This window comes from Cyprinodon tularosa, unplaced genomic scaffold, assembly GCF_016077235.1.
Source record: "Cyprinodon tularosa strain WSP-4 unplaced genomic scaffold, ASM1607723v1 ctg321, whole genome shotgun sequence".
Taxonomy (NCBI): Eukaryota; Metazoa; Chordata; class Actinopteri; order Cyprinodontiformes; family Cyprinodontidae; genus Cyprinodon; species Cyprinodon tularosa.
Genome location: NW_024039032.1, coordinates 171229 through 293124, shown reverse-complemented (window position 1 = coordinate 293124; position 121896 = coordinate 171229). Strand labels below are relative to the sequence as shown.

The window sequence follows — 121896 nt, the reverse complement described above, 5'->3', positions numbered from 1 at the left end:
ACAAATAGGACACCGATACCATTTTGAGAGCCAAAAGTCTATTCCTTTATTGTCACCCATTCCAGGTAGCCAATAAAAAGTTCTACTGGATTCACTTTGTATTAGTCATTTTCCTGCTTCACTAAGGTAGGCAGCAGCTTGACAAAGCCATGATGCAATTATTGTACATCCAAGTAGTATGCAGTTCTTCATACATATACACACACATCAATTTCAAACAGATGGTATTGGTATTGGTATCATTATCGGGGCCAAAAAATGGCATCTACAATTTAGTCAACACACATGTATAAATATGAGTAGATTTATTAACGAGGGCTTGTATGAAAATCTAGTCTCTCTTCAATGATTTATGTGGTAACTATGGACGTTCATTTTTTCTTCATTTTTCTGTTGGTACAGTGTGTACAAACTGACCCTAAACTGGTTTTGGCACCTGTCAATTTTTAGGCCCCCCCTCGGTTCAAACTGGTCCCTGCCTGGCTTCACCCATGAACATTGCTGTGACCTGTTTTATTTAGTTTAACGAGCTTTAGTTTATCATTATTATGCTGAATGTTATTTTTTATTGCATACTCATTCTATTCAACACTTTGTTTTCAGCTGTTTTAACCCACTTCACTCATAAAGTTGATGACAATGATCACTACTACCACTATTACCAATAAGAACATTAATATGACTTTATCAGTTTACTGTCACTAGTAGTACAACTATTAGTGTTGTAGTAATGCTACCTCTAATAATAATTGTGTTTTTTAAAACATGAATGAAAAAGTAAAACAAAGTGTTGTAAAAAAAGGTAACTAATTATGTTTCTATGGCAACAGTAATATTAATGATAATGACAATGATAATTATCTTCTTGTATAAGAAAGTGGTGCTCTCTCTTCCACCAATGCTCCAGTTTACAGCTTCATTTAAAGGAGAAGAACACCCACAGCTGTGCTAGTGAGTTTTTCCTTACACTATTCCCTGAACCAGTGCCTTGAGACACCCTGTGGCGGTGCAGCTGAGCACTGCCCAAAGTATTCCCAAAATGCTGCTTTTCCCACAGTGTGGCCCTCTGGAATAACACACTGCACAGGGGAGGAGGCGCTCTCATCAGGGCCAAACTACCAAGCTGCATTCTTCCTGTTTCTGACAGCTGAGAGCGTGCTGCGCTATCTCTGTCCAACACACACACACACACACACACACACTTAGTGGCAAGCACAGGAAGGGCTGACAGCAATCTGCAATCAGCACAGAGAGAAACAAAATGAGAAACACTGCAGCTTCTTCTGAGTTTTCACTAATTATTCAGAAAAGTTCAATATTAGGGAGGAAAAACAGACACAGTTACATATGGTGAGTGAAAGCAAATGAGCTTGAAAGGGGAGAAAATAAATAAATAGAGAAAAATAAGCAAAGGAGGAGTAATGTTAACCTAGGCGACAAAGGGGTGGGAAAGAAAAAAACAAAGAGAAGAGGAAGCAGAGCCATAACAGCAAATGGGAGGAGCTGAAGCCTGGAGTCATATGGAGAGGAGGAGGAAGAGGAGGGGAGGAAAAATGACATCAAGTGCAGGAGGGAAGAGAGAAAGTGCAGTTATTCAGAAAGGAGAAGGAGGAGTAGCAGAGTTTCTCTCCTCTGCACATGATTTCTACACCTGAGCCTCCAACACACCCCCATATACACACACACACACACACAGGCTAATGATACTGCTGAATGAACCGGCTGTATTCACCTCCACTCCAGCTGTGGACATATGAGATTCGCTCCTGCAGACAGACATGCAGTTCTACTATGTGGTGAGTAAACTCTCCTGAATCCTTCCTTGTGTTTGACAGCAGGGATGGCACCTCTGGGAATCTCTAAAAGGGACAATTTCAAGGGTTTACGGAAAAATATTAAAACAAAGTTAAAAGGTGAGAGATGACCTCATTTGATTCTCTGTACTGACTACAGCTCTAGTTGATGATCCTGAGATGTCTAAAGAGGAAATCCTTCATAAACTAGCAGCATATTCTACGCTTTAGACATTTTTGTGTTTGGGACACAAAGAACAAATGGTGTCGGTGACAGAGTCAACTGCAGACAAGAACATGCATGACTTCTTCTTACACATTTAAGCCAAAATGGAGAAGTGGTTCCTCCTCATTTGTTCTGGTGCAATGATTGAGTGGATTGCCTTTAAACTTGGGATTCTGCTCTACTTTACTTCTGAGGCCTTGAAGCAAAACAGATCTACAGCAAAGGAGTCTTCTTGAGCTGCAGCGCTCCATGCATATGACTCCCCTGATGCATTAAATTGAGATTAGCTGTTTAGTCTGCTGATATGCTGCCTGCTTGAGGAGATTTGGTTCATCTTAACATAATTAGAAGCACTGCCGCTTGTTTTATCAGAAGGAAATAGGAGAGCGTCAGTGAGCAATCAGCTTCATGATCATTTAAAGGCTGCTTCTATCTTAATTCCTCATAATTTTATTCTTTTATGAGCGTTCAAGTTTTGTCCTTACATAACATTTTAGTGTCTTGACTGGCCCAGTGTCAGAGGTTCGTCAGCGATAAACACCTGCCTGCCCTGCACCACCTGATTTACAGCATTGGCAGCTGGCTAATGAATAAACTGAAGCTTCTTCTTTAAATAAGGAGCCAAATATTCCCCCAAGGAACAGATGGAGACCAAACCCAGTTACTTAAAGGGTAGCTGGTAAAAAAATGCTAATTGTCTCCTTATCTAAATATGATAATGTAGGGTTAGCTTTGGTGTTGGCCTCACTTTGCTGTCTGGTTACATTAAAGCCAATGGTAGACTTTTGGAAGTGACTTGATTCTGCTAAAAATGAATATAAGCCATTTATCTGGTTAAAAAAAGGACATAATTTTCACACATAATAAAAGCTGAGTTCATAAACCTTATTCTGACACAAAATTTACGATACTGAGCTACTTTCTATTAAAGCAGCTAAAAAACAAACAAAGTATTTATTAGTAAATATAGAAATATTTATCTTTATTTTTAACTGACATGAATTATTTTGTCAATGACCATGTTAATTCACACATACAGCTAAGCTGAAGTAAATCAATCATTCATCATTGATTGAATTCCCTAATAAAACGTTTAGGTTAAACATTTGATTGGCACAGAAGTAGCTTTGATCTTTATAATAGAAACTTATCCCAAGTTAAATGTTGTAGTCAGTTGCAAAATGGAGTCCATCAACGACCCCAAATCAGCTAAGATTTGATCCATTAGATAAGGAATCGGATGATATGTTACCTACTGTAAATTCAATTGCAAACAAGTTAATAAGTTAAGTTAAAAAGATAGAAAGCAAAGTGAAAAGTTTGAAAAGTTAAGTCAAAAAGTTGATAAGCGAAGTTAAAAAGTAAAAGAAATGAAGTGTCTGTATCAGCATTAATGTTTTAATGTTATATTGTAACAAAGGATGTGTTTTTTTGTCAACTGACATCTATTTTTTAAATGTTACAAAAGTATTAACCCTTTATAGGGCATGTTAGCATTTTTGATCACTTCCATACCCCTAACAATCGGAGTCCCCCCCCGTCCCATGGGGAGTTCTAGAAGCACTAGATCTATATCCAGCCATTCAGTGAAGATGCTGCTACATGGCTCTAAATCTTAGTTTGGCATTTGACCAATTAGATTAGCCCTTGAATGATATATTACCTACTGTAAATTAAGTTGAAAAAAAGTAAAGAAAAAAAGGTACAAATCTAATGGAAAAGTTAAAAAATAATAAGCCTAGTTAACAATAATATTTAGGTTTATAAAATAAAAAAATGTTAGTGTCAGTATCAGCATTAATGCCTCTAGTTAATGTCGTATCAAAAAAAAAAGTGTTTTTTTCACTCTCAGAGTGTTTTTCTTATAGAAGCACTTTTGTTATTTTTCTTATCATATTCGGGCAAGTTGGCGTTTCTTGTTATTACTTTTTGTCATTGAAATATCCATATTTTTTGAATGACACAAAGGTAATAAGGTCTAGTCCTGGATTCCAATTACACTCTTGGCATTAAAATGTTGATTTTCAGAGTATTTCACTGAGTTCAATTCAATTCAATTCAATTCAGTTTATTTATATAGCGCCAAATTCACAACACATGTCATCTCAAGGCACTTTACAGTTCAACCAGATCATACAGTCAAATTGATACAAAGTTTTCTATCTAAGGAAAACCAGTTGATTGCATTGACTCATTGACTCAAATACAATCCCCCACACTAAGCATGCTTGTAGCGACAGTGGAGAGGAAAAACTCCCTTTTAACAGGAAGAAACCTCCAGCAGAACCAGGCTCAGTGTGAGCGGCCATCTGCCGAGGCCGACTGGGGTTCAAGGAGACAGAAGCAGAGATACAAAAAGCAGCTGTAAAAGGCGGCCCCGTCCAGTCCAAGTTCCTTATGAAGAATTAAGTTTCTTGTTGACAATCCCTTTAGGACAACTTCTCTATAGAAAATCTAGTCACATGTGTTGTTAAGGTTTGACTTGATCCACTGTTTCACATGAACTGTCTTGAAGGTTCTGTTGCTTCATCTCTAAGAACTCTGACCCAGTCGACTGATTTTAAAGTCTTTCCACAGACGTTTCAGTCAGTGTATGGGGCCATTTCTTTGGGTTTCTCTAAAAACCAGGAAAACCCCCCAAAACATTCAACGTTTAATGATGAGACTTACAATGCATCATGGAATAGTTTACCTGTAATAGGTCATGTGCTTCCAATATTTTTGGGAGATTTTGGACAAAAAAGAGTGATTTTCTACAAAGGAAATGTTATGGGATGTGAAGAAAAGTATTTTTGTATTTTGAAGCTCAAATCAGTGTCAGAGTTAAGGCATCAACACTTTATTTTCTCCAGTTTTCAAGTTTTCCTCTTATTTCTTTTTATCTCATGACAATAACTCTGTTAATTGTAACACAGACATTTTGCAAATTGAGATTTTCTGCTGAATATGCATCCGCTGTCAAAAAAAAGAAGTTTGTAGTGAGAAAACAATTTGTTCACTTCCTAAAAAAGTAGATTATGCGAAAAAATATTTCAGCTGACTTGAAAAAAGTGAAATATAAATAAAATTAAAATGGGTATTTTGAGGTGAAGACAGTCAACCTGAGACAGTAAATTCAGATATGTCATACAGCAGACTGATAAGGTTGTTTTCATTAAAAAAAGCCCTTTCCAGCAGATTTTCAGCAGCCGCTCTAGCAGGTTACAGCATCAAAGTGTAACCACTTTGTTCAGAGGAGAGATGGCGGTGATAAGGACAGCACTTGCAGGTGAAAAGAGTTAGTATGTTTAAGGCTTGCATGTTTGCTCCATTCTTGTGTGGGTTTCCCCATGTCCTCTGATTACCTCTCTCTTTCTGAAAAACATGTTTTGTCCACTGGAGATTTTAGATTACCTTTAAGGGTTGATTATGACATATATGTGTCATGTGTTGTGTTGTGGCGAGCCGGTCCCCTGTTTTTAGGCTACCTTCCACCGTGCCTGAGTGTGCATTCACACCAAACATGAATGCAGTGCAATGAGCAACTGATTTATCTGTTCTCACTAATGTAAAGGCTCGTTCATGAGTGAATTAACTGCATTAGAAGAAGCGGATGAGGGCATGGAGCGCGTCGGATGGACCGAAACAAGGTTTATCTTGTGTTAAAAAATGTTGTACGTTAACCAATCAGGGACTGGATGTAGTTGTGATGGGAGACAAAAACCCACTGGAGGTTGGTTCGTCCAACTGCCTCTTCACAGCAGCTCCTTCTTATAAGTCCTGAACAGATGGATATAACACTGGAAGCAGCAGCTCAGAAGGAACAGGGTATACTGGTCGAACTGGGAGCTGATCTGTTGGACTCCTCAACAACGTTGGTCAGCTTTCCCGACCATATACAGAACTGTCACCTCGTAAAATCCAGGTCCGACAAAGTTAAACAGGCAGGAATCTGCAAGTGGATTGCAGAGAGAGAGGAAAGATATCCAGCGACCAACAGCAGGCTCAACATTTATTGTGAACCACTTTCACAATCACCTGTCAGATGCAGATGTTAGAGCAGGAAGCCAATAGATCACAGGTGTCAAACTGGTTCCAGACAGGGCCGTGTGGCTGCAGGTTTTCTTTCCAACCAAACAAAAGCACAACATACTCCATTCATATCATGAAGTCATCATGTTCAGATTGGACTCCCTTGATGAGATGACTGGAGTCCGGTGTGCTGCTGCTTGGTTGGAAAGAAACCTGCAGCCAGACAACCCTTTCTGCAACCAGTTTGACAGCCCTGCAATAGATGGATGGATATTGACATGACAATTCTGCCAAAGCATTGAGCTGGACAGGAAATGTGATTAAAAAAGGAACAGATGGAAGGCAAAGAAAGACGTCTTCGTATAGTGTATCTGTAAAACACAAGTATGGCTTTTGGCAACAAGCATATTTAAAGCTGCAATGATTAGTGCTACATGCTGGCACAGTTTCTAGCACTGTTGCCTTGCAGGATGAAGGTCTTGGTTTCAATTCCTTTCTGCATTGAGTTTGCATGTTCTCCCTGTGCAGGTCGGGGTTCCCTCCAGGTACTCTGGTTTCCTCCCAAACATAGCAGTCTACCTGGCATCTCTAAGCTGCCCATGTGTATGTTTGTACGTGTTAAACTGTAATCGATTGGTGACCGGTCTAGTTTGCACCCATCCTTTTCCCCACAGTCCGCTGGAGAACAGCAATGGCTCTCTGATGGATAAAACAAAAGACAAGGGACGAAGTAACCATGACCACAACAGATGCACAGACACAGTTTATTGCTTTAGGCTGTGGCTATGACAGATACATAGATCTTACAAAGGTTAATTGGTTCTGCTTTGTTTGGCTTAACTTAAACATTTAAACAACATTTAATGGTCCAATCCCACCAGCGTGGGAACGTGCAATCAAACCTGTGTGGTTCAAAGAAGCTAACTCTGCAAACACATAGGACTTGGTCGCCCTTAAGAAAACCCAATACAGAAGGCAATGTGGGGCATTTTGGGGAATCTTAACCAAGCATATTGTAGAATAGAATCAGAGCATGCATATCTCAGCTGCTGGGAAACCAATCAAAAGAGCAATTAGGCAGAAGGATGGACATAAAAATGACTTGTCTAAACTTTAAATGTTTGAAACACAAAAATGTTTAAAACCAAATTAAGCTTGATTATAATCTAAACTTTCAGTGTTTTTTTTTTCTTTTTTTAAATACATACACATCTTTAAGGTTGAATAATTAGTGGTTGGTCGCATCATTTTAGGAATACTTAATACCATACAGGTGCTGGTCATAAAATTAGAATATCATGAAAAAGTAGATTGATTTCAGTAATTCCATTTAAAAAGTGAAACTTGTATATTATATTCATACATTACATACAAACTCATATATTTCAGATGTTTATTTTGTTTAATTTTGATGATTACAAATGACAACAAATGAAAATCTCAAATTCATCATATCAGAAAATTAGAATATTACTGAAGACCAATAAAAACAAAGGATTTATAGAAATGTTGGCCAACTGAAAAGTATGAACATGAAAAGTATGAGCATGTACAGCACTCAGTATTTAGTTGGGCCTCCTTTGGCCTGTATTACTGCAGCAATGCGGCGTGGCATGGAGTCGATCAGTCTGTGGCACTGCTCAGGTGTTATGATAGCCCAGGTTGCTCTAATAGTGGCTTTTAGCTCTTCTGAATTGTTGGGTTTGGTGTATTGCATCTTCTTCTTCACAATACCCCATAGATTTTCTATGTGGTTAAGGTCAGGAGAGTTTGCTGGCCAATTAAGAACAGGGATACCATGGTCCTTCAACCAGGTACTGGTAGCTTTGGCACTGTGTGCAGGTGCCAAGTCCTGTTGGAAAATGAAATCTGCATCTCCAAAAAGTTGGTCAGCTGCAGGAAGCATGAAGTGCTCTAAAACTTCCTGGTATGTGGCTGCGTTGACCCTGGACCTCAGAAAACACAATGGACCAACACCAGCAGATGACATGGCACCCCAAACCATCACTGACTGTGGAAACTTTACACTGGACTTCAAGCAACGTGGATGAAGTGCCTCTCTTCTTTTCCTCCAGACTCTGGGACCTTGATTTCCAAAGGAAATGCAAAATTTACTTTCATCAGAGAACATGACTTTGGACCACTCACCAGCAGTCCAGTCCTGTTTCTCTTTAGCCCAGGCAAGACGCTTCTGACGCTGTCTGTGGTTCAAGAGTGGCTTGACACAAGGAATGCGACAGCAGAAACCCATGTCTTTCATACGTCTGTGTGTGGTGGTTCTTGAAGCACTCACTCCAGCTGCAGTCCACTCTTTGTGAATCTCCCCCACATTTTTGAAGGGGTTTTGTTTCACAATCCTCTCCAGGGTGCGGTTATCTCTCTTGCTTGTACACTTTTTTCGACCACATCTTTTCCTTCCCTTCGCCTCTCTATTAATGTGCTTGGACACTGAGCTCTGTGAACAGCCAGCCTCTTTAGCGATGACCTTTTGTGTCTTGCCCTCCTTGTGCAAGGTGTCGATGGTCGTCTTTTGGACAACTGTCAAGTCAGCAGTCTTCCCCATGATTGTGTAGCCTATAGAACTAGACTGAAAGACCATTTAAAGGCTTTTGCAGGTGGTTTGAGTTAATTAGCTGATTAGAGTGTGGCACCAGGGGCCATCAATTTTGAACCTTTTCACAATATTCTAATTTTCTGATATGATGAATTTGAGATTTTCATTTGTTGTCATTTGTAATCATCAAAATTAAACAAAATAAACATCTGAAATATATGAGTTTGTATGTAATGTATGAATATAATATACAAGTTTCACTTTTTAAATGGAATTACTGAAATCAATCTACTTTTTCATGATATTCTAATTTTATGACCAGCACCTGTATGTCAGTAATCATAATAACATATTTAATGATTGGTTGACTGGCCGATACATTTTTATTCTTGAATATAATATTATTTGTCTTTTTCATTGAGTAAGATGCACTACATAGATTGGTAGAATAAACAGATATGTAGTCTGTTTAGTTTTTGTTTTCTGTTTTTTTTTAACCAGGAATCATAGGACTGTAGGACTAAAGCGTACAAACAGAATAAAAAGCAGATTAAACCAACTAAACAGGATTTTTTTCCTAATTATCAAAAATGTGTCTGCTTTAATAAAACGGTCATGTTTACCGTGCATTTCAGAAAAACTTGAAGTGTGGTGTTAATTTTTATTACTTTGACAGATAAAGCTGTAAAAGAGCAAAAGTAACTATATTTTTAATGCTTTCTAGCCTTCCAGCTCAAAATATACTTGTACTGCCTTCATTTTCTTAAGTTATGGTTCTCCTTGCCTTTTTAGGGAAATTCAGTTTGCTTATTTTTTACTACTTATTTTTACACATACCTGCCTTATTCTTTTCCATTTTGAAGAATTAATAAGTAGTTGGTTTTTTTTTTGTTGTTGTTGTTTTTAAACTGACCTTTTCAGTGTAATCGTCCAGGGAATGAACTTGTAGATCACTAAAGTAAAGCCCTTAATAAACATTTATCAGCTGGGAAAAAGTAAAATATCTGAAGATCTGATAAAATTTGATAAATTCATCTCTCTGGACACAAATAAGCCAGATTTTTGTAATGTTTTCAAAAGAATTCTTTAAACAGGATTTTTTTCTCTTCCCTTTAAATGAAAGGTTGAATTTTTTCCAAACTTTTTTGCACGAGACTATGCAACTGCAAAAAAGATTGATTTGTTTTTTTCACTTTAATACACTGTCTTACAAGGGATGCTAATATATATATAAAAAAACCTCAGCTAAATAAAAGAAACGTGCATTAAAAAAAAAATCAACTGACACACTGTCAACAAAGTTTACACAGACACATCTTTATTTCTGCATTGTTTCAGTTCCTCCCCATCTGCAGAAAATCAGCTCTTTGAAAGTGATCAAACCAGCACAGTTATTTGAAAGAAAAATGTTTCTTTTTTGTTTTGTTTTTGCATCATATTAAAAGGTCCAGATGGTCATTCTCATGTCTAACCCAGGAGACGTGCTCCTCTTTATCCCATCTAACACATTAAGAATGTGCAGGGAGCTTCTGCACTTTATCTGCAGTTGCTGTTCACACATACAGTTCATAGTTGAGGATTATGTGGGTGGATTCAGATATTTGGAAGCGATGTGTTGGATGGAAGCATCTGTTTAGAGTGGACATAGTGTTAAAATAACGCAGCGCTGAACAGAGAACGAGCCTTTTTGGGGACTGATTCTGGTGCTGATGATGCAATGTGTTTAAATATGGCCATATGACGAATGACGGAATGAAGGGCAGCATGTGCAGCAGAGCGGACTCCTAGCACAAAATCACACTGGAAAAGTTGTTTTTTTTCTTTCTGGTGTTTATGATTTTTTTTAATTAGATGGAAATAAACAAACAAAAAAATAATAATACTTATTAATATGAAATGAAATGAAAGGCTTATATCGGAGCCAGGCTGTCTGACCAAAATAGGTCCTGTCCGTGCTTCAGATGGCAAGCTGAAGCCTCTTTTGATCAGACGTGTTCCTCCAGCAGATTCCATGGATGATTCCATGGATCTCCAATCCATTATTGTGCCCCTCATTGTTAGGCCTGCTAAAAGAGGCCAAAAATACCACCCGCCGTGTTTTCTGGACCTGCAGTAGCTCAGTAGTTGGATCAGACCAGGCTGGTAAACCATCAATCATCAGTGAGCCTCGGCCGTCTCTAAACCCTGCTGCCAGTTTCCCACTGGTCCTTTCTTGGACTAGTTTGGGTAAACACTGCTCACTGGGAAAGCTGCAGTTTCTAAGTTCCTAATCAAGCCATAAAAACACAACAACTTGGCTCTAAATTCCCGACATCCTTATGCTCACTTATTCCCTTTGCAAACTGTTTTACTTTATCCCAGCAGCTGACATTATGAAGAATCTGCTTATTGCTTTAACCTTCACCAGCTAGTCTTCATTACATTGATGTACATCAACAGTTACTAAATACAGAGTTCCAACAAGTTAGTCATCATCAAATTCAAGAATTTTTAAAGGACTTTTTTGGATGTAATCTTTAAAATTCAAGGACCCTGCTCAGTACCTGCTGCTACCACTGAACATTTGACCAATAAATGACTTTAATTCAAAGCAGGTTCAGTTTAAAAAACATAACTTCCTGCATCAGATTTAATAACAAATGGAATGACTATACAGCGCACATTCATAGCAAAAATATGCATATCTGACATTCATACCCACTATTTATGGAAATGTGTCGTGACGGCGAGATGAGGCTTGGTTTTAGCTTTAGATCTTTTCTGCATATCTTTTGTGAAAAGGACTCATAAACGTTGAATGCTCACTGGGCCAATCAAGTGGTGAATAAATAAATATTCAGCAGCACAAAATCTGTCCGGTCCACACGTCCTTAAAGTAGGAATTTATGCACTAGAAAAGAATGATCTAAAGGAATCGGCACAACGTTAATAGCACCCTGCCTTTGGGAGGGGCTCTCAGGTCTGTAAACGGCTCTTTGTTTGAATAGCGCCTTATTAGGAGAAATCTGGCTTGTGAAGTCACAGTTGTATTTCTCACAGAAAACATTATCAAAATTAACCCTATTTTACAGCAATAATAATGCAAACAAATCTTAAAAATCCTTGTCTTTTCATGTTAAAACAAGCCTCATTACATGATATTTAGTTGTGCTTAATAGTTTACATACCCTGCCAGTAAAATAAATTGAAGTTGACAAAATTAATGATAAATAAAAATTATATAAAAAAAATGGAAATCGTGACATTGGTTTTTAATATATATATATATATATATATATATATATATATATATATATATATATATATATATATATATATAATAAATAAAAAAAGTAATGGGAATCTCTGTTCCCAATACTATGCATTTCTGCATAGAGATGTCTGTGGCATGCAATCACTTAACATAGGCCTACGTAATCCTAAAATAACATCATATTTACAGTTGATTTATAAAAAATGCTTTTCAGTAAAAGTTAACAGCAATAGCTCCAATAACAAACGATAATTTAATTCTAAATGTATTTATTAAAAATGCTTAACAATTCCTGTAATGGATGAATAGCACAATGAAAGAAATTATGTCTTATCTTAACATCCCTCACTTATCAATTAAAGTTAACAATAACTCTCAACTCCCAATAACAGAAGATACTCAGCCTCAGTAATGAACGAAATAATGTTTGTTCTGTAGGCTATTGGAAAAAATTAATTCACAAATGAGCTAATTAACAAAAAATACCTCTTGTGTAGCAAAAACATACCAAAATGTACCAAAAACGAACAAACATATCAATAGACTATCTTTACTTTCTGAGTCCAGGTGGCTTTTCAGATTCCTTGCACCTCCATTGGACACCGAGACAAATGTGCCTGCTTTGCACACTGTGCACAAGGCCTCCCGTTTGTCTCGACCCGCTCTGAAAGCGGGGAAACTCTTTTGTAAATCATCGGTAAACATACATTTGTGCTTTGGCATGTTGTTGGCGTACTGACAGCCATATTATCTATATTGTGATTAAGAACAGGGCTGCCTGCACTGACGCGGCTCAGGGATTACGTCACACGCAGCACCGTGCGCAGTGCCCTAGTGCCTATAAATTTAATGGTCCAATTAAGGTAATTTAAAAAACAGGACATTTACTCACTTTCTAAAAAAAAACCCGGGACGCCCGGGACAGGACGTGAAATACGGATATGTTCCGGGAAATACAGACGTTTGGTCACCCTATGTTAGGATTATTTTTATGAATGTTAAATGAAATATTGCATGTTGTTGCTTCACTATGCCTAGTACTTGACTTTAACTATTGTGTTTAACCGTTTGCATTTGCAACTTCTTAAAATAATGTGTTGTTCAGGGGCTGCAGGGTGTTGCCGTTTGTAGCACTGCTGCCTTGCAGTAAAAAGGTCCTGGGTTTGATTCCTGGCTAAGGTTCTTTCTGCTTTAAGTTTACTCTCTGACCTCTTTCCACAGTCCAAAAACATGACTGTTAGGTGAGCTGGTGCCTCCTTAGGTGTGACTGGTTATTCATGGCTGAATGTCTATCTGATAAACTGCTGACCTGTCCAGGATGTTCCCTGTTTTTTCCAATAGACTGCTGGAGAAAGATTGGGTCCAGGACCCCCCCTTGTGTCATGATTTTGCCCTTTCTGGGCTTTTTGGTTCTGTTTAACGTTAATTTTTGAGTTTTCAGTTACAATTTAGTTCATGTCATTCTGCATTGGTTTCATTTTCATTTTGTGCCATTCTAGTTGTTTTCTGGTTGTATTTGAGTTCTTATGTATTTCTTGTTTACTCTCTTGTGCCACTCTACTTTCCCCTTTCTTCCTTCTAGATCCCTTTGTCCACACCTGCTCCCAATCAGTAGATTACTCTATTCTTTGTTCTGTTTTGCATTTATACTCCACCTTTGCAGTTACTAGTTGCTGGATTCTCTTCATTGCTTCATTCCCTCTCTAACCTACACGATGCACTTTGTTCTAATTCCTGTGTTCCCTAATTACTTATTTCTGTATTTATGCTTCTGTTGCCACTGCTCCTAATTAAATCTGCAAGAAATCACCTCAGCTTCCATCTCTGCATTTGGGTCCTCTACGAACCTCCACTCACCTGACACCTTGGTCCTGACAGATATGACAGAGAAACACTATCAATTCTCACAATTTTAAATTTGAGCCTAAATAATAAGCTAAATGTCGATTAAAAAGTGATTTAATTCTAAACCAAATATTGCAGTGAGCCAGTAGGATGTGTTAATATAATCTATCATTATGAGCAATTGATCTACAGACAGATTTATTATAGAATTTGAGACCCTGATAGAAAACAAAAAGCAGAAAACTGACATTTTCTTTCACATACTGCAATATCTATATGTGCACATTATTGCATTGTGCTGTTTTCTTTTTTTATAGGAGAGGATTCACCCAAACCTAGAAAGTTAAGATGCTAGTATGAAAGTTGTCAACGACATCCCAATGCGTTTAACGAGCTACATCACAAATTGGAAAAATTATGTTATTGACTTGTTTGCAAATGTTGGATGGTTAAAACGGTTGAATTAAAAGACTAATCTTCTTTCATTTTAAATATTCCTGTGATCAGCTGGTGCAGGATGGCTGGGTTTTAATGCTTTTCACTTTGATTGATCTGCAGCACCTGGAAAATGTTTATTTTTTAGGCCTCTTGCCAACTATTCAGCTCTAGCTTTCTTAGGAACGCCATGCATAATGAAATTTGCATCTTCCATGTATTTCATGCCCACTAGATGACTGAGTATGACTGGTAATCTACCCATGAGGAGATGGTACACACAGATGCTGCTGCTACGATAACATTAACTCTGCTGACTGCATCACAAGAATGCAGCCATGAAAAAACAAGAACTTATCACACGTTGATGACGGTCACCATCGGTGGAGAATTTCAATCCCACCCTAAAAAAATCAAGCATTTTAGAAAACTTTTAAGGACCTTATGTTTATTTGCAAGCATTTGAGTGAACAATGGTTATAACTTGTGTGTCTTATTTGGTAAATTATGCTTTTCTTGAGGCCCAAGACAAATAAGTGCGGAAAATAATGACATTTATTGCTTTATAGTCCATGTTTTTTCTAGATAAATTTATTGCTCACAGTCAGATGACAGTTTCCAATGCAAACCAACTTTAGAAGAAACATCCTGACATGACTTTGCCTGCATGTCAAGATTCACTTAATCATCTGAGATGCAGAAGTTCGAATCTTTGTGCCAAAGTGCTTTGGAGGGCACAGAAAAGTTGATGATGCTCTAAACTGTCCATTTCTGTAGATTAATGAGGTCTGTGTAATGCAGAGTATAGAGATGCATAAGGCTGAGAGCCACTGCCATCTGCTCTGGTGCATCACTTGGCTTGGACTTATAAAACAAACGGAGGCTAAATCTTAAATTTATTGGCACTCCATTCGCTCTCCATCTCCCTTTCTCCTTCCTCTCCAACATTATCAGACAGCTGCATCATTTTAGTCCCAAATAATATTTCTGCATCAGTCCATCTGTCAACTTGTCCCCCCTTCTCTGTCTGCCTGAGGTGTTATAGGATCTGCCTCCTCCTCGCCGCCTCCGTCCTGGTTTGGCTCAGCCTGCAGGACTCATATTTCACGCTCGTCGTTTTGATTTGCGGATCTGGCTCTGGCACGTTGATGGCTACAAGTAGATCCCGTTTAAGTAGGCTGGGATTTAGCCAATGTGAGCATTGGCTTTAGCCTCCTCAGGGGCCTCTTACTTGTCACTTTTTGTGAAGTAAAGCCAGTGGAAGCAAAATGAGCTTTTATTTGAGTCTTATAATTGATCTGCTTGAAAATGGAACATTTTTTTCTTGAGATGAATTTCACTGAACAGGAATAACTCTAAAGCTCACATCAGATATTCAGTGTCTATCATTAGGACCACCCTTTACTATAAAAGTGGTCCTTTTGCAGAAAAAAAACATCAAAATAATGAATTTGTCAGGTGCACAGCAGTAAAACATTAAAAGGCATCCAAAAGACCAGAAGTAAATTAATCATTTGGTCGAAGCTGAAGGGAACATTTTTGTTTTTAGTTCTTGAAATGAACCTGTCAAAGACCAGGGCTTAGTCTAATGAAAAAAGCTTTGCAGAGACTTAAAGGATTGCTATTCACTAGCAGAACTAATCCAGCACTAAGCACTTGAAACAGTTATGCATTTAGGCAAGATGTGCCAAAAGAGACACGCCTAGAAAGTATCTTCCAGGAATGACAGCAGAAAACAAATCATTTCTTTTTGGGTTTTTTTCAAATTCACACATGAATCTTTTTGAATACCAGAAAAACAGAGGGTTTGCAGAGTAGACTCTTGATTAGCACTGCTGTGCTCACATTTTCACCTCCATTCTGCCCTTTGCTTGAATATAACAACCAAAATGATAGCTGATAAAAAAAAGGAAGAAATTTGTCATCTTGACAATTTCTGCTTTTAGTTCTGTAGTTAAATGATGCATGATGAAAAATTAATGCAATATTTACTCTGCTTTTTTATGTAAGGAGGAGGCATTATTATGGACAGCTTTGCAACACCATGAGCACGGCTGCTGCTACAGGTCATGGGTTCTGCAAAGTGTGACCGTTTTAGTTAGAGTTCAAACCACCCTGCTGTGATGGGACTGCTTTTAACCAAAAAGTCCTGATTGACTATCTGACCGTCTTTAATGACCTTAAACTCAACCACGCTGGTTATGCAGAAAAGCAATCTCCCAAAACCCACCAACAACGTAAATTCACCTATACTTAAAAAAATTATTCAAGCCCCACTTTTAGGTGACACAATTTCGTACAATTCAACATACAAAATAACATTTAAAATTACACCATTGAGAAAAAATGTATTGAAAGGAAAAACTGCCATCAATTAAACTGAGTTAATCAAAGGAGTCATTTTTATTAGTGCATGACTCCAAAAAAAAAAAAAAGTTTTGGAATAGTCTAGTCCAATCCCAGACACTAATCCAATCAGAATGCATTTCAAGCTCTAAGGCCAGCTTCACATTGACTACTTCCTGTTTCTGTTGTAAAACGTGCACTGAAAAAAAATAATGCAACCATTTATGCCATTTTCTTAATAACATTTAGTCACTTTAACACAATTGTTTCATGTTAGCAGGGTAGGACATAAAACAATTGCATTATTTTTGCCCTGCTTGTGTGTGGGTGATCCGTTATGCATCTTATTAAAAGCATCCTCAATCTGATTTATTCTCCCCGCATCTCACTTTATGTCTGGCTCATCTGGTTTTTAGACTTGATCAGTATATATTAAGGACAAGGTAGCAGGGCTGTCCGTTATGCTGCAGCACCGTGGAAACAGTGAGGGTTGCTGCACTTTCTAGAAAATCTATTTCCAACGAAAGGGAAATACCTTGTGTGAATGGGGTATGAACCACTCCAGTGGAGCTTAACTAAACAGAACTCTGCAAAGAAGCAAATCCAAAGAATAATTCCAGTTATCGCATAGGGTTGATGGCAGCTGCTGTCACTAAGGACTGCATAATCTACTAGAACAGGTTTCTCCTAAATAAAGTAAATAATCATTAGAAAACTGCATTTTGCATTTACTGATGTATTCGTATAAAAGTAAAAACAAAAAGAAGAAAATGTCAAGACTTGGCCATTAAAATTGTTACTCAGCAGAACTTCATATTATAAAGCCAGATAGAAATGAACTATCGCTGAATTGCTGAGGTGTGAGAGACATAAAACATGACTTGTATTTCCATCCAGAACAACCCGCTACTGCTTTTCTCTTTCAGTGACTCACATGTTGACTATCTGATCCTGGTTCCAGCATGTTTTAAATGAAATTGTCAATACTTCCTTAGAAATATCTTCTTTTTTTTTTTTTCTTTTACAGTGCAATACTTCAGCTCTTAAAGGTGCTGGAAACCTGAAATAGTCCAAAGGCAAACAGAGGCTATCCGCACACGATTTCATCTTTTCATGTGAGCTTGCAATCTTCTAGGGATACAAGTGTGCAGAAATCCCCTGTTTGCCTTTGGACAGTGCAATACTTAAAGAAGCGATAGGCTTCTTTCGTTAGGGAATCACTTTAGAGAACAAACATTGGTTGAACTTTGGTGTCATTTTGAATTAGTTTTGTCTGCAGCTCAGCTCTACATCACTGACAGTCAGGTTCTTCAGCTAACTGGAAGGAACCAAACTGACTGCTCATTTTTAACCATTCTATTGTTTGCATGTGTGAGGCTGCAGAAGTACAGTCTGGGCCTTCAGGGTGTCTTCATAAACAATCTAATCGCTCATCAGCCTGCTTGCAGTTATATAACCAAAGCAAGACTCTTCCAGCCTCGGGCTCAGTCTTCACTAATCATCCTGTTGATCATTTATTACTGTTGACTCTTATGGAGGAGTTTTTGATCAGTGTTATTTCATGCAGCGCTGCGTAAACACGCTGAACTTTCCATTGCCACATGTTTTAATAGGTGATGATTAATGGAGCAAGTTGTTCTTCAGAGAAAATTTGGACTGGAATGTTTTGATGCAGAGTTAATTTATGTCAAACCAAACAACATCTGGTTGTGTTTGAGACGGAAACCTGATATGGGTCTCGAATGAGGAAAAACTTTGCTATGAAAAGCCTGCCTGTAAATCAGATCGGTGCTGCGTTCAAGTCAGTTTGCTGTTTACATTAAATTTAAACCCACTGCAGGGTTTTATTGTGATGTAAAAAACAACAACATTATTTTTTGTTGTTTCTGTTTTACAACTGTCTTTTTTTTATTTAGCCTTTTAACTTCTGCTTAGATTTACGGATAAATGATTGTTTGTTGGACAAAGAAATAAAGTTTGTTATGAAAGGAGGGAGAAGAGTGCTTAAAGATAGATCCTAATCCAGAGGGCAGGGGTCACTTACAATCCAAAGATTTATTTTTGACTTCTTTCCAGCTAATAAAACTCTTTTTGAGCCACAAACATTATATGACCTCTATTTAAAAAAAGATATCACATAATTAATACATCTCTACCACAGGAGATTTATCCTTTTATAACCATAGTGCCATTTCAAAATTCAGGTTTTAAAATGAAGGAAAAAAATGTCCCAGTAGAGAATAAATATATTTTTAATGTGTTGCTGATATTTTTGGGAAATTTATGTTTAAAAAAAGGAAAATAATTGTATGATGCTTGGTCACTAAGGTTAAAAATATGTATCTCAGGCTTTGGCATGAAAGAAACAAGCAATACTTTAACAAATGTAAATTATTTAAAATTGGGTTCTGTAATAGATATGAATAAATTAGGGGATAAATACTCATTTTAAACACAATGTTTGCTTGTTAGTAATGCCTTTTCAAATATTAATTTTTTCATCATTATAAAATGTTTTACTGTTTCTTTATCCAAATGTTTTCTGACTTTATCTAGAGTCAGCATTACAACCGCGTATTGAGTGTGCTCCTGTCCAGTTAGATGTTTTGTTTGAGTTACGACAGGAAAACCACAGAATTCCCAAGACTAAAATATGTTTCATCCCCAAGAAAATCTAGTAGAGGAAAAAAAATAAGACTGGAAACAATTCTCTCATGTTTTTCTCGTTTCGTCTGTTATTCTAACTGTGAAAATAGTCAATAAAAAAAAAGAACTTCTCCTTGAGCCAATGATCTGCTATGTCAAACATCACTGACATCCACGTGTTCCTTTTTCTTCATGCAAGTGTATATCTGTCAAATTTGGCAGCTCTCTCTGTGCTGACAAGCATCATTTGATGGATCTTCAGCTGGACACAACCTCAAGCATCTGGCAGATTTACAGGCGCCTGCTGCTGGAGGATCACTTTGTGCCACTTTGCTGCTCATGAAGCAGAGGGTCTCTGTTATTGTTTCACTGCTATAAACCCTCTTTGGCTTGGAGCCCAAGCTTCAGCGGGAGATGAAAAGTTCTTGAGGAAAAAGAGAGAAAAAAACTAAAGATTTTGGCCTTTATGGATATGAGCTCATGTCTGTTTGTAATGTGTGATCAGCACCACTTGGCAGCTGCTGTTGCCAATGAAAATCAAATATATAGATATATATAATGGATTCAAGAAAATTATCAAATAAGAAATAAATGTGTTTAATTTGTTTGAAAGGTGCAAAACTGGCAAGAATTTGATCATGTCTGTTGCTTACTTATTGCAGTTATGTCTGTGCTCTTCATTTAGCTTTGGCCAATTTTAATTGCAAGTTTGCACCTGACTTTTAAACCGGCTAAGTAAAGACATGGAAACTGGACTGCAAAAAAAGCGTAGGTGGTAAGAAATTAAATTTCTCAATCCAGTAGTCTAGTTGTAAAAAAAAAAACAAAAAACAAAGGGGATGGTGGAATTTTTTTTTGGAAGAATGCATAGCTTAATTATTATAGTCTATTAACCTAAAGCAATGTGCATGGTATGGTTGTCACATGTCAGGTAGGCCGGTCATTGACCTTGACTGGGGAACCTTTGCAGTAGAGCTGCAGTCAGTCCCTGGACACATTTCCCACTGGGATCAGCTTCACAGTCATGATAGGCCACTTTGATGTTATCTATTATGCTCAGGTTTCTCATAAGCCCACAGCCCGCCAAATGTTGAAAGGGCAATATAATTGTCTTTACTGTTAATATAAAGTAGAAATTGTACACATTCACTATATTTTAAGAAGGGGGGTGCCATTTCCCTTCAACTCAAGTACCGTCTCTATCCTCCTCATATAATTTTCTTAAGATCAACATGTATTTTTTTGTCCTTGCATGTGGGACAGTGTGGGGTCCTATCACCATGCCGCTCACTGATCATGCGCCACGGCTACTTGGACAACGGGACATCCCTTTGGCTGACTAGTCAGCACGCATGACAGATCGAATCCCACCGGGACCCGGTGTTTTGCACTTTGCCACACATGCTTGGTGTGAGGGGTTGCTCAAGAGTCAATGAGTCGATGCAATCAGACGGCTTTCCCTAGATAGAAAACTATGAACCAATCTGATGACATATGTTGTGGATCTGCGCTACAGTATATATAAATAAACTGAAATGAAATGGATGCTGCCTTATTCAGGAGTCACCACAGCATGTTATTACCAATTGATCACAGACCTGGCTAAGCTCAACACCCAGATTCCACTCAAAGACGTTAACCTCTTCACCATGGTGAATAAATATGTTCATTAGGAATGGCCTGCTCTTATTATAGAGACGCAAACCAGGTTTTAACCTGGGTAGTATATCATTTTTCCATGTGATAACAGGTTTTTATGTTTATTATGATTACAAATCTTAAGTAAAATGGGACTATGATGGTCTTACTTTCTTGATTTAGAAAATGGGATTATCAACACTCATTCTAGAAAAGAAAATCTGCAATTAGACAAATGTTAGTTTTTAAAAATGCATAATGTGCATCTTGAGAATATCAAAACACTATTTTTTCTTCCTTTTATGTTACACTCTAAAGCTTAGTCCCACGAAAAATGTTGCTTTTGGCTTCAACGCTCCTCTAACTGGCTTAGGTGCGGACAGAATTTCCGCAAATTTGTAACTAAGTGGACAGATCCATGTGGAAAAACGTGGCGAGCGAGCAACAGCTCCTATAGACGAGGGTTCAAACATCTAAACATCTAGAGACATCCTGTGATTAAATCCATAAATACAACCAATATCAACAGATTGTTGGAAAAAAAACCTGCAAAACATGACTGTCGCTCTGGGACGGAATGAAAAAGGCTTTGAAGAAGTTGTAAACAGCTGTGTTTTTTATCTCCTCATGTTATGTGGTGTTGTCAGCTTGCTGTTTTTGCTGAATACGACCCCCCCTGAAGCCAGCCAGAGTATGAATGTTGTACCTGCTTGTGATGGGCAGCTAATTTTCTGCACCGATTTCTGTGCGATAAGCATAATGAGCCCTTTAATCCAAATGAATTAGATTAATTTAATCGATATTTTTCATATAATACTCCATCAAATTCAAGTTACAAGAAAAGGGAAAATTGTCCTATAATGTGTTAAAAACAAGCATTGAAAACAGTATCATGTGTACATTTTTTTCAGTCCTTCCAGACAGGATTAAGCTCAGGTTTGCTCTGTTTCCATCTTTCAAATGTTACCTTTTAAACGTTTCTTGAATTGATGTGAGTCCATCTTTGGTAAATTCAGTAGATTAGACATAATTTGCAATGTTTACACTGTGGTAAGAAGAATAACAAGCCATAAAGCCACTGATACACTGGTGAATCAATATTCTCAGATATGAAGCGTAGAGTTGGGTCATGAAAGGAACAAGTACCTGCATATATGCAGCTAAAATAAGCTTCCTAGGAAGCCTTGTAGAGCTGTTGCTACTCCATATAAAAATATCCTTGAATTAGTTCAAAAGATTTGCCATAGATATCTACTCTGTGTAGCAAAATACCTTGATTGGATTTTTACTTTACACCTTATCTTTTCCAAGGAATCTAAACACCATTCTATCTTCTATCCTAAAAAATAAAAGATGATAGTTGAACCTGTAAACCCCAGTATCCTCGCTTTTTAAAAAGACAATGAATGCCTTTTGAAATTGCAATATGTATTATGGAAAAGTCTTTTGGTTTAAGAGGCTTTCCTTCTGTTTTGAGCATTTCTAGTTATTGTTTTGCTGTTCATAAATCCACTTCTTAAAGTGTGTTAGTGTTGTTATAAAAGCTGTGGGTAAGCTTTCCAACATTCAGAGCAGTTCTGAGTAAGATATTGAAGAGTGAGATTAAACATTGATTTTAGATGGATTAGTGATTTTGTTCACTTCTGAAAAAAAAAACAGAAAAATCCTTGAGGAGTAGCAAGATGACAGTTATGTTATTTTTATATCTACAGGATGCCTCAGGACAGCGATATAAAAGCCTCTACTGGCCTTTTGCACATTTCCCCTCTATTCCCTGTAGACAGCCCCCTCCCATCCTCTTTGCGCCCACCAACAAACACGACTTTCACTTTAAGACGAGTAGTTTTTACTCCAGCTGCTACATGTTTTTTTTTAATATAAAGCAACAACTATGCTTCCTATTTACTTTATTTTTCCACTGTCTGCAAGTGTTTTGCAGGGTTTCTAAACATTGCCCAAGATGGTTTATGTCTTGACTCTGTTTCCATGTGTAAAAGTGATGCCTCAAGTCAATGCTCCAAGAGGTTTCTGCTTTGGTGATTTTGGAATATGTTTTTACCATTATACAGGGTAACCAGTCATGTTTTTGTTGAGGCTAAGGAATCTTAAAATCTGAATGCAACCCTGTTATCAAATAACATTCATTTAGCTCACTTATATATGATGGGGCCAAAGAGGGTAAAACTGTTGAAAGGAAGCCAGGGAAGAGTGCACAAAAGATGGGCGATAGATTGACACCTTTTTTTTTATTAGTAGTTGGTGGAGGGAACTCTGGATGCTATAAATACTTGGATAGCTTCTTCATTGCACTTTAAATATTTTCAAGGGTGACTGTAGAGTACTGATGTGTAAAATCTAAATAAGATCGACCATCACAAGCAGATTTTTCACAATGGGACGGCAATAGGAGGACCAATCATATTGTCATGACCAAGTGGGGGATTATTTTATCCAAACCAAAAAATCTCAGTTTTATTTTATTTATGCCTTTAGAAAATCCTCCCAATCAGTCCTGTACCTTTCTATGGCAAACCTGAAATATTTTAAAAGTAGGTTAGCTGCCATGGTTGGGTATTGATACATAAATGTGAATGCTGTCTATTAAATAGGGTCCAAGAACTTGTACCGGTACGTATTTTTAAAAAAAATCCAGAGGAAACATTTACAAGGCAAAAAAAGGTGGCAGTATTGGCCTCTGTGGCACAACTCAACCCAGGAGAGACATAGTAAAGGAGTACTGTCCTAGATTTAACAACAGGGGTCCGTGGAGGTATTGTATGGGGGTCGCAAAAGTTTTGGTTAATTAGACTTTTTTTTTTACATCCGCCCTGCAATTTTTTTTCCCCACCAATTGAAATGTCTTTAAATACATATAAACATGAATTCAACACACTGTAGTAAACAGAAAAATGGAGGCAGAAAATGTCTTTCAGGCATCATTGCACACATTCAGTGACACACAGGACAGGAGCTCTTTCAATCTGGGCACCGTTTCATTCACAACACCTGTCCCATCAACCAGGAATCAGAATAAAACATTAATCCATCTGTAATAGAGTGACTATAGGACCAGTTGATATAACACAATTTCATACATATTATATAATTACGGGGTCCCCGCTCCATTTCACCATCAGTTTGGGGGTCCTTGGCCTGGAAACATTGAATACCTCTGCCCTAATACATAGTAGTGAAATGCTACCAACTACCAATGTGGAAAAGTGTATAGATAAAGTAAATAAGTTCCATCTGAATGAGGAAGTCTGGGACCATTTTATTGGACCAGTTTTGCGACTTGTAATTCCAACGTTTGGGGCCATTCCAGTTGAAATATACGACTTTATGAAATTTTAACTAGAAATTGTTCATACTATCATACTTTGCAGTCTTTTTTTTATCTTTACTAATTCTCTACTGAGTTTTAGTCATCAAGTGAAATGACCTTTTGCATGATCTCAGCATGACCTAGCATCTTTCCCACAAATTAAAAGAACAGCTTTTTTTTTTTTTTTTTTTTTTCCATATTTTTGCCATTCTATGAAAGCACATAAATCTATTTTTGGCTTTTGCCATCTTCCTTCCCATGCAAATCTTAGCAAACATTCATAGAATTGATGTATTTTCATTTCAAGTCACACACTTCAAGAAGCCAAGCAAAGTAAAGCTATGAACAAACCGTCTCAGCTTGGCTGCTCTAGGTTTTGCACTACTGGCCTCTCTTTGGCTATGTGCTGAAGAAACTTTTCAATCATCAACAGCCATCCAGATATTATCACAGTAGCAGCAATAACTGTAATTCAAAGTAAATGGGCTCCTTCATAGTAAAGGGATATAAATATTGTGGAATGAGCTCAGCAGGGTTTGTGTGTCTAAGCCACCAGAGTGAGTTTATTCAGACATCTATCCTGTAGCTGGGATTTTATTTGGACCTAGGAAAGAATCAGGAGGATCTAGAAGCTTTTCTCTTGGTCGATTTTTTCCTGACGTCTAAAAAGGCTTAAAACAAGACGTCACATGGCTACTTCCCATGTTAAGGTGCGAGGGAATATGCTGATAAACTAAACTATATATATATATATATATATATATATATATATATATATATATATATATATATATATATATATATATATATATATACATATATCAAAGTAATCAAAGCACAAGGTGGCTAATTTAAAGAACTTAGAATATAAGACATATTTTCAGTTCTTTCACATTTCTTTGTTAAGTAAATAATTCCACGTCTTAATTCATAGTTTTGATTCCTTCAGTGTGAATGTACAATTTTCACAGTGATGAAAGTAAAGAAAACTCTTTGAATTAGTCCAAACTTTTAATCTGTACTGTATATATAAAACACAACGTCTGCTTTGACATTGAAAACAGTTTATTTCAGCTCTCTGGGTATTTTTTTCCCCCTTTCTATGATGTTGGGTGAATAGCAGCCAACTCCAGCCCTGGTTATTATCACTCTCCTCATAAATTAAACAAAGTTTTAAAAAACAGACCCAAATCAAAGCAGAAAACGCTGAAATCCTTACATGAACCTCTAATGAGCAAATGCAGCCTGACAGAAACTAAAAGTATGGTCACGCTTGTTCACGTTGTGCTGCAGCAAACAGACGCTGATTAATTTCCTCCGTCTTGTGGGGGCGGCTTAAGGGCAGCCAGTGAAAGAAGAAGAAATGAATCCATGTTTAATTGGAAGAAAACAAGCAAGTTACATCATGTTAGTTGCTCGGTTTTATCTTTGTATGAGTCAGTGTTGCGTTTTTAAGTTTGAAAGATAATGATTAAACAGTGACATGAGATATTTGGAAGCAACCTGATAATAAAGAAGCTCCCCGCCTTTAGTTATAAACAACATTCAAATGAAAAGGAGACACCTGATGAGTGTTGAGGTCTGCTTGAGTGAAATATTGGCAAACAGTATGGATCAGTGTCTCATGCCCCTCTCAGAGAAATATTAATTAGTGGATTTATAAATTCTTTCTAACTCCAACATGTTAGTTCAAGTTCTCAGTCTGTTGCTTATATCCAGTCTGACTTTAGTGCTTTATTAACTTTTCTTGGTTATTTTTGGTAAAAGACAGCCAATCAGATGTGTAACCATTGATGCAAAAAGATGATTTTATGCAGCCAAACATATATCTGCAAACATTTGTATAAATATCTTCTCAATGTACGTTCAAGGAGCGATTAGAGAGCAGCTTAAAGGCTGACTTTATCAGTGATCTTTGCAAAAACCCTTGACGATGCAGGTTTAAGAAGGAAGACTGGTGGCCTGCGTGATACCATGTGGTTTTCTGCCACAGCACGTGACAAACTGTAGATTTATCAGCATTTCCTAAACGTTAAAAAACACGATTCAATGCTTGCTGTTGAAACACACCATGCAAAGATTCTCTGAAATACCACAACCAAGTTATCATTTTCCTGATACTTTTCTTGAGAATCTTTTCATAATGCTGATATGAAACCGCAGTAAAATATGTATTTTATTAGCTGTGTTTACCCAGTTTATATAAGCTTGTTTAATCGTAGTTTTGTTTCCTCTTCTGTGGTTTCTGTTGAGGGTGGCGTTACCAAACAAAAACTTACAAGGAATTGTGAGATGATTAGGAAAACAAGGGTGTTACGGACACTACCTGCTCCTTGAAAGTTTATCGGTTTTTATTTGTTAAAAATCATGTTTAAAAAAAAAATCATTTAATATGCTATATTACAACCAGTACAGAAAAACAAAATAATGGAATGGAAATTATGGAAAAGATATTCAGAGAACATAGGAGCCTGTTTGTAGATGCAGGAAAATTCCCATGACAGAACAATGCTCCATTTTTTTTTTCTTCTTTTTTTTTTTTTTTTTAATATTCTGGTGCATAAAAAAAACAAAACAAAAAAACATTCATGTAGCTACAAGAACATCACTGCTCACATATCTTTGGCACAACTAAAGGCTCTCCAAGGAGGACTAACGTGTTGTCTTTAAGTGTTGTTTTTTTTTTGGAATGCAAAGCTGTAAGTGAGATAGAAAGAACAGGATGTACATCCTGAATAGGATCTTGGATGTATGTATTGAACTCTTTTAAAAACATACTTTAAGGTATTTAGTTGGAAATTTTAGAGAATCTGTTGACAGGTTAGCTGTTAGTCGTCCACCCTTTAAAGTAAGCCGCTATCAGGAGAAAGCAATGAAAAGTGCAATTATCTGTGCAACCACAAAACACCTGAAAGCTTCTCTGGGTTGGATTTTCAGGCCTACAAATAGCAGGTTAGGAAGAAAACCTAAACAAATCCCATATGTAGCTGCATCTGTACTGTGGAGCATGTTAAATGGAGCATCATCCTTTGGGGAGGATTTTCTTCGGTGGGGAAAGTAAAAGTAAATACAGGAAAGTCCTGGAGTTCATCCCTCAGCAAGACCATAATCTCTACATTCAGCCCGAGTTATGATAGAATCTTCTTTTTTAATGACATATTTGTTTATATTTATGCACCAGAAAGGTTGAAACCTCCATGTTAGAATGAGCTTGGGCTCTTTTCTGAAGAGGGACGGGTGAAAACTATATCTGCATTTATAAATCTAGTAGAATCCTGCTCCAGATATCTGCAATGCTTTTTGGGATTTTTTATTTATAACTGATGTAAATGTATGTCTCATTTTCCTTCTTGCATATAGTTTCACACTAACCTGTGTTGGTTACATGAAATAAAAGCTGAGTTTGACTGAAAGAGCTTTTGTTTTTGTTTGTTAATGGAAAATATAGCATCTCTTTTTTGTTGTTTTTCTGCATCACTGCTGCACAGTTTTCTTGTCAAGGGATAAGCAACATGTTTAACCTTTGGAAAAAGGGGTTCAAAGTGGAAAGGAAAGGGAAGCATTGACAGTGGCCTTTTAGTGATAAAGACTGACTAGATGTGTTAGGTCAGACAAGATGGAAAGTCACAATTTATTACCATGGTTTGCTCTCAGCTTTATCTTTATTTTAGTTGGTTTCTAAAGAAATTAAAAATCTAAATTCCATAAATACTATACTAATGGTGCCTGGTTACTGTTTTAACCATTGTTTAGGTCCAGTTTCTTTTTTTGCTTTGCACAAAAATAGAAAAAAATGGAAAACAAGCCCTCAGTTTTAATTTCAACTTGGTTATATTCTGTGATGTTCCATTTTGTACAACCAAAAGGTACATTTATGGGCTGGTTATTATTCTTAAAATGCAAATATCCAAATTGAATGTAAACATTTTAAATATTGATAGGAAATTCAAACATATGTTGCAAAAAAAAACTTGCATATTATGTCCAAAGTGTTGCACATTATAGTAGGAGTATACTTGTTATCTGTTTTGTTTTTTTTTGTTTTTTGCCATTTCTATGCAGTACAAGAAATGTTAACATGGATAATGGATAATTATTCTATTCTATTCTTATTTTGGTTTAATTGACACAAAACAAAAAATACTGGTGTGTTTTTGTTTTTTATTTTTATTTTCAAAGGAACTGCCTGAATGTGCACAGACTATTTTACTGTAACTGCAGACATATAGGTCCAATGTACTGTCTGCTGCCCAATCCCTTTTTCTAAATTCATTATGTCACATGCATGACTGGCGTCATCACAGACAAAACCAAAGAGCAATTTCCTCTCCCGACAGGAAGTCATTGAAAACTCGCCCGCACACTCACCAGAGCAAATTACGAGAGGAGGAAGTTTTAGGAGTCTGGAGGCCGTCCAACTCTGAGGGTGCTGATGGTTGGGATGATGGGCGTAGATGTGAATGTCCTGTTTAGAGAGGACGGACAGGGACAGAAGAAGAAGGACATGTTATCGATGGCTTCAGCGCAATCTTGTTTTCTCTGTCCCAGCCGGCATTTCCTCTCCTGCTCACTGAGAAACAGAAACAGATAAATGCCAACAGTGTATTGGAGATCAGGCCTGTTAAAGCAGTCAAGAGGCCAGAGTAGAACTAAATGCTGCTTTGATTTTTTTAATCAGGCTGATGATTTGTCAGATTGATATATACAGTATATAAATATTTACACATGCAAAAATATGCAGTATAAATGTGAACTAAAGAAACACTACAACTAACTCTAAATTCAGAGGTGGGTGGTAACTTACGGAAGAGCAGTAGGGCCACTGAAAAATTAAATATTATTCCGTTAATATGGGAAAAAAGTCAGAATTCTGACCTTAATCTCAGAATTTTTACCTTTTTCTCAAAATTCTGACTTTTTTCTCAGAATTCTGAATTTTTTCTCAGAATTCTGACTTTAATCTCAGAATTCTGGATCTTAATGTAGATGGGCACCATGAAGGAAGATATGTTGGCGCCCTCGGCTTCACTGACAAAGATGTTAGTTGTTTGGGAGGGCCAGTAACACATTAGTGGAAAGTGACAGAATTAGGCAACTTTTTACGTGCCAGAGGGGTCCCCAGTGATGCTTTTTCATTCATCGAAGAGCAGAAGGTGATTAAAACAAGAGGGCTGGTTTAGTCTCTAAAGCAGGCATGGGTATGGCTTGATGCTAACATGTTTTTTAGCTGTCAGAATTCAGTCAGAATTCTTAAAGTAAACTCCAGCAGAACCGGGCTCGGTGTGAGCGGCCATCGGCCGAGGCCGACTGAATCAAGGAGATAGAAGCAGAGATACAGAAAGCAGCTGTAAAGGCGGCCCCGTCAGGGAAACACAGCCAGGCAGACGAGCTCTGATCCAGTTCCCATGTCAGAGGATGAAGAGAGCACATCCAGCCAGTCACAGTCAGAGAAACAGGACTACACTGAAAAACAGGCCGATCTCCAGCATCTATAAACAAAGGTGTTGATGGCAGCGGCATAGCTGATATTTCTCTCCAGGATGGAGTCACAGCCAAACAGGAACAGATGAAGCTACTATGAGAAAAAGCAGAGAGAGCATAGCGTTAGAGATTGAACTATTGTTCAGAGTGGGAGAATAGAGATAGAATGAAGCTGAATGATGAATGATTTTACTAGATGGGTTATAGAAGATCCTCTAGACAGTGAAGCAAAATTAATTTCTATACAAGTACAGATCGCTTACCGTTCTATCATATACACCATTGTTGGGTCGAAATGAGTTAAATGTTTTTATTTCGTCTCTTCATTTCCTTTATGAAATAAACTGGTAGGATGCCTTAATAAAAAAAAAATAAATAAAAAAAACTACCTTCTACTTAAAATTGTATTTTACTTAGGTCATTTTCCCCTTTATTTGAGTAACATTTTGCACTGTCAACTTTACTTGTATTTGAGTCTGGTTTTTTTAATCATAGTTACAGTACTTTTACTTGAGTGATGTTTTGTTATTTTTGGAATCTTTCCACCTCTGCATAGCACCGCGTACTGGACAGGAGGGATCTTGTGCTTGGACATGTCAGTAATAAAATGGGGCGGGTATCATAGTTTAACCTTCTCCAGATGTCCAACTTCCACTGTATAGCAGAAGCCTTCTTCATAAGTATCTCTATCAGAAGATGTACTAGATCCAAAAGAGTCTGGATGTTCTGTCTTTACATTGAAAGGCTGCCATTATACAGGTGCTGGTCATAAAATTAGAATATCATGAAAAAGTAGATTGATTTCAGTAATTCCATTTAAAAAGTGAAACTTGTATATTATATTCATACATTACATACAAACTCATATATTTCAGATGTTTATTTTGTTTAATTTTGATGATTACAAATGACAACAAATGAAAATCTCAAATTCATCATATCAGAAAATTAGAATATTACTGAAGACCAATAAAAACAAAGGATTTATAGAAATGTTGGCCAACTGAAAAGTATGAACATGAAAAGTATGAGCATGTACAGCACTCAGTATTTAGTTGGGCCTCCTTTGGCCTGTATTACTGCAGCAATGCGGCGTGGCATGGAGTCGATCAGTCTGTGGCACTGCTCAGGTGTTATGATAGCCCAGGTTGCTCTAATAGTGGCTTTTAGCTCTTCTGAATTGTTGGGTCTGGTGTATTGCATCTTCTTCTTCACAATACCCCATAGATTTTCTATGGGGTTAAGGTCAGGAGAGTTTGCTGGCCAATTAAGAACAGGGATACCATGGTCCTTCAACCAGGTACTGGTAGCTTTGGCACTGTGTGCAGGTGCCAAGTCCTGTTGGAAAATGAAATCTGCATCTCCAAAAAGTTGGTCAGCTGCAGGAAGCATGAAGTGCTCTAAAACTTCCTGGTATGTGGCTGCGTTGACCCTGGACCTCAGAAAACACAATGGACCAACACCAGCAGATGACATGGCACCCCAAACCATCACTGACTGTGGAAACTTTACACTGGACTTCAAGCAACGTGGATGAAGTGCCTCTCTTCTTTTCCTCCAGACTCTGGGACCTTGATTTCCAAAGGAAATGCAAAATTTACTTTCATCAGAGAACATGACTTTGGACCACTCACCAGCAGTCCAGTCCTGTTTCTCTTTAGCCCAGGCAAGACGCTTCTGACGCTGTCTGTGGTTCAAGAGTGGCTTGACACAAGGAATGCGACAGCAGAAACCCATGTCTTTCATACGTCTGTGTGTGGTGGTTCTTGAAGCACTCACTCCAGCTGCAGTCCACTCTTTGTGAATCTCCCCCACATTTTTGAAGGGGTTTTGTTTCACAATCCTCTCCAGGGTGCGGTTATCTCTCTTGCTTGTACACTTTTTTCGACCACATCTTTTCCTTCCCTTCACCTCTCTATTAATGTGCTTGGACACTGAGCTCTGTGAACAGCCAGCCTCTTTAGCGATGACCTTTTGTGTCTTGCCCTCCTTGTGCAAGGTGTCGATGGTCGTCTTTTGGACAACTGTCAAGTCAGCAGTCTTCCCCATGATTGTGTAGCCTATAGAACTAGACTGAAAGACCATTTAAAGGCTTTTGCAGGTGGTTTGAGTTAATTAGCTGATTAGAGTGTGGCACCAGGGGCCATCAATTTTGAACCTTTTCACAATATTCTAATTTTCTGATATGATGAATTTGAGATTTTCATTTGTTGTCATTTGTAATCATCAAAATTAAACAAAATAAACATCTGAAATATATGAGTTTGTATGTAATGTATGAATATAATATACAAGTTTCACTTTTTAAATGGAATTACTGAAATCAATCTACTTTTTCATGATATTCTAATTTTATGACCAGCACCTGTATTGTCCAGGCTGCCATCACTGGGTCGGGTTCGGTCGCTCCGTCCCTCGCTGGGGCCCGGTCTGGTCACCCTACCCAAAGGGGATGTGTTAAATGCAGTTAAATGAGTTAATTTCTCCATTGAGAGATCAATTAAGTTAAATTTATATTTTATTTATTTTTGTACTTTATTCCTACCTTCAATAAGCCACATGGTGAATTGTGATAACAATTAATCCTTTTATCTTAGCTTAAAGCTTAAAATCACATTTTTAATCGGTTCTATTTTTTCTTTAAAAACTAAGTACATGTGTTTTATTTATTTGTGATACTGTGTAGTTATTGGATTACTTTTTGTTTTTTGACTTAAATGATGGTATAAAATAGTGTTCCCCACTATCTGAGGCATATACTGAACGTATATCCTCTATTAAAACAGCTAGTCTTTCCCTTTTGCAGCAGCTGAAACTCATCTGCAGAATATCCCTGCTATTTCCAGTACATAACTTGCGTAGAGATTGCGTTGTTATCAGACTTAAATTTGGAAGCACCTTATCTTCAAACCTTGTCATGATCATAATAAAACAATCAGCTTGTAATGATGTGTAAAAATATCCTGAGTGCTCTTTATCCTTAATTTACAGCTGCCGGATTACTTATCAAAAGCCTGATATTGCCACAGAGCTGTGAGCTGGCTTTATACGACCAGTCTGTGCTCGGTCTTCTTCCTGCACATTATATAATGACCTTTGCATGGAGAGTACTAAAACATCATAATTGCAACACATTTAATGGGGCCTTCTAGGTGAACTTTAGACTTTCATTCTAATCCAAACTTTATTACATTATGAAATATTTAATACGATATACATACAATAAGCAATAAACATAAAACTATTTGGTGAATTTGATGGTGTACCCAACTAATATAGGAAGGACTGTTTTCTTCTCCATTGACCAGCAGACAGTTATTGATCCCCTGCCTGTGTAGGCCACTGTGAGCCATGTAAGGTGGCTCGTCAAAGAACCTTAGTGGAAGGAAGTGTGGTAGAAAAGAATGTACAATGAGCAGGGATAAATGTAGCTCTGAGAGGACAAACTTATTAACAATAGGAGCTGTGCTGAACTCTTTCTTAACCAGAGACGTCATTCAGTTCCTAATTGGGCTAAAAAAAAAAAAATGCCTGGCTGTTCCAGAGGGTACAAAACTTTACTTTTAAAAAAAAAAGATCAATTATATATATCATTCCGAAATCAAGGTCCCAGAGGATGGAGGTACAGAAATGTCTTCAGGCCTGTGACCAGTAGTCTAGTTGTAAAAAAAGAAAAAGAAGGAGGATATTAGCATTTCTTTATATTTATGGAAGCATACATAGCCTAATTACTATAGTCTATTAACCTAAAGCAATATGGATGGGATGGATGTTACATAGCAGGTATGCCAGTCATTGACCTTGAGGCACCTTACAGTAGAACTGCAGTCAGTCCCTGGACTGGCATGGCTACTGCTGCCCCTACATAGTTAGGGACTCATTTCCCACTGGAATCAGCTTCACGGTAGGCCACTTCTTTGATTTTATCTGTTTTGCCCAGGATACTTGTAAGCCCTGGCAAATGTTGAAAGGGCAATATTATTGCCATTTCTGTTAAAATATAGTAGAAATTGTATAGATTCAGTAATAAAATGTCACAGGGGATGGATGGGGGATAGTCATATTAGAAGGTGCATGCCATCCCCCCTCAACTCCAGTACTATCTCTACATACTTTGAGTTAAATGTCATTCTGGCTTAATTTTTCATATTATTATTGCATTTTTTTTCTATTTTTATGTTGTTTACAAGTTTTCTTTCTGATGTATACCATACTATAAGCAAAAGAAAAGTGGTTGACTTGCTGTATTTAAAGGTGGGAGCAAATGCCAAGGTCAAATGATGATTCTGTCATGGTTTATGGTTTTTGTTATTTTTTGAGCTCTCATCTTTTTTTTGTTTACATACCTTTATCTCATGATTCTGGGTGTAGCTCCTTCCTCAGTTTATGCTTGCCTGCTGAAAGCCCAGCACACCTAACCCAGGTTACCCCCCCCCCCCCCCACACACACACACACACACACACACACACTCACACTTTCATTTTCTTTGCAGCTACCTCATTTGATTGTGTTGTTGATCTCTTTGTTGATCTATCTCTGCTTTATTCTTTAAGTAGCTCAATGTTGATTATCCCATCCATTCCCTGCTTGCCTCTTGAAAACAACTTATAGGGGCTCTTCGTTTCCTAAGACCAGGTTTTGAATTTGGAAATAGAAAAAGGTCCATAGCATTCAGAATTTTGCTTTAAACAAAATTGTGAAAAGTGCAACAAGAATTTAACAAGGTTTATTAAACGTCCCAACAGAGCAACTGTTGTTACATGCTTACTGTTTCCCTATGTGGAAAACAGCTTTCCTTCAACTTTTTTTCTCCATTCTTGATGATCGTTGGTTCTAGACCAATCCATAGATTTCCTCCTCAGCTGCGGCTCCTTGCTTCTCCTCCACAGTTACAGTCGACTTCTCGGTGGCCACTTCTGTCGGGTTAGGTTGACGATCATATCTTCATCGATTTTTGCAGTTTTTTTTTTTTACATCCTTTAAGTTTTCAAATGAGGAATTGAAAAGTGATCAATGAGTTTTTAAAAGCTTTATTAATTAGTAATTAATTCAACTTGCTAAATTTGCGCTTCTTCCTCCCTGCCAGTAGTGTATGGAGCTAAATTGGGGCCATACATTTTGTTAAAAAAATAGAAAGTTAAACCCCCACCCAAGAAAAAAATGTTTATCTGAAAGAGAAAGAAAAAAGTAGTTCAAAAGAAAAATAATCCAAAAAATAAAGTTTGTTTAAAAAATAATTTAAACCTGAAAAATAAAATATTGTTTAAAAGAAAAACTGCTTTTCAGATTCAAGTTTTTTTTTAATTGCACTTCTTCCCCCTAATTTGCAAGCAACGGGGGCTAATTCTAAGGGTACTTGTTTAAATAAGAAATAAAATCAAAAAACCATCATCACTTTTCCTTCAGTTCACAATTATGCACTACTTTATGTCAGTGTGCTAAAATATATGTTGAAGTTTTAGATTGGAAATGTAGAAATTATTTTAGAAAAAAATAGTATAGTACTATACTCTAGTTAGTACCACAGTAATCTCACAAACCAGATGCTCGCCACTGTGGTATTTTTAATCAATGCACAAACAGAGACAGCATCACTCAATGTGTCTGCTTTTCTTTTGATAAAAAAAAATATCTGCAGAGAAGCTTTGCATCAGCTTTTTCATCTCTCTATGAACTGCAGAGCAGATCTATTATTACTGTAGCTCCTTAGAAAGCCTTTCACCAGGTAAACAATGGTTTACACCAGTGGCTCTGACCTCCTACATAATGAAGTCACTGGGGAAACTGGTAATTGAGTTATGTTTGGAGGTGGATCCACACAGACCCGTACCAATTTGCATACAAAAGGGAATGAAGTGCAAGTGATGCCATTTGAACTGTAACAAGTCCTCCTTTTAATTAAATAGTTAATTAAATGTTAACTTTATTTTCTACCATAATAGGTGACAACTTATGAAACTGAACTTAGTTTTATCCTGAAACTCCCCTAGGCAGCACCAGTGCCCCTCCAGTTCACGTTTTTATTTACGCTGTACACCAATGACTGCTACCAGCCTAATCAATATGTGGTGACATTCTCAGAGGATACCAAAGCACCCAGCCTAATACATATTGATTCCAACCCAAGAAGGCACAGATCAGTATAAAAAGAGTGTCTTAAGTTATATGATGCTCATTAACACAGAAATTCGATGGAGATACTGCTGGACCCAACAGTTGTACACAGACAAAATATTCATCACACAGGCTCACATAAATACACGAGTGTACAATATCAGTCATTTCTAGAAAGCTACTATAGTGGCATGGCATTAACAGCTGTAATTTGACTGTAATAAAATAGAATAGGAGGTAATATAATAGAAATGGTTCCTTTGTTTTCATAAGTGTTTTTTTTTTTTAGTAATCCTTCCTCCGACAGGCAGACAGAATTGTATATGACTCCTCTAATGTGCTCCAATCTGAAATATGTGCTGCTGCACTAACTCCAGAAGAACATACAGGATAGTTTTATGCAAACTCAACAGAGATGCCAAACAAATATTTGTTTGTCTCAAAGTTGTTAATAATTAAAATTATTAATGAGCACATGCTTCAGATTACAAATACTGATAAGAAAAGGGGACGGGGACATGCAGGTAGCAACAGCTATGGTCTGTCATGATGTAGAGCAATGGCCTGGAGAGGAAGTGGAGCAGGTAGTTATTTCAATTTTATACATTTATTGTCCAAGTTAACATTTTTTGGCAACTTTGATATAAAAACCACTTTGGAGGTTGACTGTTAAAATGGGGAGGTCCAATGTGGTCTGCCAACTGTTAATTAAGCTTCAAAAAGTTAAAAAGTTAAAAACTATATAAGCTATGTAAAATGGTTAAAACAACAAATTTTTTAAGTTAATAAGCTAAGCTTTAATATAGGTTCTTTATCAGCATATAATTAAATATTGTCTTTCTGTATTTTTATTGAATTTCCTGTAGGAGCACTCTGGATTGTTTTTCTTAATTACATTGACGTTGATTTTTTTCCAATGAAACATACTTAAATAATTGTATAAATGTTATAAGGTCCTGTTGTGTCCCCCAGAAACAAACTTAATTACGTTTTTGAATTTCAACGTATTCTACTGAGGCCCTATAAAGGTTTACACTTACATTGAAGAACTGATGAAGCATTAGTTAAAATAGTATTATCCTGGTAAACAAGGAACATTTCTGGTAAGGGAACTAATAGAAATACTTTGACTTGGACCCTTTATCGAACCCCTACTTCAGACCCATTCATGCCTTAAAAGCTAATACTTCTTTGTTCATCTTGGACTTTTTTTGTTTAAATTGAGGTTGATAGTAATGAGTTAAAGATACACTTACTTGAGTAACAATTTGAAAAAAAAAACAAAAAACTTTTAGGAGTAGTTTTACTGTGCCGTACTTCTTACTTTTACTTTACTATTGTAAAGTATATATTTTTTTACTTTTACTTCAGTAAAAAATAGGTTAAAGTAGTGCTACTCTTACTTGATTACAATTTTTGGGTTCTCCACCCACCTGTGATCTTTCCTCACCTTACTGCAGGTATATAAAGCCAACTTGGAGCTGTGATATATGTGGCACTTGATGATTTAACCAGATCATACAGTCAAATTGATTCAAAGTTTTCTATCTAAGGAAAACCTGTTGATTGCATCGACTCATTGACTCTTCAGCAATCTCTCACACTAAGCATGCTTGTAGCGACAGTAGAGAGAAAAAACTCCCTTTTAACAGGAAGAAACCTCCAGCTGAACCAGGCTCAGTGTGAGCCGACTGGGATTCAAGGAGACAGAAGCAGAGATACAAAAAGCAACTGTAAAAGGCGGCCCCGTCCAGGAAACACACAGCCAGGCAGACGAGCTCTAAACCAGCTCCCATGTCAGAGGATGAAGAGAGCACATCCAGCCAGTCCCAGTGAGAGAAACAGGAATACACTGAAAAACAGGCCGATCTCCAACATCTATAAACAAGGATGTTGATGGAAGCAGCACAGCTGATATTCCTCTCCAGGACCAGATCAGGCAAAGCTACTATGAGAAAAAGCGGAGAGAGCATAACATTAGAGATTGAACTAACAGATTGTGCAGAGTGAGAGAATAGAGATAGAATGAAGCAGAATGATGAAATGGGGGTCCCTATGTCCTCCAGCAGTCTAAACCTATAGCAGCATAACTATAGAGATAGCTCAGGATAACCTGAGCCACCCTAACTATAAGCTTTATCAAAAAGGAAAGTTTTAAGCCTATCCTTAAAAGTAGACAGGGGGTCGGCTGATATTTAATTATTTGATAATTATGTAAATATTTGATATTCATATAAAATTATTTGATATTCATATATATGTCGAAGTATAAATATAAATCCTGTATATTAACATTCAACTTTCTAAATTGTGGTTATCTTTCACTTGAAAAAGTACATAAAAACAATATTTTTTATGTAAATGAACCCCCAGCAGTACACTCTAAAAGTAAAAGTCCCCTTTATCAGCCCTGATTGACTTAGAGAATCTGTAGTGTTCAGCTTGTCTTTAGTGATGCTTGCTGTCTGGTTGAGCATACTGCAGCCTGTAGGTGGTGCTGTAACCTTGACCTTCATGACTTGGTGTTTCCTGCTCTGGTCGATAGCATCAATTCAAGTGATTGTTGCCTGTGCATCATTCATCCTGTTTTGAAGAAGAGAGCTAGACTCAGCACTTAGGCTTAGGGACATGACCGCACAGTGCCACCTGTGACCTTTGACCTGGAAGTATGTGGCAGGGTTAGAGGAAGAGATGACGGGGACAACCACTGTAAGATATCCATGAAATCAGTGGAACAAGTCAGGCAGGGAGGGGCACAGGTCAAAATGATTTCTACAGTACTAAGCGCTTTTCTACTGCAGGAAACAGAACAACTGTTTACTCATCAAATGAAGCCTTTCAACCTTTCTTTTTCATTCATTTTTTGTACGTATGTAATGTTTGATTTCGAGGCTTTGGCTATGAATATCCCAAAAAATTTGATTTTGCCTAAGTTTTCAACAATAATGAAAGTATAAACATCATTTAGGACAAAGAAATGCCTTATGTACCAAAAATCTGATTTAAATACAGTGTTGATAATGAATAATTTAAAATTGCATAAAGTGGCAAACAATTGTCTGTATTGAAAGTGTGCCTGGATTCAATAACAAAAAACAAACAAACCAAAAATAAAATGTAGAACTTGCAAAATTTAACCTATTTAATTTTTGTCCATAAAGAAATTCCCTAAATCAATGATTACTATCAGTGCCACATATACTATTTAAAATAAAATTTACGTCTAAGTAGATAGTCTTCTTTGGAAAACTAAAATTAAAAAAATAAGTTCAACCAATGGAGGTACTGAATATATAACAGCAGAGAGTTATTAAAAAGCAAATATGAAAACAAAACCATAAGTACATGATTTGAATTGTATTTTGTCAGGATAAACTTGGCTGCTAATTAGATACAACATATGATAATTTATTAAAAGAAAATGATCTATTTTTCATTTATAAATATATATTTTAACACAATTTGCCTTATTGTGTTTCTCTTATTATTAAAATATAGCTTTTTATTTTATAACTACACTATATTGCCAAAAGTATTTGCTCACCCATCCAAATTATTGGAATCAGGTGTTCCAATCACTTCCATGGCCACAGGTGTATAAATTCAAGCACCTAGGCATGCAGACTGTTTTTACAAACATTTGTGAAAGAATGGGTCGCTCTCAGGAGCTCAGTGAATTCCAGCGTGGAACTGTGATAGGATGCCACCTGTGCAACAAATCCAGTCGTGAAATTTCCTCGCTCCTAAATATTCCACAGTCAACTGTCAGCTGTATTATAAGAAAATGGAAGTGTTTGGGAACGACAGCAACTCAGCCACGAAGAGGTAGGCCACGTAAACTGACGGAGCGGGGTCAGCGGATGCTGACGCGCATAGTGCGAAGAGGTAGCCAACTTTCTGCAGAGTCAATCACTACAGACCTCCAAACTTCATGTGGCCTTCAGATTAGCTCAAGAACAGTGCGCAGAGAGCTTCATGGAATGGGTTTCCATGGTCGAGCAGCTGCATCCAAGCCATACATCACCAAGTGCAATGCAAAGCGTCGGATGCGGTGGTGTAAAGCACGCCGCCACTGGACTCTAGAGCAGTGGAGACGCGTTCTCTGGAGTGACGAATCGCGCTTCTCCATCTGGCAATCTGATGGACGGGTCTGGGTTTGGCGGTTGCCAGGAGAACGGTACTTGTCTGACTGCATTGTGCCAAGTGTAAAGTTTGGTGGAGGGGGGATTATGGTGTGAGGTTGTTTTTCAGGAGCTGGGCTTGGCCCCTTAGTTCCAGTGAAAGGAACTCTGAATGCTTCAGCATACCAAGACATTTTGGACAATTTCATGCTCCCAACTTTGTGGGAACAGTTTGGAGCTGGCATGGACATGGATGACAGAGTCTGGTGTGGATGAACTTGACTGGCCTGCACAGAGTCCTGACCTCAACCCGATAGAACACCTTTGGGATGAATTAGAGCGGAGACTGAGAGCCAGGCCTTCTCGTCCAACATCAGTGTGCGACCTCACAAATGCGCTTCTGGAAGAATGGTCAAAAATTCCCATAAACACACTCCTAAACCTTGTGGACAGCCTTCCCAGAAGAGTTGAAGCTGTTCTAGCTGCAAAGGGTGGACCGACGTCATATTGAACCCTATGGATTAGGAACGGGATGTCACTTAAGCTCATATGTGAGTCAAGGCAGGTGAGCAAATACTTTTGGCAATATAGTGTACTTTTATATACCACTTTATTTCTTGTTTTTATGATTGATTTAGGAATAAATTTGGTATGATATGGTATAAAAGTTTCTGCACCTTAAACACATTTTATGTTTTAATCTACCTGTGATGACAATACGTGTCAGATATTCTAGCTTTTTATATTTATTTAACCTTTATTTTACCAGGAAGTCCCTTGAGATAAAATCTCTTTTTCGAGGGAGACCTGGCCAAGAGGCAGCAGTACAGTAAGACATATAAAAACACATAAAAACAACATAATAAAATCAATCATAAACTAGACTCTAGAATAACATTTACAATTTCTTTGTGCAAGCGGTTTTCAATAGTGATTTAAAATACTGTAGTGGAATAAGTGTCCGTAATTGCAGGGAGTTTTGAATATTGTGCCACGACCATGGTGCTGCATAGAAAAATTATGTTTTGCCAAGATCTGTGTTGATCCTGGGAATAGTGAAAAGAACACGACTTGAAGAGCGTGAGTTGTAACCACTGTTGGCTACAGACATGAGGTGACACAGGTATGGAGGGAGTTTACCCAGGATGGCCTTGTAAATAAAAGTAAGCCAATGATGTTGTCTTCTGAGGCTTAGAGAGGGCCATGAAACCAGAGCATACATATCCAAAGTCATCTGAGTAATAGTTCGAATAGAATAAAGAAGAATAGACAAGAAAATTCCTTTATTGTCCCACAATGGGGAAATTGTGGTGTAACAGCAACACAAAGATTATAGAAAAATGGTCACACGAATTCATTTGTTTTTAATAGCAGAGAGCGACTTTGTTGTATTTGCTGTGAATAAGTGGGTAAAAAAATTGTTTTAATATATTTTTAAGCAAGAAAGTGCACCTCAAAACATCGCTTGTGAAGTCAGTTCATCAAGATTACGATCCTGCCTTAAAATATTATTTCGTTGTCAGAGCCACACAGACCCCCACATACTGGATTCCCTGGGAATCCCCAGCAGAAGCTGACTCAGGCCGGGTCGCCTCTTGGGGGTTTCCTCCTGCTCTTTGTGGCGGCTGGAAGTAGATATGCATTGCTAGCTAAAAGCCTGATAATAATTGTTCACTGAAAAGAATAATGCAACCACCTTGGCATTTACTTACATCTAGTTACTTTAACACAGTTGTTTCATGTTAGCAGGGTAGGACTTAAAAATCTGTGTTAAAGTAACTAAATATGATAAATCAAATGCCAAAAGTGGTTGCATTATTTTTTTCAGTAGGTCAGTGGTGGCTTTGGCCCTGGAAATCTCCCATGGCTGACCATGACTTGATCTCTTTCTTATTCTTGTTGAATCATTAACTCTAACCATTATTAAGAGAAGTCAGATTTGCTGTGCTTTAGATGTCAGTGTGATCCTTTTGGGACGTCCTGGATGAGTCGCTGATGAATCCTTCCAGTTGTTTTGCCAGACCGGCCTCCCCTGGGTGGGTTCACCACTGCTTCATGTTTTCTCCATTTGTGGATAATGGCTCTCACTGTGGTTCCCTGCGGTCCTAAAGCTTTGGAAATGGTTTTAAAACCACTTCCTGGCTGGTAGATCTCCATAACCGTGTTTCACATTAGGTCATCTTATAAGCTGGGTCAGGATATCATGTGTTGCTTTTATGAAATTTTATGCTGATCAATTTTCTCATGGAGGTTCTGTTAATCAATTCCTGAATATTTTATCATTTTTTTCCTGGTTTTTAAGGTTTTCTTTATGTGACATGATAGATTTTTTTTCATTTCTGAAATTCTGAAATATGAGTTTGACGAACACAAATCTCTGTAGAGCAAGTACTTCACAGATCTGCAAACCTTGTTGAAATAAACTGCAGATGTTTTTTTTCATTTGCATTTAACTTCCGATTAGCCTTGAGATGGAAGAAAAGCTCCACTGACTGCTTATAATCAGTCAGAAATTCATTGTCCTTTAGTGTCTCATTTGGTTTTGTTTTGTTTAGTCTTCACAGCATTTCTTATTGCTATAATGTCTATAGTTTTTTTCTTTTTTTTGCTCCTTTACTGTGCAGCTTCTTCTACATTCTCTCTTGTATTTGTCAACATCACGTGATGTTCAGGGTCATAAAAGGCTTCTGTGTTGATCCATACTTACAGGGGCCTCACACATTTATTTTTCCAAGTTAAATGTTTTTGTTTGTAGCCTTTAGACGTGTTGACAGACAGTTTTTTGGCATATTCTCACAGATATCGACAATACCAAAAAATTGCAAAAAAACACACAAAAAAACGCTGAGCTACATGCTGGGAATTCTATTCTATTCATTTATAAATGTATCTTTTAAACTCTTTAGTAAAGTAGGTTGGAATAATATTATGGACTTTCACAGATTTTTAGAGACATTTTGATAAGCAGGTAAACAGGAGATGACATAGTCTTACAGGCTAACTGCATTTTTATGATCAGATTAAAACAAATAAATCAAAATACAGCACTGATATTGTTGCAAATCTAATAAACTAATTATGGTAATTTTATAGAAAAGAAGACCTTGACTTGAACAGATTTTTTTAAACTTCATCAGAAGGACATTGTACCTCAGCTTGTGTTGTAAAAAATAGCAAAAACACTAAAATGTTGTTGATTCTTAAAGTTCGGAGTGCACAGAATGGACCTTTTCCAGGTTCTAAGAGAAGTTTATTGATTTAAACAATTAACCCACATACTTATTGGTTTATTCTTCAAACAATCGGAATAAGTAGTACTACACTGCGAGGGCAAGAAAACAAAACAAAAAATCAATGTGTGCAATAAGTAGGCATGTTGCAGGTGATCTGCAGAGCTGCAAAAGTTAAGACGAATAATCCAGTTTAGCCCCGTTTAAACTAGCAGACTGACAGTGCTCACAGAGAGTATAGGAGTTTATATTAGTAGTAGAAGAACAATGTAACGTCTACACCATGGGGTTATTTAAAAAAAATAATAACAACTGTAATACAAATTGATATTATTTATTGTGCACTTTACATAGGTGTCTAAAAGTGCTACAAAAAAACAAAAAAAAACAAAATAATAGTTAAAAAAATAAGATTAAAAATAATTTATAAAACCTTCATAACCATCATAAAAGTTCCCTTTTTAAATCAAACTTATAGGTTTCATAAACCCCTTATGCAGGTGTTACCATTTGCATATCCTCCCCCCATAAATACGTGCAGTCTGGTCATTAGAATTTGTCAAACACCAAAAAAGCTTCTTTTCCTTTAAACTACACACGAAAAATCACTTTACACTTTCAACGAAGATCTGCTCTGCAGGTGTTAATAAGTTTTGCACATTTCCTAATTCACACAAACCATTTGAAGATCAGGCCCTGAATGTGACCACAGACCAGCTGTTTACTTGTTTATTTGAATCTTTCCCCTAAAGTTGGAAAAATGCCACACTGACATAAAACATAGATTAAAACATAGAGTTTTTTATTTGAACTCTTACCCTTTTACTTATTGTCTTTGTTTATTTTATATTTTAGACTCCGACAAGTTTTATTGGCATTTTGTTTACACAAAGTGTATACAAACGAAAATTCGTTTTGTACAGCTTTCAAGACATCTTCATTTCTTTTCATTTCTTAAAATGCAGCAGTGATCAAATCTAAACAGTGTGGGAGAAAAAACATGCGATTGAAATGGAAGTTCAGAGCATGAAATATATATTGTGCAATTATGCAGCATTTTGGTTTGGGGTTGTCAGTCTGCAGAGTACAGGTGCTGGTCATAAAATTAGAATATCATGAAAAAGTAGATTGATTTCAGTAATTCCATTTAAAAAGTGAAACTTGTATATTATATTCATACATTACATACAAACTCATATATTTCAGATGTTTATTTTGTTTAATTTTGATGATTACAAATGACAACAAATGAAAATCTCAAATTCATCATATCAGAAAATTAGAATATTGTGAAAAGGTTCAAAATTGATGGCCCCTGGTGCCACACTCTAATCAGCTAATTAACTCAAACCACCTGCAAAAGCCTTTAAATGGTCTTTCAGTCTAGTTCTATAGGCTACACAATCATGGGGAAGACTGCTGACTTGACAGTTGTCCAAAAGACGACCATCGACACCTTGCACAAGGAGGGCAAGACACAAAAGGTCATCGCTAAAGAGGCTGGCTGTTCACAGAGCTCAGTGTCCAAGCACATTAATAGAGAGGCGAAGGGAAGGAAAAGATGTGGTCGAAAAAAGTGTGCAAGCAAGAGAGATAACCGCACCCTGGAGAGGATTGTGAAACAAAACCCATTCAAAAATGTGGGGGAGATTCACAAAGAGTGGACTGCAGCTGGAGTGAGTGCTTCAAGAACCACCACACACAGACGTATGAAAGACATGGGTTTCTGCTGTCGCATTCCTTGTGTCAAGCCACTCTTGAACCACAGACAGCGTCAGAAGCGTCTAAACAGAAACAGGACTGGACTGCTGGTGAGTGGTCCAAAGTCATGTTCTCTGATGAAAGTAAATTTTGCATTTCCTTTGGAAATCAAGGTCCCAGAGTCTGGAGGAAAAGAAGAGAGGCACTTCATCCACGTTGCTTGAAGTCCAGTGTAAGTTTCCACAGTCAGTGATGGTTTGGGGTGCCATGTCATCTGCTGGTGTTGGTCCATTGTGTTTTCTGAGGTCCAGGGTCAACGCAGCCACATACCAGGAAGTTTTAGAGCACTTCATGCTTCCTGCAGCTGACCAACTTTTTGGAGATGCAGATTTCATTTTCCAACAGGACTTGGCACCTGCACACAGTGCCAAAGCTACCAGTACCTGGTTGAAGGACCATGGTATCCCTGTTCTTAATTGGCCAGCAAACTCTCCTGACCTTAACCCCATAGAAAATCAATGGGGTATTGTGAAGAAGAAGATGCAATACACCAGACCCAACAATTCAGAAGAGCTAAAAGCCACTATTAGAGCAACCTGGGCTATCATAACACCTGAGCAGTGCCACAGACTGATCGACTCCATGCCACGCCGCATTGCTGCAGTAATACAGGCCAAAGGAGGCCCAACTAAATACTGAGTGCTGTACATGCTCATACTTTTCATGTTCATACTTTTCAGTTGGCCAACATTTCTATAAATCCTTTGTTTTTATTGGTCTTCAGTAATATTCTAATTTTCTGATATGATGAATTTGAGATTTTCATTTGTTGTCATTTGTAATCATCAAAATTAAACAAAATAAACATCTGAACTATATGAGTTTGTATGTAATGTATGAATATAATATACAAGTTTCACTTTTTAAATGGAATTACTGAAATCAATCTACTTTTTCATGATATTCTAATTTTATGACCAGCACCTGTAGAGTTTTCCCAGCAGTTACGCATTCTGATGGCAGTGGGGAAGAAGCTGTTTTTTTCCTGATGTGCTCTGTAACACTTTGGGATTTGTATAAATATAAAGTGCATTAAAAATCCAATGTATTATTATTATTAACATCATTATTTTTAAGTGTTTAGAGGGACGCCATTCAAAGAGAGGTTCCGCTTAAACTACAATTCTCATCTAGAATATTATTTTATTCTGGCTGAGCCAAAAAATCTGATTGTGTTCATATGATGAGTTTTTATTTAGATCAGCCCTTTATTCCAAGTGCTTTTGTTCATGTTAAAATTTCAAATGACTTTCAATGACAAAATTCATGTTTGCCCTCTGACCCTCTCACTGCTACTTTTGAACACTGAGATGTTGAGGAGCAGAAGTGGTTTAGTTTGCTTGTCATATGTTGTTTTGAAGGCCGTTTGTTACAAATCTGTTGTGGTTTTTGAGTAATATCTTAATTGCAATGGAATTAAATTTCCAAGTTAGCTGAAAAGGAATTGCTTAAGACATGAAACAGCAAACCCAAGCTTTTCAAAGAGCAATACTGGACCAAAAAAACAACAAAAACAAATCTGTCTGGAGCTGCAAAGATGTTAGAGTCTTATATAAGCCTCGTATGGCAACACAGACTTTAAGTGTATTAGCCCACTATAAAACAAGACTATGTGGGTTTAAATATATAATAAGATTTCATGATTAAATGTTTATCCTGGAGAAAATGTCACATTATTTAATGCTTAAAGTTTTAATTCTATAGTAGCACGAGGTGATGGAGGAGCAGTGAACATTCTCGCCGCGTGCAGTTAACGCCGCTGCACTGCCCTTCACCGTGCGGTTTGTATGTATTAGGTTTTGCTGCATTCATGAAATTATAGAAACACGATAAAGGAATCTCTCTACGGTGGATGTGTTTCTGTTAGTGGAGTTAATTAAGTCATGAGGAACCGAGCAGGAACTGACATCCATATGGTCAGTGCTCTCTTACCCTGAAATCCCACATCCTCAATCACCAGCGTTCATTGGTGTGATTTTTATTTTGAGGAGTTGGGGAAAAAATGGAAGAAAGTTTCCAACCCTGCATCAGAGTGCTGCCTGTACGATCTATGGACGGTTTTCCATGCTTGAAACAAAACTAGCAGCATTAGTGGAGTTTTGAGATGCAATCCACTTCTTAAATCTATCTTTCCTCTCCTCTAATTTATCCATTAGTTCTGCAATCGCACTTTTTCTCTCACATCCATCTTGGTAGACAGCTGCAAATTTAGCATGCCTTCCCTGGAAATGCCTTTCCAAATTACTTTTTATTAGTTGACACCTTCTTATTCAAAAGCAAACATGCAGGTAATCCTTCTGCATTGGTAATGAAAGCAAATTATTTGGTTCATTCTTCTTTGAATCCTCTTTTCTCATCAGCTATCTTCTTTTTATTCCCCTTTGGGCTCCATGGCCCGAGACACACCCACTACATTTTATTTACAACCTCCACCTGCCTGGCACCGCGCCGTGCTAAAACATGTGCTGCAGGCTATGAAGCAATTTTTCGTTGACGGAAATGTTTACTTTTATTGTTTGAATTTATTTACTATCCAAATTTCTTACAGCATTGGAAAACATAATGAATGTTTGACCTCCTGCACAAAATAAATACATCATTTTCAATTTTCATATCACCACTGATGAGCCGCAGGGGGCTCTGGACCCGTAGGTTCCCTGGTTTAAGAACACAAATTTTTTTTTATCTAATAGAGAACGTTTGGGCAGAGCTTAAAATGTTTGTGAGTTCAATAAGGCCTCAATCCTGATTAGGTTTGTGAGGGGGTTGGACAAAGATTCCAGAAACTATTAAAAAGAAAATTAATTTATTAGTTTACTGAAAACTTAATTATCTGATTTGGATTTTTGTTTTTGTTTTTTTGAACCTCCAAATTCCTGTTTCCCTTAAAAGAAAATCTTTGTGTTGATTTAGTTATTTTCTTTTCTAGAAGTAAGTGAAGTGTATATGTATGTGTGTATTTAGTTTTTTGTTCCCACATATCCAACGTCATAGAAGTGGTTTAATTCCAGATCAATTAGGAGACATCCAGGTCAGATCAGGGCAGCTTTTGACGCACACTAAAATAACCTACTAGTTGATCATCTCTCACTTGAGCAGATTTCCTCAAGGCTTTTTTTTTCTTTCAGCAATGCTCTCCTCCCTGTCCTTTTTATAGACCTTTTATCCTGTCACTGTAATCCTCCTGGTCATTTGCTCCCTCCCTCCTTCTTCTTCTCCCTCCTAACTTCTCATTTTCCCTTCCTTTTCCAACCTGCCTTACATCAGTACCAATACTCTTCCCTTCATCTGTATCTGTTCTACCTCCAGCAGCAGTTAAATATTTCTATGTGGTCACTGAGCAATAGACCTGATTTTAACATTAATAAAACTAATACCGTCGTGGAAAACAATGAAACGTTTACCCATCATTGAGATATAGATGTTTGTTTTTCTATGTATACTTAAAGCAAACCTGCTTATGATACTGATATATCCTACTGTAAACAAGTAATACCTAAGGATCAAATACATAAAAAATAATAAATAGAATAACACAAAATGGAAATAAGACCAATAAAAACTCAAATATAAAACTTAAACAGAACCAAAACCATGACATACCACCTCTCTACTCTGTGCTTCCCTCTATCTCTTTGCTGTCATCACTGATTCTGTCCAGGAATTTTTCCTCTAGAGAACTTATTATCATATTGATGATAACTATAAAACTATAACATTGTGTATAATTTATAAGTCACTTTAGATGAAAGCATCTGCTAAATGCATAAACATAAACATTTAAGATTATTTTAACCTTTGTTTTTTCAGTAGACTGATTTCAGAATTACACAAGTGAAAATCGATCAATGTTTTGGGCTGGTTTAACTGGCATTGGATTATTCTGAAGTAATTTTTGATTGTTTTCATGGTAAATCTAACAAGCAGATAAAGCATTTGGAATTTGCCATGTTAATCTTGGAGGCATTTTTCATTTTCCCTTATATTTTTCTTCATTCTTGTCCATCTAATGCTTGTAGCCATTTTTTCCACATCCTCCTAAGTTGTTTCTTCAATATGTCCATAGTCTCCATGCTGTTTTGGAGATTTCAGAATGCTTAAGTCTCCTGCAATCACCTGCTCACCTTCTTCCTTCTTTAATCTTTTTTTTCATCCTTCTTTTATTTTCTCTTTCTTTTTGTCCAACTTGCCTCTTTACCTCTCATTTCTCCCCAAGGTTTGCTTTTGATCATTAGTTACTCAGATTCCTGCTTAATTTAATGTTCTTTTTCCTTTATTCCATCCATCCATCCATCCATCCATCCATCCATCCATCCATCCATCCATCCATCCATCCATCCATCTGCTAACCTCTTGATTTTCTCTCCTATTCAGTCTATTACAGTCCTTCTCCTCCGTTTCAGCATCCAGCTTCTTCTGTCGTTTCTCCCACCTCTCTTCCCTCCTATTTTGTTTGTGTTGTCAGTCCCTAGAAGTCAAGTCAGTGACTCCTCCTCCTCCTCCTCCTCCTCCTCCTCCTCCTCCTCTCTTAATCTAACACTCTGCTCAGCCCTCCCCAGTCAGTCTCTTTCAGCTTAAAGCTGAGATGCGTTTGTTTGGCTAAACAGCGTCTGGGTGACTGAGAATCTCTCTAAAGGGACCAAAAGTTTGGGATTTTGATTGAACTTGAACTCCTCTAACAGGTATGTGTGTGTGTGGGGTTGTTCATCAGATATATGCATATTCTGGATCCTGTGTTTTCATGTTAATATTTTTTTATTATCTAGTCTTACTGCTTAAAACATAAGACAAGCATTACTCCAGTCATTATTTAAACTCTGATAAATGGAAAGGCACAATGATCAGCATGTTTTTGCCTTTTGCTGGATGTTGCTAGAATAATGTCATGCAGTGTTCTCTTGAACAGTGCCGCTATCAAAGGGGGGCTAAAGGGGCACCCTAACATTTTTCTGGCCACTCGAATAACTTTACCAGCGAGATAATCTAATATAAATAGCAGCAATTCATGACTCTGAGATTCCATGTATTCTTTTTATCTGTGTCTGTTTCTTTTATTTTTCTCAGTTTTATGTCTATAATTGCCATGCTTTGAGCACATCATACACAATTTTTTTGTCGCTTTTAACACTATTTTCCAATCGTGCGACAAGTTTTTGGGATCAGGCCAACTCTTGGCAGAATTGTGTTTCGTGCATCTTGCAGTACAAGGAGGTCGCAAGAGGCGACTGGAACCTCATGGCGAGCTCCTGATCAGAATTCATGGGGCGCTGAAAAATTAATCCTGTTGGATATTTTGCATGTTTAAGCAGTAACACGACCAAAGTGAGAGCTCTTTCCTCTGAGATTTTTTACATTACACATTCTTTCTTCTTCTTCTGTTACTAGCTACCTCTATTTATTGCGTTGCATGCTGTGATAATTCAATACCCCGACCTTTCTTTAAGGACGTACAGTGTGAGTAGTCAGATCCCATCCGAGTGTCGGGTCATACAGTGTTTACATTCAAAACTTTGAACTTTTAAACTCTGCGATTGATTCCTGCAATTTTAGTTGGGTCTGCGAGCAACAATTAAAAATATCGCAGAGTTTATTCTAGGCCTTATTGAGCTGTCACAAGTTCTGGCCCTTTTATTGCCATCTGCCATCAAACAAAAGTAATATTAATTCTATTTTGTTCTGCTACCCCAAAGTTATCAACAGCAGACATTCCTCCTTAAGAAACCAAATACTCTTACAAAAACTGGACTATATTGTAGATTTGACTGGTCTGAGTACTGTAGTTTTTGGACTTGAGTTGGTCAAATACAGTCTAGTTTTGTATAATTGTAAAGAAAGAAAATCTTAACTTTTATTCAAAGAAACCAGAAAATAATTTTCATGAAAATATTTATAAAGAACTTCAAAAACTATGCGGACTAGATACAGACTAAACTTTATGTTAAATGGCACCTATCAGTTAGCAGCTGTCCAGTTTTATATCCTAGATCTATATCTATCTCTCTCTCTCTGTGCTTGCAGGGTTGATTCACAGTTCTTTTTATTTAAGGGCGAAGACAACATCTAGATTTTGATTCCTGCAGATATTTGATTACTGACATTACCTTTGCCTATAAAAGGTCAAGATTTCAGCTGTGTTTGTGCAGAAACATGACAGTTTAGTCAGGACTGACACAACAGAGCCGCTGTGTCGATAAATGATCTGTTTGTGCTGGTGAGGCACATGAAGTCTTCCCTGTTTACATTTCTGTGTTTGTGTGTGTGGCCATGCAACTGTTACCTCGGGGGTACAGTTTAAGGTCAAATTCCCAAGAATCTGCTATATTATAGGGACCTGCAGGTACCCCTGGGGACCAGTCGACAGGTTATATGAGGAGAAATTCTCTCCCTGGGTAGAGGTTTGGTTTTAAGCCCATAGGTTTAAACTGCTTGTAGGTTTAGGGTCAAGTATTCAGTGATCATGGTTAAATTTAAGGTTCTCCCTGAGCACCTTTACACACTAATCTATGTGAAGCATATTGTGTTGATCTTAATGAAAACCAGCCAGTGCGGCCTATTAATTCTCAGGACGATGGCCAAGATAATGATGCTTTATTAGATTGATAAAAACTGCTTTAAGATGTTCATTCAAATGCCTCAACAGAACAGAATAAAAAAAATCTATCTATCTATCTATCTATCTATCTATCTATCTATCTATCTATCTATCTATCTAGCTAGCTAGCTAGCTAGCTATCTATCTATCTAGCTAGCTAGCTAGCTAGCTAGCTAGATATGTTAATATCTTAACATTTGTTGCTCACATCTCGGCTGGCCTGGGTAATATCATGACCAGTAATTAAATAGAGAAGAAGAACTTATAAAAATTGTTTACTTCTTTGGTTTCTTCTTTCAAATCCCTTCACTTTACAATTTTGAATTTAGCACGCTCTATTTAAATGTGGCTTTTGTACCTGAAGAAAAAAATGTAATTTATTAATAAGTTTTTTGATGGCAGCACCTGTTAGGAAGAGAAGTCTATCGTCAGCAAATTGGTCAATCTTTAGCAGTGAAATAAAGTATTTGATGTAAGATTAAAGCAGTGGGAGATTGTCTTATTTCAGGAGCAAACACATGGATATCTTCTTATGAGAAAAATAAATTGAAATATCTATCTCTTTTATGTTTTTCTGTATCCAAGCTCCAAATGTATTTAAATTACAAATCTCCTACTTAATTTAGTAAATTAACATTTACCTAATTTACTGTTCTCTGAAGCAAAATGTGTTATTATGCATTTTTCTCCTTTTTTTTACCCAATTCATCTATAAGGCAAAGTTAGAGTTTACCTTGTTTTTAGCTCAAGATCAAAGACCTTCTTACTTTACCTTTTTTACCATATTTCCCCCAGATTAGGTCATTTCATTTAAATCCAAAAGAAATGAATACAAAAATGTTAGAGATACCCAATTATCTAAATCTCTAACTTTGACGGTCACCATTAGTCTCATTTGCTTTGTGTGGTTAACCAGTGACATCATGATGAAGGGAGCAAACGGACAAGAAGACAGAGAAGCATGTAGAAACTTGGTGGACCAGAGAGGAGATGTCAAATTGTTTGATCCTATAAGTAGATGAGAGGAGTGATAAGCACCTGTTAGTTGTTAGAAAGTTTTTTTGTAACCTTATCAGGAGGCAGGCAGAGCAGACTGGTCCACACATGCATGTGCATATTTTTTTTTTTTGTTGCTCTTATGAATATACATTTGAGTCTTTCATTGTCAGGTCAGTGCAGCAGGTGTTTCTCTGCAATGACTGTTCTTTCTGTTAGCACACATGTTATGCAGATTTTAACAGTTCCACACATCCATTTTTAATGCAATTTAACCAAACTTAGTGCTCCTGATTATTTCTAAGAATAAAATTATACCTCCCGTCTTATGTCCCTAGTTCCCATCTTATCTGGCTCCAAACTCTTTTTTTTTTCTTTTTTTTATTCACATGTGGAAAATGATCTTGCAAGCTGGGCATAATGGGCTTCATTGCTCAGACTTCCTGTGTGGGCTGGCTATCATGTGGAGCGAATTGTCTTGTTTCCTACTTCCTGCTATTGACAGCAGGCCATAACTATATGTGGTATAAGGAGGGAGTTGGGCGAGAATGGCGTTTTAAAACTAAAACAGGCTCTGAGTCTGCGAATCAGCAAACCCCCTGATGGTTCATATGAGCGCATTCTGGTAGTAAGACACTTTGGGTGTGGTTGAATTCAGTCACAGGGCGGTTATATATTATGACCCTACTTTGTTGATATATAGCCATCGTAAATGCTCACAAAGCAAAAGGGACAAATTAAACTTGGCATGTCTTATTATTGACCTTTACTTACAATGAAGTCAGAGTACTTACCCATTTGATGGCATTTTAGCAAGTGTAACTATAAACATTTTTAGTTTAAACTCTAAAATTAGATGGTTGTGACGGGTAGCATTGTTTTACTGGCTTTCCTTTGGCTCAGTGACACAGAGAGCCACTGACACTTCAAGGTGACAGGTTAGAACAGGATAAAAATAATATGGGAGTATGTCATTCAAGCTGCACAACCATAAATGAATGTAAATACCTTGTGAAAGCAACATGTGTAATTAACCTCAAATATCTACTTAAGACATGCATATAGTTTTCTTATTTTCTAATACATTTAAGTAAGTCAGAAATCAAGTTGTCTTGATTTCTGATTTCAAGTTTGTAGAAAAAAAAGAAACGTTGCAAATATATGGACACAAACTCTGGTTTATTTTATCAGGGAGAGAAAAAGAAATCCAGAGATTACTCAGACAGAAAATTAAAAAGGGTTCTAATTTGATATGCCTTTGCTTGAATTTGTGTTTAACCTCAAAGAATAATGACCCACAAAGAGAGGTAATGTAACCATGAGGGGCAGTTTTTTTTTTGCCTTTGGTAAAAAAAAAGAAATTTTTTTTGTGTATAAATTACAAATTTCATAGAAACAATCTCTTCCATTGTAATCACTCCATCAATAGGAGCAGCAAAAAAAAAAAAAAAGAAAGAAAGAAAGAAAAAGAGGGGGGTTGTGGCCTAGTGGTTAGGGCATAGAGCTTGGATTCCTGAGGTTTTGAGTTTGAGCCCCACTCCCATGGACTGCCACTATAGGTCCATGAAGAACGTCAAAGACCTTTAACCCCACACTGCTCCCTGGGCATCGCAAAAAGGCAGCCCACTGCTTGGTTAAATGCAGAGGTAAATTTCCCCGATGTGAGATCAACAAAGTTCAATTATTATTATTAAGACATTAGAGCTAAAGAAGAAGTTCAGGTTTAAAATGCTAGTCCTTCACAAGGTCCGTTGGAAACAACAAAACCTTCAAAATAAGGCTTGGTGAGAAAAATAAAATCCTTTGGATATCAAACAAGCGAAAGATATTAATTGATCATTCTCCTTTGGAGCTTTAAAAGCTGATTATGTTTGGTAAGGCAAATAAAAAAACATTATGGATCATCCCATGGTTACAGAAAGGGAACCTATTATTGACGAGACGTTGAAACAGAGTGAAAAGAAATTAGTTACAAACACCCTGCCATAGTTTGACTGAGATACTTTGCAGGTGGAGTAGGAACAGTTGCAGATCTGTCTTATTGTCAGACAAGGTTTGGAGAAATGTCTAATGCTCTAACTCAACTGAGTTTGGAGCCTTAAAAATGTTGAAATTTAAAAATGAGAGCAGTCTTGTTTTTGACAGCCATCTTAGATTTAGTCTTAGTCTTCAGGACGAAAACTATTATTAGTCTTAGATGCATTTTAGTCATTACGATATGTGATAGTTTTAGTCGACTAAACCTAAAAAGGTTTTAGTTAGTTTAAGTCAGTTTTATTTATTTTTTTAAACTTTAACCTTTACATTTTTTATAACAATCAGATTCTTTACCAGACTTTTTGAATCTTTGATTTATAGAATTCAAATAAACTTTTTTTTATGACTTAATGCTCTACTTTCTAAAAAAGTGTCTCACAAAAGCTGTTAAAATAGCAGATCTATAGTAGTTCAACACATCATATTGGTTAATATAGCAGACAGGAATGGTTTTACACATTTACGTTTTCCATCGTAAAGCAAACACTTTCTGATCTACTATGAATTATTCATTACACAAAGATCAATAAAATCTCCATAGCTCCAGAAAAGCAAATAACAAAAACATTTTTTGATTGATGCTCAATTTTGGTCTGCGCTATACGCTGTGGGTCTAGATACAGCCGAGGTGGAGAGGAAGTGGGGGCAAGTTTGTGCGACAATGGAGGGACATGAGGGCAAAAAATAGCTGGGATCCAGGTGGAAAAAGGGTCCCAGCGTTCTTGTGCACCTTGCTCTTGTAGCTGGTCAAACTTCATGGGTTGTTTTCCGTAATTGCGGTCATAAGAACAAAACAAGTCGGCCTCCTGTCTGCGGCACAGTCTGCGGTCAGTTACAATTTGGGAGAGGAGCAGCAGAGTGTCTGCGGAGGGCGCTGGGACCCTTTTTGTTTACTGCGACACCTACGCAGACGACCTAGTTTCAAAGTATAAATCAACCTTTAGATTACTACTGGCATGCATGGATCTGCGCATTAGGTTCAACTCTTTCTATCTTTCTGTTTGGAGGTAAACCCATTTAAAGTGTATTACTGCCACCTAAAGGGCTGGAGTGGAAATGTCTGGGTCTTACTCTTGCCAAATGTAACAAAATAATGGACACAAATTCAAACTGGAAGACTTATCCCAGCATCACCTGCATTCAGTCAACTCATCATGCGCCTCTGGTGCAGCCAATCACTGTCAAGTTTATTTCCTCTTCAGCCAATCATCCTGTAAGGTTCTGCTTAAAGCTGTCCATCCACAGACTCTCCTGGTCTTCAGCTGAGCTTTGAATCAACCGGTGTTTCTGACAATCTCAATATAAGACTGAGCGTTTAGCCTAACATAAGGCAGAATTCCTTTTTTTGTTTGCTTTGTTTGTTTAAAATAAAACAATGTAAGAGAAAGGAAAGTGTTTAAGTATATATTGTTCATGAGTGGGGTGAAGGGTCTTGCTCAGGGACCCAGAGTGGCAGTCTGTGGGAGTGGGACTTTAACTCAGAACCTTTAGTTTTCAAAGTGCAATGCCCTAACCACTAGGCCACCACTCCCCCAAAGCAAGCATTAGCATAAAGGGTCTGGTCCAAGGACCCACACTTGCAACCTATTCCCCCCAGCTGGGATACGAACTCAGGCTTCCTGTTTGCAGGACGGGTGACTTACCACTTGAGCTTGCCAGCAGCTAACTGTGCCTGTCCCCCCAAAAATGTTTTTTCCTCTTAGTTTCAAGTGCCACTAAATCACATAGGACATTCAGTTGAACTCAAATGTTTACACATGCCATGTTCAAAACATACAGCGGTTTTTCGTTTTATTTACATCTGATGTTTCTTTTTGCTAGATGGGGGAAAGAAGCGGGATAAATTTTTCTCAGATTTTGAGAGTCTTTTAAACACATCTTTGGTATTTTTTTTATTTCAAAGGCGGGGTGAGCCTTTTGAAAGAACTGTTGCATAGGTATGAACAATCTCATTTTGTATTTCCCAATCCCTATTTTAACTATTTTTTTGTGGTATGTATAGTCATTGTGGTATGTATAGTCATTGTGGTATGTATAGTCATTGATACAGCAAATCGATATTGCTGTATTAGGTTGTATTCTCATTGTGCCATTGTGGACTGAGTCACTCCTACCACCACAGCATGTATCTACCATCTTCGTGTATCACAGTCAGGATGGATTTTTAAAGGCTAGCAAGTTTAGCCTGTATCTCTCTGAACGTCAAAGGGTGTTATGCATAAAAAATTCAGTTTTACCTAAATCAAAAAGCAGATTTTTGTTAACACAAGTGCTTTTGGGCTCCGTAATCTGGCTTTTTATGTTGCAAAATTAGTAATGGCTTCTTCCTTTTCTCAGTAATCTTCCTCAGTGTTTATACTTGCATATAACTATTGGGACAAAGAAAAGTGGCGCCTTTAGGCATCTAGATAAAGTTGAACATTTGTTGGAGTCCATTATTCTCTTACTGGTACATGTCTTGCCAGATTGTTTTTGATCTTCCCATGATGTCATAAGGGAGCAAAATATTTGCTCTTAAAACTTCAGGAGAGTTTTAAAAATAAAAATATTTACTTAAAATTATGTGTTCCTGTAACTTAAATGTTGTAAATTAACCTACATATTTCACATCTAAGCTTTTAACATTTTGGAGCTGTAGTGAAATAGTAAACATAGTGAAAATCAATACTTAAGGAACCAATGGTGACGAAACTGGGTCATGACTGCAGAAACCCCACTTACCTTCTTATTTAGGGAAGAACTTCAGACTGCTGCCTCATCGTATACTTTCATTCATTTATCCACATTATTGTTCACTGTCGGTTATATATATATATTATTTTCACAAAAAATGTTATCAGTGTTTGAAAGACACTAATCTTTTTTGTTTAACAGCATTTCAGTCAGAGACAAAGTGGTTTGATAGCGTTATGGGGCCTTTAGGTAAGCCTTTGAGTAGAACTGTATACAGAAGATGTTTTATAGTGTCTTACACAATGCATTTTAAGAGTTTATGTTTGACAGTTTAGAGTAAGACACTGTTTAACAGCCATATAAGGATTTCCTTAACAGCGTTTTATTTCTCAGGCTGAAGGTCTTGTTGGATATTAAAACCAATACTAATCTAATGCTCCCAAAGCTTTTCTGACTTGTTTTCCAGCCAATATGTTTCTTAGATATTAGAGTGTTTTCTTTATTCATTTAACAAAACATTGCAGGCTCAGTGAGAGGCAAAATTCAATCTGTTTTTCAGCTCTACAGAAACAAAAAAGGAATCTTTTGATTGGATCTAGTTTTGTCTTTTGCGGACAATATTTTCAAGTGATTGAAAATTATATATATATTTTTTACCTTTACACTTAATGTAAACATTTAAGATACATTCACAGTGAATGCAAATTTTGCAGCGGGGTTGAAAGATTCCAATGTTATCTCTATGTAGAGGACAGATGTAGAATGAGGCAAAGCAGAGCGAGGCTGAGAGAGGCAAAGGTGAAGGAAGGCAAAAGGCACGATTTTGATGAAGTTGGCCAAATTGGATCGCCGCGTCACCTGCGAATGAAGTTGAAAAATGTGAACTTTAGTTTACATTCACATCATGAAATCCAGTCAGGATCTAGATCAGGCTGTGAGCTACAGTGAAAGGGCAAATAATGTTGAAAAAGGATGAAGCAGGAATGCTCTCAAGAGGATTTAAGGTGGCTTTTTAAAAAGCTGTTTGGTCTTCTTACCTCCAGCGCAGACGGATGCCTCCTCTCCGCAGCTCTGCTGGTATCTTTGTTGATCCTCCCTGTTACAGGTTTAGGTTATCTTGCAGTTTGGAAATTACTGGGAACTGTAATTGGAACCATGCTTTAATGCATTTTCCTTGATCAAGTGTGTATACCAATAATAGGAGTCTAATTCACCAGTAATAAGACCAAAGCGTTGATGTTACCAAAGATTCCTGACTTTTAGACATTTTAAGAGGGTATTTAATTTTAAAAAAAGGTCTTTCTGAAATCATTTCACAATGATCACATTTATGAGAAGGTATAAAATGTCTCTAAGCATCAGAGGCTGCTTTTATAGAGGAATTTTATATTTTCTAAAAAGAAAGAATAAGCTTGAGAGATGTTTTCACTGTATTTAATTTGCCTATGTCTAAAGAGAGGAATAGAAAGGAGTGCCTGAAAATGATCCAAGGAAAACAAACAAATAGTATATCAGTGGTACTTTACAAAGAACTACTCAGATAAATATAAGCATATGAATAACACGTGAAAAAACTATTAGCAAACCAGTAATGCAATATTTTGCACCTGTAAATATTCGTTTGTAGTTCTTTTGTTTTTCGGAACGAATGGTTGCTTGAGAATTTGAGTTAATATGACTTTAGATTTTTCCCTTAAGACTGGAGAGAAGGATTGTTTTTCCCTCAAGTACTTGATGGTTGGTTTGCAATGTTAATTGATTGAACCGAGGACAATCTAAGCATGTCTTTTGATCATTAATGGTACAAAAACAAGAATAAAAGAGAATACAGTCTCCACAATTAATGAAATTAAGCCTCTTGGTTAATTTATCTAATATGCAGACATTTTGAAACTGTTCTTTTTATTTGCAGGGAGACCACACCTGGGCAACCATGTTGGGACAGAGTGTGCGTTTGCAGCCGGTTCCCATCCAGAGCCTGTCAGAGCTGGAGCGCGCCCGGTTACAGGAAGTGGCATTGTACCACCTGGAGGAGAGGGACTTGGACTTTAAGATTAGCATCCCTAGAGGTATGAGAAGGACAATGGTCTGCTTTACTAAGCACTAGGTCTACAGCTTGTCGGTTCATACATTCAGCAGTTAACAACTTATTTAACTGTTAAACACCTGATTACACATATTACCAGACCCAATTAGTTTATCACGAGATTAAACAACATTTATTGGGATTTCTTGTCAATGAGAATTCTGTTCTGCAATGTAAAATCCAGTTGCTTTAAGCTTCTTATTCCTGGTGAAATAAGTGTGATTTATTACTTCAAGACTTTCTGCTGAAAAATTTCTTTAAAATAGCCTTTTTTATTTGACCCTTTCTGACTACAAAATTGTTTGATGAGCAGACTGATACCTCAGTAGTTTAGCGCAGATGCACCTATAAGCCTGTAGTCTGTTTTCCTGAATTAACTTTGGGTCCGCATGTGAGCTTAAATGGGTCCAACCTAGCAGACAGTCGAAGTGCTATATTCAAGATGGATTTTGTGCATATTCAAAAGAAACCAGCATCCAGCTCAGCTCAGACACTGGTGAAAAGTCTAAGTAAGTTGAGCAGGAGCTACGAGAATGAACAGACGAGTGCTGCAGTTCATTGTTTTGGCCACAGATGGCAGTATCATTAGAAAACTCCATCATGGCTCTTTAAACCTGGAAACATACCTTGTATTTGTTAAAAGGATCTTACATTGAGTCAATATGGAAACTAGTTTACAACTGTTGAACAAAGACCGACTAGTTGTCAATCCTTGTAAAACTATTTAAATATGTTTGTTTGGCATCATTTTTATACTAGATTTAGGATATGAAATAATATTGGTGAATTTTTCAATAATAATATGGCTTGCAATAATTGAACCAATCAAAAAACATTGATGTCTTTCTGCTTTGGGGTAATAGCAAATAAAAATCTCATATAGTAAGTAGTAATTTCCAATAATAAGAAGCTACGGAACAATTATTGCAATTCAATATTTCGATTTGAACAGTTTTAATGTGATAACAGAAGATTTAGAACTTTTACCACTTTACGCATGTTTTACCTTTAACAATCCTGTAATGATTTTTCTTACTATTGACAATATCTTTGTTGAAACCAAAAATTAGAGGCACAGATAATCCAAATGTGTGGTACTTAATTCGTTATCTGACTTTTATATTTGAATAACTTTGAAATTTGTTTAATTATATTGTAAATATCAAAATACTTCCATTGATCAAATTTGAATTAGATGCATCTGCTCGAAAGCAAGATTTTATGTAGCGCCATTTTGGATTAACAATTGAGTTTCTGAAGGGATAGGGGTTAATGACCGAAGGAAACCAACCAATATAAAGGGAGAACATGCTAAGTCCACACGAAAAGGCCCAGGCCCTTCTTTCTTTGAGGCAACAGTGCTAACTACTGCTGTATTAAGCTACAATGAGAAGTAAAGTTATGCCATTGGTGTTTATTGTCGGTCCAATGAATCCGGAAAACAAATGAAACACCTTTTGACCCTGCAAGGCAGATTCCAACCATGGTGCTGGGATTTTTTCATTTATTGGTATCCAAACATGGATTGAGATAGTATGTCACTTTCTTCTTGAGAACAGGGGTTTCTTTGCTTGACCTCTGATTTCCATGGAAGAAACCATCATCATCCTTTGGGATAGATTGCCAGGAAGAGGCTAAAAAGACAACAAACAGTATTTCCCAACAGTATTCCCAAAATCTCATCCGGTACTATATCCTATTCCATGCATCCTGCTTGTGAGCTCTATGAATGTCAATTCTGAGTCAACCTAATTTAAAGCCTTTTGGCCCACTGGAAGGAATTGGACCATGCAGAGGTCAAATGAAAAACCCAAACATTTTAGCTACAATGTTAATTGCAGCCAATTATTGACATGATCAATGTTTCGGACTGATTCTTGCTTAGTTAGATAACATTGCTCCTAGAATAACCTTTTCCCGACCTTCTAGTTCCATCATCTATCCCATGATAAACAAAGCTTAAACCAATCTGTAACGCATCACACGCTTGATTCATCCTTCCAGTTTTCCTTTTGTCTCTGGCCTGTCTTGTGACTTTGAGAAATATCTGTGAAATACTTTCAATTCAAACGTATATAACCCAAAGCAGCTTACACATTAGAAACGCTACACTGGGAATGTCTGGGAATTGTTCAGGAAGAAAATCAAGTCTTTTTACCGGTTCAGGCGTTTATTTGTACTGCATTCCTCTGCTTGATACTCCCTGCTTTGAAGGATTGTTTTTGCGGAACCCCTTGATCCGCCTGAACTCTACAGAGCTAAATCCATGTGATAATGTCAAATAGTTGCTCCAACAGTCTTCTACCGTGTTTTTCCTGTACACCTTGTAGACGGGGAATGTTTTTTCCTAGGTTTTATTGAGGCCTGAGGGGATGGAGTCCACAGCGGTAGATGGTTTAACTGGTTGAAGGGTGGGGGGAAGCGTTGGGGTGGTATCTGCATGGTCTCTCTCTCTCTCGCAGGATCAGAGAGCTCTTAAGCTGATTTTCTCAGACTCCAATGTTTTCTCAAATAATTGTTCTCTCGCAGGGTAACTGACCTCTAGATCAGCTCAACTTTGACCATTCCTCTATTTGAGGTTCAGTTTAAAGCGGCTGAGCTCAGTTATACATCTTCCTCCTAGTTTGTGGGTTTTGTTAGCATCCCCCAAGGAGAACGATCAACCCGGTTCAAATGATTTCCTCTGTGCGTTTACAGAAACAATTCCTAAGAGAAAAAAGAAACTGCAGCTGCTCATGTTTACATCATCTCTGGGAAGGGATGAAATGAATTCTCTTCAACCTGCAGCTTTATTTTAGTAAAGTAAAACAAAACAAGAGTTGGATCAGAAATTTAGTACCGAACAAATAAAAGTGCAAATAAATAAACTGGAAGCTTCCTGCATAAATTTACACCTGAACTCTGACTGACCCATTCTAGCACATTAATATGTTTTAAATGTCTGCATTGTACGTCTTGCTGGATGTTGTTTTGTCTTCTTGAAAGAAAAAACCTCCAACCGAGTCTGACAGGTTTTGCCTGTATAGTTATACATCATTGCTCTCAGTTCGGCAAATTCATTTTCCTAGCAACACAAAAAACATCGCAAGAGTGTGATGCTGTCACCATATTTCTATATGAGTCATCTGTTCAGAGTAATGCAAAGTGTTTCTATGCCAACCATAAATTGGATTTTTGGGTCTATTTGAACAAAGCCCCTTCTCTCACATGTCTACTTTGCCCTGAAAATCTCTTAGAAAAAAACAAGACTTATTGAGGATCTTTTTGGGACAGTGGATCTCTTTCTACCTTTCCCACGGTGACAGACAGTTGGCCTCTCAACAAACTCATACCTCTGTATTTAAATATAACAGGTCAGGACAGAAATCCATTCTGTATGTATTTTAGGTTTAACATTTCCTCAGAATAACGTTTTATATTTTGTTATGGAGACATTTGATCCCAGTTTAGGAAAATGTGAACATGTAAGACAACCATTCAAGCCTGAAAAAAGGACTTTCCCACTGGCTATTTGTTCATTTTTCAGTCTAAGACAGACGCCTTATCTTTGACCTTTCAACAGGAACGTTTTAAAACATCGTCTGGGTGACCAACTATGGCAAACCTTTAGAAAAATCCAAATAGACCAAAATAGTTCTCTGGTTTTAGAGGCTTTTGTTTTCTCAAAGATGTCCAAACTGATTAGGTGACAGAATGTATGACTCAGGGATAAAACAACATCCCATAAAGATTTTATAGAGTGAAATAAAACTTTAAAAAGATCACAACTTTATTCTTTTGTTCCTGCACACAGTTTGTGTTATATTTGTAACATTTTAGGACTGAATAGTCTCAAAACTCGCTTTTTTATTCTAATCTTTTAAACACTCCAACAATTTAAGTGTAAAATATTTACTTAGTTATGTTTTACTATATATAAATGTCTCCAAAATCATACTAAAATGCTAATGTTAGCGTCTTACTTGGAAATTCTGTACAAGGTTATTTTACTGCTTCTTTTTCTTTATTAAAACAAAACCAAAAAAACAAAAAAACAAAAAAACAATCTCTGATGTCTGATAATGGTTGAACAGAAGTTAAGAAGTAATTTCTTCCTTTTTAATATATATTTATAGATATATTTCCTTTTCAATAAATCTGCATGTATCTTTAGGTTTTAACCAATATCAATGAGCTAGGCAGAAACTTATAATGATTTTTGATAAAGAATATTGTCTAAATATTTCAAATGACCAAGTTCTAAAAATGGAAAAAAAAATCTTTTTTTTTTTGTTGCAAAATTATTATTTCAAGATTAAATAAACAAAAAAGGTTATCTTAAAGCTCATTTTTTCTATACCATCTCATGGTTTTAATACTTTTAAATTAATAAATTTTTTGTTTTATAAAAATAACCTTGTTGAAGAGATAAAACCATAAAGGACTAACTATTTGAGAATGATGAGATGTCCTTAGAGTCTGAACATGACTGCTAAGGAGCTAAGTGGGTATACAAATATTTATTTAAGGCAATCCTACAGCAGACATGGTATAAACTTAAAATGGACGAGCATGTGCGTCTCTCTCTCTTCCTGTCAGACTCTGCTCATTTCATTTTCTGGAAATATTCTCATTTCTTACGCTTGGCATTGTTTTGTTTTCACAAATCTCTGAATATAAACTGATGTATTTTTTTCTAAACTGTAAAGAGAAACAAAATCAAGGGAAAAGAGGATGCATCACTTGTAATTTCCTGTTTTTGATTCACTTCCATGGCAACAAGAAGGTCAAGTAGTTAATTATACAAAGCACTGGAAAAGATAAATCAATCCTCTTTCAGTTTAAGTATATTAACTGATTGTCTAAAAGTGGGACTACGTTTATAAAAATGTCAGATTTCTGCAGTGTACTGGTGTAGTCGTGCTTCTGAGAGATTAATTTAACTCTCTACAGCCATCAGGACAATTAGAAAAATAAAAAACCTGCACATGTATAAAGCTACTGTAGGTAGACCTGGGAATTTTGCAGGGACTGATTTCACCACAGGCTTCTCTATTCAGTATAACATCCCAATATTTCTAATGCCAAAAGCTTGTTTCGATATTGTGTCATGCATTAGATTGGATATTTAAAAAAAATCCTTGCTAAATTCTTGCAGCTAATGCTGGGAACTCAATGGGGGTTCTGGTGGATTACTTTTCTATTGCAGCTTTTTCTTTTGGTATAAGAAAGGGTAACAGGCTGGATCTGTTTTGCAGTTTTAGACACTTGAGGTTTCAGATAAACAATCCGGTAATTTAGTAAACAGAGAACCAATTTTACTGTTTCTTGAGAATATTTCACAAGCATGTTCTTCAAACCCATATTTTCCATGTCAAACAAAGCACAGTGAATTGACAAAATATTCACTTGATTTACTTAACATTTCTTCGTGGTACAACAAACTTTGTCGTATCTTTTTTTAGATTTAATGTCACAGACTAACACGGAGTGATGGAAGAATATTGATACTTGTTCAAAACATTTCGGTCACAGACATCTGCATTTATAAATGAACAACTTAGAACGTTAAGGCAGTTCAAAGTAGGGTTAGGTTTTAAAATAATATCCTACTGGACAATTATGATGTAAATATAACAGTTGAATCAAAAACAATGTAAAGATATAGAATAAAATAAAATCCTTTACACTTCATTTATAGCTGTTTATGCTATATATCCGTCCAGTGTTGGGGTAACACACTACAAAAGTAATGTATGACAGTGATATATCAAGTTCAGGCAGTATTGAAGTAATGAGATGCGTTAAAAACTGAATTTTGGTGATATTATTACAGTTGCTTAAGCGTATATTCCAGTACGGGTAAACGATAGCTGTCGGTTTTGAAAAACATCCAAGGGCCTACAGCGTAAATAAAGAGCAGAAGAAGACTGTTGTATTCTTTTTACTCTATACTAGAGGTCTTCAACAGGGGGTCCGCGACACTTAGGGGCTCCTCGGAGGTACTGCATGGGGGTCCGCAAAGTTTTGGTTATTAGACTTTTTTTTATATTCCCCTCTGCAATTTTCTCCACTAATTAAAATGTCTTTAAAATCACATTGACATAAATTCAACACACTGTAGTAAACAGATAAATGGAGGCAGAAGATGTCTTTCAGTCCTCCATGCAAACATTTAACGACACACAGGAGCTCTTTCAATCTAGGCACCATTTCATTCACAACACCTGTCCCATGAACCAGGAATCAGAATCAGAAATACTTTAATAATAACAGGGATGACTTTCGTTACATGACTCCATCTGTAATAGAGTGACTATAGGACCAGTTTGATATGACACAATTTTATACAATATATATAATTAGGGGGTCCCCACTCCATCTTGTTATCAGTTTGGGGATCCTTGGCCTGGAAAACGTTGAAGACCCCTGGTGTAGAGCTAAAAAATGAAGCATAGATAGAAAGCTTGTGTCATGTCCTATAAAGCTTTTTTTTGTTTAATTATCCTGTATTTTTCCGATTCAGTTGTCCTGACCAATTATTGTGCTCCTTCATTTTGTAATGCTTCTTCCTAAATGTTTATTTTGGCGAAAGTAATCAAAAGTTTCTGATTACCAAAAAGTAATCAGAAACAAATAACTGTCTGTCATATTGCATGGGGGGTTGCAAAAGTTTTGGTTGATTACACTTTTTTTTAAATATTGTATTAGTACAATACTTGAAGCTGATTGAGTGACGTGCTACTTATTATAGTTATTATAATACGCTTTTAGCAAATCAGAGCAGCGAAACAGGACATGTCGTTAGCTGATAAATCAAACTGTTTCCAAATCCTGTCGGAACAAAAGCACCGACATGTTTCCCATCTACAAATGCACAAAGCCCTTTTTTTTGTCTGACTCCCTGATTGTTACGGGACGGACGTATTAGCGAGAGTCTTTCAAGATGGATTTGTTGTGAGACTGAAAACTCGGATCTCGCAACAATCCAGCTTGCAGAGTAAGATTAGCTCAGAGGTACAACTGAGTTTCAGTGAAGGCAGGAAAAACCTTTTAGACATGACAAAATGCCTCAGAAAATAAGAGAAAATTTATAAGAATGCTTAATTTTCTCAGCAGTGTCTTAATTATCGTTTTGCTTTAGTTATAAATTCCTTCAAATGAGATTACGTGTTAAATTCGTAGTGAAATCATATTTTAATGTCAAATCATTCTGGCTTAAACATGTAGGCTATATAAATGTACTCTTTATCAGACGATATTGTCCCAAAATGTTGAAAATTTCTATTTAAAAAAAAAATCCTTTCTTAAAATCTGTGGAGTTTTTTTTTTTCTCATTATCTTATGCAGGCCAGTTAGTTATACACAATGGTGTCAAAAGTACCCACATTTGTTACTTTAGTAGAAGTATACATACTGCAGTTTAAAAACATTTTGGTAAAAGTTGAAGTATCAACTTGACCTCTTTACTCAAGTAAAAGTGAAAAAGTATGTGCTCCAGAAACTACTTAAAGTATAAAAGTATAAAGTAACCTTTAAGAAAAAGGCCAAATGCCGCTATATGAATTGAAAGCACAATTTTTCCACTATTTCTAAAAATTCTTTGAGATAGGGCCAAGGATGAGGGAGGTCTTGTTGGTCTCCATCTCTCTCGCCTGTGTCCGACCTTTCAGACATTTCAACATCTTTTTCTGAATCCCACATTGTAGCATGGCATAGACAATTTACGTTTGCAGTTTGAAGAACACCTGCTTGCTTCTGATGATTTCCTTTAGCTAACCAATGAGTGTTTGCGTTCTATGACTCATCCAATGACACTAGTTTTCACTAGATGTGGATGGCACCAATGATCTGCATTGAATGACGTGAAATATATATTTAGAAACATTAAACCACGGGTAACTAATAAAAAATCAGTGGGGTCCGAATAAAGAAAATCAACCAGTAAATGTCAGGAGGCATTTTTAATGATATGTTACTTTAAAAAGAATTTAACACTGAAATAAAATGACGTATTTATGCATTCATGTTACATTGAATTAAAAAAAAAAAAAGATGAAAAAATAAAAATAGAAATTGCGAAATATTGCATCCTGTTCTATCTGAGAGGAGTTTACACTTGTATGACTGTATTCTTGTATATCCATCAGTAGTTTAAAAGACAAGATTCAGTAAATGCAAATTCTGCCCTGTAAAACAATGACAGCGTAATTGTCGCTGTACGATCCAAAGGCTCATTTGGAGCTTTTAAACAGGCTTTTGAAAAAATTTTAATAATTTGCTGCTGTAATATTATAGATTTTTTAGAATAAAAAGCTAGCAGAGGTGATTAATAAAAAAATAAGAGAAATACAATTATAGAGCATTCAGTATTAGAGGAAAGCCCACATTGTTTTTGAATAAATACATTATTTTATGAGTTTAGTTCTGTTCCGTTTTTGTCTCTTTCCTTGTAAGTCTGAAATGTCCCATGCTCCTGAATGCACCATAGCTGTCTGACGCTCGCGAATGCATCACTGGTCTGTGTAGATGCGCGTTTGATTTTCAGTTGAAGACAAAGCTTTGCAGTGTTAAAACCCACGTGTGTGAATAACAAGAGACTACAACAAATACATCAGCTTTACCTCGGACAAAATCTTTGGATTTAATGTTGTTCATAACTTCGCAGTCTGCTAATCCGTGACCTCTGCTTTAAATCGAAGCCAAGAGTAACGAGTAATGTTTGTTTTAAAAATGTAAGGAATAGAAAGTAAAGATACTTGTGCGAAAATGTAATGAGTTGAAGTCAAAAGTAGGAGAAAAAATAAGTAATGGAGTGAAGTATAGATACCTAAAAAGTGTACTTAAGTACAGTAACGAAGTATTTGTACTTCGTTACTTGACACCTGTGGTTATACGTCAGCCTGAACACCTTAATTCGGCCAATCATATATCAACGGTCATCTGTCAATCAAATTTTCGGTCATAGCATCTTGATTCATATGTCGCAGCTAATATACGCAACGGTTGAAATAAGAATCATTTACTTTCCCATTGAGTTCCGTCCCAGTGTTCACGGGGATGGACGTCTGTGTCTTCAGCAGGCGTAGAGCTAACAGAACTGGCAGCGTTGCGAGGCAAGGGCTCAAACATGTACGGCTGGAAGCCTTCTACACCAAACCAAGCTTCTGCCGCCCTGGCGTCCTCTTCCACAACAACTTCGTCCCCGCTTTCCTTCTCTAAATAAAAATTTTATGACAGACATCCGACACAAAACTCTCCTCCTCTTGCATGTTTCCTCTGTCCATAGCGTTCCTTGACACTGTCGTTTCTAAGTCACCAATTTAGTGCTACTTGGTCCCAATGGAATTTCCCACTGGGAACCTACTAGCACTAAGTTGCTAACTGGTTAGCAAGATGCTTCAGACCAGGCATCCCCAAACTCGGTCCTCAAGGCCCCCTGTCCTGCAGGTTTTAGAGGTTTCTCTGCTCCAGCACAGCTGATTTTAATTGAAAGCTGATTAACAGGCTTTTGGTCTACTGCAATCATTATAATCAGCTGTGCTGAAGCAGAGAAACCTCTAAAACCTGCAGGACAGCGGGCCCTGAGGACCGAGTTTGGGGATGCCTGCTTCAGACAAACCAGCCACAATAAAACCTTCCGCCACAACAATCCCGCCCTCTTGATAAACAACCAATCATATTCACTTTTTTCACTCGTGTAAAGTCCGGCACAACCTGGGAGAATTCTGAAATGCCACAGTTGGAACGGCCGTTTCCCTACGCATTTAAATCTGCCATAAAGAATATAAAAGTCAGAACAGTAAAGGGTAATGTGAGGGATGCTTGCTGGTATCAGCTGAGTCACAGACAGAGTTTTTGTTTATCTTCTCCTGCTTGGTTTTCAGACAAAGGTCTCTGTTAGTGAGTGTGGGAATAGTTTTTTCTTCTTGTCTCCCTTGAGGGGGGAAAGGTCTCCTCAGTGCAGCATGTCTGTTACGGTCAAGGCATCAACTCCTGCTGTGCTCCCCTCCTCCCTGTTTATCTCCTGTTGCTTTCTTCCATCTACTTTACCACTTATATCACATTCCCATCCCCCTTAATATATTAGTGTTTTGTTTTCCTCACATTTCATATCAGTGTTTAACTAGGTTCCTGCTGTTTTTCTATGCACATTTTGGGTTATTTCGCTGTTCTTTCTCATGCCCCTGTTGCTTGAGTCTCTTTTCTACAGGGACTACAAAATTATCTGGGCCTCCACTTCGTCCTATGTGCCTTTGGTTTTTCCCAATTTTTACTCACCTCCTTTCTGCAGCCTGTCTGTTTTCTGTTAATTAAAAAAATAATCAAACCTAGAGTCGCAAGGAGAAAAACAAACACTAGATCTTTTCGTAAATCTCATTTTGCTTTGCATGTCTTTATTACTGAATATCACATTAGGAATTTAATAAAACCTGCAGCTGCTGTTGGTTTTGATTAAGATCAACAAGAGATATGGCAAATATTTTATAGAAACCCATGTCTTAGATGAAAACACAACGTAATTTGTACATTAGTCACTGGAAATATTTTAACGGATGTGTTGCGATATATTTTGAAATGTGTGTTCTGCAAAAAGTTGGAGGGATTTGGTGTTTAGGAGATGTGCAGAAGAGGGCAGCTATTTACGGTTCTGTAGGAAAGTTTTTCCCACTTCTTGATCTTTTTAAAATTGTGTAACTTTAAGGTGTAACCTGACTACCTTTTATAATTTTAGAAAATTAACTGTAAGGAAATTATCATCCAGAATTGTAGATTTATAGACTAGTGCAGTAGAGCTTCCCTAAGATTTATTAGTAGAGCTTCCGTCCCTAACATTTGTTCTGTATTAGATTTACTTTTATACTTTAAGTAGTTTTAAAAATGGTACTTTTACACTTTTACTTGTGTTTTTAAAAAGTAGGATTTATACTTCTGCTTGAGTAATAAATATTAATACTTTTGACACCTCTGTTTAGAAGTAGCAAAGACAGATGTTAGGTTTGATTTGTCAGTATTTACCCATGTAGTCTGAGTCACCCACAGATTTAGGGACTCGAACCTCCTAAATGGAGCCATTTACTAACACAAAAAAAATCTACATGTTAATGATTCAACATTGTTGCAAACATGGGGTATTTGCTACATAATACAGGTATCCTTTTATTTGACCTTGTTCATTATTGTACTTTCTCTGTCTCTACATTTTGCACTAATGCATGCACACAATACAGGAGCAGCAGCAGACAATCATCAGCAGAACATGGACCTCAGATGGAGGTGGCGTGTGCTCTTTGGGAGGAGCGGCGCACTTTAGAAATAAGCTTTAATTTCCTGCAACCGTGGGAATCTGACCTCTTTATCCCAACAGCACAAACTCAGTTGTTTCCTTTTTCCCCCCTCTTTCCCCTTCTATTTATATCAGTGGCGGCCGGCCCATAGGGGGCGCTGGGGCACCGCCCTCCCTGATAAGAAGAGAGAAACGTAAAATATATTTTTAGAAATTAACTCATAAATGTCAGTTTTACTGTGTACCTATAAGCAAAACAAATTATATAAACTACATTTCCCTATCTACTGTCATTAATTTGTGGATTTCCACAGACAGACTCCTACCGTCTCTGTTCTGGGGGCTGTGATCAGACTGACCCACATTTGCAGAGAATCTGTCAATCATGTACTATTGCTAGGTGAATTTAATGGCCAATCAGCGTCTCGGAACTTTATGGTATTGGGGCGCTGAAAATACTGCGCTTTTACAGGCTTCTGAACCCAAGCGCAGGTGCAGACAATTAGAGGGAAGATGGCGAATGTAACGAGCGAGATGCAGCTTCCACCAAATTCGGTGAGATCCTTATTTATCTACCCGTTTGCCAGAAGAACATCCCTGTTGTATGATGAACATTTCATTTCATGGTTATTGTGACTGTGACGAATCCACGTCGTCGCTTAAAACAACCTCTCTAACTTTGCGCGCCACACACACATTCCTGTTATACTGTGTTTGTGAGGACCAATACACTCGCGCTGAGATCAGTAGCTCTATTAACTTAAAACACACAAGCTGTTCCTGGTTACCTGCTGGCGTATTGAGGGTGCACACTTAATATTTCAGTGGGGTTAGCCGTGTGTGTGTGTGTGTGTGTGTGTGTGTGTGTGTGTGTGTGTGTGTGTGTGTGTGTGTGTGTGTGTGTGTGTGTGTGTGTGTGGGTATGTGGGGGGTGTGGGTGTGTACGTGTTTATGCGGGGACTTGTCATCTTCAGTCTGGCTGCGTCTTTGCTGGGTTCAAACCCAGTTTGGTGTAATTCAGTGGCGGCTGGTGAAAAATATTTTTGGTGGGGCTGATATAGCCTAGTGTATGTCTCCAACTAATCCGGAATAAGAATTCAAATAAACAATTGGACAATACATACAATTTAACAGTAATGATTTAATTTACTATATAATAACAGTAACAGTGATGATTTGGGTCACTGTGACGGGGTTCTTTGGCCTCCAAGAATCCAGTCTCAGTCGGGTTACCGGTGTTGGTGATTTATTGAGCTCAAAAACTCAAAACAGGGTGCAAAAGAAACTAAACATATACAAGATACTCTGGGCCTCAGCCTCCCTCCAGTTACCAGCAATGTAACAAAGAAACAGAAAACAAAAATTGCCGCTTTTCTTCCCACAGCCCTCATTAAATAGTTTAAGCCCCTCACCTCAGGCTCTCTTATTTCTGATTTCTTCTCATTAATCAGTTTTGTCCATATATTACCTCCACAAACAATTGATGTACAAAAACAAATAATTTTTACAACTTAATTCTTTTACACAGATTCATTGACTTATTCAATTACACCAAACTGGGTTTGAACCCAGCAAAGACACAGCCAGACTGAAGATGACAAGTCCCCGCATAAACACGTACACACCCACACCCCCCACATACCCACACACACACACACACACACACACACACACACACACACACACACACACACACACACACACACACACACACGGCTAACCCCACTGAAATATTAAGTGTGCACCCTCAATACGCCAGCAGGTAACCAGGACAGCTTGTGTGTTTTAAGTTAATGGAGCTACTGGGCTCAGCGCGAGTGTATTGGTCCTCACAAACACAGTATAACAGGAATGTGTGTGTGGCGCGCAAAGTTAGAGAGGTTGTTTTAAGCGACGAGGTGGATTCGTCACAGTCACAATAACCATGAAATGAAATGTTCATATCATACAACAGGGATGTTCTTCTGGCAAACGGGTAGATAAATAAGGATCTCACCGAATTTGGTGGAAGCTGCATCTCGCTCGTTACATTCGCCATCTTCCCTCTAATTGTCTGCACCTGCGCTTGGGTTCAGAAGCCTGTAAAAGCGCAGTATTTTCAGCGCCCCAATACCATAAAGTTCCGAGACGCTGATTGGCCATTAAATTCACCTAGCAATAGTACATGATTGACAGATTCTCTGCAAATGTGGGTCTGTCTGATCACAGCCCCCAGAACAGAGACGGTAGGAGTCTGTCTGTGGAAATCCACAAATTAATGACAGTAGATAGGGAAATGTAGTTTATATAATTTGTTTTGCTTATAGTTACACAGTAAAACTGACATTTATGAGTTAATTTCTAAAAATATATTTTACGTTTCTCTCTTCTTATCAGGGAGGGCGGTGCCCCAGCGCCCCCTATGGGCCGGCCGCCACTGGTGTAATTGAATAAGTCAATGAATCTGTGTAAAAGAATTAAGTTGTAAAAATTATTTGTTTTTGTACATCAATTGTTTGTGGAGGTAATATATGGACAAAACTGATTAATGAGAAGAAATCAGAAATAAGAGAGCCTGAGGGGAGGGGCTTAAACTATTTAATGAGGGCTGTGGGAAGAAAAGCAGCAATTTTTGTTTTCTGTTTCTTTGTTACATTGCTGGTAACTGGAGGGAGGCTGAGGCCCAGAGTATCTTGTATATGTTTAGCTTCTTTTGCACCCTGTTTTGAGTTTTTGAGCTCAATAAATCACCAACACCGGTAACCCGACTGAGACTGGATTCTTGGAGGCCAAAGAACCCCGTCACAGTGACCAAAATCATCACTGTTACTGTTATTATATAGTAAATTAAATCATTACTGTTAAATTGTATGTATTGTCCAATTGTTTATTTGAATTCTTATTCCGGGTTAGTTGGAGACATACACTAGGCTATATCAGCCCCACCAAAAATATTTTTCACCAGCCGCCACTGATTTATATGTCTGTTTTTAAAAACGTTGTCCTTAGTAAAGTGGAAAAAAAGAAAGCTGTTACTCATGTTACAAGTATTTTGGAAGGCGCAACTTTGAGTGAATCAAATCCCTACGTGATAGGGAAAAGAACCGTCAGTCTATGGATTAGTCATTCCTTAACACCACATCCCTGCATATAAACAAGAAAAGCAGAATGTGGAGCTTGTAAAAGAAAAACGACCTGCTTTGAAAGAGGTAAGGAGTCAGGGACAGTCTAGAAGAACAAAATATCAGTTGTGGCTTTACAACAACAACAAAAAAAAACTGAGAGTGATAATACTGTAAAATGTTGGATACAGGGGATGCATTCAAAAGTGTGCAAGTTTTCATCTTTTGTTTTTGTAAAAAGTTAAAGTAACTTTACTCACAAGCTAACTTTTCCTTAACTGTAAATATCACAATTCATATATTAAATATAAAAAAGTGAATCTAATGAAATACCTTAAATTTGACCCATTTTTTTCACATTTGCCTGTTTGATGTAATATGTACAGACTTTCACCATCACTACTAACAGTTGTTTCTGGAGTTCCCCATGGATGTTTACTCAGTCCCCTTGTCTAATAACAATATACAATATATTTACATTCCATCGGCCCACTTTCAGAGCTACCATTACAGTTAAACAATATACTGCTAAACCTACTTCTGTCATTTTTTTCTTGTTCTTTGTCTACTCAACTGTGCTCCTTGTATCTTTTGTATATATTTTAATTCTGTCTGAAATAATTGACCATTTTACTTCAAATTTTTTTTCAACTATGACCTAATAATTGCTATTATTATAGTTCAGTGCTTTTTCAACACTTTTGATTAAAAAGCAGTGATTTGTTTGTCATTTCTTGCTACAGTAATTTTAGCCTTATTAACAGTTTATATCAGATTTGTATTAAAGTATATATATCAGAGAGGGTGTGAGATTTCTATAAATACGCGGTATCTTGGTGGGATTATTTGTTGAGATTAAACACGATTTAAAAAACTCTGGTCCTTATGAAAGATGGGTGAGAAGAAAACTACTATTGAATACAGACATCAGAAGTCTGGTCTGGTCTGATGCAATAAAGAAAATTAAACATACTGACCAATAGACTTCGACTTAACTTAATTAATCCGTAGGAATGACTAAATAGCAAAATCTTGTATGGAATTACAAAATTTGGTTAAGAAAAAAAAATCAAACTCTTTAGTAACTTTAACTTATTAAAACATAAAATTGAAAGGGAAAAATAGCAAAAGGAATAGAACACCAAAGGAAATATAGGAGTGAAAATGACCAGTGACATTAAATTAGATCAACATGCTTAGCTGTATATGTGGACAAACTAACACACATAACCCTGAGTATATCATCGCCACAGTTGAGCATGGTGGTGGAAGCATTATGCTTTGGGGTTAATTTGTTTCAGCAGGGATAGAGAAGCTGGATGAACCATCTATAGCTATATAGAGCTGCAGACTGTAGCCCAGAGCTAGAGGAGTCCTGCAGTCCATAAGATCATAAGATTATATCATGTTACAATTACCAAGTCATAGTCAGGACCTAAATCTGTAGTGAAATATTGACACATTTAAGTCTCTGAAATTGAAAAAAATTGGTAGGCATATGCTACAAAACACCTGTATCTCCTATGGCAGGTCAGGCTGGGTCAAGTAAAAAAAAAAAACGGATACCACACATATCAGGTTTTTTTTTGTAAACAATTTAAAAGAAATATATTTTCCACTTAACAAACATGCAGCTTTGTGTCAATGAATCATGTGACGCCCTGAGTGCAAACATTAAAGCTTCTGATGGTTATCTGACCACAAAATATAAAGATTCAGGAGGCGCTACTACTCCTGCATTAGGTGTTTATCCCTCTTTTTTACATATTTCTTTGAACCTTTGTTTTTGTCTTGCATGTAACCATAAAGGAAAGCAGGCTGTTAAAAAAAAACAGCTAAGAGTTGCCTACAGAAACCCTTTGTTCCAATGTTGTAAGAAAGGAGAAGGAGATATTGCTAAGGATGCATTCTTTATAAGACGGCGGAAAAAAGACACGTTAGACTTTATGAGCAGATTTACATCTGTTTACAAGAGAGTGTAAACATTATTGCCTCAGTGTTTCATCTCAACCACACAAAATACAGCTAAATAAAAGACAGATATTTCAGATCATGAAGTGCCTAGCTTTTACAGTTCAGGATGAACAACAGATGATCCAGCAGTAACATTTACTGTATCTCTTTCCTTCACAGAAATACGCAAACGAAGGAAGTCTCTACGCAGGAGGTTTGACTCCTTCTCCAAAGAAAAGAAAGAGCGAGGTAAGTTCATGCAGCACACAGACATTTGAGTGGGAAAACAACATCCCATCTATGGCCATAAGCTTAACCCACATGATGAACCATGAATGCATTTCCGTGGATTTTATGTTTACCGCAGCGAACGTCATTATGAAGCACAATGTCCTTTCTGTCCACTGAATTCGCATCACCGCCGCAGACTTCCAGTGGCTTTTACCAGCTATAACCACTCAAGGTCCTTTTAGAAAGACGGTGTTTATAAAGCACAAGAAGCTCAGGGCTACAGACTGAATCATGCTGGGTTCACAGAGCGAGGTCTGTGCGTCTTTGTTTCTGCTGGGTTATTGTAATATAAACGCAATAATAAATGAACACAGTCACCCACTGGGCTCTTTTATACAGATGCTGTGTCACATTGAGAGTGACTCATTTAAACGTAATAGCATGCTTTCAGGAAGCAACCACAATATCCTGTAATCAAAGGCTTTATGATACATTTAATCACCAGAAAATGTCACAATCAATATTACTTTGCTATTATGATAACTGCTGAATCTAATACGGTTCTACCACTAAACTAAGACAAAGTTAAGCCGCTGTAACATCTTTACAATTTAGCCAGCAAATGCCTGAGGTCCCAGAATCTTCTAAAATGCTGGCATTTTCCATGTATTTTTTCAATTTTGGGCGTATAGAGTATTCATGACGAGTCCAGAACTTATGTCCAACAACAGCCTAACTTATGCCTAATGCTCATGAATTGTCACAAGCCAGTGTCCTGAGGGGGGCAGCAATGCGCCTGGCCTAATAACTTATAAAAAACGTACCCATAACTTATCCGACATATACCAGCATTTTTACCAGATTTTTCGTACGTCAGGAATACGCTGTCTAAATCATGAAGGTTTGACAGGGGCGTTAGGTATGGTAAACAACCTAATGTGTATTTAGTTTTATTTTTCTTAAATCTAATGATACCAACTGTTTTATTCTCTAGCCACATTTAAGCAATCGCACTCACAAACATGCACACATCAACACAGACACACAGATTGGTAGGCACTGCGCACCTGAGGACGGCACTCCGTTTAGCTACAGGGGAAATAATCATTTGGCAAGAGGAAACTGAGATAGAGCCCACTACTTTTGTAATCAAAGAGAACTACTACTGCTGAGGTTCAGCAGGAAAGTTTTTACTAACTCTGCTAAAGTGCAACTGGTTCAAGTTGAGTAAAAGTCATAGGAAAACAGTCGTCCCTACCGTTGCATTTCCTAATTCTCCTGATTGGCCGTTTATCAAGAGGGCGGGATTGTTGTTGCGGCAGAAGGTTCGCAAGCACATTTGATTGTGGCCGGTGTCTCAGAAGCATCTTGCTAACCAGTTAGCAACTTAGTGCTAGTAGGTTCCAATTGGGAAATTACATTGGGACCAAGTAGTACTAAATTGGTGACTTAGAAACGACACTGTCAAGGAACGCTATGGACAGAGGAAACATGCAAGAGGAGGAGAGTTTTGTGTCGGAGGTCGTGGATGAGTCTCCTCCGCCATGCATTTTTTATTTAGAGGAGAAAAACGGGGACGAAGATGTTGTGGAAGAGGACGCCAGGACGGCAGAAGCTTGGTTTGGTGTAGAAGGCTTACAGCCGTACATGTTTGAGCCCTTGCCTCGCAACGCTGCCAGTTCTGTTAGCTCTACGCCTGCTGAAGACACAGACGTCCATCCACGTGAACACTGGGACGTAACTCACTGGGAAAGGAAATTATTCTTATTTCAAACGTTGTGTATATTAGCTGCGACATATCAATCAAGATATTATGACCGAAAAAATTTGATTGACAGATCACCGTTGATATATGATTGGCCGAATTTAGGTGCAAAAGGTGACTGGCCTGTATAAGATAACGAAAAAAAAAACCCACAGATTTTAAGACTGAATTTTTTTCAAATAGAAATGTTCTAATTTGGGACACTATCTTCTGATAAAGAGTACATTTATATACAGTTTTAAGCCAGAATGATTAGACATTTAAATATGACTTCCTTATGACTTGATTTTAACATAGATAGGCCTATGTAGTTTTACTTTCAGTCACACCACATACATAAAAACTTCTACTACAGCCTCTACACTGATTAGGAAATCCTTCAAATGCTGTGAAAGTGTCTTTGGAGTCTAATCTTACCTGGAAGATATAATTAATATCCACCCTTAGTCAGAACAGGAAGGACTAAGAAACTTTAAAAAACAAAATAAAAAAGCCTTGATAATTTCTTTGTTGTTTTCTCAGATTTTACTTATCAGCATTTTTTAACATTATTTTCAAAATTTACATATTTTTAGCTGTCATACATTTTTTTTTTTTCAAACTTCAGATTGAGATTTATGAGATGCATTCTTTTCAACTTTATTAGAGCACATTCTCTAAATATTCTCTGGAGTAAGGAGTGAAGAACCATTTCTATAGGTTTGCAGCAGCATTTCTATTGGGCAATGTGCACATCAAGAGCAAACCTTTGTATTTGGGCTTAAGGTGAAGAGAAGATGATCTGTGAAATGCAGTTTGAAAAGATCGGAATTCATAAAACAGTATTAAAAAAGAGAAATTTGAAAAAAAAACTGTTTCACTGAATAAGTTATTCAAGAATTTTATTTCTCGATTGCATTTCTCTTACCGTATTTCCATTTTCAAACCATGTTCTTTGCTTGCAACAATAATTTAATGACTATTGGCTACACAGTGGGACAGTGAGTAGCACTGTTGCCTTGCGGCAAGAGGGTTCCTGTTTGAATGTTTTCCCTGTGCATGTGTGGGTTCTCTCCAGGTACTCTGGTTTCCTCTCACAGTCCAAAAACATGACTGTTAGGTTAACTGTCTTGTGTAAATTGTCCTTAGGTGTGAGTGTGTGTGTGTGCATGGTTGTGTGTCTCTGTGTTGCCCTGTGACAAACTGATAACGTGTCCAGGGTGTACCCTGTCTATCGCCTATAAACTGTCAGAGAAAGGCACAGTGACCCTGACAAGGACTAAGCAGGGGAAGAAGCATGGACGGATGGACGGATGGACCCCAGTCGTCCTCTGTAGATGGCCGCTTATACTGAGCCTGGTTCTGCTGGAGGTTTCTTCCTGTTAAAAGGGAGTTTTTCCTCTCCACTGTCACTACAAGCATTCTTAGTGTGAGGGATTGTATTTGAGTCAATGAGTCGATGCATTCAACTGGTTTTCCTTAGATAGAAAACTTTTAATCAATTTTCTGTATGATCTGGGGAACTGTAAAGTGCCTTGAGATGACGTGTTGTGAATTTGGCACTATAGAAATAAACTGAATTGAATTGAATGGATCGACAGATGGATGGATATAATGATAAAAATAACAGAATTCTGGATAAAGCTGAACTAAAATCTTGCACAATAAATGTAATTTGCAAGTAGTTTTCTGTTCATCAAGTCTCAAGCCTTCACCCCAATATAGATTAATTTCTCTCTTTTCTGCAAATTGTAACTCTTGACTAACAGCCTTATTCACCTGGAATAACTGTGTAGTTTTGTATATGGAGTCAGAAATGGTGTAAAGATAATTTAAGGTCTGAGCATGTTTTGTGTTATCCACTCATATTTATAAAAGCCAAAGGGCTTCTTGATGGCTTTGTAGTACAACAATGGAGCAGGAAGGACAATTCTAGATCATATGTTTGTTATTATGTTTGCCGTGTATCCCACATCCTTCCCACGGCCCTGTCAGGCAGTTTTACTCCATTTTCTTGTTGAATTTTTTTTTTTTGGTTGTCCAGCCGAACAGAAAACAAAGACATCTGTGGTAGTTGTAAACACAGAATTTTGTACGTCGCTGATGCTTTAATCACTGTGGATCAAATACAGCTCCTCATCCTGAGGCTTTAGTAGTCCAGAGCATGTAAACAGAGGGAGCTCACTGGTGTTTCTTTCCCCTCCCTCCCTTCCTCCTGCCCTCATCTCATTTATTTACCTCGATCAGGCCATGTGACCCGACCTCTCAGAATGAGATGTTCCCTGGTCTCAGGTGATTATCGAATCAGGCCCGTTACGATCAAACACACCCGACGCGCACATTCCTCTCTGTCTGTGCATATCTTTAAATCCAGCCTGCAGCCTCTTCCACACAGACACTCCAAAGGCCTCCATCACCCAGCTAATCAAAACACAGGACAGCGGGACCTGCGCCCGGCGCGCTCAAGGCTAACACTGTCTCTAGGCTGCAGGAGGGGGGTGTGACTGTCAAGCTTCCAGGGGTCAGCAGGTTGTAGATTACAGTACATATAACAGGATTACGCCTTGGTTACTGTAATCTGTTTGGAGATGCTGTAAAGGAATCAGATGTGCAGTTCTGTGTGGCTAACTAGCTGTTTGCTGTGTTTTCAGAGTTGCTTTAAATGGGCATACATGTATTTGTTTTTTAAGATGAATACCACATAGGACCTTTATTATTATCAGACTACTGCTTTGGCTAAAGAAAACAGAGGAGAAGCCTGAGCAGCAGTGCAATAAATCTGCTTCAGTCCTACGTTACTGGGAGACTCTAAACTCCAGAGGGAGAGGAGTCAGATTTATGAACACAAACACAGCTGTTTTCCTCAGCGTTAGTATTCATTTTACAATTAACCCCAGCTGGTCTGACTGTCAAACACAATGAGGTTAATGCTATAAAAAGAGTTCATTGTGATATTTTTTTACATTCTCTTAAAATTATATTTCTTTTTTTCACCAAAAAACGCTGTTTCTATGTATTTTTTGGTATTTATTGATCCAAACGTGTGATTAATTATTATCATGTTAAAAATAATAATGCTGGTCCAGTAGTTGGCAATAATGCTGATAAACTCAACATAGGTTGTGTTGCCAACTAATTATAGAGAAAATAATTAGCAATAATAAGTATATATATATATATATATATATATATATATATATATATATATATATATATATATATATATATATATATATATATATATATATATATATATGGACAGTGGACAGTGGAGAGTAAAACCACCCAAAGCCACTGGAACTCGTTCTCTTGTTAGAACCAGTCTCAAACATTTTATTATGTTATGTACAGATCAACTGTAAAATATAAATAAAAAAAAACATTTTTTTTTTTTTTTTTTTCAGAAATAAAAATATGAAAATTCTGTCATACCTTTAGCCCCCTCAGTCAATGCTTTCCTGGATGGGTTAAGTTCAATGAGAGTAGATGCTGATTGTCTATAAACACTGAACTGTAAACATCAACTGTCAATCTTCTCAATTTGACTTTGGTCTGGTCCATAACTTGGACGTGTTTGTTTATGGTCTTTATCCTGCTGCAAGATTGTCCTCTGCCCATGTCTTAAATTAACACTCTTACTTTTGACATAAATAATAACAAATGTGAGATATATCAATTATTTTTCAGGTTAATAATTAACACTTGGTGTATATCAATGTGGCTGTTCTTCTAAACTTACCTATGTAACTTCCGAGGGTTGAATTTTTGACAGAACAAGTCATTTGACCAGTGTACCACTTTAAACCCACTTCAAACCCTTTAAACACTAAAGATAATGGAGCTAAAAGTTATTATCAGACATCAAAACAGAATCCTTATCTGATCAGACAATTTTTTGTTTTCTGTTGTCAGATTTAATCTACTGGGGTGAATACGGCCTCATCTCCATGACTTCTCAATCTGCTCCAAAGTGGTCCACTATCAGATTTCTAAACACTAACAGAGAGACTTTTTAATTTTGCCACAGTGTGATATTGCCAGTGGCCTTCAGGGTTGCATTTCTACTGGCTGATTTACTGCGGTGTAACTTCAAATCAACTCCAAACAAACAAAAATATCCCCAGAGTTAGAGTCTACAACCATTGTAGTGAGATGTAGGGCAAAGCTATTTGTTTTGATTTAATTTAACCAGTGCTTTCATACTTTACTAAGTCTTCCACATAACTTAAGGGAAACTGCAAACTTTCATCCTTTTTTACCATTAAAATCAGAATTGTAGAGTAAATAATTGAAATCTATGCATATCTCACAAGATTTGCACACGGAAAACCAATCTTAGAAGCAATTTAGCATGACTGTCCCTTAAACAGCCATTGCTTTTATTCCAGCCATCTTTCTACTAGACATATAATACAGCCTGGAGCTGTTGGCCGGCGTGTCACAGCAGTCAGCTGTTAAATGATCTATGTCCTGAACAAGCAAACAGCTTGAGTGCAAACACTAAACAAACCAAAGTGATTATTTAACGAGCAATTATGCCTAAAAGCGAAGTGACGCCAACACTGAAGGGTCAAACCACCGACGAACATCATGGCTGAGAAATAAGTTTCCTGTACAAACAGAAGTAACAGTCCATTACATGCTGATAACCTATTAAAAGCTGACATTTGCTTGGGTCCTCTTGGCAGGGATGCTTCTCTTCCTTAGGATAGTTATTGTTAGCAAAAGTCAGACAAAGAGTTTGTCTTTGGGGTTGCGAGTGTTTCAGGAAATAAGTAGTTGCTTAAGAGGCAAGCTGAAGAATTGCGGTTACTCAATTCAGTATATGCTCTGACTCAGACAATGAAAAACAATTGCTTTCACTTCATTTAATTATGGGGAATGTTGTTTTTAGTGCATAACTTTAAAGCTTCTCTAAAATGTTTAGCAAGTCTTTAAAAAAAAGCCATCCATGTTGGAACTACACTCACATCACAGTAGTTAAAGTTCAGCAGAGAAAAAAAATTCACCTCCACTAAAGCATTTAAATTACTAGATTGGAACCAGATATTTGCTGTTTTCTTCTTTTATTTCATTGCCATAAAATTGTACAAAGGAGTTGGTATTGATGTTACTATATTAAACTCTTTGCTGGAGGATAAAAAAAAACATTTCAGTATCTATGTTTTAGTTGACAACTAAAAAAAAAAAAGAAATATGTTGCATTGAGTTTTCTTGGTACCAGGCCCAAAGATGAGGTTTCACTTACCAGGTAGAACTTCTGACAGGGCAGGGTGATCTGTTTGACAAGCTGGTGAGGATTCTCAGTCATCCAGGTCATTTCAAAGAAAGAAAAGTAAAAATAATCCACTGGACTTTGTTTCCAAGTTTGAAGACAGTTTGCTTCCAATCCAAGAAGCTTTTTTAATTAAAAATGACAGGAATAGCATTGAGTTTGCGGTTTTATACATTAGCCTAATAAAGCCTTGTTTTTGTTTTGAAAACATGCAAATTGAAACGAACGAAGGGGTCCACCCCTTTGGAATGGAGGTCGTTTGGCTTCTTTTGTTAGCCTGCAATGCCCCATACTAAGTGTCTGAAAGGTCGGTCGTTAAAGGGAATTGTTTGCCTGGCTGAATAGGCGAGGGCCTCCGCTCTGCTGTATAGGGGCTGGGGCTGCCATGATAGTGGGAAGGAATTGCTGCATTGTAGGTTTTTAGAAAGGTGAAACCTGAGTCCACCCACTCTGTTTAAGTTTGTTTTTTGTGCTTGGATGGGAAGCGAAACATCTTCAAACTTGGAAACAAAGTCCAGTGGATTGTTTTTAATTTTCTTTTTTTGGAATGATCTGTTTGACAATAAAGACCCAGCTCCACCACCGGATGCTTTGCACAGCAAGAGAGATGGTCTCTATGGTAACCGTACAAAAAAGAATGACTGTCATGTTGGTTTCACTGGTGTGACCCAATTATGCAGAACACCACTGAGACGGAAACTGGAGTAAAAGGTTTAACAGAGTTTATTGACACAAGCACTGAGATAATGACTGGTTCTGGTTCAGGCCTGGGAAACTGGTTCACCGGAGTCTGCGTGGGAAACAGTTCAGTTAGCGTTGCGCATAGGAGTTTTATTCTTGACAGTTTCAGATTTGTACCTTGAGGGTTCTTGATTAAAGCCTTGAGAGGGAAACTGTTGGATCTGGAGAGGGTTTGATCAGCAGAGTCCGCAAGCTGCTTCAGCGTCTTACTTCTTAGGATTGAGCAGACCTTGACTTTGAGTTTCCAGCTCTTGGTCCAGAGCTGCACGGAGGTTCAGAGAGAGGCTTCAGGTTTGGCTCAGAGGGCAGGCTCGGCAGGTTAAGCTCTTCCAGAGCTTCACTGGAGAAAAACTGGTTTCCTGGAAGACAGAGACAAAATTTAGAATCCAGTCTGGATTCAGAAGTCGACAGAGGTTCTCAGAGATGCTAGGCTTAGGTGCTAACCAACTGGATCAACACTGCGGCGTTGAGGCAAGGTCTGAAGACAGCTTAAGTACTGTGGATCCTCTGATGATGGAATGGGCTGCAGCTGTGCAGGAGGCTCAGCTCAGGAGGATCCACGGCGGACTCTGCTGGAGGAAGGTGGTACTTCTCCAGCTCCCAACAATGACATAGCCGGATGCTATTTTTCTTTTTGCTGAATGAGTTCTAGGAAGCCACTTCGTTTCAAGTTAACTCTCAACCACCCTCGGTCAGAAGTGATAATTTTAAGGGTTGAAGGGTACTTCCCCCTTCCCAATGAGTGATAGAATGCAAGTGATAGTAATGGGGGAAGGGCCTTAACTTACCGTTAGGACAGATTGGTCACGACTCCGCCTCTCTACATGGTGCCTGCGCATCTATTGCATCTTTGTTATTTTTCACCGCTGTCACAACAAATCCCATGACGTTTTGTGAAGCTTTTACTCTTGACCAATACCAATGTTATTCTGGATATATCTGCACATCTAGTGACCATGGATAATCACCACTTTTCAAGGTGGATTGAGGGAAATTTTGAGTCCACTACTTTTTTAGGCATTCAGACACCCTATATAGGGATTAGGGCGACATTCGGACAAACCCAATGAAATATGGAACAAAGTGAATAAAAAAAATGCGCTCCAATTTCTCCATACCTATTGAAAGTGGGACAATATCTGTGTTAAATTTCATACCGTTTACCATTTTTTCATGTCCATAATGTTCATTCTCATTTGTGCTATTCCTTAAATTGTGTTATGAGATGTTTCTTTTGAAGATCTTAAATCCTGTGATCTCAGACAGCATTCAAATGAGTTCTTGTTTTAACAGGTCTCACAGTGATCAGTCCAGCGTGTGGCTAATAAAATGAAATTAAGCTGTTGATGTGGTTGATCAAAGGTTCTCAAGAATTAACAAGGCAGAGTTTCCCCATTGGTTCAGTTTGGTTCAATGATCTTTTTTCTCTTAATGAATGAACTAGTTGTTTAAAAATTGCTTTTTGTGTTTACTAATCAAAAAAATAGACAAGAAAACCCTGAATTTGTGTATGCTGCCTAATAAAGTGAAAATGAATTAGCTATTCTAGCCACACTAATAATAATATGCTCAGGGAAACAGAGTAGTTCTTGCAGGCAGCTTTCCAGCAGAACAAGGAGCTTATCTGTGCCTGTGGCACCCGATCAGGGCACATGTGGGGGAGTGATGGGATCAGTCAGATAAGCCTGAAATTACACAGCATTAGAGGGAAAACATGGTTTGGAGGCTGGGGAAGCTGAGTCATCGAGAGTCAGAATTGAAACTAGTCACAGGTTAAGTTGCTGCATCGTTTGAAGGTTCTGAAAACAATATCAGAATTAGATTCTGATACGCTCTATTGCTGAATATAAAAGGAAAAAAGGCGTCAATTTTTGAGTTTAGTTTTAAATTTTATTATAACAGGTCAAAAAAAGGAAAACCTTCCAAAACTGCAAACAAATTAAAGACAGAAAACTGTATATTAGATACTAAAACTCAATATGAAGCATAATCTGGTGTTTTTTTTGTCATACACACACACAGTTAAAATAAATCTAGATTCATTCAAACCCCCTGAATTTCTCCATGACATCTTCCTTGAGGATCTCTCACTGAAGCTATTTAAGTCCAATCCCGTATCTTTGTGGTGTGACCTGTTTGCAGGGTGTTTGTGCACGTGTGTGCAACTAGGTGGCCCACGTGTTTTCATTCAGACTATCATGTGCTGCTTCATGGTTCTCTGAATGTGAGTGTGAATAAACAGCCTGATTAATCTCCTCACTCTTTCCAGCCTCATCCATTTTTATGGACATGTAGCGTTATTTATGTCCTTTAGCTATTTTACTGCTTAAGCATTAAAGTTTTAGAGATCTAATCATTCAACCTAGGAAAAATAACCAAATTGCAACACCAAGAACAAACTAAATGCACCAGAATATGTTATCAATGTAAGATTTAAAGATTTTCAATATACATTCAGACAAAATTTCTAACATGTTAAGAAGATTATCATCTGCAAAGATACTAATTTGCCAATAATTTTGGTCTATTTGTTAGAAAAGAAAGATTTTTTTTTTTTAAATACCAAGATGCATTTTCGGTGCTCTGCCCTCCTCCCACTGTTTAACAACATGACTAATAGGGTAATTGGTATCTCTGAAATAACCTTAGACACTGTATGTGTACCTGGTTGTTAGTCCAGTATGTCTCTGTGTTGTCATTGTGATGGATTGGTAACCTCTCAGGGGCGTGCCTACCCTTCCTTGAAGTATTCGTTAATAATAAGGAAATGCTCATAACCAAATTTTTTTAAATGCTAGTTATTGTTTTTCTCATAGTCTCTGCCCTTTTGGAATAACTCCCTACTTCCTTTCCCAGAAGATGCTCCCAAGGCATTTGGCATCCCGCTTTCCCAGGCGATTGCCAATGACCAGGCCTACAAGCGGCGTCAGGACGCCCTGAAGGAGAGTAGGCGCGACTGTCTGGACCTGGAGGCCAGCGTCTTGCGCTTCAGAGCTGAGAAGAGGCAGTTCTTCAATGGGAACAAACCTCTAGGGAGCTCGTCGTCCATCACAGGAGGAGGGCCCGGCTCACCGTCTGCAAACTCTGTTGCTCCAGCACCGTGTTTTGATACCCAGAGCAAACCGCTGTCGCCCACGTTTATGGACAACACCAGCAGAGGACAAAGAAGGGTGAGATGGATTTTTGTTCTTTTTAAGTTCAACAACTGAGGCGTGCATAAGGACTTCCATTAAACTGAAGTTACAAAAGCCTGAGTATTGCAGATTTCTGCAGATCGTAGATGTTGTTACCTTGCAAGCAAGATGTATTGTTGCCAGATTTGTGAATTCAGAAACTCCCAAAAAATCATTTTGCCGTAAATGAATAGATTCATTGTTGATATCTTGCACGTCATGTGTGAAACGTCAAACAGAAGAATCAAAACAAACACGGCTGCCCCATTTTAGTTGGAATGCGCTCCATTGCTGTTTTTGAAAAAACAATTTGTGCCTTTGTGGATGAGAGAGATGTTTGATTGTTCCTCCCAACTGGATGTGGTTAGAGTTTGATTTATCAGTTAACTCTTTGAGTTGTGAAACATTTCAAGAATTGGATACATCAAAGCTGCTTAGATGTTTTGGGTTGTGTGCTAAAGCATAAATCCTCCTCATTCACAGGTAACTAACAGGAAAGTCCCAAAACAACTTTTTTTTTTTTATTTAGATACAATACAGATATTGGAGCTTTTAGTGTTGACCAATACCAATGTTGACCCGCTACAATATAAACATCAATCGTACAAATGTTTATTCTTATTTTGTAGTGTGGAATGTTAGAAAGGTCTTGTTCAAATGGTATAATTCATAAAGAGAACAAAAATTCATCCATCCATTATCTGACACGCTCGTCCCAATTGGGGTGCTGGTGCCTATCTCCAGCAGTCAATGGGTGAGAGGCAGGGTCCACCCGGGCAGGGTCCACCCTGGACAGGTCACCAGTCCATCACAGGGCAACACAGAGACAGACAGAACAAACAACCTTTCATTTAAACACCCACACCTAAGGACTATTTAGAGAAGGCCAGCAACCTAACAGTCATGTTTTTGGACTGTGGGATGAAGCCAGAGTACCCAGAGAGAACCCAGGCATGCTCAGGAAGAACAAGCAAACCCCATGCAGAAAGACCCTGGGCCAGAAATTGAACCCAGACCCTTCTTGCTGCAAGGCAGCAGTGCTACCCACTGCGCCACTGAGCAGCCCAACAAACAACAAAAATTCAATTCAGTTTATTTATATAGTGCCAATTCATAATACATGTCATCTCAAGGCACTTTATAGTTAACCAGATCATACAGTCAAATTGATTCAAAGTTTACTACCTAAGGAAAACCAGTTGATTGCATCGACTCATTGACTCAAATACAATCCCTCACACTAAGCATGCTTGTAGCGACAGTGGAGAGTAAAAACTCCCTTTAAACAGGAAGAAACCCCCAGCAGAACCAGGCTCAGTTTGAGCGGCCATCTGCTGAGTCTGACTGGGGTTCAAGGAAACAAGCAGAGATACAAAAAGCAGCTGTAAAAGGCGGCCCCGTCCAGGAAACACAGCAAGGCAGACAAGTTCTGATCCAGCTCCCATGTCAGAGGATGAAGAGAGCACATCCAGCTGGTCACAGTTAGAGAAACAGGGCTACACTGAAAAACAGGCCGATCTCCAACATCTATAAACAAGTATGTTGATGGCAGCAGCACAGCTGATATTTCTCTCCAGGATGGAGTCACAGCCAAACAGGAACAGACCAGATGAAGCTACTATGAGAAAAAGCAGAGAGAGCATAAAGTCTGCAGAGTGGGAGAATAGAGATAGAATGAAGGAGAATGATGAAATAGTCAACAACAATAGGTATGACAACATCTGACCTGTTTATTATTAACAAGTGGGTGACATAAACTTGAAATAATATTGTTTCAGTCAGCTTAATTATTACAAAAAATTTTAGATGCAGGTCAATGCACTCCAATATTGTTTTTTTTTGCTGCTATAGGACCGATTGCAGATATCAATACCGGACCGGGTCATCCCTTCTTGCTGAGGTGTGCAGAATACACCTCAGAAAGACCGTGACTGTATCTGCCTGGATGGACTTTAAAATTAAAAATTTTTCCTTTACTTTACTTCTCCATGTCACGTCTCCTTTATTCATCGATTCTTCTTTACATTACCAGGTAGAAACAATTTTTTCCCCAAGAAAAGCTTACATTTACATTTTCTCAGAGGTGCATTACAGGCATATAAAATGTTAGGCAAATTATAAGATTTAGTGTTTTCTATGGACTTAGTCTATTTTACTAACTACTCTTACTAGCCATTGTCCTTCTAACTTAGAGTGTCACTCCCCTTGTTGGGAGGGAAGTTTTTAATCCACTTTTCCAAAGAACATTGTTGGAATTCATTTTTGCACAGCTCTGGGTTCTGAATAGTAATATAAACACTGCATCTCTGAGTTTATTGTTTTTTAGCTGTTGTGTTAAAGATTTGCTTGTGTGCTTTGGTTGCCGACTGGTTACATGTTCTTTCCAGAAGTCAATGAATCCATGCTGGGTTTCCTTCGACAGAAAGCTTTTAACTAATCTGTCTGTAGGATTTGATTGAAGTGACTGTGAAGTGCCTTATGATAATGTGTTGGGACTTAAACAAAATTATTTGATGTAAATTTAATAGCCTACTTTATTTAAATACAAACAACAGACAAATAAAAAAGATCACTTAATAATTTCGAATGGAATTTAAATGTTTTGTAACTCATATGGGTTTTAATGATTATATTGGACTCTAAAATAAAAGGCTAATGGTTAGATCAACAGCTGCAAAGTGCCCTAATCTTCTTTCTACAAAATATGCCCGCATCATCACCCCCCCCAGCACTGTGCTCATGAAGTTTGGCATCACTTCTAAACAGAGGCGTGCATAGACATTTTGGGGGGCAGGTGCTCAGGAGGGGGGGGAGAGCACTTTTTAGCGCACGTGGAACACTTAATTATAAAAAAAAAATACACGCATGTTGAATGAAATTTGACTTTTATTTGTAACATTCTCTAAACGTGAGTTTTCAATGGAAAAAAGTCACATCACCAGCAAAACAGACTAAAGCATACTTCTTTCATCTGGCTCATCTCCCTGTTCTCCCTCATCTCCCTGCTCTCCCTCACCCATCTGCTCTCCCTCACCCATCTGCTCTCCCTCACCCATCTGCTCTCCCTCATCCATCTGCTCTCCCTCATCCATCTGTTCTCCCTCACCCATCTGCTCTCCCTCACCCATCTGCTCTCCCTCACCCATCTGCTCTCCCTCATCCTGGTCTTTTTCTCCCTTTGGGAGAGAGAGAGAGAGAGAGAGAGAGAGAGAGAGAGAGAGAGAGAGAGAGAGAGAGAGACCTCAGTAAAATATTAATAATATTAATAATAATAATAATAAAAAAAAAACGAGTTTCAAAAGGGCATTTTCTTTGATAAAGGGCAAACTTCCTAGTACTTTAGCACCACCTAGTGTCTATGTATGCACGCCCCTGGTCTCCAACTATAATTAAACAGTCATAATCAACGCATATCACAGACAGGAGGTCAGTAAAATCATTAAAAAAGTTTGACGTGGACTTAGGAGGCCTGCATGTAACACAGTACACCCTGGACAGGTCGCCAGTCCATCGCAGGGCAACACAGAGACAAATAGGACGTACAACCATTCACGCACACAATCACACCTAAGGAGAAACTAGAGAAGCCAATTAACCTAACAGTCATCTTTTTTGGGAGGAAGCCGGAGAACCCGGAGAGAACCCACGAATGCTCAGGGAGAACATACAGACTCCATGCAGAAAGACCCCGGGCCGGGAACCGAACCCAGAACCTTCTTGCTGCAAGGAAGCAGTGCTACTCACTGTACCACTGAGCACCAAAATAAAAGCAGTATAAAACAGAAATAACAACAAACATGTAAATGAATCAAAAAGGTGTTTTGAGAAGGTTCATCAAATAAAATAAGAATCTAATTAACTCAGCTACACATGGGCTAATGAGCTGATAAGGAGCAGGTGTGAATAGGACTAACAAGAAGGGAGCCAAGGGGAAAGGAATAGACACAAGGGGGCAGCAGAGAGTAACTCAAGAGCTAAACACTGACAGAAAACAACCACAAAGACACAGAATAACACTTCAACCAAAAATAAACTTAAATGGAGTGAAGAACCATGAACTGACTGTCCCCTCATCTGATGTGTCCACTGAATCTGTTGCTTGGGTTGTCTCTCTCTCTGCTAACTGACCTGGTTCCTCACATACATTGTCAGAAACTGGCTCTAAAAAAGCTTTTTCCTCAGTCTGTTGGTCAGCACTGTTAGGTCCGCTTTCACATTCCTCCATTTCTGAGGACGAGTCAATTGAAATGCTTTCAAAATCAGTCCTCTGGTCTGAATGTTGTTGTTTCCGTGCTAACTGACCTGGTTCCTCACATACATTGTCAGACAACTCTAAAACTGAGTGTAGAAATTCTTGTTCCTTGGTCTGCTGGTCAGCTGGTGTTGCTTCTCTCTCATAAATGACGAGTTCTGAGGGAAAGTCATTTGATAAATATTCAGAATGTCTAACTTCTTCTGGTTGGCTTTGTTTACTTGGAGAGCAAGCCGGCACGTTATTTTTTTCCTCCATAGCCACTTCACTTTGATTTGTAGCTTCTTTGCTCAACTTCTTCACCCGTTTTTCTATATACTTGTTAGCTTCCTTGAGCGTTTTCTTTTGCTGTTTTGCGATCTTGTACTGACTTTTCAGTGTCTTTAGATTTATTACCTCATCTTTCATAGTTTCCCACTGCTTTAGAAGTTCAACATTCCTCAAGCATAAAGCGTTTATCTTTTCATTTTCTGCAGCAATGATCTCCTTAAAACTGTTCTGAGCTCTTAGCTCCTGTTGAAGCTTCTTGATCCACTTTTCAAATTTTTTGTTTAAGGATATTTCGGCTTTCATCCGTTTTTCCACATCAGGGTGTGAGACCATTTCAGGAAAACCTTTTTCAAGATGTTCGTTGAGTAAGCGGAGTTCTAGGGCGTTTCTCCTGTTTGTTCTACGCATTTCTGTTACCTGAGCGAGATCAACGTTCTTTGCCCAGAAATTCATTTTTTAGATGTTTTCTTGCAGTTTAAATCAATAAACGCTTTGAGAGCAAAATAACCACAGCTAGCACACCAGAGACCTGAGCTGGAATGAAGCAAAGATTCTAACCACCCAACAGGGATCAAAGGAGTGTATGACATCATCATTCTATGGTGATGTCATAAGCAGAGGCGGAGCCACCGTGGTGCACCCGCCCCCCTTGTGATCTGATTGGCCACCCCGTGTGCCACCCCAAGTGTCATTGGCTTCCATGGATGTCTATTATTCTGCCTTTCAAACGCGACAAAAGTTTTTGAAAAGTGCCGTTAAAAGTACAGTGCTGGAAGAGAGCTAACATCTTAATTGCATGTAATAAGTATGACAAGACAATGATTAGTTTGTTACAAATGAAGGCTCTTTACTGTCTTACATTTGTTTAAGGGCTTCGTTTGTGTGTGTGCTGAATTTATATAAGCTACAAGTAGTCTGCTTTGTGATATAGAGTTAATGTTAATGATAGCTGTCCAGCAAGCTAATGCTAGCGCTAACGCTAGGGCTAACGCTAGCGTGACGCTTGCTAAAATTTTATTCCAAACGCGACAAAAGTTTCGCAGACAGAGAGCACCCTCTGTCTCCAACAGAGGCGTGCATAGACATTTTGGGGGGCAGGTGCTCAGGAGGGGGGGGAGAGCACTTTTTAGCGCACGTGGAACACTTAATTATAAAAAAAAATACACGCATGTTGAATGAAATTTGACTTTTATTTGTAACATTCTCTAAACGTGAGTTTTCAATGGAAAAAAGTCACATCACCAACAGAACAGACTAAAGCATACTTCTTTCATCTGGCTCATCTCCCTGTTCTCCCTCACCCATCTGTTCTCCCCCACCCATCTGCTCTCCCCCACCCATCTGTTCTCCCCCACCCATCTGCTCTCCCCCACCCATCTGCTCTCCCCCACCCATCTGTTCTCCCTCATCTCCCTGTTCTCCCTCATCCATCTGCTCTCCCCCACCCATCTGCTCTCCCCCACCCATCTGTTCTCCCTCATCTCCCTGTTCTCCCTCATCCATCTGCTCTCCCTCACCCATCTGCTCTCCCCCACCCATCTGTTCTCCCTCACCCATCTGTTCTCCCTCATCCTGGTCTTTTTCTGTCTCTGTGTCTTCCCTGAACTCTTCCTCATCTCCTGTCCTGGTAGATGTTGATGGTATAGAGCTTCCCTGCTGTGACTGGCTACAGTATAATAATAATAACCATTATGACAATAATAATAATAATAATAGCTTTAACAAATATTCCAAATTAGTTTAAATAATGGGCTATTAGGGCAACATGACTGGAAGTCTTGTCACGTGGATATGACTTATGGTAGCCTACAAAATAATAGCTATTTTAATACCTGCTTCACAAACCACTTAAAAATAAAATGTGAACAGCTTTTAAGATTTTTCAATATGATTAACCCTCCTTTCTTGGCATTGTGCTGCAATTACTAAATCAATATACAATTAAGACAATAAAGAGACCAAAATGTGTTATTTATGTTGCCTAACAAAACCTATACAACAGAAAACGTTTCTGACTTTAATCTCAGAATTCTGACTTTTTTATTGTCAGAATTCAGTCAGAATTCTGAAATTTAATTCAGAATACTGAGCAATAAGTCAGAATTCTGAGATCAAAGTCAGAATTATGAGAAAAAAGTCAGAATACTGAGATTAAAGTCAGAATTATGAGAAAAAAGTCAGAATTCTGAGATTTAATTCAGAATACTGAGCAAAAAGTCAGAATTATGAGATTAAAGTCAGCATTCTGACTTTTTTCCCATACTAAACTGAAATAAAATTTAAAAATCAGTTAACTTATTTTTTTTTTCAGTGGCCCTAATCCTCTTCCGTAGATTTGCAATTGCAAACTCTACCGAAATTATTTGTCGCCTATGTGGTCGTCCTCACGTTATCTGTCATTGACTTGGGCTACAGTGTAAAACTTTCAGAGTTAGAATCAGGTTTATTGCCATTGTTAGTGAAGGAGTTCACAAACTAGGGATTTTTTTGTGGTACAATCGTGCAACATGAAACATATAATATGGAATAGGTAAATAAAATTATAAAAATATCTAAAAACTGTGGGTATACGTCATGCAATAAAATAGACTAATATATACACTTAAGATAAAAATATGGATATAAAATATAAAAAGTAAAATAGCATCTTACAAGGAGACAACTAGTTTATCAGGTGACCAGTCATTAAAATGCTTGTTTGATGCTGCTGAATGAGACATTTTAATGCACAACAAAATGATTCTGCTTGATCTGTATATTACATGGCTAATGGGGCACGGGAGAAGCAGCCTGTCAGCGACCGTTCCTGCTATCTGAAGACGCTTACTGAACTGCTATGATGCCGCATCTGGCATGCCCTGCGGGCGACCGCGAGGTCACGTGACAAAGGGAGAGAGAGAGAGAGAGAGAGACAGAGAGACCGACCTCAGTAAAATCTTAATAATATTAATAATAATAATAAGAAAAATTAGTTTCAAAAGGGCATTTTCTTTGATAAAGGGCAAACTTCCTAGTGCTTTAGCACCACCTAGTGTCTATGTGTGCACGCCCCTGCTTCTAAACTTAATATTTTAGTTTAAGAACAGCAGTTTAAAGAGTAATGCTCTTAAGTGTACATTTTAATTTAAACAATCTCTCTGCACCATGATGGATTTCACAATGTTTTCATTCCACAGTGATAACTGGTAGCTCTCTAAGGTCATTTCATAATTTCCTTCTCCTTTTGACGTTTATGCTCCAGACAAGTAAAAAACCAAAACCTGATTTTATATGTTTATCAGATTTCTTGCACAGCTTTAAGCACTTAGCCACCAAATTCTTTTGTTTCCTCCTCTGCGTTGTTGGTCAAACTTAGTCAATGTGGACCCTCCATGATGAAATCTATCTCACCCATTAATTCTGTTCATGCTGATCTGCAACCAGTTGTTTTGTTAAGCTTATAATAAGTATCATTACAGCCAGAGAGGACAGCAATTGAGCATGAACCAGCAATCAAGTGTAGCTTTTTAGAGCCTTATCAGGGAGGGAAACATTACACAGGCGTCCTGACTGGGAGCATTTGGAAGGCATAACACCAGAATTTAAGACAAATTGGTTTAATTTAGTCTCATTTAGTTCCCAGATCTCAGTCGCAAGAAGAGAAACCTGTTTTCATGAATAAAAAAAAACACAGTAAATATGACCCTACAAAGTACATTGCTCATAAAATAAATGGACACTTAAATTACACATCTTAGATCTCAATGGATGAAAGATTCTCATAGAATATTTTATTCTGCAAAACGAATCTGCTGATTACAAAATTGATCAATGGAAATATTTTTTTTTAACCAATAAAGGCCTGGATTCGTAGTTGCACACAAAAATAAAGCTGAAAAAAAAAACAAAAATCTAATCTGATCAAACTGTGCGGCCCTCCAAAGAAATGCTACCCCACACTATTACTGACCCACTTCCAACCCGCTCATGCTGAAGGATGTTGCTAGCAGAGAACACTCCACAGTGTCTCCTGACTCTTTCACATGTGCTCAGTGTAAACCTGCTTTCATTTGTGAAGAGCATGGGGCACCAGTTCCGAATTTGACATTCTTGATGTTCTCTGGCCAATGCCAAGCTTCCTGCACAATGTTTTGCTGTGAGCTAAACCCCCATATGTGGATGTCAGGTCCTCATACCATCCTCATGGAGTCGTTTTCTGACTGTTGAATATTTGTGGCCTGCTGGAGGTCATTTTGCAGGGCTCTAGCAGTTCTCCTGTTCCTCCTTGCGCAAAGTCAGAGGTAGCTGTCCTACTGCTGGGTTGTTGCCCTGCTACACCTCCTCCACATCTCCTGGTGTACTGGCCTGTGGCTTTGTAGTGCTTCCAGCCTCTTGACACTACGCTATAGCAAATTCATTTTCTCAAGCCTCTTGACACCCTCTTGCCACAGCTTACATTGATGTGTCATCATGGATGAGCTACACTACCTGAGCCACATGTTTTGGTTGAAGAGTCTGTCTCACGCTAACATGACTGTGAAAGCATCACCAACATTCAAAAGTGACCAAACCCTCAGCCAGAAAGCACAGTTACTGAGAAGTGGTCTGTGGTGGACCCAGCAGTAAGGAAAGTCAGGTACAGCTGTATTATTTTATTAAACCCAAAAAAGATTAAATGTTGCAAGTAAAAAATGGATCCAAAAATGAGGTCAAAGATACAAAAACTACTCAAAATAACCAGTAACAGAACTAACTCAAATGAACTGACCTGCCTTATTGAAACAAAGAGAAACTTAAATAGTGGCTGATCAGCTCACAAAAGAAACACATGGGGCAAAACCTACACAAACCTAACTAAACCAAATGGAGCAAAACCTAATTTCCCCCCATAGCACTGATGTGGTATAGTCCAAATTAGATCAGCCCCTCAGAGAAGTAGAAACTTAACAGAATCCTAACAGAACAGGGCAACCCAAATGTGCACACCATTTTTTCCTCTCCACTGTCGCTACAAGCATGCTTAATGTGAGGGATTGCATTCGAGTCAATGAGTCGATGCAATCAACTGGTTTTCCTTAGATAGAAAACCTTTAATCAGTTTGACTGTATGATCTGGTTGAACTGTAAAGTGCCTTGAGATGACATGTGTTGTGAATTGGCGCTATATAAATGAACCGATTTGAATAGAAATTTTGAAATACAGTGCAATAGTGATAAATAAATTCCAAGTAATGAAATGAGAACCACACCTTTAGTGAGTGTGTCTTGCTAATTGGCATTAATTTCTACCTGTTGTGTATTTCATCTGTAAATCCGTCATTAGTGTCACTTCCTAAGTGGACGTTTTGATGCCCCTCCAGAATTTTCTCGGCCTGTGTGGACTAATTATTTGACCTGTCCTAAAAATGGCTTTAACTTCCTTTTCTGGCATCACATGATCTTACTGTTAAGCTGCTTTCTTTTATTTAAACAAATCTTTTTTTTTTCTTAAAATCTTCTCTTTTTCCTGGACATTATAACATGGTGACCAACCCTATTTATAAGACATATACCTCTATATGTTGATTATTAAATAAAAGGCACTTTACCCAGGACATTGTAGACATCAAAAGAGAGCATGAAGGATGTACTTATTTTTGGCACAGCCAGAAACGTATCGCCCTGTTGAGGAGGGATGTTTATAGTCGAATGCAGTTTGATACTATAGATGAGGAATTTACTTCCTCATCTTGTCAGTTCAACTCAGGACTAACTTGTTGTCACCCTGGTTCATATCATAACCAAACACTTAGATATAATATGCAAAAGTACTGTTTCAGTATTTCTTACTTGCATTTGATGCAAGTGGAAATTTTGAAAGCAGAACGGATCCAAAAGGGTTTAATCCAACCTTAGGAGATGTGTGTTTGGATTATTGCAAACTGAGATCCTTCCTGCCTACAACAATTAGCATCTGCAAAAACTCCCTGAAATAAAAGAAAACCTATAACCTTTTTAACAGCATTTCATTTTACTTTCAAATCTACACAACTTTGGATATGAGTATAAATAATTAAATCAAATCCATGCAGATTGAAAAACTCTGAAACCATTTTACTATCTTAACTGAAACTCAGGTCTGTGTGGTTTTAAGGAAGTCACTAAATGAACAGATTAAAAAAAGGTCTGAATGAGTAAATAATTAAATTTTTTTTGCATTGGTGCTGTTCCAAACATGGTCTTAGTTGATCCAAATTCATATTGATAAATTCAAAGAAAACAGACTACACAGGCATAAGGAATGTAATATTGTGTAACCAATGATCTTAATCTTTCTATTCCTGCCTCCATCAGGGTGGTCTTTCAGTGGACTGCCTTTCTGACCTCGTAGAGAGCCAGTCTCGCCTGTTGGAGGCGCTGCAGCTCTCACACCCCGCGGAACTGGAGTTAAAGAAATCAGCTTCTGAAGGGAGAACCCAGACCAAGCTGAGCCTCAACCCCATCTACAGACAGGTGCCTCGAGTGGTGGAGAGGTGCTGCAGCCATATTGAGAACTATGGTGAGACTTGATGACTCTCTGGTCATCCAGCAGTCCCTTCAGCACAAACCCCAAAACAGTAAATCTTCACAAATCTTGTCACCAGGTCTCCAGACTGTTGGCATCTTCCGAGTTGGGAGCTCTAAGAAAAGAGTTAGACAGGTGAATATATTTCCTTTCTCTTTTAAAGCATACATTATAAGATTTCATATATTGTTCTGCAAAGACATCAATTCAAAACCATAAATAAAGAATAATACAAAGAAACAATATCAATTGTGTAAGATGCAAATTGTTTTAGTCTTATAAATAAAAACTGTGATGCACTAGTCTTAAAAATATAGTGGACCACAAAGGACCACAGGTAGGATACAAACCCAGGTCACCATGTAGAGGACTAAGGCCTCCATACATGGGTCATGCACATTAATCACTGCTCCACCAAAGCACACCTTGAAAATGCTCTTTTTCCGGGTGGATCTTCTTTTAAATAGAGTGTTCACGAGGAGAAATGGGCTCGTGCACGCTCTCGCATGCGTTTACCACCCTCCATGGACATGGACAATACACGCACCTTAGTTTAGTTTTGTTTTCAATTTAATGTTTCTTTTAGCAATAACTATGCAATATTTATTGATGTTACTTCTTGCAATAACTCATTGCAATATATACGTATATATATACTTGTTTACCTTGTATATAGCTAGCCCTTAGTTATAGAAAACATTTATTGTGCAGGAATAAGGTCTTGGCTCTGTTATACTGGTAGCCAAGTAATCGACATTTCATCATCAAGATTCACCCTGTGTTTTTTTGTGCAATGACAATAAAGGAAGTCTAAGTCTAATATGCGTTCCCTCTCAGGAGCGTACAGGGTTGTGCATATGCATTTCTTTCTTTTTTTTTAAGTGTAGAGGACGGGTCTTTTCAAACATTTGCGAAAAACCTCCACTCCACCTTTAATCATTATTTCTATGTACATATGTTTAATTAAATCAATAACAATCCTACAAGTGGACTCTAAAAAAAGTAACTTCCATAAAAGGAAGGCCTTCTTTCAATGCAACGTAACAGCTGTTTATTACCATAGGTCATTTCTTTTTTTAACTGATATAAATGTTTACATTTTTAGAGGGTGGGAGGTGTAAAGCAGAGTCTTTTTAAGTGAAACCAAATGTCAAAAAAATGTCCTTTTGGGGAGAGACAGAAAAAAATAAAATATACCATGTGCAAGACAGGAAGTGGGTTACAGTCAAAAGTTCATCCATCAAATATTTGTGGTATTTTAGCCTCACATTCCTGTTTGTCGTAATTTTTTTACAGAGAAGCGTAACTGGAATTAATAGGTTTCAGCAGAGAATGGAAATGATTTGGGTTATTTAAATCATGAAGAATTCACTTGCAAATCCAGTGAGGGTAAATTATAGAGACGGCAGCGAACACTTCAAACTTTTATGGTTCCCTAGAAAGAAAACATTATTGAAAGGAAAGTTCAAGCAAAGAAAAATAGATAAAAACACAATTCACTGCAGGAGGTAAAGATTTTCTATGTATTTATATAACACTCATCCAGAAGGTTTGCAATGTTAACCCTCTTGAAATCTCAAAACCTAAACTTGGACTTGAGCTTAAGGGAGTTTTAGCTCCATTAACCTCTTGATTATTGTGTTATAACAGGTTTTATAGTCTGCAGAGAAATGAAATAAGGTCAAAACTGAATGCAAAATTGCTGTTTTGGTCCAGAAATATGTTTTTATTTTAAGCATTACGACCCAAATCTGACTGGGATTCATTAAAACTCCTGACCATAAACACCGGAGCGCTGCTCCCTGCAGCGCCTCCCGTCCCCTGTTTCACTCTGTGCTCTTTCCTGTCACTCTCCACTGGATGCTGCAAAAATAGGAATAATCCTCAAACTGATGAAGTGAGATATCCTGTTATTTAGAAATATTATCCACTGGGGGGATATTGGCCCCCGTTTAACCCCAGCTGAGGCCTTCCCTTCACATGCATTTTCTTTCAATGAACCAGCTCCTTTGGGTTTTTTAGCATTTGTTGATAAAATTTGTAACTTTGCTTTTGGTTTTTGCGTGTGCTCCAATAGCTGCGTGAAGACTTCGACATGGGGGTGGACGTCCAGCTGGACGAGGAGCACAGCGTGCACGACGTGGCGGCGCTGCTCAAAGAGTTCCTGAGGGACATGCCTGATCCTCTGCTGCCTCGAGAGCTTTACCCCGCCTTTCTCCACGCTAACTGTACGTGAATATGCTATATTCATTACGTTCCAGAAAAAAGATAAAAATGAGTAGAAAGAATACAACAAAATGTAAAGAGTTTATAAATTTGTTGTTAGATGCTATGCTTCGTTAGCTTGTTGTGCAGCAGGTGATCAAAACCAACAAACCTTTTCATCCCTGTGTTTCATATAGTGCTACGAGGAGCAGACCAGCTGCAGTACCTCCAGCACCTCCTTTACCTGCTCCCTCCTTGTAACTGCGACACACTGCTGCGCCTCCTCTCCATGTTGCAGACCGTGCAAAGCTACGCCCAGGACACCATAGGAACCAACGACGAGGAGGTAGGCGGACTTTAATTCAAATTTGCATTAGCGATGCAAGAAGGCTTACAAGATATGTTGTCTACTTGTGTCAAAAATCCAAATGGAATCCAGGCTTACTGAAGTTTATTCAGACAAGCGGTATTCCTAAGGGGTGAAAGATATATATATATTTTTTTCTGTTAGCCTTTTAAATTGTATTCTTTGCAGCAAATGTAACCAAAAAAAAGAAAATGAATCTCATTCTTGCCTTTCCAACCTTTACCTCCATTGCTTCCCTCCATCATCCTCCCTGCAGATACCTGGAAACAAGATGACGGCTGCCAACTTGGCCGTGATCTTTGGGCCAAACCTGCTTCAGAGGGAGACGGGGGGAGACGTGAGTCCTCAAGCGATGGGTATCGAGGACAGCACGGCGATCATCAGTATTACGCTGGTGCTCATACAGAACTACAAGAGGCTGTTCACGGTATATATATCTATAGGCAGCTTTTATCCCCACTGTGTTTGTTTGATTCTTCTTCTGTGTTTGGAGACTAAAAGCTGATGTTTTTTGACCTTGCAGGTGTCTGCAGAGCTTCAGCAGGAGGTGCTGATGAGTCTGATCCAGACTGATCCAGATGTCATCGACTATCTCTTACGTAGGAAACTCAGGTAGGCCTTCTAAGATCCACTATTGGGTTGAGTTTCAATATTTTCTGGTTTGTTTTAATCACCAATCGGTGGCTTCTTCTTTTTTTTTTTTTACAGTGGTAGTCACCTGACAGTGGAGGGCAGCAGTGAGTCAGGGGCCAGGCGGGACACAGGGGCCTCTTTAGACTCTGTGGGAGCCTCGAGTGGAAGTTTGTCTCCTCTTGAGCCCCCATCACCGCTTTTCCCTCCAGACGGGAATGGTGGCGAAGGCAGTTTAACTAGTGAGGTCTTCCTCAACGTCCTCAAACTGAACCAGAACAGAAATCGGCCGGAGGGACGATACGGTACCGATTTCATTAATATTTGAAATGTTTAACAACATGTCTGTTGTCAATTTGTGCAAAACCCCCAGGATAATGATTCTTACTTGGGCTGAAAGAAATGGGAGGATGGATGGATGGAGCATTTATAGAAGGAAGGAAGGAAGGAAGGAAGGAAGGAAGGAAGGAAGGAAGGAAGGAAGGAAGGAAGGAAGGAAGGAAGGAAGGAAGGAAGGAAGGAAGGAAGGAAGGAAGGAAGGAAGGAAGTGGCTTAAATAAATTAGCAAGATGACACGTCAAGCAATTATAGAAGGAAGGAAGGAAGGAAGGAAGGAAGGAAGGAAGGAAGGAAGGAAGGAAGGAAGGAAGGAAGGAAGGAAGGAAGGAAGGAAGGAAGGAAGGAAGGAAGGAAGGAAGGAAGGAAGGAAGGAAGGAAGTGGCTTAAATAAATTAGCAAGATGACACGTCAAGCAATTATAGAAGGAAGGAAGGAAGGAAGGAAGGAAGGAAGGAAGGAAGGAAGGAAGGAAGGAAGGAAGGAAGGAAGGAAGGAAGGAAGGAAGGAAGGAAGGAAGGAAGGAAGGAAGGAAGTGGCTTAAATAAATTAGCAAGATGACACGTCAAGCAATTATAGAAGGAAGGAAGGAAGGAAGGAAGGAAGGAAGGAAGGAAGGAAGGAAGGAAGGAAGGAAGGAAGGAAGGAAGGAAGGAAGGAAGGAAGGAAGGAAGGAAGGAAGGAAGGAAGGAAGGAAGGAAGGAAGGAAGGAAGGAAGGAAGGAAGTGGCTTAAATAAATTAGCGAGAACATGTCAAGCATTTATAAATAAATCAAAACATTTGGTAATTTCCTTATTTTAAAACCTTATTTTAAAATAAGGAAATTACCAAGTTAGTTTTCTGGAAAAATCAAGGCAGGAGTCTTTTCTTTTTAAACCCAGCACCATCTCTGTCCGGTCAGTGTGACAGTGCCACTATGACACAACATACATGGATACCATCTGAGCCTTACTGATGGATAATTAGTAGGTCTTCCTGACCTGACAGCACATCCAGCACCGGTTTAGGATAAACCCAGTAAACATGTCAGGGGTGGATGCTGGGGGAAATCTGGTTGGCAATCTTCTGAGGCAATTGGCATCCATTCAAATGTTCTATTATCTGAGGTTTTCAGGTTTACTTTGTCCTCTGTTGTTTTATATCCATGTAAAAGGAAGCGAATCAGAGGATTATCCCTATCTATGCATCCAATTAACTAGTTTCTACTAAACTCCAGAAGGTATTATTGAGCTTTCATTTATAGATTTTTTTAATGACAATGCATTCGACAAACAAGCAAAGGAGTAAAAGTAATGATCTCTAGTCAGAAGCAATCAAGGAAAAAGTCTCCTCTTTAGCTTAAAAGCCTATTGTTTACTGAATGTATGTGTTTTTGGAGTGTTTAGTGATAAACCTTCACATTTCTTTGTTTACTGGAGTTTAATTAACTTGTGTTACAACATTTCACAGATTTCCTTGCATGAACCATTTATGCTGACTAATGACATCAGATATTTTGTAGTTTGTTTATGTTATTTACACAGAAAAAAGAAGTTTCTCTGAATGCTAGGAGGTATTCTGGAGTAAAGCAATGCTGTGTTTGCTCTGCATCTCATCAGATCCTATCTTGTGTTAAATAAGGCAACAGCACCATCTGGCTTTACTAGTTTGCAAGTCAAAGAGGTGCTTAGTGCTGCAGACCTGAAGCCATTTTTCCACGTAGAGTAAGATTATCTTGCAATAGTTTTCTCACCATTTTTTCCACATTTTGTGGTGACAACCACTAGTTCAATGGGATTTTTGGGGGGGATTCTTTAACTTTTTTTGCACGTCAAAATCGGAAATGTGTGGCATGTACAGGGATTGAACCCATTTTAATCTGAAATGAGACGAATAATTAACCTTCGACTTTGGAAGAGATAAAAACATCAAAGGTGAAGGTGGGAGATTGTGTCCATTATTCAGTTATACACTGGCCATTCCACAAATCTGGCCTTTATGGAGAAACGATGAGACAAAAGCCATTTGAAATCCCATTTTAACTTTCCCATAAACCATGAAAAAGACTGGGCAAATATATGGAAGGAAAGGCTGTAGTCAGATCAGCTTAAAATTCACATTTATGTCCTAGACTTGGAGGATTACATGTGGAGAAAAACATTTTAACGCTGCAAAAGAAATCTAAGGGAAAATCTGTGACAAGAATTTAAAATGTATATTAACTGATAATGCTTAAAGCAGAGTCAGCCAAGATATACAAAACTAATGTTGCAATAAGTCCATAAGTCTTGCATCAAGACCGGCAGCATCAGTTGTCTTATGAAGTAAAAAAGGATGCATAATCTCTCAGATTATTCATCACTTTCATTCAACTGTCTGGAGAAATGTTTTTTTTGTTTTGTTTTTGCAAATTGTTTTTATTGAAGCAAATGGTAAGATAATCACAATAAGTAATACAATTTGCTCCTTTTTTTTGGATAAACATACTTATGCAGGTATAACTTCTAATATATACACATAAGTACAAATGTTGAAATAGTCACACCTACTACATATACAGACAATAAAAACAAAACAAAATAAGAACAATAAAAGAAGAGAACTAAACACCCCATTTGGAGAAATGTTTTAATCCCATCCCTGCTTTGAATTCAGGCGCTGAGGGCCGCTCTACCAAGTCCATCCGCCACATGCGTCAGTTCCACTCCCACCACAACCTGCTCAGCCTATCCCAGCCTTCCAGCTTGTCCAGAATGCACAGCCAGGACGGGGACCCCCAGGACCGCCGGGGCGCGCTGGGCGCTGCCATGAGCTTCGCCCTGGGCAGCAGCAGCAGCAGAGGGAGCTGCTCCAGTCTGAGCGGCTCCACCGAGAACAGCATCTGGGTGAGGCAGATGCAGCCGGATGAAGGGAAGTCATCGCCGGCCGCCAACTTCTGGGACTTTTTCACTGGAAAGGGCTCGAGCTCTGAGACGGTGGTATGACTAATGGCGGGAAAAGATGGAGGAGCAATAAGGGACAACTGGGTTAGAATCCCCCCTGAACCAAATGATCCAAGGGAGCTTGACTGCAATACGCTTCACTTCTTGTTTGAAAAAAGTTGCCTCTTGATTTCCCTCCTTTAAATGTTAAACATTCCAGAGTATCTAAATGGAAAAAGGAAATCTGCAAAACTTTGGGAGGGGAAAAAAAGCGAGATGAGCAATAAATCATGTTTCTGAAGAGTCTTTGGATCAGTGCTGTAAAACACTGATGAGGAGTTTTTAACTCCAGCTAATGACAATAACAGATATGTGAGATTACGGAAATAAAGGCATTGGTGTACAGATGTTGTATATTTTGTAAGTAAACCAAAAGTGAAACGCACATAATCCCAATCTCTGTTTTACATACCAGCCCTGCATGGCCTCCAACACTTCAGCAGAAACCAGATATTTTCCAGATGAAGTACAGAGATACATACAATCCTGATCTTTTTTCCCTTTAATGTCATTTATCAAATCAGAATTCACTTTTCCTGCTTTAGGTCACACAGGAAACCTTCATTATGTATATTTCCTAAAGATCTGAAAAACAAAAGACAGATTCCAGCACTGGGAGTATGATGATCTGGAAGCTTCAGTTAGGTTATTTCACACCAGCTGTGGACATGTTTTAAAATGTAGGGCTATTCCCAATCAAATTAATAATATAAAGCCTCCTCCTGTAGCTGTGATCCCATTAACAATCCAATTGCACAAATTATTATGAAAATACATTTTTAAAATGGAAAATTTGATTTAAAAAAAAAAAGTCTTCCAAGAGGTGATTTATGTTCAAATCAAAATTCTTAGAATTCGCAGAATTGCCATGGAAACACTTCTTTCACATCACATGACTCACCTGATCTGCAGCTTGACCGTCCTCCCTTGTAAATAGACAAAGAAAAGATGTTGGAGGAGGAGGATGTCACTTTCCCATCCGTCTCACCTGAAAAGAGACGAATAATTAACCTTCAACTTTGGAAGAGATGCAAACATCGCAGGTGAAGGTGGGAGATTCTGTCCACTATTCAATTATACACTGGGCATTCCACAAATCTAAGCTTTATGGAGAAAAAAGCCATTTTAAATCCAATTTCAACTTACCCATAAGCCATGGAAAAGACTGGGCTAATATATGGAGGGAAAGGCTGTAGTCAGATCAGCTTAAAATTCACATTTATGTCCCAGATTTGGGGGATTACATGTGGAAAAAAAAAAAAACATTTTAAGGCTGCAAAGGGACATCCAAGGGAAAATCTGTGGCAAGAATTCAAAACATATATCAACTTTTATGGTTAAAGAAACAGGCAGTCAGCAAAGATATACAAAACTAATATTGCAATACTACATAAGTCTTGCATCAAGGCCGGCAGCATCAGCTGATTTAAGAAGTACAAAAGGATGCATAATCTCTCACATTATTGTGGAAAGAAATAAAAATAAAAAAAAATCATCACTTTCATTCAACTGTCTTCTGTTTCATTTGTGCATGTGCGACCAGATATACATCCGGATTTCCAGAAATTATATAATTATATACCTAAAAGTAGTTATTTCTATCTTTGCATTAATAAAAAATGCAATTTAAAACATTTATGACTTTTCTGAGAGAATTTGATGCATTTTCTTCGGTAAACTGCTTCTCTGACCTCGCAATTGGACATGCTTAGAGCAGTCCTGCAAAATATGATTAAACCATCTTTATCTGCATTGTAGTTGTTTCTTCTTTAAATTACGCACTATATACCATAATGTTAACACGAAAGGAAAACATAAAACTCAAAAAGACTAGATTAATGTTTAAATCTAAAGCTGAAAAAGTTAATTCAATTCAATTCAGTTTATTTCTATAGCGCCAATTCACAACACAAGTCATCTCAAGGCACTTTACAGTTCAACCAGATCATACAGTCAGACTGATTCAAAGTTTTCTATCTAAGGAAAACCAGTTGATTTCATTGACTCATTGACTCAAATACAATCCCTCACACTAAGCATGCTTGTAGCGACAGTGGAGAGGAAAAACTCCCTTTTAACAGGAAGTAACCTCCAGCAGAACCAGGCTCAGTGTGAGCGGCCATCTGCTGAGGCCGATTGGGGTTCAAGGAGACGGAAGCAGAGACACAAAAAGCAGCTGTAAAAGGTGGAAGGAAGAAAACGTTAGCCTTCTGAAGTACGATTCCATTTCCAGCACAGATCGGGCAGAGATGAGTGATTAAACAGAAAGGATTTTAAGGCATTTATTTTATCAGGAAATACATTATTGACCTTTCAGAATCAGAATCAGACATAAAAACATAATATAGTATGCTTTCTATTTTTGGGGAGGGAAAAAACTTAATTTCGTTTTTTTTATATATTAAAATCAAGGGTGACCCAGATGTATATCTGGTTGCAGATGCTTGAACCGAGGGTTTGGATCGTGTTTACGGTACGGATCAGGTAGTGACAGGAAGGGCTGCCCGGCTGCTGGCATTTTGTTTTCAGGACTTACCACATGCACAAACATATTCACATGCATTTTCATTGGATTTCTTATTTAACCCTCCAACTGTCTGGTCAACCATTTGGTTGGAGGTGGACCAGGCCTTTAAAACGTAATAAAAATTAAAAAAAATTTTAAATCACACAGATTTCCACACAGTCTGCAATGGATTGGCACTAGCACCCCATTGTGACACTGCTTGGGAAAAAGCGTGTCAGAAACGGATGGAGTGAATGGCGACATAGATTTGCACACAATGGAGATGCAGCTACTATCAGTAACATCCTCGGTAAGGATCTGCATAGAAAGACACAAACAATACAGCTTCTGCAGACGATGTCACCAAAAGCTGACGCTCTTCCCTTCAGTAACGTGAGAAGATGTGCTGCTTCAGGTCCATGATGCATCAGCATTGCCTTTCTGCACATCTGATTAAGAACTGACATCTCACCTTCATGACATTAAATATTGTAAATAAAGTTAGGCCCATATTTTACCACATCTGTTTTCTTTATACAGATTCCATAAAGAATAACTGAGGCAGAAAATAATGAAAAAAAAAAAATTATAATTCTTGTGCATAAAAGGCATGCAGTCTCTGAACTTTTCCTTTATCTGGAAAAGTAGAAATTTCCACACATCTTTACTACTAAGGTGCCAATAAATGTGTTATTTGTCCAAAATAATAATGAATAAATAGCAGCTAAGTGTTATTTATTGTTTGTCATGTCATGCTAAAACTGCCAGTTGGAATATAAAAAGCTGTCCCTGCTCTTCCCAGCTTTTAAGTGTAACTTAATAGTTGCAGTGAGATTCCAGAATATTTCTGACATTTTTATGTTTTGCATTAAACACGGAAGGATGTATAAATAAATATTCAACAATGAAAGAGGCTGCAACATTATTTAGGCTTTAAAAATGCACTAGAACGGGCTTTCAGAAAACTGGGATTGAAGTTATAGTCCTAAACCTCTAGAGGACAGCATTTCTCATTCGTCCTACTGGTCAGGATGTTTTGACAGATCTAGTGTATATAATATAAGAAAAAAAGATGAAGTTCTGAATTCATGTTCTTGTTGTTTTCCCGACCCAAAAGACAGAAACTGTACAGAGTCTCTCCTTCACCTGAACAGGTGATGTCTCATATTTTTCCATCATTGTAGAGGAAATTTCCTTTTTTTTTTTTTGTCAGTTTTTTTTTTGTATACAAATTGCAAAACCTATTAAAGTGTTCCTGAATGCTGTCTCTTTGATTCTTTTTTTTTTTTTTTATTGCACGGCACAAAGAAAAGTGATGAACCCAATGAGTCACATTATTGGGACTTTCTTGGAGTTCTCTTGCTTTCAGCCTGAAGATGAACAAGCCGGGCGCCGTGATGTGAGTCAGAACAAAGATTTCCAAACACACCTTCCTTCCAGAAAAAGAATGATCTCACACACAAGCAGAAAGCTTCTTAAATTGGTCTTTAGCAGCTCTCATTAAATACTGGGTCTTTATTTTATTGTATCAATGCTCCAAGCAAACAGAGCTGATGGCTGAAAGCTCTTATTGTCCAAAATCCTTAAATAAACCCTGCAGAAATGCTCTATTTGACAACTTTTAACCTCAGTGACTGAGAAGTGTTTGTTAAATTTTAAGATTGGCTATTCTGTTTGTTTTATACGTGCAGAATGACTGACCTGTTTTAGTATCAAGAGTCAGGTTAACCTCTCAAAACATCAGACCTCTGCCTATGTATGTCTGCTGAATCAGGTTAGTGTTCATCGAAATGTCCATCATTAAGTATTAGCACCCTTCTTGCTTTTACACTCTGTCTCTCCTTCTTATAGGTTTCTGCTTTGAGGTGAGTTTGTTTTGTTTTCTCTGTGCTCCCATAGGTGTCCGTGCTCGTTCAAGTAATCGAGAATCAATGTTAGCGCATCCGTTTTAGTTTCAAACCTGCTGATTAGAAAACATGTTTGGTCACTTTCAGTATATATTTATCTTCTTTAATTGAACTCACTCTGTTGCAATGCTTTATTTTTTCAATTTCCATTTAAAAAACAAAACAAAAAGGAAAACATTCATGACATACATTCTGATGATGCTATGTAAATAAATCATTTCTGATGGGTTGTGTTCTAAATAACATCAGTTTGGGGTTATCTGATAAGGTAATTCAAGCTGTGGACAAATAATAGAAATCAACAAGGATCCCTAAATAAAGATGAGGGTCAAAAATGTTAAAAATGCTGGTTGTTCAGCTTTTTTTGTATAAAAAGGGTTACTTTGGTCATAAAGAGTTAAGAGGAGCTAAATAGCAAAGATTCTCTTCAACAGGTTTAATGCGAAACTAAATATTCAAAGGGGGGCGTTAACCACTAGGACTTTTCGGTTTATGTGCAGAGAAAGTCGCTTTGTAATGCAACCAGAGCAGAGGCCCGTTTCACAAAGCAGGTTTAACAAACTCAGACTCAAATCCTCAATTCTGAATTGATCTAGCTTTAGGTTGGAAACTTTCGGTTTTTTTAGTTTCATAAAAGCCGCTGTGAGCTAGTATAATCAACTCTATGTAGCTCCACTCAGAGTTGATGTGCACAACAACTATGAAAAGCCATTATCAGTTGAGCCCAAATGCATAGAGTCACCATGACAACAGGCAACATGAAGCACCAATTTCTGGATTTGAATGCAGAAATTAAAAGAAAAATGGGAATGTGTTTAAAGACAGAGCAAAGGGGGAGGGGGATGGCGTAAGAGAAGATTGCTGCTCGAGTTAATGTGCAAGTCTATATGACATGGGCTATGGCAGACCATTTTAACATTTATAAAAAGCACTCTCCTCTGTGTTGTTCCCTTTGCAGATCAACGAATAAGATTATTCCTGGTCAAACTCCCACTCCTAGTCTGAGCTCTAATTAACACATTTTTTAAATTACATTTTTTCAGCAAAAACTGAATTTCAGAAAGTAAAATAACTAAGTATTACACACCTAGATATGTTTACACATTTTAAGTGATCATTTTGACATTTATCAGCTTGACTGAATATGTATTTATATATGAAATACCTTTCTTCCTAATCAAAATAATACAAATGATGAACACTAACAATAGGAATATCTGAAAAGATCTGATCTGAAAAGATAATTTTGACAAGGAAGAAAAATGATTTCTGATATCAAAAATACCTATTCAGACTGACTAATAAATATCAAAGCGGATTACCACAGCATGTTTTAATCATAATAACATTACTAGGACAAACTAGTTCACTGGTTGAATGATAATGCTGATGAAGATTCTCAGTCATCCAGGTCATAGCCATTCCGTAAAAGTTTAAAAAACAATCCACTGGACTTAGTTTCCAAGGTTTGAAGATGTTTCACTTCCCGTCCAGGAAGCTTTCTCAGTTCAAATGTCATTCAAAGGAAGTTGATGAACTTTCTTACATTCTTCAACCATTGCTTAATGAAATGATGACTACAAGAGCGTGGTGAGCTGCAGAATCTGTAATCACACCTGCATGAGGAGCAACTGAAACACCCCCTGAAATAGATCAGAAATACCTTGTTTATCCAGTTTTCCGTAGATATCATCACCCAGTGGCTTATGTGTGCTGGTTCTGAACGTGACGTATTGCAGCACGCCACTTCAGCTACAGAATTACAAAATCATGTGCGATCTCACTTGTCTTCACAATGAAAACAAGTTTTAGTTTACATCATAAATCTACTTCCTACAGACTACAGGTTAACAATGTCTAATCCAAGGAAGGACTTCAGACTGGTCCTTCATTGTATCTGCCTGAAGAAACAATGACTTTTTGTTAGAGAGTCACCATAGAATGCTGCTGCTTTTCTGCAAAGCATGAAGATGTGGAAATAATGTATGTATAAGGCAAACTCATTTAGTATTTATTCACAAGTTTTGCACTATTCTAAAATGACTTAATTTGATCCTTATTTTATTAAAGACTAAATCATTAGAGTTTCATGTAGGCCTATATCAGTTTGATTATTTAACATATTTGTTAAAGAGCAAATTCTTTCTTTGGTGCACTGTGGCTTTAGAGGATAGCCAGGTTACTGTAGGCAGGTCAGTTTTCTCACCATGTCTTTATGTTATCCTGCAAAGTTGTCTTAAAAGCAATAAACCACCCTTAATTTTTCACTTAGCCAGACCGGTGGGATTGAGATTTTTTTTACCACGAGAGACACGGGTAGACCACGGCAAACAGTTAGTATATTTCTACATTATTAACGTCACTAAAACATGATTAAAAATGCAGTAGAAATGCTTACCCCATCTGAGTTTCTTAAATGCCTTGCATTTCCCCTGTTCCAGATCTGTGAGGGGAAAAAAACCCTTTTGAGTAACAAGTTGGTCTGAACATCCAGACTATTAATATTGCAGCCATTTCTTTACCCAGTAAAGCTGTAGTTTGTGGGTGGGCATCGGTGACCACCGTTGCTATATGTATCCCCTGCAGAAGTGCATCCATTGATTGGATGAAACACTCCTCCTCCATGGAATCACAGAGTTTCTGTTTGTTTCATGTTTATCCACAGAGACAATGTGTGTGATGTCTCTAGATTCCTGTTCAATTGTTGTGTGGGTGCAATACTGTGCGCTATGGCCTGCAGGATGCAGATTGATTTTCAGCTGAATCAAAATTATTTTATTTTGAAAAACCGCAATGGACATACTTTTTTTTTAAAATACCAATATATATGGAAACAAATATGGCACTTAACAGTAATTGAAAACTACAGAGTGCATGGAAGGGGTAGGTTCATTTAGGTATTGAGAATATCAAGTTAACACCATTTAAAGAAAATAAAGTGACCAAAATACACCAAAATGAGGGCTGTATGCTTCAGAAATGATGCCTATTAGTGGTAAGCTCTATCAACATTTTATACAGGCCCTCATGTTTTTCCAATATGTTTCAGAGATTTCTACGTCAGATATAAAGGGACTTCTGATAAAAAAAAATGCAAAAAATTGGTGATGCTTTTAGTAATAATGGAAGAATTTTGCCTGCCAAAATATGAGATTCCAATACAACTCTGAATTTGGTTTTTGAGCAAGAAAACCATCTTTTTAAGTTATTCCAAATTATAGTTTTGTTGCATTCATAGAAAAAAATGGCCTGTTGTTTCTATGTGCATTTCATAAAATGAGCATCTGTTATCATCATTGTTGAAAATAATTCTTATTCTTTGGAGATGTTTTAATATTTTAAAGTGTGTTTCCTTAGCTTTTGGTTGTATAGGAAGTTTCAGATAGAAGCTTCTTAAATGTTTAATAGCTATTTTTTTCATAATTGTAAGGTGTGTTATTTTTATCTTAACAGGGAATAGAGGCTTGTTTAAATATTTCCTTATCTTAGGGTTAATTCATATTTTTGTCTATGAGTGAAATCCCATTAACAGCTAGAGTGGCTAATTGAGGGTTTATGGAGTGATAAGCTATTAAATGTTGAGTTTGATTAATGAATTGTGTTGGTAATGCTTTAACTAATCTAGTTAATTCAGTTTTAGGGGGTAAAAATTATACTTCCTGCAAAATTGTCCCTATTTAATTTCAATTCAAATCAGTTTATTTATATAGCGCCAATTCACAACACGTCAACTTAATGCACTTTACAGTTCACCAGATCATAGAGTCAAATTGATTCAAAGTTTTCTATCTAAGGAAAACCAGTTGATTGCATTGACTCATTAACTCGAATGCAATCCCTCTCACTAAGCATGCTTGTAGCGACAGTGGAGAGGAAAAACTCCCTTAAACAGGAAGAAACCTCCAGCAGAACCAGGCTCAGTGTGAGCGGCCATCTGCAGAGGACGACTGGGGTTCAAGGAGACAGAAGCGGTAAACACGTATACAACAGATCTTTTTTTTTTTTTCCCCATCCAATTCTATGGAAAGGTTTATTGTGATAGATTATGAATCTGTTTTTACATATTATAAAGTGAGGAGAATAGTTATGTATAAAGAGCATTTTTTAGTATAATAATAGGTGTTTATGAAACTGATCATTTAATGGGGATTTAATCTGCATTAAAATCAGCTAGCAGTCAAAGTTTAAGACAATTTTGTTGAAGAGGTAATTGGGGATAAAATACCAAAATAATAAAGTTTTTTATTCTGGATTTTAGCCATTTAACTGTAAAACTACAGTCAGCATCAATTATCTTCAGATCAACCTTCTCTAATTTATTTTACTATGTGATCTTTTTTTTAGGTAGTTCCGTAAACGGACACACTTTTTTCGCATCATACGAATCACCTGATCAGGGAGTGAAGCTTACCGCCTCATAAAAAGACGAGGAAGACTTAAGGTCATTGGAGGAAGATGGCGTCCTCTAGTGTCTAGAGTCATTAATGAAATATGGATACATTTCATGTATTTACATCTCCCTCAAAATCTCATGCAGATGAAAAGACAAAAGTGCTGGCAAATGCCTTTTTATAGATTTTTTTTTTTATCTCGTCTAATGCTTTCCTGTAATTATGCCTTATACTGTTTAATGTTGCCTCTTTATTTTTTGTTTTTCTTTTCCATGATAAAAACCTTAACAGAAGGTTTGATTTATGGTTTGTATCTGTACCTTTTGATATGTATAAAGTTTCCCCCTGCTATGTTGTTTTCAAGCATTGTATCATGAATAAACATATCTACCTTTAATTTTAGTTTATTTAATGGAATTACAGTTATTAAACCCTAATGGTGCTGCAAGCATCATTCTATATAGATGTTTTTATACTATGCTGTTGGGTCTATTTCTTATTTTAAACATGTAAGAATAACTTCAATAGGTCTTTTTTTATAAATTTCGCCACAAAATTGAACTCTACAGTCGTAAGTGTAGCGAATATATTTAGCATGTGTTGCAAAGTGTGACCTTTTAATATAAAACCACACAAATAAAGATTTTCTTTTATCAAAATCCTTTATGTAGTTCAGTTTTCTTCCAACACAATCATCCAAACACATTTTACAAAAGGAAAGTCTGGTTGTCCTCTTTTCTTAGCCAACCCCCACGATTAAATCCTTTTAGCAGGCACATATCTATATTCCAATTATAATATTTATATCTTTATTTATGTACACATCATCTCTCATTACAAAAGTCCCAACTATAATCCCTTAAGAAGGATAAACAGAGCTACGTAAAATCGGTAGGCTAAAAAAAAACAAAGAAAATCCAAATTTAAAAAAACATTCAAAACAAAAGTTAACTTCCACATTCATTGTTTTAATAATTGCAACATTACTTAAATAAAACAAAATATATAAAAGCCTTGTTTGAAATGAGGTTTCGCAAAACATAAACTCATTTTTATTTCCCAGTCACACCTTTGTGCTTGTTGTTACTTTAGCTTTGGGAAAGCATCACAGAAAGATCACTAAGCAGGAGTTAAATGAAGCTAGAGAACGTTCCAGAGCAGCAGAGGCGAAGTAGTGTTGTCCTTAGAGGTCTCTACCCTTTAATAGAAGTGCTTGAGGTGTGATTTTAAAACCTTTTGATTAAATGTGAGCATAAGTAGACACGTCCAGGCGCCCGCATTACGCCTGCTGCTTTGCACATCTGGGCAACAGAAGGAAACATTTAGAGAGAGAGGAAAAAAAAAAAAAGGGGGGGGGGGTGTCAAATTTACGCTAAAAGTGCACTTCAGCCTTCGAAAAGGGGGGAATTAATTACTTTAAAGCCACAGCTGTTTTCTTTTCATCACTCCTTCTTATATACATCATTTATCTGCTGCGTTATAAACATGTTAGACTCCTAAAACTGCAGGTTTTCATTAATGTTCCAGCAGATGGACCTCTGGTATGAGTGGGCGGGGCTAGCCGGTTAATGTGCTTGGCATTGTAACAGGTAATGAAAAAAAAATAAGATATCTAAAAATGAAAGATTAACTGTGTTGAAATAAGAGAATATTGGAAATCTGACGCTGCCTGCTGCTCCAATCAGATAAAGGTTGGAGGTTTTTGCAATTTCTACAACTGACCTATTGGGGGCAGCCATGAGAGCGAACTGCAGCTAGACTGCTCTGAATACTGTTATCAGTAGAAGAAGTGAATGGAAATATTACTGCTGTTATAAAGTGGTTCATAAAATCAGTAACATGACGTGTTTTACGAGGTCGAATCAGCGAGGTACTTTGCTAAAAGGAGCTGCTTCTGTAGCTAGCATGCTAATGGCTGATTATTACACCAACAGACACACTGAGCAAATGATTCAGAAGCATGTTTAAAAAAAAAATGATTTAGTTTTGGTTTGGGGGACCATTTAGTAGGTAATTCCATTTAATTAAATCTTATTTTTCAGATAGCGGTTATACATATTCAAGTTTTCTGGTCATTTTTTTTCTTGCCTCGTTTCAAGTTAAGTTAACTGACTTAAATAAATCCCTATTTTAGCCCTGATCAAACTGAATAAAAGTCTATTTTTTTGGTATGAAACAAAATATGGCGGGTAGAAATCAAGGGATGGAAAACGTTATCAGAGTTTGGCATCATTCGGCTCACACGCGCAACTGACAGAACTTATGGGAGGCGAAGTTCCACAGAGATGAGTTTCAACCACAGGGATTGGTTGAACGTTACCGTCAGCGAAACGCGACGCCGCTAAAATGGATACTGCCAGCAGCCATCTTTAAATCAGCTGCTTTAGAATGACTTAACCAGGATTCAACTGCAGAAACTAAATAGAGGTGAGATGTAGGAGCTTCCGTTTATGATCCCAGGATGAAGAAAAATATGTCAAGGAAAAGACGTCTTATTTGCAGAGCTCCAGCAGCTTAAATGACGGTTATCTATGGGAAATCCTTGTAGTGCGACAGTCTGGAGGTCAGAAGGAGAAAAGGTCTGTCAGTCACTTTAGATTTAAAAACGCCTACTGGATTCAAGTTAAAACTCAGGAGCTGGAAAAAAAAGATTAAATTTTCCTCCACAATGACACCAAACTTGCTGCCAAATGGCACATCACCTCATTCCTTTCTCTTTTTTCAGTTGCCACACCAAGACTCATTACTAGTCTGGATTATCTAAACCAAAAACTGTAGCTTAATAAAAAATAACTTGTTCTGTGCTCCTAAAAGCAGGAGCAGAAAAACAACCAAACAGGAAACCAAGAAAACACTGAAAAAATTAAATTATAGATACTGCAAATCAAATTTTTTTGGTCAGTTTACTTCACTTGTTCATTGATCGTTTTAAAATAAAGTTCATTGTTTTTTTTCTTTTTTGTTCTTTTAAGATAAATAAGGAGCTGTGCTCTTTTTTAGAGATGTATTCCCACCCTTCCAGTGGCTGCCTCTCATCATCTGACTTCAATACTGCTTTGCTGCTAGCACCAAATCCTTTTTATAAACATTGCAAACTACTTCTTAACGCAGTGCTCAACTCACACATTCATTCTCCAACCCTACATTTGATCTCAGAGGGTCTGAGGCGACTTGCCGGACTTCTAACGGTGCTCCCAGCTGCTGCTTGTATTTTCGGAGCTTTTCCACCCGTGTGGGGACACTAATGTAGCGAGTTTCTTCTGTAGCCTTTAATGAAACACGATGGCGTCAGCCTCAGGAGAAGGAGGACAGTCCCCTCACCCGTCCTGGTGCCACAGTGCAAAGCGAGTGTCGGAACGAGGGTTTCTTTGTCTCTTAAGGTGCTTGTTGCAGTGTGGTCTTGAAAGGATTCGAAATCCTGGAGGCTGCGCTTGCAAACCGCATGCGCCTCGACCAGTTTCCCCCAGCGGCGTTCCGCGTCGAAACCTCCGCCTGCAGGGAATAAAGCCCGGATACTTGTGGGAGCGTACTGGAGGCAGCCGGCGGCTGTCCTGCCAGATGGACAGTCTGCCGGGGGGATTTTTATTTTTTTTTTTTTCTTTTCAGTCTCTGGACTGGTAGAACAGGATGTAACCCGACTCAGAGTTCTTGGAGATGTCGGACGTCAGGCCGTAGAACTCCTCTATCGCCTGTGCGTCGATTTTCTGAAAGAGGAGAAAGCAGAGGTTTTGGACTGGGACACGATCGGGGCTTTGAATGGTACATCATGTCCCGATTAAACAAACTGCAGCTGGATTTTATGGCATATTTGTCCAAAGCACTAATGGACTAATTCACCCCCAATCTGTGACTCATATCACTAGAGAACAATTAATCTACTCACAGCTCCTTAGACTCAAACATCATCTGGTTTTCTGCAAATTCTTGGCCGATTATGAGCTTTAACATCAAATTAAGAAACTAAAACATCAAACTAGAGCTCCACGTATTTGTTAGGAGGTAAAACGTGGCAGACTGATGAATATCTGTTCTTTAGGTCTGTTTATCTTTTACACTATAGATCTAAATGATGCTTCTGCGCTGCATGAAAGAGTAGTAGATTAAAAAATTTGGAAATTTAAGAAAAGTTTCGGTTCCAGGTGGAAACGCCCAAGCTTATTTTAAAACCTCGTGCCAGATTTAAAAGAAAAAAAAGGCAAAAGAGACGAGTAAATCTTCCCAAAGCATTAAAATGAGAAGTAGGATTTCTGTTGTGCAAGTTCAGCAGAATCTTCCAGACCAGATGTCTGAGTGGGCCTCCTTCTGTGTAGTGGAAAAATACCGCCGATGCCTGATGGTGGGTTTCAGTCCCTGAGGAGAACGTCTGTGATATTCTGAGAGGAAAGTGTTTGAAAGAAAACGGATCAAGTGAAGCACTGAACTGAATCTGCAGCTTAAATGAGAAGGATTTCACAGTCCCTGCTGTCATTCATTAAGACCAGAAACTGTTCACCTCAAACCAAACAGCAAACCGATGCACTTCAGCTCCTACCGCTGCAAAAACAATCTAAAAATGAGTCAACATTGCTTTAAAAGTGCATTTACCCTTCATTTGAGTAGAATAAATAGGAGGATTTGCCATTGAAATTAGCATTTTTACCCTTAAAAATAAGATAATCAGATAACATGCCCTTAAAATAAGAGACTGCAGTTGTTTATATTACTATAAATGTAAATTGTCTTATTCTATTGGCAAAACGTCTCACCTACCAGCTCAGTTCAAGAAAGAAACTTACTTAGATTTGTATTTTCTGCAGTGTTTATTTCCTTAATTCATCTTTTTTTTTTAATATTATTTCCTGGAACCAGAACACTAAAGAAAACTAGATTCAAACATTTTCTGCTTGACCGGACCCACAGCATCACATCCAAATGTTCAAAGGTTAACCTGAAGTCCAGATTGTGGGTTTATATTAAGGCCATTAGTTAACCAAGACTTAAGAGATCATTGCTAAACATCAGACTCTGAGAAATAAAGAGCTTTACACTGAAAACAACTCATTTTATTTAAAATTAAGTTGATTAAACCTCAGAAGGTTGGTTCTGTTATCTGGCCTGGAAAATCAAATTAAATTGGTATCAGAAAAAACTAAAAGATTAGGTCTAATTATTTGAGGTTCACACATTTTTATTAAAAGATTAAAGAAAATTACATGTTGGAATGCATATTTCAGCTTTAACTGCAGCAATAAACCTATTTAAAGTGATAAAGAGAGAGTGCTGCCTAAATTCACAGTAAGAAAAATAATATGTGGTTTAAAACAATAGTTAATCAATTAAAAAACACTGACATGTATTGAAAGTCAACCCTGTTTAACCCTAACCTGACAACAGCCAGATGCATGTCTCGCTCCGCCTAGCTCCACTCAGATACATCTGGGAACCCGCTCATTAAAAAGTGATTTCCCCAACCAAATTTATGGTGTATCCAATCAGGACGCAGGGTGGGTGTGTCCTGGAGTGGAGAAGCGACCGAGAGATTCCAACAACAATGGCGGCTCGCATCGAGGAAGCAAGCGTTAGCATTGATGCTGCTATTTCTTCTGTGTTGTCCAATCTATCTGATATTGTTTAATTAAAAGAACATCAGAGAACGGCTTTGAAGGCTTTTGTTGGTGGAAACGATGTTTTCGCCCTTCTCCCGACCGGATTTGGCAAGAGCTTGATCTACCAAATGGCTCCTCCTCTCACAGCGTCACGGGTTAGCTTCGGTGTGAGTGGTTGAAATAGCACGTCGATAAAGATGACAGACAAGTGGCTTATCCAATCATATGCAAGGAGTTTTGATAAGGCCCAGTAAGGCTGTTGTCAGGTTAGTTTAACCCAGCCTTAATAAAAACCAATCCCACCATTACTTTAAAACACCGTTACCTAAACATTTCCATTCCAGTGGTGATCAAATCTATACTGGCTTATCAGAGAAAACACCAATTAAAACAGTGTTGATAATATGACAAAATATTGAGGGGAATAAATATTTTTCCAAGGCAGTTTACATTAGGAAAAAATGGCTGGCTGAAAGGAGTTAAAGTAATTCTAGTCCCTATAATGACATTAAAATAAATAAAAAAAGGATTTGTTTCAATAAAACAAATATGCCTCTAAGATGGACAAAAAAGAAAAAAAAAAAAAAAAGAAAAAAATCAAGATCCTATTTTTTTCTCCAATCTACAACGAGCCAAATCAAGTTCACCCTGACCAGGAAACTCTCTGTAGCATCATCACTGATGATTTCATTACAAAGTAAAAGCACAGAGCAGGAAAGCAAGTAAAACGCCACCGGCCATTAATTCGTCTAATATTTCCTCCTGTATGCAGTGAATCTGTTTGGCCTCTTAATCTTATGACCATCATGATAACTTCAGTCATTACACACAGGAAAAGAAACTTAGCTTTAACAGCTGCTTTGCCATGTGTGCCTTTAGTTTTTACTGGCCTGTTAGTCATTGATTCATTTTATAATCTGTTATAATCTATTGGAGATTATATCCACCACTGATTTGGTGAACATGTAACCAAATATTGATTGTATTTTATTACATGTTATTCATTAGAGCAAAACACCTAGTCTATGATGTTTTTCACTTGTCACGTTGTTTTTTTTCAATATCGGTTTTTGCTCTTTATTATTCTTCTTAAACATTTTTAAACCACGTATTTTTTTTTTTTACTTTATATAGTGCCGCATTTCTAAATGCCACAAAATATCAGATAATGAAAGACTTCCTCTTCTACAAAAAAAAATGTTTATTATTTTGTATCGTTTATTTAAAGAATTACAGATTTAAAAATAACAGAGCATCTGATCAAACTCTGGCATTTGGTAGGCTGGTTTAGAGTTTGAACAGCAGGGGGCGTCTCTCTTACCTCCACAATGTCGTCATCAAACAGCAGCCAGAAGCCGTGGCTCTTGACGATAGTGATGTAGTGTCCACGGTTGGGACCGCTGCAGAGCAGGGAAAGAGGAAGACAGACGGCGTGTGAAAAACATCCGTCAAACAGATTTAATACGCAGTTCGTTTCTTTCTGATGGAAAACAAGTTAAGAGAGAAATGAAACGACATCCCCAGCTGCAATTATGACAACAAATTTATGGGATAGGGGTGGGCGATATGGCAAAAAATTGTATGATATCTTATTATAAAAATCATAATTTCGTTTTTTATCAAAATCTTGTGTGTATATTTGAGAGTACTTTCCTCGTCTAACCAAACGGTTTCTGCTCCTATTGTATAAGGTCATTTTAAACCCACACGTCCACTTATATAGTAGCACTTTATGGTTGCCAAACAAGTGATTAAGGTTTCTGTCTTGGCACTGAAGAGTTTAGTGTAGGGATGCAGGATATTGGGATTTTGGCCGATATCCGATATTTTAAAACTCATGTAGCCGATAACCGATACCGATGTTAAAGCAGGACAAAATAAGTAGTCATTGAAAATAGCAGTTTTATTATCCATTTCTGACACTTTGAAAAATAATATACTCAAATATATTTTCATATGCTGATATCAAATTGATTTTTAAAAACGCGGTATCGATCTATTTTACTTTCTAAATCTCGTGAAATTTCATCGTTCTGTTACAAAGTCTCGTGATATTTTGCAAATTCTTGTGAGATTTTGTCAGTAAAATAGATCGATACCGCGTCAATATATCAACATATTAAAATATGGCAACATTTCGGGAATTTTCGGGGGATTTCGTAGCATAATGATGACATATGGCAATATTTCATTAGTAAAAGAGATTGATATGGTGTTTTTAAATGGCAATATATCAGCATATGAAGATATTGTGATATTTTAATGTGTCAATATTTTTTCCCTCGTCTTTAGAAGTTTTTAAGTCTGTAAAAAAGAAGTTTTTGAGGAAGAAGAGAAGAAGTACATTTTTTTTTTTAGACTTTAGAAACTCAGAAGCTGATCCAATATCGGGTCAAATATCGGTGGGGTGGCCGATGTCCGATATTCAGTTTTAAGGCCGATACCGATAGGGGGCCAATTATATCGTGCATCCCTAGTTTAGTGTGGTTTTAAATAACTAAAAAGAAACACATATTTTGGGTTATAGAGTGATATGTAGGGCCCTATAATTTCCGCGATCACGGAATCGCGGACGGAATTGCGGAATTGTCAAATTAACGCGGAATTTCTACATTTGACATGAAATTCTGTTTTTGTTTGGGAGAAATAATATAGAGGGGAAATGCACACCAGGGGATGCAAATCTGGGCGACACGACCCCTCCCGCTCCGTCATTTCCGCTCCCCATCAAAACATTGAAAAAACGGCGAAGCGGCTCTCCACAGCTCCGCTTTCGACAAAAAAGTTGAGAAATGCTTACATACTTGCTGTATTTTGCGTTGCTTTTATGTACTTATGTACTGTATGGAAAATCTGATTCTTTATGAAATACTTTATAATTCTGAAATTGAGAGGTCCTATTTTATTTTTTTACTTGAAAAAGCTAATGGAGACTTTTATTTATAACCATTGGTTCATAACCCTTAATATGTTGTTAGTACTTAGAGTGCATTGTTATGTTGCATCATGCAGTAAAAGTACTGAGTAAATGGTTTTTTTTACCTCAATAAATTGAAGATCATTCCTATTTTATTTGTGTACATTTTAATCATTAACATTAAAAGCACAACATTTTTTACGACTGAAATGACAGTAAAGGGTAAAAAAACTGAATTCGCAAAAATTACAACGGAAAAAACTGAATTTTCAAAAATTAAAACGGATTTTATAGGGCCCTAGATATGGGACTTGTCAACTGATGCGTCAAAGATTTAAAGCTTTCCAGTTGCAAGATATGGCTGATAGCCTCATCAGATTCTAGCAGGAAGCAAATAT

General features: G+C 37.7%; 2 protein-coding genes across 5 annotated transcripts in view; one reads left to right on the top strand and one right to left on the bottom strand.

Annotated features, from left to right (window-relative positions):
• Positions 1-1579: 1579 nt before the first annotated feature.
• On the top strand, positions 1580-105684 carry arhgap36 (Rho GTPase activating protein 36). Of its 4 annotated transcripts, XM_038293130.1 has the most exons (13): positions 49349-49462; positions 56309-56342; positions 58991-59147; positions 75665-75733; positions 86332-86645; positions 97483-97687; positions 97773-97828; positions 99771-99921; positions 100096-100244; positions 100522-100692; positions 100789-100877; positions 100974-101200; positions 103867-105684. In XM_038293130.1, exons 3-13 carry the CDS (start codon positions 59012-59014, stop codon positions 104193-104195), a joined length of 1896 nt encoding a protein of 631 aa, XP_038149058.1. In that variant the 5' UTR covers positions 49349-49462; positions 56309-56342; positions 58991-59011; the 3' UTR covers positions 104196-105684. The 4 variants fall into 4 exon arrangements, with proteins under 4 accessions (XP_038149056.1, XP_038149055.1, XP_038149057.1 ...); XM_038293128.1 differs by lacking the exons at positions 49349-49462; positions 56309-56342 and adding an exon at positions 1580-1796 and having other exon boundaries at positions 86335-86645; XM_038293127.1 differs by lacking the exons at positions 49349-49462; positions 56309-56342 and adding an exon at positions 1580-1796.
• Positions 105685-116569: 10885 nt separating this feature from the next.
• usp12b (ubiquitin specific peptidase 12b) overlaps positions 116570-121896 on the bottom strand; it is a 20637-nt gene continuing 15310 nt past the window's right edge. Inside the window, exons 9-10 of the mRNA XM_038293153.1 lie at positions 119903-119981; positions 116570-116700 (exon numbers count right to left, since the gene is read on the bottom strand). Of these exons, the coding sequence (XP_038149081.1) occupies positions 116599-116700; positions 119903-119981 (181 nt within the window). The 3' untranslated portion in view covers positions 116570-116598. The remainder of the gene's footprint in view (positions 116701-119902; positions 119982-121896) is intronic.

What these genes read in the sequence shown, in the direction of transcription:
- arhgap36 (XM_038293127.1), top strand. An exon ending in CCAGCAGAGGACAAAGAAGG is followed by an intron (nt 86,646 to 97,482) that starts GTGAGATGGATT and finishes TGCCTCCATCAG; the next exon opens with GGTGGTCTTTCAGTGGACTG. An exon ending in CGCCTTTCTCCACGCTAACT is followed by an intron (nt 99,922 to 100,095) that starts GTACGTGAATAT and finishes TGTTTCATATAG; the next exon opens with TGCTACGAGGAGCAGACCAG.